Source organism: Patiria miniata, unplaced genomic scaffold (assembly GCF_015706575.1).
Source record: "Patiria miniata isolate m_02_andy unplaced genomic scaffold, ASM1570657v1 HiC_scaffold_25, whole genome shotgun sequence".
Lineage (NCBI taxonomy): Eukaryota > Metazoa > Echinodermata > Asteroidea > Valvatida > Asterinidae > Patiria > Patiria miniata.
The window spans coordinates 5,061,583-5,205,761 of record NW_024037064.1 but is presented as its reverse complement, the minus strand read 5'-3'; the positions used below and the strand labels follow the sequence as shown (position 1 = coordinate 5,205,761).

General features: G+C 39.4%; 5 protein-coding genes, 1 long non-coding RNA gene and 1 pseudogene across 6 annotated transcripts; 1 reads left to right on the top strand and 6 right to left on the bottom strand.

The window, feature by feature from the left end:
* Positions 1 to 10,666: 10,666 nt before the first annotated feature.
* LOC119733243 lies at positions 10,667 to 15,281 on the top strand. The gene is made up of 3 exons (XR_005271729.1): positions 10,667 to 10,784; positions 14,167 to 14,311; positions 15,246 to 15,281. It is a non-coding gene; the product is annotated as an uncharacterized LOC119733243 (long non-coding RNA).
* Positions 15,282 to 36,873: 21,592 nt separating this feature from the next.
* Positions 36,874 to 38,553, bottom strand: LOC119732860 (annotated as a pseudogene).
* A 5,385-nt stretch (positions 38,554 to 43,938) lies between these two features.
* Positions 43,939 to 47,408, bottom strand: LOC119733242. Its single transcript, XM_038206828.1, has 2 exons — positions 47,010 to 47,408; positions 43,939 to 45,312 (listed from the first exon to the last, which is right to left on the bottom strand). Exon 2 carries the CDS (start codon positions 45,100 to 45,102, stop codon positions 44,125 to 44,127), a length of 978 nt encoding a protein of 325 aa, XP_038062756.1. The 5' UTR covers positions 45,103 to 45,312; positions 47,010 to 47,408; the 3' UTR covers positions 43,939 to 44,124.
* An 11,575-nt stretch (positions 47,409 to 58,983) lies between these two features.
* Positions 58,984 to 62,634, bottom strand: LOC119732917 (E3 ubiquitin-protein ligase TRIM56-like). The gene is made up of 2 exons (XM_038206499.1): positions 61,359 to 62,634; positions 58,984 to 59,735 (listed from the first exon to the last, which is right to left on the bottom strand). The coding sequence occupies exons 1-2, from the start codon at positions 62,632 to 62,634 to the stop codon at positions 59,098 to 59,100; spliced, it is 1,914 nt and encodes a 637-aa protein (XP_038062427.1). The 3' UTR covers positions 58,984 to 59,097.
* An 18,608-nt stretch (positions 62,635 to 81,242) lies between these two features.
* LOC119733348 lies at positions 81,243 to 91,956 on the bottom strand. The gene is made up of 6 exons (XM_038206933.1): positions 91,771 to 91,956; positions 91,172 to 91,364; positions 90,388 to 90,507; positions 88,557 to 88,685; positions 85,906 to 86,019; positions 81,243 to 84,649 (listed from the first exon to the last, which is right to left on the bottom strand). The coding sequence occupies exons 1-6, from the start codon at positions 91,951 to 91,953 to the stop codon at positions 82,401 to 82,403; spliced, it is 2,988 nt and encodes a 995-aa protein (XP_038062861.1). The 5' UTR covers positions 91,954 to 91,956; the 3' UTR covers positions 81,243 to 82,400.
* A 1,459-nt stretch (positions 91,957 to 93,415) lies between these two features.
* LOC119732859 (cell surface glycoprotein 1-like) lies at positions 93,416 to 105,045 on the bottom strand. The gene is made up of 2 exons (XM_038206461.1): positions 104,939 to 105,045; positions 93,416 to 94,555 (listed from the first exon to the last, which is right to left on the bottom strand). The coding sequence occupies exon 2, from the start codon at positions 94,487 to 94,489 to the stop codon at positions 93,416 to 93,418; it is 1,074 nt and encodes a 357-aa protein (XP_038062389.1). The 5' UTR covers positions 94,490 to 94,555; positions 104,939 to 105,045.
* A 9,097-nt stretch (positions 105,046 to 114,142) lies between these two features.
* Positions 114,143 to 142,170, bottom strand: LOC119733290. The gene is made up of 6 exons (XM_038206890.1): positions 142,045 to 142,170; positions 137,571 to 137,756; positions 126,155 to 126,228; positions 124,266 to 124,301; positions 117,063 to 117,182; positions 114,143 to 115,550 (listed from the first exon to the last, which is right to left on the bottom strand). Exons 3-6 carry the CDS (start codon positions 126,186 to 126,188, stop codon positions 114,481 to 114,483), a joined length of 1,260 nt encoding a protein of 419 aa, XP_038062818.1. The 5' UTR covers positions 126,189 to 126,228; positions 137,571 to 137,756; positions 142,045 to 142,170; the 3' UTR covers positions 114,143 to 114,480.
* Positions 142,171 to 144,179: the final 2,009 nt, after the last annotated feature.

The window sequence follows — 144,179 nt, the reverse complement described above, 5'->3', positions numbered from 1 at the left end:
ACATGTACATAATGCTGAATTTTTTTTAACACAATTGCATTTATTTTATTATTTTCAATACAGAAAAGTGATATGGCGATTACGAGAGCAAATAACTCATATTTTTATATTAAAATACATACCCTAAAACAACTATCACTCTAGTGAAAACACAAAATGGCCTCTATATTGATTGATTGAATTGAATGTGTAAATATGGTCAGATCAAGCACATATAAAGTCGAATATAGTACCGTTATGGGTGCTGCTATGCCCTCCAAAATCGTAATTTCGTAATCAGCATGACATTTTGAGTCTCATCCAAACTGTCATCAGCAGTCAACATGGCCACACTTCTGTGGTGCATCCATTGTTACATGGCAAGCAATCTAAATGTATTGGTGCTTACGGTGTATAAATTACGGGTTTTTTTTGTATACAAGCAGGGAATGTTTTGTTAATGTGTTAATTAAAAAAACAAACCAACTTCCCCACCGAACCACAAGTGCTTACAGATTTTTTCCCTTTCTGGCGGGTATTTGTTTTTTTTTCTGAAAGGGTACAGCACACTGTGCTCCCATGTTGATTTGCATATACTTTGACCGATTTTCCTACAACCGATTTGGCAGAAAAATATTGGTTGACCATTACTCATATGACATTCTTGGTTCTATTGCTGTTACCACTAGAGGTGTTTTTTATATATTTTTCCAAACTCTTGTCTAGATAACATTTTGGGCATAATTTCTGTTTTTCTGTGTAAACATTCATGACAGTCAAGCAATTGTATGCATCCATTGTCACTGCCATAGGGACTTATAATTACTGATTTTATTCCAAAAATGTGTGGGTTTTCAACCCGAATTGGCAAAACTAAAGTAAAATACACAATTGTGGTGATGTTATTTAATGCTCTGCAATTGATTCATGTAATAACTATAAGAAACGTATACATCAAAACAAACAAAATGGTACAGATTAAGAGGTGAAAATTACATGCGCTTCTCGCACCAATGGCAGCCACGTTACATACTGTGCATGTATTGTTGTTAATTATATAGCCATGAATTTCAGTCATAGGATAATACTTACGTGATAGGCTTTGAAAATGGAAGTATTTTTGACTTTAGTTTATGAGCACCGATGTCTTTACAACGGTTGCCATGGTAATAATAAGCACACTACAGAAGTGTATTTGGTGCCACAAAACTTCATGTTGATCAGGCAAATACAAATTTGGAGGACACTTCCACTAAAAAAATACTTCAGACCCTACATGTATATATAGCCAAGTCAAGTCAGAGAGAAATTCATGCAATCAAATTGATGCTGTGTTCTCTCGGAGCTTTCACTGGAGTGATCGTTGTTTTAAAGTACACGGTGTATTTCAATATAAACAAATAAGAGTTAGTTGCTCTCTAAATCGACAGATCTTTTCCGTTTTGAAAATAATAAAATAAACGTCATTTTGTTCACCACACCTTTTACTGTAATTCCAAAGTAGCTTGCAATATAAACACATGTGTACAGCGTACATGCGTGTGTCCAGATCACCCTTCCCACCCCCCCCCCCCACCCCGCGACATACCCACCCCTTCTCCTCCTCACTTTTCGGATATTTCAAGCTGCCCCGTGTTGTAAAAAAGCCACCTTACATAATTCAGACTTTCCCCAAGGCCATGCATGTAAGTAATCTCAACAAAATTGTACTTGTTGACTTGTTGGGGAGGGCATGGCTATCTTTGAGCTTTGGGATTGGGGGTGGCAGGGGAAGGGGCTATCTGTGAGACGGCTGTTGGTGTAGATCGTAAAAGGTTCACTTTCAAATTGATATCTAGTATTTACAATTTAATTTAGGCAAATACATGCAGAAATCAAAATCTGAATTTGGTGGCAAAGGAAGGGGCGGGGCCTAGCTGGGAGGGGAGGATTGGACATCATTTGAATAATGGTGCACTTCAATCAGAGGACAATGGATATGGCCATTATTATTCATTGCGGCTTGCAATCACATGAGTTTTGCCAATGTGACAATGATTGTACCGACAATGCCAAGTTATTGGTGGGTGGTCACACCCCAACCTCAACCCCAAGCAATGCCCCCGGGGGTGGGGGAAGGGGAGGCTGTGAAAAGGAACTCTATGGTATTTCTAAAGTGTTCACTTGCATATTATTTATTTACATTTGTTTCGTTATGCAACATACAAGTTCAAAATTCGGTGGCACAGGGGAGTGGGCGGGGCCTAGCCAGGTGTGGGGGGAAGTTCACTACCTACTATTCATCCAATGGTCTAAAAATGATACACAGTCTGATTCTGTTAGTGAAAATGTGCTAGGTTCATGAACAATACCAATTATAGGGCCTACAAGTTATTACTCAAAACAAAGGAAAACACTGAAAATACACTTTTTAACGTTTTTGTGAGATTTACCATTTTTGGAGCGCTACTGCACAAAGGCTATACAATAACCCAAAATTTGATCACCAGATATGAAAAGACCAATGTTTGAACTTACCATAGCCGAAGGGAAACTATTCTGACGGCCCTGGCAAGTGCCATTTTGGAGGGATAAAAATGGGGTAAAAAATGCAGTTTTGCTAGTTGTAAAAACATGCTGTATTATACATGTTATAGGGTCTAACAACGTGAACAATAGTATAAAAGAGATTTTTCAGAAATGTTTCTATTTTTTTCTTGTAAGGGTAATGATGATACTTTGTCGTGATATAGTTACTTTTGTGACATTACTTTGCAGTTTGGCTGGACGTCCTTTGAAAATAACGTGAAAAATGAATTTTTGCAGCCTCAAAATTGCCGAAAAATGGCCAAAACATATAATGGCCCGTAACCATGGCAACGGGCAAAATAAAAGTTTAAAAAGTTTATTTTGGTTACTTGCTCCCTAAGTCCTTTCATCCCACAAAGTTTTAAAAAATTCGATTTTTTGAGCGTGGACACTTATATGAAGTATTTACACGAAATTACTCTTAATTTGTTGACCTCTTTTTGTAGTTTATAGTCATTTCATGGCAAGGGATCTTCTGTGAGAGAATCCACCCTACACAATGCAGGGTTTTCAAATTTGCCATGTTCTTTTCTTATAACATGGGTTACCAAAAAAAAAGTAATTAGCAAGTAAAAGTATGACAGACTGACAAATAAACCCAAGGAAAGTTAAAAACAAAGTAATTTTCCTACCTACCAATCTGGATAATTGTTAGAATGTTAGCGTAAACACACACATATTTTTCGGCCTGATTGAACCTACCATGATACGGGTCTTGACGCACATCCATGGCTTGGCCGGTGTCAATTCTTGCTGTCCTCTTTGGAGGTTTGTGGCCATGAACTTCCTGTATGCATCTTCATCGGTCTCTGCAAGCTCATCCAGCATTGACCAAAAGTACTGTGCCTGCTTCATCAGGTCATGTTGGACGCCTGTCGCCATAATTTCCTGAAATTTGTGAAAGGAGGAAAATTTTGAAAATGGCGTCCGCACGGTATCCACAACAGAGCCCTCACCGATAAACAGTAAATTTCACTTTACATCAAGATTGTAAGTAAAGCTTAATATCTTGATCTTCAAATCATAAATCTGTAATTGTATCTCAGGTGTCATAAGTCGTAATTCTGTGGCCGTTTTGACAGTGAAATCTGATGTTTTTGTTGGCAAATGGTTGGTTGTTAATTATTTGAAATGCCATGTAAGTACTATCGCCAGATCATGTCCAAATGTTAAAAACAATGCTGGGGCTACTGTTGCGGCTATCGCTATCGTTACAGCATCGTAAATGTCCTTCGTACAACTGCATGTGCGCACATCACATGACAACGATTAGGGTCTGTGGATGGACAGTTCGCCACACGCATGCAAAATCATAGCGGGGTACCAACAAAATCAAAGAAAGTGTTTTTGTTTTGAAGTAGATGCAAAATGTTGCTTTGTGCACCATGGTTTAAGATGTTTTGTATTGATCATGATGTCTATGCTGCAACTTTTGTGCCAACAAAAGTTCCATCTTCTTTTTTGCCATAGGAAAGAATTATATTGTACATGTATGTATGGACATCACTAGTTTTTCTGATAATGTCATGTCCTAAAAAGTCCAATTTTGCCAGGGAAATATGGAAGCATTTACTGGGGGTACATGTTCCAAGTGTGGCCTTTATTTACGGAGGTAGTCCAGTAAATTGGCCACATTTGCAATTTTTCAGACCTGAGTCTCATAGGTTTTTTTAATGCAAAGGGTGTCAAGTGATATCCAGGTGGGGTATGGAAGTCTTTCCGCTTTGTTTATCCACAGACCATTGTTGTCATGTGATGTGCACACACGCAGTTGTAACTCCGATGGGGCTAACATGTACATTGTGTACTGAGACTTGGGTTATCGTTATCTTCAGGACACCTCTATTTTTTACAAGTTCCGTTCAAAAGTGACTTTTATATGACTGTTCAGAACAGTTCAGTACCAAAGTGACTTTTTCAGGCTAGTCTTTTTTCTTCAGACTAACTCATGTCTGTTGTACTTTTGAAACGCACTTTCGAAGAAAATGTGACTTTCCTAGTCCGAGTAACTTGGACCAAACTTATCGCCTTTTTTAACATTCGGACATGGTCTGGCGATAGTAAGGTCCAAGCTAATAGTGCGAGCTGGACAACATCATCCTGTCACTGTCCCAAAAACCAACATTTTCCAACAAAAAAACATCAGATTTCACACTCAAAACGGCCTCCAAATTACTAGATATGCCACATGAGGTATAAGTTAATCGATGATTAAGATGGTTGTACTGAAGTTTACTTACGATCCGGAAGAAAAGTGAAATTTCCCGTTCAATTCTGAGAGCTCCCCTCGCGATCTTGAACACGTTAAATTTCCAACTCGTGTTAACGTTTGAATGACGTGATTTCTTCTTCATCATGCCCAGCGTACATTCGATGGTCCCCGTAGCGATGCATCGATTATGATAATGAGTCACGTAAACACAGGTGCATTTCGAACTGTAAAAGGGAATCGGGAACCAGCTTGAACTGGTATCCGCCATAAAAGCTGCGCTAGTTACCGACTCCCTATTATCGTTCGAATGCACATGGGTTTACAAACGTGATCCAGTCTACTCATTATTATAATCGATGCATTGCGCGCGCTCGGTAACGGAATCGCACTCGGGATACGGGGACCATCGAATGTACGCTGGGCATGAAGACAAAATCACGTCGTTCAAACATTAACACAAGTCGGAAATTTAACGTGTTCAAGATCGCAAGGCGAGCTCTCAGAATTGAACAGGAAATTTCACTTTTCTTCCGGATCGCAAGTAAACTTCAGTGCAACCATCTTAATCATCGATGTCTACTTGTGCCTCAGGTGGCATATCTAGTAATTTGGAGGCCGTTTTGAGGGTGAAATCTGATGTTGTTTTTTGGAAAATGTTGGTGTTTGGGACAGTGACAGGATGATGTTGTCCAGCTCGCACTAGTATTAGCTTGGACCTTATAATCGCCAGACCACGTCCAAATGTTAAAAAAAGGCGATAAGTTGGGTCCAAGTTACTCGGACAATGACTTTCCTATTTTTTTTTTTTGCAATCAGAGACAACGTGCATGTTGTACTTCTCACAACACGCGTGCAAGCCAGACAGAATGAAAGCCTGATGCTGATTGGCTAATTAACAAATTTAAAAAAAAATATTAATTTTTTTATCAGCCAATCAGCTAGCCCCATAAATGTGGCCTATTTACTGGACTGCCTCCGTAAACATAGGCCACACATCCACATGTACAAAAAACGTGTCGACTTTGCCAAATTTTTGATTTTCACATTTAGGCTTACTTTGTAGATTTTTTTTGCTTTAGAAGCATTCTCACCCTCTATATAGGCTAATCAGAAAGTGCTGCCTTTTTCAGATGTTTAATTTTTGTGAAATTTCATGTTGAAATTTTGATACGCAAACGTGTGCAAATGTATCTGGAAATTTCACGAAAAATGAACATCTGAAAAAGGCAGCACTTTCTGATTAGCCTATATAGAGGGTGAGAATACTTCTAAAGCAAAAAAAACGTAAAAAGTAAGCCTAAATGTGAAAATCTAAATTTGGCTAAGTCGACATGTTTTTTGTACATGTGGATGTGTGGCCTATGTTTACGGAGGCAGTCCAGTAAATAGGCCACATTTATGGGGCTACCAATCAGCATGATCAGCATCGAGCATTCAATGAGCTTTCAAAGTTAGCATCTTGTATTTTTGAACCCTTTTTCTAGTTGTCTTCCTCTTTTACCCCAAAATTTCCCTCATAAATCAAAAACATTCCCTTCTTTCCACAAAATACTAAACAAAAGGAAGGTAAGAATGCAGTATTCAGCGTTTGTGTACAAAGTTTACGGAAATTCAAGAAGATTCTCAAGAAGATTCTCAATTTAAGTTTTAACCAAATTGGAATTGATTCTCAGTCCCAGATTCATATATTTTAAATATTTTTACAATGACTGACCTTTATTAACATGATATATGAAGAAAATGTGCGTCAACGTTGCAACGTTCTTTCCCAAAACGTTCCCTCTCTTGCTGAACTTCAGGAGTTTCGTCCACAACTTTCATGACATGCATGACTTTTGTTTACGATCGACCAGTTTGACAGGCGCCCTCTGTAGTTCTAGTTGGACGTAGACATCTTGCATTCTGAGGGCGCCCTTCTCAATTAACTGTGGGGGGATTAAAGTAAGATTAAAGTAAGGCACATAAATTTGTCTTTGTGCTAGACTCTTTTGTCAGGCGCGTCCCTTTTCATAAAAATCTTGTAAACTAGTGAAACAAAAGACTTTCAAAAAAGTAAAACGGCCATAATTTTCTTAGTTTTCAAGAGGATCATGTTGCCATTTTCCATGAAAATTGATTCGGATTGTATTTTTTTGCCTTTAATTAAACACTATATTGTTTCAGTCAGATATAATTTGTGTTGTTCAACGCTTTCTCATGAGCACACTATTTATTTTAATCATATTAAATTCATTTTAGACAGCTACCCTCTAATTTCAATAGGCTTAATTGTGTCACAAGGGCATTACATTTCAACATGGAACATCAAACACTATATTTAATGCTCTTAGAGCAGTAGAGTGGTGACAGCGCGAAAAATTCATCCCAATTAAAGTCAATTCATTTGGTTGAAAACACAACACACTGGCTTAAAGAGGTACATTTTCAAAAGTGCCACGTGTTATGAACTCAAATTTGGCTCAATGTTTGGTCGTGATGTCATCATGAGGAAGTCCACATTAAATTGCGAAAGGGAACATCAAACACTATATTTAAAACAAATCAAGCAGTAGAGTGGTGCGAAAAAAAGACGTTTTCCGTGGGCACACTTTTAATTTTGCCGACTAAAATGTTAACTTATTTCAAAAGAGTTCACAACCACCGTTAATAAGGATTTTACCATTGTACTGAAACGACACATGCCATAGTCCCCAGGGTGAACTTTACTTTCAATTTGTTTCCAATAGTACTATAGCAGCGAGGGCGTACCGCTTGACTAGAAGAGAACGAGGATAGACTTGACTCCTTTAATTGTGAAGAGCGCCACCATTTGATAAACATGCCTGTGGCGGACAGCACGTGTTATCTGTTTTCTGGCGTTAACGTAAGGCACAACGACGTTTCCCCGATTGCGTAATTTTTATTCCTAGGAGGGTTAGGGGCAATGTCATGAATAATTCATGTTTATCCATGAGAACGGACAATGACATCAACAGCATTGTTGTTAGTTAATCAACTAGTTACAATACATTAAAGCATTTTAAAAGAACAGTTGTCGTCGAGCTACCACACAGTAGCCTAGTGGATAGCGAGATTAGCTTATGGATACAAAGATCCCTGGTTCGAATCCACTTCGTCGCTGTTCATTTTCATCAGCTATTTTTCTTCTCCAAATTTATCACTGATATAATTTTAAATTAAGGGGAAATAGAACGAGAAGCTAAGTCTTGCAATGATTCAAAGGAAAAACTGAATTATTCATGACATTGCCCCTAACCCTCCTAGGAAAAAAAATTACGCTCCCCGATTTGGGTTGCCAAATTTCTTCGTTGACGAACTTCAACTTCATTCATTAAAATGCTGGTACTATTAGTTACTTTAATTATGCTTTTTGTTGAACCCTTGTGAACAATTTCAGTGTCTTTAAATTGAGTCCGAAATGCAACTTTGAAAACGGTGGCGTCCGGAAATTGGGCACAAAATCGGCTCAGTAAATGTGGCGTGCTTGAATAAAACAAAACTATAAAAACTCCAAAGTCAATGCCTCAGAATCTTTGGTTGATAAATTCTGATAAACCATCATTATCTTTACTTACACAGTACTTAAAAGTTTGTTAGTCCGAGTAACTTTGACCCAACTTATTGCCTTTTTAACATTCGGACATGGTCTGGTGATATTAGTGGGGTCCGAGCTAATGCTGTATGCCCAGCAACACAATTCTGTCACTAACCCAAAAAACCTAACATAGCCCAATAAAAACATGAGATTTTACCTCAAAACGGCCTCCAAATTACTAGATACGCCACCTGAGGTACAAGTAGACATCGATAATTAAGATGCTTGTAGTTGTACTGAAGTTTACTTACAATCCGGGTGAAAAGTGAAAATTCCCATTCAATTCCGAGAGCTCCCCTCAAGATCGATTGTGAAATTTTCTACTCATCATAATCGATGCATGGCGCGCGCCCGGTAACGGAATCGTACTCGGGATACAGGAACCATCGAATGTACGTGGGCATGAAGACGACATCGCGTCGTTCAAACATTAACATGAATCGGAAAATTAACGTGTTCACGATCGTGAGGGGAGCTCTCGGAATTGAACAGAAAATTTCACTTTTCATCTGGATCGTAAGTAAACTTCAGTACAACCATCTTAATTATCGACGTCTACTTGTACCTCAGGTGGCGTATTTAGTAATTTGGAGGCCATTTTGAGGGTGAAATCTGATGTTTTTGTTGGGCAATGTTGGGTTTTTGGGTCAGTGACAGAATTGTGTTGCTCTGCATAAACCATTAGCTTGGACCCCACTATCGCTAGACCATGCCCGTATGTTAAGGCGATAAGTTGGGTCCAAGTTACTTGGACTAAAAGTTTGTCAGAAAATGATTTTTTTATGGCAGTGGATATTTTGCCGGAGACGGCCAAACGTTAGTTTGCAGCATATGCACTGAACATGTGCAGTTAGGCCTACTGTTTTTTGGTACTTAAACATTTTCCGGTGACAAATTTTAGTCTGGCTCCATGCCAATATTAACTTCGTATTCACAAGATAGGAATCAGACCATTTTTATAATTTCGGACTTTATTTCACTTTAAAAATAAATCCTCCAGAGCAACAAATCTGAAAAAGAAAATGTAATACTCTGCAATAAAATGTTTGAGACATGTTAAAATAACAAAAGAAGGATATTCTTATTTATTTGGGCCATCCCCCCCCCCCCCCAAAGAAACCTTAGAAATGTGGCAGGGATCGGGATCGAATCCAGGTCATCCCTCTCACAAGGGCCTTTGCTTAACCACTACACCTAGTGTGCTACACAACTTTTGGTGGGAATTTAATACATTGTATAATTCAGCCCTATCTAAAGAGTACTGCGCCCTCTGTTGATATGATGATTGCCACCGGCAAACCTTTAGTAAACGTTAGTTTGCCGGCATTACCTCCGGCAAAATATCCACTATCTTTTTTTTTTTGGACGCATATAGCTTGAGTTAACTTGAGAAACTCCAGCTCCAATGCTTATTTATCGCATTAAATTAGAGCAGGAGGCAGAACTACGTTAAAAAAAACTAGATCGTAAGATGCCCGAGATCCGGGACCGTGTATATCCCCCAGTGTTGCAAAAATGGTCCATTTTCCCTCTATTATCCCAACCAAGATTCTTTAATCCATATCTCATGCAGTGAAACGCCACTATATACAAATGTATAGTATTAGCCTTGAACGTGGCATTGTATAACGAACACCACTATAACAAACATTATTTGACTATAACAAATAATCCCCATGGGCTCCCAAAATAGTAAATTTTATTATAGTTAATGCAAAATCAATATAACCATGCTATAACGAACAACCACTATAACGAATACTGTCAGTCGACTCCACCATGTTTGTTATAGCAGCGTTTCACTGTTTGTAACTCCAGCTCCAATGCTTATTGCAATTAGAGCTGGAGGCACAACTACGTTAAAAAATCTAGATCGTAAGAGGCCGGAAATCCAGGACCATATATCTCCAGTGTATTCCAAAATAGTCCATTTTCCCTCTATTAATCTAGGATGCCACTTTTTAGGTTAACCTGAATTCAGAGTTTTTTTTTTTTTTATAAGACAAATTAAAAAATGTTGGATTTGGTCTGAAACATAAAAAAAACCACTTTTTGAAAGGGGGTAATTTTAAGGGTAGTTTCAGGGTTTTTTTGGTAATGTTTCAGGCTGATTATCCCAACCCAAATTCCCTAATCCATACCAAATACCATGCAGCAGTCATTCATGAAGCTAATAATCGACCTCAAACTGAACAAAAGAAAGAGTGAAAACATGTATTTCACTGACAAATGTTCCATTTGACTTGATCATCCATCCTTGCACTATTTCATGCCGAAGCATTATAGACTCTGATTTTGTTACCAACAGACTTTGAATGATGTTATTTGACCCCTGAAAATTGAGAATCAGCCAGAGCAGTCCTGTATGGCGGTCGTGTGGAAAGGATGCAACCGTGTGGGATGGCCGTCACTACAAGCAGTCACTTCTTGGTAAGCCAAATGTGATCATTTATTAAGTTGCCCCATTCATGGGGAGGGGGGGGGAGGGGGGGTTTGACTTTTTTAGAGGGAGGGGAGATGGGGCAACTAGAACCAACTTTTCAGCCCTTTTCACACTAGAGCCTCTCAACCTGGGTTGAACTCAACCCTGGGTGAACCCAGTGCCGCCCTGGGTTGAGTTTTTTATTTCAACCCTGTGTTCAACCCCACATCATTTCACACTTGTTTCATGCAAATCAAGCTTGTCATGCTCAGGTACTACTGTTTTGAACCCTGGCCAAAATTTCAACCTGGGTTGAAAATCTCAACCCTGGTCAGGAGCAGGGTTGAGTTCAACCCGTGGTGAAATCAATCTCAGGGTTGACACATGGTTGAAATTCTTAAAGTGTGAAACGATACATGTTTTCAACCCTACGCCAACCCCGAGATTTGTCTAGTGTGAAAAGGGCTTCACTTTAATAGAGAGAAAGTAAGTTGAGAAACCATAGTCGCAAGCCTACTTCTGGACCCCTTTCCCGCAAGACTCATGAAAATCCACTTTGTTCACCAAGCTAGCTGGCATGTTTAGAGTAAAGAATAACTAGATGTATATGTGTTTTGAACTCATTACAAGTGTCCCCAAATAGGGTAAAGTCACAGAGTTTCGTGGCTGTCCTTTAAAGCAATATGCCTTCAGAAACCACCAATGTGGATACAATTGGGACCAGCCATGTTTACCCATCCTATCAAGATGGTAAAAAGAGAAAACAGGTCACGATGAAGCCATTTTTGGTGAGAGCAGTGGCCCAAAACATTATTTTAAGATGTTTTTCACAAATTTAGCATCAGAGATTACAGTTGTTTGAGCTGGAAGGCACAAATACCAGCTGTGCAAGTCAGAGTTTGGGATGTCATAAGGTTTAGTTCAACAAAATAATATTTAAAAGACTAATCATACAATTTTGCTAATAAATGGCCTTATCCCAGGGACTAAAAACATGAAAAAGGATGAATGCATTTATTTCTGCTCATTTCAAAATTATACATTAAATTTGAATAGAATTAATTACAGTAGAGTTTGAAAAGTTTCTTGAAAATTTATAATTCTTTGTTAAACCTAAAAACTGCAGTGATTAGTATAATTGTTTTCATTAATTTCAAGTTGAAATGGCAACCAAATAGGTACAACAATGAAAACAGAGATCTGGAATTTAATTCTTGGAAGGGCAAGGACATTTCAAGGAGGCAGTCAGGCAAAAATCAAGGCAACAGAGGCCATAGCTTCCTGAAATTCAATACCATTGATTTGAAAATTTGTTAAAATGTTTGGCAACCTTTCACACTTGAAATTTGTAACCTTCAAAGAAAATAGTACAAATTTCCATCAAGATAATCCCTTGTGAGTAAAGTTTGCAAAACTTAGTGAATATTAAAAGACTAATTTTTAAAGTAATCTTGATTAATTTTGATTGTGTAAAGGTATATTGTGCATAGGATCATTTGCTCTTTGCAGGTTTTTTTTTTTTTCCTGAGGCAACAAAAGTGTTCAATATTTTAAGTAGGGTGCATAACAAGCATTCTGTTCAAGTCTTAGCTGAGTGGTTACTATGTAATTTGGAGAAAACAGAGAAAACATAATGCACAAGTCTTTGGATCTCGTAACTGGATTCTGTAGGCACCCCATTTTGAAACCACCTTCAATGTTTGTTTTCTGACAATACCATTTCAGGTGGAATTATTTCACAGGGTGTTTGTTACCAGTCCTATAGTTCTTCACTTTGAAGTTTCTGTCATTAAATCGGTAGGTGCTTATCTGGGTAATTGCAAATGATCCTACATGGCTTTAAAAAGTGAAGTTAACAGAAATACAGAATAATTAAACGTACAGGCTGTAATTTCTATTATCAGAAAATGTAATGTAAAGATAGCACAGTATACAATGAGTAGATGTATATGTTCTATTAGGAACAAATTGAAGAATATACACATAAAGGGAATTTACAAAGTCTTGTTGTGACTACTAAGATCTACATACAGTGGTGAATTGTTAAACTCTTAAAAGTCTATTTGAACATTAATTTTTTTTACAAAAGATTTATACTTTGCAACAAATAAATAATTGTTGCTAAAACACAAACTGAATTGATGATTTTTGTTCATTTTCAAGTTTTCTGAAATGGATTGTGACGAAAAACGTGAATTAGAAATTTGCTATTTGTGTGCCACCTTGAAAAGGTCCCACAAAGGTCCCACACGTGTGGGACCTTTTCAAGGTGGCCGTCAGGCCAAAATCAAGGCAACTCAGGCCGTATAGCTTTCTGAAATTCAGCTTCAGTCGAATTGATTTCTAATCATTCAAACTGAAGGGATATTTGACAGTCTGAGAACAAATGTCAACAGAATTTGAAATTAAGATAAAAACATTCTGATAAACATGAGTCTTAATTCTGTGAATTAAGACAGGAAACCAAATTAATTTTCACTCATCTTTAGCAAACATTTCAATGAGTAAATTATCTTCAATATACATGTAAGCGTATCGTAAATTCAAATGTGTAAACGGAAACTGCAAAAAGTAATGTCAAAACTGAGTAAATAAAGGCTTATTGAACAGTAATCTGAGTACTAACTGTCGTGCTGAACGTACATGCTTAAAATGTATATCACAAAATACTTCTCAAGGATGAAGTGCTTGTAAAACTGTCTCAAAAGTTCTATTAAAAAGCACAATACATAATGGATTACATGTAGATTTTCCATTAGGAACCATTTTCAGAATCCCAGGGAGTTTTCGAAATCTTGGCTATGTCTCCAGCTTTGGCTTGTACTATTTAAAGCCTCTGATGAGGTCAAGAAATAAACCTCATGAACACTGTCAACACAATTCTCCATTCTGTGAATGAAGATCTGAAACCACATTAATAGAATGAGCTTTGTCACTCATCTTTAGGATACATTTGGACAAGCCAATTGACTTGTAAAGCAGCGTTTTATTAATTAAATCTGTACATGAAACTGCAAAAAAGTAACACAAAATTAACTGAGTGAATAAAGGCTTATCTTAAACACTAATATGCACGTATTTGAACTGAGTAATGCATTATCTTGAACACTAATCCTAACACAAAATTGAACTGAGTAATGCATTTGTAAAGTTATAATTATTCAAAATAAATGTTAAGAATGTTAAATCTCAAGAACGAAATGATCCTAAACATTTCTCAAGTCTTGTTTATAAAGATAGCAGAATATATACAGCAACTTCCATCAGGAACAATTTAAGAATCTTAATTGTGTTTATGAAATCTTGGCTTTGTCCCTGGCTTTGACTTTGGGATTCATGATTTTTGTACGCTGATGTAAACTTTATATTGGTCCATTTTCTTCATTACAGACACAAAATCCTGTCACACAAGGCCAATGGATGGTTGGTGCATTTTCACTGAGTTTGAATGTGGTAGGATTCTTAGGAATCTAGAGCCAGAGATGAAGCGGAAGCCACAAGGAAGCCGGGGTTTTATAAACACCACAGAAAGTTGGTAAGTATTGGATAGATTGATGGCAATCCATGTACTGGGTGAGGGAGGGGTGTTGGGTTGAGGAGGCGGGGGTCATTACATTCAAACACCTCAACACCCACTAAACTCCCCTCTCCTTTCAAATTTACCTTTTAATTTAGACAAACAATAGATTCAAGTCATCATGCATGTAAGATTAAAACAAATTGTCCCCCAATCAAATCTAATGTAGCTGTAGTCAAATCACTGTTTATATAAGACTTTGTATAGTAACAAAATGTAATTGATGCACTGTTTATTTAAGAATTTGTATGGTAAAATGGTTCACATCAGAGGGATCTGGCAGTTTGGATTTTTGAGGAGAGATGTGATATGACTGGGACATGAATGTTGATTGGTGCTGTAATGACTGGACAATTTCATCCTCAACATTTGCTGTTGGGATGATGATGATTGCTAGCCAATGTCATGTTGGATGACATCACACCTTGTGATACATCTTGATGAAGTAGTGTTCAGCCACTGCCAGCTGGCCATTGGATGTGAATGTGATTCCAAGTGGGAAACACAGACCCTGATCCACGCAATCAAGAAACCTGCCATCTTGGTCATAGTGGTGAATATGACCAGTGCCAGCTGCACCTTGGTCCACTGCAAGGTAGATGCCTGAGCTGTCACAGCATACACCATCACACCACACTGGCCCACCATTGATAGTTGGTTTGATGGTGGTGTGTATAGAACCTTTACAGTCGGTAATATCCACTTTCTTTGTGTGGAATCCACTGACCACAACTCTATCAGTGTCGTCATCAACAGCCAGGAATTGAGGTGGAGTCTGCACTGGTATGGTGTGTAGGATCTCACCATCAGTGGGTCTGTGTTCAGTCCACACCATTCTTTCTATGTCTCCTACTAAAATAATACCGTTTGTCCTGACTGTTGTGCTCTTTAGGTTCACTTGTGTCTCCTCAACCTCACTCGGTGCTACTGTTGGGAATTTGAAGTCAAGAGTGTTGTCCTTCATGTTGAACACCTTGACATACTTGCTTCCATCTTCCAACACAAGCAAGCGTTGCTCAGGATTGTGGATGGCTGCAACTGCCAGTGGACCTGTGGGTAAAGAAGAACTCAAATGTAACATATGCACAGTATGTAAATGCACTGTCACTATTCTCAGTCCCCATGAAATACAACATACCTAATGAATACATGGCCTGCCTCAAAGCCCGGTCATGTACAAGTAGTACATCAACATTGTGTTGTCTCCAACCACCATACATGTTGTGAATAACTGGCACGTCTTGGAGACTCTGTTTGCAAATACATGAACATGTGCCTGTACCTGTACCTCGATGTACATGTACTCTCTGTGCTATTCTCATGGTTCAAACCTTACAAATATATTTAGTCTTGTATTTAACTGTTTATTTTTTAGCTAAAAAAAGTTATTAGATTTTCAAATGAAGCATTGAACAAAATATAGAGCAATTTTTAGTTATCAAAAGTTTAAAACTTTGAATTAATAACTCAGTTCTTGCAAAGTACACTAATGCCTGCTGTATGTCAGAATTTACTTGAGGTTTGCATTTGTCTATAAAAAATGGGTGGTTGGGCGTGAAACTATGGTACAGTACATTCGTCAGTTGTATGTTTTAGAGAGAAAAAAGGAAGAAATGAACTTAAGCATTTTTAGTCCAAGCGTTCAAAAACTATTATTTACTTGTCAAGTAACTTCTGGCTTAAATGCATCTTTTCCAAAGTTTCCCGACATTGACTTCTAGTCTGATGAGGTCAGCATTATGAAATTTGAGAAAGTATTTTTATTGTCCAAAGAATATTTATGAGCAATTTGAAAAATTGTTGACAAATGGTCTTTAAATACCAAGAAAAAAAATATAACTTATTGAAACATGCCGCTAGAGCTTACTTAAGCTACACTGGTGCCCTCATGGTTTTTATTGGCTGTTTTGGCAACTGGCCGAAACAGCCTTGTTTTCGTTAAGATTTTTTTTTCTTTTTTTTTTCCAGTCATTTTTGCCCATAGCATTTGTACAAGTTTTTTTGTTACTGGCACTTTGGCCTCTAAAATCAACCGGATTGCCTTTATACTCGGCACACACTTAGACCAGCATCTGCAGTTGATCCTCGAACATTGACGTCATCATGTGTCACGTGACGTCACATTATATGCAATTTTTCTGTTGTGACCATTTTCTAGCAGAATTCGGCTAGATCTGACAGATGGGCTCTATCTCCACAACTGCAGGTCCGATTGGGTTGAAAGTTGGTATTTACCTAGACCAGGATGTCTTATAGATGAATACTCGACGTCATGACAACGTCATCATGTGACATATGACGTCATATAAAATAAATATATTTTGAAGGCCTATATCTCCTGAACTACCGTACAGGTCCTATGGGGTTGAAAGTTGGTATGTACCTAAACCGGGATGTGTTATAGATGAAAATTGAAGTGACGTCACGATGACGTCATCATGGGTCACGTGACATCACGTTAAAGATTAATAGATCTTTAAAAATCTATATACAATCAACCGTAAGAGACCTGAACTTGACGTTTACAGGAATGGATAGAATAATCCAGGGTCTTCATTTTTTTTTATATTATGTGCAAAATCACGTGACCCTTCCTTCCGGTTGAACCGGAAGTGCCTTGAAATTTAAAATTGGTGAAAGATGTGAACTTGCTTTCAACGATGTATGCTATGGCTTAGTTGTTATTTACAAACAAAATATAGTTATAGATGAAAATTGATGTGACGTCATCATGACATTATGACGTCACATGTGATGTCAAAAATCAAAGCCCTATGGGAATGTAATCACATATTATATTCACTAGTTCCTGGATGTAACTTATACATGAAACTTTCCATGGTCACTTGCCACAAAAAAAATCCAAAACAGCCCTGTTTTTGTCCACAAACATAAGTCTAGGTTTCTTTAAAGTTATTTTTTTGTTCTTGTTTTTTTCTTTTTCAGACTTTTGTCCATAGCATTTGTACACATTTTCATTGTGCCCAGCACTTTGGGCACTAAAATCAACCCGATTGCCTTTGGCACACGCTTAGACCAGCACCTGCTGCTGTGTCATCATGACATCACCAGTCACGTGACTTCACAATATAGGTTCATATTTTGAAAGCCTATATCTCCAAAACTGCAGGCCCGATTTGGTTGAAACCTGGCATGTACATTTTTAGAAAGGGATGTGTTATAGATGAAATTTAAGTGACGTCACGATGATATAAATGTGACGTTACATTATAGATTAATGTATGTAGATCTAATCTATGAAAATCAATATAAAATCAACCGTGAGAAACCTAAACTTGAGTTTTGCGGGAATTGATAGAATAATCCAGGGTCTTCAATTTTGATATTATGCGCAAAATCACATGACCCTTCCTTCTTCTTGAAACTGGAAGTGACTTGTAATTTGAAATTGGTTAAAGATGTGGAATTGCTTTCAATGATGTATGTTGTGGCTAGTTTATTCTAAATTAACGGTGACGTCATGAAATGTTAGAGCGCCCTCTAGCAGCATGTTGTTATAGTTAGTTTCAGATGAAAATTAATGTGACGTCATCAGGATGTCATTACGTAACATGGGATGTAATAATTTAAAGCCCTATGAGACTGTCATCACATATTTATATGCCACAATTTAGTATACCTACATCCTTCCTGGATGGTCTTGAAAATATGTCACATATGTCGAACAAAAGTTACCGAAACAGCCCTGTGTTTGCCCACAAACATAAGTCTAGTGTTATTTGTCATTGAACATTTCCTGAATAAGTTTTATTGTAGTAAACTGCTTGTGTTTTCAAGTTACATTCATTATATTTTTAAAATTGTTTTAAATTTTATTTTAGCCACATCCAACAGCGCAAGCGCCAATAACAGGATGGATAAATGGAGAGAAGACAATGAGAAGAAGTTACAGTTTTAGAGGTGGGAGGAAAAGCCCAGAAGAATATTCTGGGGAAAACCCACGGAATCAGGTAGGGACTGAAAACCCAATCCACATATTGTCCTAGGCGGGATTCGAACCCAGGTCACAGCGGTGGAAGGCAAGGAAAGTACCGCTACGCCAACCTGACTCCCCGATCATTGCATATCCGGTAACCCTGGAAGCAAAGGTCAAACAGATTTGTGCCTGGGAGTCAAATACGATGCTCAAGGCAATTTCAATGTCTACCACCTCACATCAAAAGAACCTTATAAATCTGAACGTTAATGTTGTCAAGATTTGACATTGAAGGGGCACATTGTCCTGAAATAACAAAAAAGGTTTGTTTTAAAACTGTTCAAACAAGTTTAAACAAGCTTTATACTGTATATGTGTCCATGATGTCAGACGATTTCAATGTACACAAATATATGGTATCCTGTGTGTGAGACTATGTGTACGTGTGCGACAGGATTCACGCTGCACCTAAACAGCTCAATTTTGAGAGTCAAAATTTATGACCCCCGAAATTCATTCTTGCAAGAATAACACACACACTGCCAACTTTTAACCCTAACCCTCAGGAAGCATGCATCCTCTTTCAAAATCCTCAAAAAAATTGCACTTCATGTTCAAATGAAGGATACCCAGCACCTGAATCCTTCAAAATTGTCAGACAGTCCTGCCTCAAAAATACATCCATCCTCAATCCTCCAAAATCCTCTTCTTCTTCAAACACCAGTCATCCTCAATCATCCAGGAGGGTTTAGGAAGGATGTTTGTGTGGACGTTAATATGCTCTTTGTAGCCCAATGGGGTGCTTTCCAGGATGCAGTATCTCTTTAAATCACTCTTTATTTGATAATCTGTGACGTCATTGTACATGTATATCACCATTTTTGTCACATCTTTGTACAACAGTGCATGTTTTACAATGTTTTGTCTTCATACAATGTACTTTGAACCGTAAGGGAGAAATTCCATTGGTTTTAAAACTCATGCTGCTTTCGCAGTATTTTGAATTCACCAAAAAACTTTGACAGTTAACCCCAGAAGGTTAACCCCTATTTTGCTTGGTCTTAAAAAGACCAAGCAAAATAGGGACAATAAAGGGTCCCCAATTGTAAGCAAATACACACTTGGGTGTGTGTGGGTAGGCCTATTTTTGTGTTTAATGGCACACTGCGGTATTTTCGTAGGCCCCAAAATTTTGTGTACAAAAAAAACAATGTAGGCCCCCAAATTTTTCGTAGGACCTACTTGTACATGTAGGCACAGTGCTTACTGTGCCTATTGGGTTATCTGGGCCTGCATTATTGTCCATAAAAAAGCAAAGCACCAACACGAACACTACAGAAGAACAAAGAGAAAACCGAAGGCTGATCTTGATGGGGGCTTAATAAAGGGATCAGGCCTAGAACACTCTACTCACAGGGCAGATTGGTTTCTTTGTGAAACAACCTAAAGGTAACTTCGCTCTTTTCTAAAGGTTACAGACCCCCTAAATAAGAATTTTTTTGGTGACATGAAGAGTTAAGTTGCTGGGAGAACAAAATCAAATTTGCACTGCCAGCGCATCAATTCCTTGCCAGTTTTTTAATTGGTTTTCATTCTCAGTTGTCAGATCTGCATGTGCACATGGAAGACTTAATTTCCACACAATTATGAAAGTTTGTGTTGATGGACATGTGCATGAAAGAAACTTACGTTGTAGGGGAATGGTTCCCTTGTGTTGTCCCTCATTGCTGCAGATGACCACTCGTTTGTTCCTATAGTCTGCCACAGCAATCTCACCAGGTTGAGTAGCAGTAATATCTACAACCCCATCAAACTTTCCTGGACCACTTCCTCTTTTACCAAACTCACGTAGCATCTCCCACTTGCCTTTGACGGCCAGCTTGCCCAGATTGATGTCACCAATCCTCTGACCCGGGGTGAAGCTCAGATATGAAAGCTTGGGATCAATCTGGGGAGGAGTTTGGCTCTTTGCTGATGATAGGAAAGAGGGAAAGCAAATCAGTGTCAGATGCAGTTATAATGATATCCTGGGATGTCCCTCGCGAATGTTGTTTACTTTGTAGCATCAATGTCAGTATTGACTGATGCTTATCATATGTTCTGTTGCGATCCTGCTGGAGTTGTTTGTTTTGTCAATCATCTTTGTTTCTTGAGTTGTTATCTAAGCTCTTATTTTATCCGCTTTGTCTGTTACAGCTTTCACAGTCTTTGTGACGTTCTGTGTAAACCTCCGCTAATTAAGCTTGTGGTGGAGTGGACAAAGAGTGTTCAAATCTTTTGATGTCTGCATGGGCATCAATTGGTGGGGGGTCCCCACTTTTTAAAGTGGTGGGGATGTCGTTTTCCCCTCCCCCACCACCACCCCTTTCCTGTCTGCAAATAAACGTTGTAAAATACGTATAGCTCAGAATATCTGAGTCAATGATTTCAAACTCAACAATTATGTTAAAATGATGATCTTGTGCTCAAAAATTGGTTAAAGTATTCAGCATATGCCTCAGATCAGATCACAGAGCATCTAGAATGCATAAATATTTTTTTTTTGGGGGGGGCCACGCCATTAATTATGTTAAAATGATGATCTTGTGCTCAAACATTGGTTAAAGTATTCAGCATTTGCCTCAGATCAGACCACAGAGCATCTAGAATCCATACATTTTTTGGGGGCCCCCACGCCATTAGGTTTTGCTCTTTGCGCTCGCATTTGTTCTGGTCAAAGTATGTCCCCCACCCCCCTCTTTTGAGTAGCAATTGACGACCTTGGATGTCTGTGGTGAGACAGAAGCCTGTCCAGAGTCAGTGTAGTGATGTTTTGGTTTACAGTGGTTTACTACAGTTACAAGCTCAGCAGAGTATCTCTCACATGCCACCCTTGAGTTTCTGGCATTTAGACTCATCTTCTTCTGGTGTCTGTTTCACTGAACTAACCACCTTTTCTTGGTGTGAGACCTCCTCAAATATATCCCCATCAAATGGAAATTTGTTTTGAGGCCTTGAATGCGTGTCTCTGATGAGAGTACTGTCTCCAGTTAACGCAAAGGGCAAGAAATCTTTGGTTGACCTCCATATACCGGCTGGTGTAGTATTTCTCCAGACATTCTGCACAACAGCTGTGCTGGCAATTCTTATGCTGTTTATATATCTGCCATGACAGATGTCACACTCGATGTTCTTTAGAGCTGTAGCCATTTTATGTGTATCCAAAGGGTATTTAAAAAGAAATTGGAAAGGTTATAATACAGAGATAACTTATTTTATTATAAATTAATAATGCACTGTCTATGTGAGTTTCAACCGGGCATAACAGACCAGTACCGGTATTTCTTTTCAATTGCTATTTTGTAACCAGAGAAGTTAATCAAGACAAGGAATTAAAAAAATGGTGGTTGTTTTGTGGCCACTCATGTTATTACTCAATAGGTTTTGTTGGAACATTTACCACTGTACATGTACATACTCTACATTTTGTTGTTTCAGGCAAACTGTGATTTCCTACACTTGTATCGGTAAGCTAGCCCCTGACTATCTCAGTGAATTACTGCATACTACTTGTTCCAGTTCATGTAGAAACACATGATTGTCATGTGATAAAACCAGACTACAGCACTGTAACACCAGATTATGCACATTTGGGCATAGAGCTTTTTCCGCCATTGCCCCTAAATTATGGAACCAACTGAACTCGTGCCTCAGGGAAACGGAAAGTATCGATGTTTTTAAATCCGGGCTGAAAACTTATTTCTTTTGAAAGGCATTTTTATGATCTTATAGACACATGTATTTGTAGTTGTTGTGGTTTTTACTATCCCCTGAAGGTTTATTTTAGCACTTATTTCCCATTCTTTATTTTTTTTAGGGATTAAGTTTTGGTGAATGTCTCTTTTAACAAACATTTTATTGTATAAGTGGTCACAGCTGGTCTGTTTTACATTTACTTACCTTTGTATTTTAAAATATTGTATATTTCTATATTCGCTTGTCATTTTTTGTTTGTACTTTCATGCTGATTTTAAACTGATTTTTACATTTTTCTTGTTAATTCTCATAATTACTTTGTGTTTAAAGGGATTTTCTATATGTTACTCTGTAAGCGCCCTAGAGCATCGTTTTTTCGATGGATTGGGCGCTATATAAATATTTGCTTATTATTATTATTATATTATTTAACCACATTCAAAATACACGAATGTAACTAACAACATTTGCTTACATCTTTTACATTCCCATCAAATCACTTAAAAACAAATTTTTCCAATTTGACGCAAAGAGCACAAATAGTTGAGGTGTTTGATGGGATGGATCCAGTGTACACCAGATTTACAAATCGCCCAATGGCAACTTTTGGCCTGGTTCAAAGCAAAGCAGAAGCCTGCACTTCTGTTGTGATGCGCAATATTGACGGTGTCAGTTGGTGCAGATTGAGCAGACTGACTGGCAGACACAGTAGTGGCTGCCACCGTGACCCACAACTCCATGTCCTGTGGCCCCCAAGCAACGTCTCGGGTTAGCCTCTTTGCGCAGACGAAACTGTTCCTCCTCCACGTGCCATCCCAAGCCCCTAAACTGGCAGGCAACCATCCTCATTGTCTCCACATATTTGATCTGCTCACCTACGCGGAGAGGGTAACGCACCACATAAATGGCCATAAAAGTGTGGAATGCTGTCAGCCATTTATAGATATCAATTTTGTTTTGCTGGGGAATCTGGTTTGCAGACGATCGAGCCATTCTCAAGTGCCAACTTCGGGATTCTCTCATTTGGATGATTGACTAGAGAAGTCGCGGCTGTGTCATTAAATAAAAGCAGCAGATCAACGTACCTGTCACTTCATATTTGTTTCCTAAACATTAATCGGGACTTGATAACCCGAGGGTGCTTTGCCCTGACCCGACAAGATCCGGCGGGTCTGGTCTAAGTATAAAGAATGGGAACTCAGTGCTGAGGCCGGTACAGGCTGGCTATTGCGAAGGTGAGTGACAGAAGTGTCATGCCTCGTATTACTACCAAATACACTAACCTTATCAGCCGTGTCTGAGTCAGTAAGTTAGAAATGTTCAGTGTTCATGGTAGGCAATGCTAGAGCCTTAGAGCTCACCGTGGATTCGTCGTTGGCGTGGTCCACTTCCCCTACTCGGTCCAGGAACTTGGTCAAGCTTCGGCTCCTCTGCTCGGTCCCAACCTTGCTGCTGGCATCCCACTTCCGGAGTCGTTACATCCTCCAGCTGTGACGGCCGTCCACGCACTCTTGACTGGATAGCACACAAACGAGGTGACCGGCGCAGCTTCCTGGCATCCTTCCCTTTCCCGGATGCTTGAGCTGAGGCTGACCGATTGGCTTTAGGCATCTTCAAAGGACAAGGAAACTAAAACACGTTCAATGGGAAAATGAAAGCTGAGAAAACAAGGATGGCGTACACTTCAAAAGAAAATCTAAAGAGGAGAAAATCAAAAATGAAAGCTGAGAACGTGAATAATGTTTCCACATTCATTTGTTGCAACGAAGTAGGCCTCACCACACGGCAACAGCCCAAGCATTGCCTCTATCCAATCACGTTACTCCTGGACTAGCCAATCAAACTTGTTAATACATTTTCATAAGCCCCAACCCATTACTTAGGCAGGAAACCAGTTTGTGCAGAGTGTAAGAGAATTTATCGTTCAGTTGATAAAATTAATTCATCAATACTGCACTGTCTGTGTGAATTTGGGCAAGAAAGACCAGTATTTCTTTTCATTTGCTTTTTTGCAGTGAGACAAAAGTTATCTTTTTTGAAACAAGACATCAAATAAATCCTGTCAAATTTTGAAGAGCTCTGACATTTTGAAGTGCTCTGATGGTTTGTTTCCACTCTTGTTATTACTCAATACTTTTAGGTTTTGTTGGAACATTACTACTGTGTGTACTCTTCGCATTTTGTTGTTTCAGGCAAACTGTGATCTCCTAAACTTGTATCAGTAAGCTAGCATTTAATCTCATTCAAAATAACTGACAATATTTTCTTACCTTTTTTGAATCCCCAGTCTAATCTATTAAAGATGATGTTTATCACGTAAAGAGCACAAACAGTTGAGGCTTTTGATGGGGCAGATCTGGTAAAGATGGCGCTGGCCAACACAGCATCGTCATCAAGTCGTGTGACATGGTTTATATATATAGAGCTTGGGATTTTTGTTGTGCTGCATACGTATACATGTACAATCTGTATATATCGGTTTATCTGTGTACATATTTACTTGACACTTGAGTTTTGGACCTTAGATGGGTGCATGCATTCTATTTATATGTACATGCTGCACTTTGTTAAATTTCAATCGCATACACCTCACATACATTTAATTCCACTCAGTTTTTTTTCAACCATCAAATAAAATAAGCTGTCAAAATATTTTGATCAAGTCCTTCATACATGTATTTCTCACACACAAAAGCTTCTTTTTTCTTGTAACAATAATGATCAAGAATTTTCAGTCTATTTGAAATTTGTCCATGCATATCCGTGCTACTGGGGGAAGTTGAGTGTAATGGAGTACGACAGAATTGACTGTACATAAATTTATAAGGGGCGACTATGTCCTGATCAGTTGGAAACCAAAACAAATCAAATGAGAGGAGTTGCCAAAAGTTACCCAAACAAACAGTGTTACACCCAATGGGGAGGGGTGGCTTTTAAAAAATAAATAACAGGACTGTGAAAAGTTTCGAATTTTCTTGGCTCTGTACTTAAAGATTCTAATTGAAGAATGTAGCTATAAAGACCATTGTTGATTATAAAATGCTATATAAACCAACTCAGAAGGATATGAAAACTGTCAAGTCCAATCAATAAAAACAGTAATGTAAAAATAGACTCCTGTGATTTCTAAACCCAATGGACATCCATGACATGCAGATTAGTAAAATTTTAGTTGTCATCCAGTCCAGAGAATATTTTCCTCAATAAATCGTCTCGGTTTTCTTCTAAATATTTTCCACAGGGAGCAGCAGTGACTGGATCCCAAGTAGCAACTTAGAGGACATACTAGGCACAGCAGCTAACAGGATGCCAAACTTCCCCCATCAAGACACTGTCAAGAGAGGATGGCTTTCAAATGAACAAGTAAGCATCTCACCCCTCCACCACCCCCGCTACACTCAATCAGCATGCGTTCATCAGGACTTGAAAACTGTTTACACTCGGGAATGAAGGAAGGGAGAGTCATCGCCAATAGAGGGCGCTGTGGCATATTTATTTGTTGGGGATCTGATTAAAAGGTGAAACAACTGACATTGTCAGCGGCTCTGAAGACTTGCAGACTGGTCCAAGAAATCTGAAATTTATTTGACCAGCTGGAATCCACACATAAAAGTGTCTGCCTATTTTATGTGTCAAACAAAGTAATCCAAAAATAATAAGTTGATGAATATGTAATTGCCAAAACTTGTAGAAAAAAGTTCGTCACACAGTCATTAATAGTTAAACACATGTGAAAGTTTGAACCCAATTCCACAGTTTCTGTTGTATGGTTCATCTGAGTTGTGGGATTCTGTTGGATTCAGGAAACTTCACTTTGTGGGTTTCTTTGGAGGTCGAGGTTTCCATGTGGAATAACAATGTAACAATTTCAAGGCATGATTGTTCTTTTTAATTTTTAGATGAAGAAAGGAGCTACTACAAAGAACTACAAAGAACTACAGAGTGGTAAGTGAATTCTTATTCTGAATAAATGAATGAATTTATTTCTGTTCATTTCATTTCAAAACATCTGATTTTACAAGTCAATTTGAATATTTAATTGTAACACGTGTTTCTTTCATTGTTTTGAAGTTTGCTGAAATTGCAACCAAATAAGTAAAACAATGAAAACAGAGGTATGGAATTGAATTCTCGAAAAGACAAGGACATTTCATGGAGGCAGTCAGGCCAAAAGCAAGGCAACGGAGGCCATAGCTTCCTGAAATTCAATACCATTGATTTGAACATTTGTTAAAATGATTGGCAACCTTTCACACTTGAAGAATTTGTAACCTTCAAAGAGAAATAATAAAAATTTCCATCAAGATAATGCCTTGTGAGTAAAGTTTAGACAAGTCTTTATTCTGTGAATTCAGACAGGAAACCAAATGAATAGGATAAGTATTTGTGCTCATCTTTAGCGGACATTTTGATGATTAAATGATCATCCACATTAGTGTTTCATTGATATAAATGCAAATGTACAAAGCTTGTAAATAATAACAGTAAACATGATTTCTATGAAAAACTTTAAAATGAAAACAAAAACTACAAAAACTTTTTTCTTCTTTTTTAAAATGAACCGAGTGAATATTAAAACACTAATATTTAAAGTAATCTTGATCAACTTTCATAGTTTGTGTATGCTTAAAGGTACATTGTGCATAGGATCATTTGCTTTTTGCGGGTTTTTTTTTCTCCGAAGCAACAAAAGTGCTCAATATTTCAAGTATGGTGCATAACAAGCATTCTGTTCAAGTCTTAGCTGAGTGGCTACTATACGTTTTTGAGAAAACAGAGAAAACATAATGCACAAATCTTTGGATCTCATAACTGGATTCTGTAGGCACCCCATTTTGAAACCACCTTCAATGTTTGTTTTCTGACAATACCATTTCAGGTGGAATTATTTCACAGGGTGTTTGTTACCAGTCCTATCTTCACTTTGAGGTTTCTGTCATTAAATCGGTAGGTACTTATCTAGGTAATTGCAAATGATCCTACATGGCTTTAAAAAGTGAAGTTAACAGAAAAAATTAATAATTAAAATTGTACAAGCTGTAATTTCTATTATCAGCAAATGTAATGTAGAGATAGCACAGAATACAATGAGTAGATGTATGTTCTATTAGGAACAAATTGAAGAATATACATAAAGGGAGTTTACAAAGTCTTGTTGTGACTACTGAGATCTACATACAGTGGTAAATTGTTCAACACTAAAAAGTCTACTTGAACATTTAATTTTTACAATAAGATTGATACTTTGCAAACAAATTCATAATTCTTTCTTTTTGCTGAAACCCAAACTGAAGTGATGATTTTTTTTTTCATTTTCCAGTTTTCTGAAATGGCAACCAAAAAATCCAAAACAATGGAAACAGAGATGTGCAATTAAATTCTTGAAAAGACAAAGAAATCTATTTGTTTTGTAAGGAAAATAATTGAATTAGAAATGTGCTATTTGTTTGGGACCTTTTCAAGGTGGCAGTCGGGCCAAAATCAAGGCAACTGAGGCCGTATAGCTTTCTGAAATTCAGCTTCAGTCGAGCTGATTTCTAATAATTCAAACTGAAGGGATATTCAGTTAGCAAAAATGTTAACAAAATTTCAAATCAAGATAAAAACATTCTTATAAACATAGTCTTCATTCTGTGAATTAAGACAGGAAACCGAATAAATTTTCACTCATCTTTAGCAAACATTTCAATTAGTAAATTATCTTCAATTCGCATGTAAATGCATCGTAAATTCAAATGCGTAAACAGAAACTGCAAAAAGTAATGTCAAAACTGAGTAAATAAAGGCTTACATTGAACAGTAATCTGAGTACTAACTATCATGGTGATGTGTATGATAAAAATGAATTTCAACAATATTATTTCACCAACTACTTGTAGTATGGTTATATCTCAAGGATGAAGTGGTTGTAAAACTGTCTCAAAATTTCTATTACCAAAAGTACAGTGTATATTGGATCACATGTAGATTCCATTAGGAACACATTTCAGAATCTCAGGGAGTTAACGAAATCTTGGCTTAATGTCTCCAGCTTTGGCTTCTACTTTTAATAGCCTCTGATGAGGTCAAAATATAAACCTCATGAACACTGACAACACAATTCTCCATTATGTGAATGAAGATCTGAAACCACATGAATAGAATGAGCTTTGTCACTAATCTTTAGGATACATTTAGACAAGTCAATTTACTTGAAGAGTAGAGTTTTATTAATTAAATAGGCACAAATTTAACTGAGTGAATAAAGGCTTATCTTGAACACTAATCCTAACACTAAATTGAACTGAGTAATGCATTTGTAAAGTTGTAATTACTCAAAATAAATTTTAAGAATGTTGCATCTCAAGAACGAAATGATCCTAAACATTTCTCAAGTCTTTGTTATGAAAGATAGCAGAATATATACAGCAAGTTCCACCAGGAACAATTTAACAGTCTTAATTGTGTTTATGAAATCTTGGCTTCGTCCCTGGCTTTGGCCTCAGGCTGCATGATTTTTGTCCCCTGATGTAACTCCAGTACAATATTGGTCCATTTTCTTCTTCAGAGACACCAAATCCTGTCACACAAGGCCAATGGATGGTTGGTGCATTTTCACTTAGTTTAAATGTGGTAGGATTCTTAGGAATCTAGAGCCAGAGATGAAGCGGAAGCCACAACGAAGCCCGGGTTTCATAAACACCACAGAAAGTTGGTGAGTATTGGCTAGATTTATGGCAATCCATGTACTGGGTGAGGGAGGGGTGTTGGGTTGAGGAGGCGGGGGTCATTACATTCAAACACCTCAACACCCACTAAACTCCCCTCTCCTTTCAAATTTACCATTTAATTTAGACAAAGATACTAGATTCCAGTCATTATACATATACATGTAAGATTAAAACAAATTGTCCCCCAATCAAATCAAATGTAACTGTAGTCAATACACTGTTTATATAAGACTTTGTATAGTAACAAAATGTAATTGATGCACTGTTTATTTAAGAATTGGTATGGTAAAATGGTTCACATCAGAGGGATCTGGCAGTTTGGATTTTTGAGGAGAGATGTGATATGAGTGCGACATGAATGTTGATTGGTGCTGTAATGACTGGACAATTTCATACTCAACATTTGCTTTTGGGATGATGATGATTGCTAGTCAATGTCATGTTGGATGACATCACACCTTTTGATACATCTTGATTGAGTTGTCATCAGCCACTGCCAGCTGTCCCTCCGATGTGAATGTGATTCCACATGGGTTATACAGATGTAAACAAATGTAACATACATTGTATGTACAGTATATGAATGCACTGTCACTATATACAGTATATGAATGCACTGTCACTATTCTCAGTCCTCATGAAATATAATGGTTGGATTAATGTTCCAGATTGTTCTACCTTTGCTATTACCAAGATCCACTTTCTTTGACATACCTCCACTGACCACAACTCTATCAGTGTCGTCATCAACAGCCAGGTAGAAAGGTGGAGTCTGCACTGGTATGATGTGTAGGATCTCACCATCAGTGGCTTTGTGTTCAGTCCACACCTTATTGTAGGTGTCGCCTACTAAGATGCTATTCTTTGTTACTGCTAGACTCAATAGGTTCAGTTTTGTCTTGTATACCTGATGCTTCAACGTTGGGAACTGCATAACAAGAGTGTTGTCCTTCATGTTGAACACCTTGACATACTTGCTTCTACGTTCCAACACAAGTAAGCGTTGCTCAGTATTGTGGGTGGCTGCAACTGCCACTGGACCTGTGGGTAAAGAAGAACTCAAATGTAACATACATTGTATGTACAGTATATGAATGCACTGTCACTATTCTCAGTCCTCATGAAATATAATGTCCACTTCAGGGACTCCCTTACCTGTTAAACCTACAATTTGCATATTTCTCTAAGCCTTAGGCTTCCACGCTAGATTTTAATACCACACAAGGGCGCTAGTTATTTCTTTCGTGAGTTATACTTCAAGATTCGGTGCTTCTGGGCATGATTTATGCCCCCGTTGCAGACCGTGTAACCGGCGAGTGCCGTGCTCGGTTTGTAAGAAGTGGGGGTCAGCAGAGTGGGAGGCCGTAGCAGCATGGATGCGTTCCCGGTCTCCCTCGGGTGATTCTGCAGGCAGTGTGTCTTCCGGGGCACCGAGCAAGGCGACATCGGCGGGACAATCACCGCTTTCTGGGGTCATGCCTAAAGGGTCTCTGGCCACCAGTAAAGCATCGGGTCATACTACTAAATCCGTGCCAGTGAGGCCTCCGGAATTTAGTTTAGCCACTGGCACCGAGAGTCCGAGTCTTACCACTCAATCGGGGGACATGCCCCAGGCTGGTTTGAGTGAAGGATCCGACACGGCGCCCCCAGCCGGGCAGCCCGTGCTCGCTTCCAAACGTACGCCGGGGAAGAAAAAGGAGAATTCCCGGGCCAAAGCTATGCCGGCGGGGCATATAGCGACGGGCCGCATTATTCCCGGTGTGACCGGAACAGCCCCCGAAACCGGTGTGGTTCCCGGTGGGTCCGGGGCAGAGACCGGTGCGACCGACACCGGAGCCCGCCCAAAGACATTGGGTGGCAGGAAACACGGGATGCAGGCTGCCGACGCAGCCACTACGGAGCCGGGCTCGATTGCCGGTCCCTCGGCTGAGGTTTCGGTAGATCCGGCTCCGGGTCCGAGTCGCGGACGCAACCGGAGCCGGGACAGGTCCGATGGTGAGACACACCGGGCGTAAGAGACGGCGGAGATATACTAGTTCAAGCTCTTCATCGTCATCCGCTAGCAGATCGCCACGAGGCCGTTGACGGCATCACAGCAGGCGGGAAGATCCCACGTCGGCCCTGTTATTACAGGGGTTCCGTGAATTGATGGCCAGTATTACGTCACTGATACCGAAACCGACAGCGCTGGCTCAACCGGTGACTCCACCGGAGCCCGGGCAGGTTTTACCGGAACCGGGGGCCGAGGATGAGATGTCAATCCTCATCTCGGATAATTTTTCCGACCCGGGGAGTGTGTCAGATAGGGACCCAGGGACGCTGGGTTTCGGCAGCGGTAGCGAGGAAACTTTTCCCTCGAGACAAAAACGTGATCGCCGGGAACAGCCCCCAATTCCTCGGTGGATTCGGATGAGTCATCCTACCAATCCACGACTGACCAGCGATTGCGCGTGGTCATGAAGGATATGGTACGGATGCTACATAATTATACCGTCGAAGGACGAAGAGGAACCGGTAGAGGGTGCTAGACAAACGTTAAAGCGCCGGACCGCGCCGGTCGAACCGAAGGAATTTTCCGGTTCTTCCGATTGATCGGCTGTGCGCCGATCGCATGAACGCACTTTCGGAGGTTAAAAAAATACGTCCGTTCGTGCGCCGTGAAACTCGCCCGTTCAGAGTACCTCAGGCGGACTTCGATAAATTTTTATCAGTGCCGCCCATGCCCGCTACGGTACGTTATAAAATCGCGGCGGATTCGGGTGGCCGAAGTTCGGTGAAATCACCTTTTCCATCAAAAGAAAAGAATGTTTTTGAAGAGTCATTACTTAAGATTGACACAGCTTCACGTGCAGGAATTCGAGTGGCATGTTTTCTACAACTCCTGTCAGAATACTTGGTGTGTTCTTGTGAGGCAGACTCGCCGGTGTCACCAGAGGCAACTGAGACAGCGTTTCGTTGCCTTGACGACGGGCTACGGCTGTGCATGGACCAGTTTATGCGGGTGTCTTTGATGACAATCAATGCCCGCCGAGCTAATGTGTTGGATACAATCTTTGTTCCCTCTGATGGTTTGAGGTCCAGCCTGGAATCCCTCCCCCGACTAAGTTCCGACTTGTTTGGAGGGAAATTCCAAGAGATCATGCAAGCTGAAGCGAAGCGGATAAAAGCTACGAACAAGATCAATCTCAATAGACAGCCTAGTCCGAAGGGCAGCTCTCGTCCGGCCAGAGGTGGCAGTGCAACGACTAGGGGCAAGACATTCCCCCGTAAACCGTTGAAGCCGTTTGCCTCCAACCCATCGGGCTCGTCTTACAAGGCCACTACAACAGTGGGACAGAGTCAGGCCTTTGGGTCACGTACCCGGGGTAGAGTTGGCTTCACCCCCCGCTCCAAAGCTTCGCGCGGAGGTTACCGGGGCGGGGGTTGGCGCCGGTGACGGCACCCTTCCCACGGCCCCCTATTCAGGGCCCATAGGGGGTCGACTCATACGTTTCGCAAGGACTTGGGCCCTTTTGTGCAACGACGGGTGGGTACTCAAAACAGTAACTTCCGGCTACAAAATAGAGTTCACAAGTACTCCCCCGTCTGCGTACCTACCGAGAGTAACACCGATTCCATCCGACAAGACCAAGCGTCACGCTCTGGAGTCGGAGATATCCGCCCTCTTAAAGAAAGGGGCAATACGCAGAGTGCCGACAGAGGATGCGACTCGAGGATTTTTCTCGACATTCTTTCTAGCGCAAAAAAAAAAACGGGAGAATGGCGACCGATTTTGAACCTTCGGCCGTTAAACAAATATGTCCGACCCAAACGGTTCCGGATGGAGTCGCTGAGGACAGTTTTGGATTCTTTACCCATTCCAACTTGGGCGATCTCCAAGACGCCTATCTACATGAACCGCTGTGGAACGAACATCAGGCATTCCTTCGGTTTCGTTACAATCAGCGGACTTACGAGTTCCTCACGCAACCCTTCGGCCTTTCCACTGCCCCGAGGGTATTCACGCGACTGGTGAAGGTCGTAGCTGGAATCCTCCGACAACGCCAGGTGCAAATCTTTGTTTACCTGGATGATTGGCTCATTGTGGGGGAGACGAAGGAGGAAACGAGTTGGGCACTCGAACTCACTTCCAACATCATTTCAGAGTTGGGGTTCCTGGTCAATGTCGAAAAATCCCAACCAAACCCAACGATGCACCCAGTTTTCTTAGGAGCAAAGTTGGACCTCCAGCGAGGGCTGGCTTTCCCGACTGAGGAGCGAGTCCAAAATCTTGTGGACTGCATCTCCCTCTTCCAGACTGCCAGCGTGGCCCCGGCAATAGCCTGGCTTCGGCTATTGGGCCTAATGGCAAGCATGGTGGATGTGCTTCCATGGTGCAGGATGCGGATGCGCCCACTACAATTACATCTACTTGCCCACTACCTTGACACATTGTGTCAATTGGCCGTCGTATTGATGACGTGAGGGGCTTTTTTTACGGAGCTAGTGAGAACCAATAGCTCTGTAGAAAAAGTGCTCACCATGAAGTGTGGTATCATTGATACGAAATTTCCATTCCATAGAACCTGAATAAAAGGCCTTCATGCACAATACATGCTATCAATGCTGTAGTAGTCACCAATTACAGTGAACAATAGCTCTGTGCAGAGGATTAGTGAGGCCCCTGGTCTTTGCGGTCAGTTAGTGGAAGCCCTCATCACTGCTGGATATAAAACCACAGGATTCATTGTTATTAGAAATAATGGTGATTTGTATCGGGAGCCGGCAGTGCCAACCGTCGGACGGTTTGTAGAAACAGTTCACCCGCTTTCTATGCAAGCGGGAGCCGATTAAAGAGGGGCTCAATTGAAAGCGGCTCCCGGTAAATGAACTGGGGGTATTTAGCCTGTCCGCCTTACGCTTACAGCGGTCCACCTGGCGGGGAAACTGAATATCATGGCGGACGCTCTGTCCCGGGGGAAGGTCCTTCCAACGGAGTGGACTCTTCACCTGACAGTAGGTCAGTCGATCTTCCAAGTATGGGATCGTCCTCACATCGATCTTTTTGCATCGGCACTGAACCATCAGTTACCGGTGTATTGCGTGACGCGTTTTCCATCAGTTGGAAGGGCATGCTGGCATACGCTTTCCCACCAATCTCGCTCCTGCCAAGAGTATTGACAAAGGTTGAGACAGAGGAGTGCAGAGTCATTCTCATCGCTCCCTTTTGGTCGCGCCAGCCTTGGTTTCAGAAAATCGTTCGGCTGTTGTGCAACCCACCGATAATTCTTCCGGGGCGACCGGACCTACTGCGTCAGCCGCGGTCTCTGATCCCGCACCCAGGGATAGAGTCGCTTCACTTAACATCTTGGATGCTGTCGAGCAGTCACTGCGATCAGCAGGCCTTTCAGCAGACGCTGCTTCATTGGCAGCCCGAGGCCGCAGACTGTCTACCCGTCGAACTTACGACAGCAGATTACGACATTATCATAGGTGGTGTGAAGAACAAACTCATGATCCATGCACAACACCTTTAGCAGTGGTAGGAGACTTCCTCATGCACCTGTTCCATGAGGACCTGACAGTATCCACTATTCGGGGCTACAGATCAGCCATAGCGGCTGTCCATAAGGGATTGTCGGATGGATCTACGGTGTCGGATAATGCTAGCCTGACTCAGCTCATGTGGGGGATGTTCGTTGAGAGGCCTCCATTTCAGAAGCTGGTTCCGTCTTGGGATCTGGCACAGGTCCTTCAGGTCTTGGCAGGACCGCCATATGAACCTATATTATGGCCAACACCTCTTTGTTCGACCTATCCGTCCAAACGGTCTTCCTGTTAGCCACGGCCACGGCTAGACGAAGAACCGAGATTCATGCCCTTTCGGTGGAACCGGGGCATATTCGATGGGAACCCAACGGGGTACGACTGGTGCCTCGTCATGGGTTTTTAACGAAGAATCAATCTCCATCCTTCTTTCCTCCACCGATTTTTGTTCCGGATCTTAAAGGGTTTTCCTCCGTCCCACAAGATAAATTATGGTGTCCAGTTCGAGCACTGAAATGGTACTTGGCTCGAACAAAAACCTTGAGAGGAGACACCACCCAACTATTCATTTCAACAAATAAACCGCACGGGGCGGTGTCGGCAGACACTATTTCCCGGTGGATTGTTACGGCTATCCAAGCCTCGGTCAAAGACTGGCCGAATTCACCAACCAATCCAGTCAAGGCACATGACACAAGAGCCATATGACAACGTCATGGGCTTACTTCAAGGGGGTCCAGTTACTGGTGAGTTCTTTAAGTTGCCATGTACACCACTGGTTAGGGAGAACGTGAAGGGACAAGGTTTAGGTTTCCCGAAGCATGGTTTTTGGATAGGCTCGCTCTGAAGCCCACCATCCGTTTTTCGGTGCTAGTCTATGCAAATTGTAGGTTTAACAGGTAAGGGAGTCCCTGAAGTGGACTCCCCCAAATCAAAGGTGATTTGGGAGTCCGCGAAGGGACGATACTTACCTGTTAAACCTCCCCCCCCTCCTTCCCCACGGTGGCTCGCCCTAAAGTTAGATACTAGAGAAAAGAGGACGAGTTGGCCGTTGGCGGGAGCGGGGGCGGGCGATGGAGGGCGCCCTTGTGTGGTATTAAAATCTAGCGTGGAAGCCTCAGGCTTAGAGAAATATGCAAATTGTAGGTTTAACAGGTAAGTATCGTCCCTTCGCGGACTCCCAAATCACCTTTGATTGGGGGAACCTATGATAACCTACCTATATTAATGAAAACATGGCCTGCCTTAAAGCCCGGTCATGTAGAATGAATAGGCCTATACATGAACATTGTGCAGTCTTCAACCACCATACAAGTATAATTGTGAATAACTGCAATGTCTTGGAGATACAGTTTTGCAAAGTCTTTTATAAAGTTGATGCACTCTCTGTGCTATTCTCATTGTTCAAATATCAAAATAGATTAGTCTTATATTTACCTGTATTGCTATTTTGTTTTAGCAATAACAAGGTTGTTCAATTTTCAAATGAAGCATTAATTGAACAACATAAACCCCATTTTTAGTCATCAAATAATTGTATAATAAAAAACTGTATAATAACAATTTAGTTCTTGCAAACTTTAAGACACCTTTCACAAAATGTTCCAAGATTGGTGCTTACATCATAAACTAACAACTGAAAAAAAAGAAACTTGAAGCATATTGTGTTTAATTTGTAATTTAAGGTCAAAGGTCATTTCGTAGCGCATTTTCTCTGTGCTTCATCGTATGATTTTGGTTTTATTTTATGAAATGGAGGCCATTCAAAGAGCCTTAATATGATGTACAATTTTGCTTTGTATTTGCTATAAATTTGGAAATACAAGTATTGAAAGTTCGGAGGTCATGCTAATTAGTCAAAAGTTCGTTGACCTGTATCTCAGAATCTAACAAGCCGAACTACAAAAAAATCAGTTCTGGGGGTTTCTCATACAGGCCAATCATCACACCAAATCGTTTCAATCTTTGAGGGTTGGGTCCAAAATCGTGTTGAATTGACACGGAATGACACATTTTTGAGAGTCAAAATTTTGACTCCCAAAATTTGTTCTTGCAAGGATGGTTGTGTAGACGTTTATATCCTACATTTAAATGCTCTTTAATTTGAAGCCCAATTGGGTGCTTTCCAGGATGTAGTGTCCCTTTAAATCACTTGTAATTTGATATGGTGGTGACATTGTATGATGTCACCATTTTTGTCACATCTTTGTACAACAGTGCATGTTTGTACAAAGTTTTTCTTCATACCTTGACCCTTACGGAGTAAATCCATTTTGTTTAATATTCATACTGCTTTTAGTATTTTGAATTCACCTAACTTTGACCGTCAACCCCAGAAAGTCAAGCAACTTCACGTGTACACAGGACAAAAAATATGGTTCATCAACGTATGGTCCCTTAGATCACAAAATGTGAACAAGATTTTTTGCTTTGTTCAGGAGTTATGAATGAAACAAAATGGTCACTTTTTGAACTAGAATTTCTTTTCATTTGATACCTGCTGATGTCATCATGACTTCAGATTTGAATGCACACCTCAGTGTCGGGGGTATATGTTCATACCAATTTTAAAGGTCCTGCACTGTGCCTCCTAAAATATAAGCCATGGAGCTTTATTGTCCAGAAAAAAGGCAAAGCATGAACACTAAAGAAGAACAAAGACAAAACCAAAGGGTGATCTTGATGGGGGCTCAGAGCCATCAAGAACATTCTACTCACAGGGCAGATTGGTTTTTCGCAAAGCAACTTAAAAGCAACCCCTTTTGTTATTAAAGGTTACAGAACCCCAAAATAAAAATAGTTTTTCTTCTAAACAAACTGAAATCAGTAATGAAATAAATAAAAGTTTTGTTGTAGTTTTGTTTCATTTTGTGTGTGTGTCAGTGTGTGAGTTTTTTTAAACATAGGCCTACATGTATAGACATTTTTGTGAAGTTTTGTCTGGAGAACAAAATCATTTTTTTTGGGGGGGGGGCACTGCCAGCACATCAATTCCTTGCCATTATTTTATCGGTTTTCATTCTCAGTTGTCAGATCTGCATGTGTACATGGAAGACTTACTTATAATTTCCACACAATCATGAAAGTTGGTGTTAATGAACATGTGCATGAAAGAAACTTACGTTGTACGGGAATGGTTCCCTTGTGTTGTCCCTCATTGCTGCAGATGACCACTCGGTTGTTGAAACAGTCTACCACAGCAATCTCACCAGGTTGAGTAGCAGTAATATCTAGAGCCCTACTAAACTCTTTTACTGAACGAAGTCCCTTTTTAGCTTTACAAAACGTACAACACATCTTCAACTTGACTGCTTCCACCTCAAGCTTGCCCAGATTGATGTCACCAATCCTCTGACCCGGGTCGAAGCTCAGATTTGAAAGCTTGGGATCAATCTTGGGAGGATTTTGACTCTTGAGTGATTTCAAGTCTTTGCTAATGATAAGATAGAAGGAAAGCAAATCAGTGCCTGATGCAGTGTTTATGACATCCTGAGCTGTACTGAAGGAATGTTGTTTACTTTCAAGCATCATTGTCAGTGTTGACTGATGCTCATCATATGTTCTGTTGCGATCCTGCTGGAGTTGTTTGATTTCTTCAATCATCTTTGTCCCTTGAGTTGTCATCTCAGCTCTCATTTTATCCGCTTTGTCTTGCACAGCTTTCACAGTCTTTGTGACGTTCTGTTCAAACCTCTGCTTAGCTTGTGATGAAGTGGCCAAAGCTTGTTCAAGTCTTTTAATATCTGTGGTGAAATCTGGAAACATATCTTTCAGTGACTGTTTGTATTTGCAAGAAGCCTCTCCGAACTCAATGTAGTGGTGGTCTGGTTTACAGTGGTCTACTACAGTACAATCTCGGCAGATTAACTCTTCACATGTCTCACAGTAAAAGCGTTTTCACTTCTCCTTTGTGTTTGTGGCATTTAGACTCATCTTCTTCTGGTGTTTGTTTCACTGAACTAACCACCTTTTCTTGGAGTGAGACCTCCTCAACTATTCCCATCAAATGGAAATTTGTTTTCAGGCCTTGAATGCGTGTCTCTGGAAGTACTGTCTCCCGCTGACATACAGGGCAAGGAATCTTAGGCTGACCTGCATACCTGCTAATGTGGTATTGCTCCAGACATTTCTGGCAGAAGCTGTGCATGCAATCCAGCACCTTGGGCTGTTTACATTTGTCTGCACAGATGATGCATTCAAGATGGGGACCGATGTTCTTTAGAGCTGTAGCCATTTTATCTGTATACAAAGAGTATTTAAAAAGAAATTGAAATGGTTATAATACAGAGATGTAACTTTTTTTAATACTGCACTGTCTGTGTGAGTTTCATCCGGGCTGAAAAAAAACCCCAAATTTTATATTCATTTGCTATTTTGTAGTTATATGTATCCACTTTCAAACAAGATATCATTTTTTTTTTAGAATTCCTGTCAAATTACTTGAAACGGTAAGCAAGCATTTAAACTCATTCAAAATAACTGACACACTTTTCTTACCTTTTTAAAATTTCAACCAAATCACTTAAAAACAAAGTTTTTCCAATTTGACGCAAAGAGCACAAACAGTTGAGGCTTTTGATGGGGCGGATCTGGTAAAGATGGCGCTGGACAAACACAGCATCGTCATCAAGTCACGTGACATGGTTTATATATGGATTTTTGTTTTGCCGCATACGTATACATATGTATATCACACACTTGTACAATCTGTATATCTGTTTATCTGTGTACATATTTACTTGACACTTGAGTTTCGGACCTTAGATAGCTCCATGCATTATATACCAGTATCTACATGTACATGTACATGATGCACTTTGTTGAATTACAATCGCATGCACCTCACCATACATTTACATGTGATCCCACCAGTTTTTTTTTTTTACCATCAAATAAAAAAGTAAATAAAAATAATTTTTCCTCAAATCTTTCATATTCCACACACTAAAATTTCTTTTATCTTGCTATAAATCCTTATAAAGAATTTTCAGTCTATTTGAAGTTATCATTTTTACCAACCAAAAAAAATCAACGTTGAGTTAAAATTGATCTTGAGAGAATGTTGGCTGAGAGACAATGAGGAGTCAAGAAGATGACGGCCGGTAAACGTCTCAAGTCAAGTAAGAATGAAAGTTGTCTGAAAATAATCACTGCATCAGCTAGATTTGATGACTAGTGATCCTACATGTACTTAATGTCTTGGGAGCTTCATGTTAGGGATGTCTGGTTTGAATCTGGTGAATCTTTGCTTCAGATCCTACTGCTTGTTTTGGTTTGATTCCTGTTTATTCCCAGGTGTGACCTCAGTTATCCTTGAAGGAATTGAGGAGTCTTTGGTTCAGATCCTACTGCTTGTTTTCTTATCTATCAACCCCTGGTTCGATTCCTGTTTATTCCCAGGTGTGACCTCAGTTATCCTTGAAGGAATTGAGGAGTCTTTGGTTCAGATCCTACTGCTTGTTTTCTTTTCTATTGGCCTCTGGTTCGATTCCATTTTATTTTCCAGGTGTGACCTCAGTTATCCTTGAAGGAATTGAGAGGTCTTTGGTTCAGATCCTACTGCTTGTTTTCTTTTCTATTTGCCTCTGGCTCAATTCCATTTTATTTTCCAGGTGTGACCTCAGTTATCCTTGAAGGTTTCATGGGGGGGGGCTGTTGCTTGTTTTGGTTTGATTCCTGCTTATTCCCAGGTGTGACCTCAGTTATCCTTGAAGGAATTGAAGAGTCTTTGGTTCAGATCCTACTGCTTGTTTTCTTATCTATTTGCCTCTGGCTCGATTCCATTTTATTTTCCAGGTGTGACCTCAGTTATCCCAAGCCTTCAAGGTGTTAAGACACATCAAATTAAAACTGATTTCATCATCTTTCATTTTGTGCTCAATTTTGTTAAATTGGTAATCCGATGACTTTTGTGAGAAAAATTCCATCCAGAGGTGATCACCCCTAAAAGTGTATTCCGGAAGCCCATCGCCATTTTGAAAACTGATGCCTATGCTGCATTGCAAAGTAGAGCAATTAGGGCTTAATTCATCCAAATTACACAGCAATACGAGCTGGCAGTCCTGTTCACGGCTTCCACCTTTCTTCTTTTTCTTTTTACAAACCTTCAATTTCATGGCCCACAAAATGATGAAAGCAAAAAAATGGGTGCGTACAAATCGTGATATGGCCGGCGTATGCAATTTTAGGCTTATTGCCTGGCCTGCAACTATCAGTGTCCATAGATACGTGCATTGTACATGTCATTCCAAACTTGTTTCATCAAATGAGGTGTTAATACATGTACCTGTGCATACTTTTTCTTTCCATTCTGTGACATAATGGACTCATTTAATCTCTCATTTTGTGTTCTGTTTGTAAGAAACTCCCAATGAACAAGTTTGGATTTCTATAGAAGGTGTGAATTCCTTGGACCTAGCTCACAAACCAGCTTCAGTCAGAATTTTCAGTTGTCAAATTGCCAACCTGTCTGAAGAGTTGTTTCATGTCAATCTTTCATATGAGTGTCCACGATCAAAACTTGATTGTTTCAACTTGATTGGAATTGGGAGTAAATAACCAAAGTCTTTTAAAATCCGTACCAGGACCATTGCCATAGTAACAGGGCATGTGTTTTGCAATTTTGGGCCAATTAACGGGCTCACTGCAACTTCATTTTGGGCCAATTTACAGACTTGCTAATAATACATTTAGTTGCTTTCTTTTGAAAGGCCGCCCAGCCTGAATGCAAACCAATGTCACAAAATTAACTATATCACTACACAGCCTCACCCTTACATGTATGTGCATTGTACTTCTTAAAATTCATCATCTTTTAAGCCTTAATATAGCACACGTTTTCACAACTAGAAAAGTTGCATTTTGAACTCCATTTTAAACCCCCCCCCCAAAAAAAAATGCAAGTTGCCAGCTAGGCTCTCAGAATACTTTGCTGTTGGCTGTGATCAGATCTTTGTATATTTATATTTTCATATTTGGTGAGAAAATCTTTGGCAACTGCATACTCTTTCTGCAGCATCAATCCAGAAATGATTTTACAAAAACCTATGTTGAGATTTTTCCTTTCTTTCTAATTCAAATTGAGTATCAAATTTGTCAATTACTTTCAGACGAGTGCCACCAAATTCAGATTTCCTTTGCTCTTTCATTAAGAGTTAATTTTTTTCCCCGTGGACACTTATATAAATTACTTACATGAAATGACTCTTAGTTTTTGTTTTCGATAATTTTCTCTTTCAGGTGATGGTACATGTACACAATAAACAATGAAGATGACACCCAGGTCAGTCAATCCATTTATAATCTTGTTAATAAAACCTTGCATTTAATGTTGAGTAAGAAATTGGCATTGAAATAACTTTGAATTCTTGTTGTCATTAAGTTCTGACTTAACAAACTATTGATAACAATAAAGAAATGGTTTTGGAAGTCTTTCATTTGGAAAATGCAAAGAGTGTGAACAGTGGTAAGCTTTTAAGGGGGCGAATCCCAGAGAGATGGCACTGGCAAACACAGAATCATCATCAAGTAACATGACATGGTTTATATAGAGAGCTTGGGGAGTTTGGGGGACAAGTGCTGGATGCAACAGACATGTACAGTTCATTAACTTGTTTGTTTGCTGACATGTTTACTCTACATTTGAGTTTGTTTCTTGGACCTGATACGTTAATTAGTCTTTTCATATTTGGTGAAAAAATCTCCATTCTGAATGGGGACCATTCAGAATTTTCAATGTTTTAAAATTTCGAACTTTTTTCCAAATTGTGGGTGGGTGGGTCAAGCTAAATAATTGAAAATCGAAATTCACTTTCCATGGAAAAAGAAAAAAAAAGAAAGATAGATCTTTTGACTTGCCTGAACTACGCGCAAGCGTTCCGATATCGCGATGTGTTTCTTTTCCAACTTCGTCCCCTGTATGTACTGTACATGTACGTCATGTACGTGTATATAAACCCACCGTGGCATGAGAGGGAGGTGGTTTTTCAGTAGACTTGGACGCCGGGCGTTTGTAGCGGTTAGGCCGTGCAGAGGCAGCAGGGTACCAGGTGTACTAGATCGGCTCTATAACACGCCGTGGTCGTCGATTACCAATCGCTATAAAAATTGGTCAATTCAAACACTGGACTCAAAGACTACAAGGACCGCAGCCTGTGATGTGATGTCTGCCCAAACCTGATGGTTTTTCTTTCGCTCGTACCCCCCGCCCTACAAACAGGGCGGGGGGGGGGGGGGGGGGGGGGGTACGAGTGAATGTTTTCTCAGCTACCTCACTTGACAGGCACAACCTCGTATGTCACATGTCATCCACCTCATCCAGAAAACGACAAAACCACGGTCATCTTTGTGGCTCCCAAAACTACAACCTGTCATTCCCAACAGCATATCAGCTGGCAAAACACAAGAAAACTGAAAGTCACCAGTGCAAAAGAGGAAGACCGACAACTTCACGCCGTCACTGAACTAGACACACAGGGGTATACATGTTCATGTTCAAGTATATGTACATGCAAGTGCATGTAAATGTACAAGTTCAGTTTTTTATTAATTGAAATTGGGGTGGGTGGGTGGGTCAAAATTATTTGGAAAAAAAGTCGAAATTGTAAAACATTGAAAATTCTCAATGGCCCCTAACATCTTCAAATGAGTGCCAGGCGCTGTTGGCAATGCATTCATGTGGTCCCACAACTCTCCCTTTGTAACGGTTGAGGGGGTACTTGTGCAAGGAGTCCATACCCAGAGATGCTACCCTTGATAAAGAGCTGTAGAAATGCCACCAATGTCACATTCTGTTTTTGATAGTCTGTGTTTTCAGTGTTTCAAGAGTTTGCCTGTATTTTCTGTATTCACGTTTCATCACACATTCAACATTTAAAACAAACCAGTACTGGCGCTCATTATAGCAGCAAAATGTCTGGGGGAGGAGTTGCCTCTCCCTGCTGCCCCAGTGGATGGTCCACAGGAAAGTAAATCCCATTCGTCAATACTTGTGTAACCGGTGAAATATTTGAAACATATTTCAATGTTATCTTTTTTAGCACCTTTGGGTTTTTCCTATTTCTACTGAAAGTTTCTTAATATTTTATATCCCAATAATCGGTACGCGGGATTGCTTTTTCACAAGTTTTGGATTGTTTTCATGTTTTCAAAGTATTGAAATTATTATTATCTTCATTGTTTTATGTGCATGTTATATTTTTGTTCACCACTGTGAGCATGAGTGAGAAAATCTGTCCTTTAGCCCTGGGTGGGTCAGCCACACATTCCAAGTTTCTGGAAAAGTAATTACCTCCAGGCAGGAGGCCTGACTACATGTACCTCATTATTATTCCTAAAATTAAACGAGTCTAATTTATTAGGCGAAGTTTGATTGGGATTCTACCGACCTATTATGACAAACGAAAGAGATTACGTGAGATAGCGCTCACCAGCCAGCCTTCGTTCTTAAAAGCACAAGTCAAAATTTTCGTATTAACGACAAGGGAGGGATCCATTAATAGTGCAAAACGGGAGGGCACGTAATCTCTTTCGTTTGTCATAATAGGTCGGTAGAATCCCAATCAAACTTCGCCTAATAAATTAGACTCGTTTAATTTTAGGATTCTACCTCACCATTATGACGTCACTCCAGAGATTACGTGAGATGTTTAGAGCACGAAAAAGTTTGACTTGGAAAAAAGGGAAACAAAACAGTGAAAAAACTTCAACATTTCCAATTTCTAGTCCTTGTTTTTAAATGTGAACTTATTATGTAAATTAATCATACACATTCTTTCTGAATTATACATAAATAACTATTCTATCAGAAGTTACTGGAAACATATCTCTGTTTATGGTGGATTGATCATAAGTATCGTGACAGTTTATCGGTTTTTATTTAAAACTGAAGTAGAAAATGCAGGTTTTTCAATTATAGGTTTATTATAAAACTTGGCGAAAGTCTGTGCGCCGGACCATCCTGCAGTCTGTAAGATGAGCTGTATCGGAACTCCTGCAGTAGCAGCTGCTGAAGTGGAGGCCGACCGTACACTGTGAGCTGTAAAAACACTCGTGTCAATTCCTGCAGACTTGAGCATATCTTTAATCCACCTGCTTATACTGTCTCTAGACAAAGCTTTAAACGGTTTTTGAAAACTGATAAACAAAACTTTTTCTTCACCACGAACAATACTTGTTCGTTTTATATATTCTGACAAATTGGTAACAATACAAAGATCGGGATTCTCTGAAAAGATCGGTAAAACCAAATCGGCTTGATGTACTCCTGGTCTACTTTGTTTTAATAAACTTCCTATTCTAAGGTGACACTCTTTGTCAGATATTAATACATCATCAATGCATATTAGATGCAATGTTTGGATTCGCTGAGCTGTCACTAGAGCCAGCAACGTAACTACTTTTTTACTCAGCAACTTCAAGGATAGCTCATTTGTGCTACCTAATGACTTCAGAAAATTTAGCAAAACACCAACGTCCCAAATTGTTTTGTAACGAGGGAAAGATGGTCTACAATTAAATACCCCTTTCATAAATCTGGTGGTTAATGCATGACTGCCAAAAGTAACGCCATCTATGGGCAAAATAATGGACGAAATTGCCGACCTGGCAGAATTAACAGAACTATAACTGAGACCACCATCAAATAAATCTGTTAAGAATTGTAAGGCATTGCCTATTGTCGGTTTTATAGGGTTAATTCCATGTTGGCTACAAAAGGAGTCCCATCTCCTTAAATATGAAGCATACTGTTTTTGTGTCTTGCTTCTCCACGAAGCCACGATGATCTCACTTGTCCGGTTTGAAATACCTGTGCTTGCAAGTCGTTCCCGGATATGTGGCATGCCAGTAGTGACAACTTTGGCTGAAGTGGATGCACCGCTGATTTGTTCTGCGGTAGCTGGAGTGGCTGTAGAAAAGCTGGGATGAGTATTGGTTCTGCTTTCAGCATATGTATTAGCTTCGGAAACCAAAACTGGGTTGGCCAGTTGGGAACAACCAGAAGTCCCTCTGCCTGATCGTTTTGAATCTTCTGGAGAACTCTGCCGATTAGACTAAAAGGAGGAAAAGCATAAAAGCTGTAAGTCTCCCAAGACAGCATGAATGCATCTATTGCAATAGCCTCTGGATCATGTTTCCATGAAACATAAGGTTTAATCTGATAGTTTATTCTTGAGGCAAATAGATCAATATTTGGATTAATAAGCCTTGCACTTATTTGTTCAAAGATGTATGGCTTAAGCATCCATTCCCCATCAACATTCATTCGTCTTGATTCAATATCAGCCACCACATTCTGTTTTCCTGGAATGTGAGCTGCACTAAGCCAAATATGCTTTGCTTTAGCCCACTGCCACATCAGGCATGTTATTACATCACAATCTGTAGAATGTATTCCACCCATATTATTTATATGTGCAATAGCTGTTGTGTTATCAATAGACAAACGCACATGTACATTCCTGCATTTCTTTGCAAAAGACTTCAATGCAAAGAAAGAGGCAAGAATTTCCAGAATGTTTATGTGAGCCTTAGCTTCTTGAGGTGTCCAATGGCCCCCTGTTCGTATACCATTACAAACAGCGCCCCATCCTGAAAGGGATGCATCTGAAGTAATGAAAACATTTGGCTTTGAGTTTATTACACGTAAACTTCTACTGGCTTCAGTGGATTCAATATTTTCAATCCACCAGTTGAGGTCATTTAATGCCTCTTGTGACAAACTCATTTGAGTATCGAAATCTCCGTCACTTTGTTGTAATGCTCTTATTTTGTCTTTTTCGACATGCCGGTAATACAGTTGGCCAAACATTACACCTGGGAAATTGGATACTATCATGCCAACAACCTGAGCCACTTCTCGTATAAGCAGTGACTCTTTTGCAATCAAATGTTGACATTTTCCCTTAAGTTTTTCTGCTTTATGTGATGTTGGGGAAATCGACATATCTTTCGAGTTAAACACGAAACCTAGGAAAGTTATTTCCTGTTCGGGAATAAAAACCGACTTTTTGTCGTGAACTACAAAGCCTGCTTGGGCCATGAGTTGTTTTGTCGCCATCACATTCTCATAACATTCTTCGTATGTTTTCCCAATCAATAAAGAATCATCAATGTACGCAACTGATTGAAAACCTTGGCATCTGAAAGCCGAGTAGATGGGTTTCATTAGTTTGGTAAATAAACGTGGAGCTGAAGCAAGCCCATTTGGGAGACAGCTGTACTGATAAATTGTATCACCCCACTGAAATTTCAGAAATTTCCTATGTTCAGTTGCAATTGGCACTGAATAATAGGCGTCTCTCAGATCGATCAATGCCATGAAACAGCCATTTGTCATTAAATTTATCGCCGATTGCAATGTTTCCATCTTAAAATGGTGGTATTCCACATGTCGATTTAACGACTTTAAATTCAAGATCATTCGGTATGTACCGTCTTTCTTCGGCCGCAAAAATATATTTGATATGAATTGTCCCGGTTCGTGATTTGTTTTTTCGATAACTCCTTTTTTAAGAAGTTTGTCAACTTCTTGTTGCACAATATTTTGCTCAGAAATATTCAAAGAATATTGCTTTGCTATGAACATTTGCCTCGGGATAGATTCAAATTCAATGTGCAGTCCCTTTACAATGTTTAAAATTGTTGGATCTGAAGTAATACTATTCCAGGTTGATAAATAGTTTTTTATCCTTCCAGCTACATTTCAGCTTGCTTTAGCTTCACTGTTTTCAGTAAAGTTTGTGCTAACCTGTGCTAACCTGGAGGTAGTACTTGAGACAGCTACGGGCGTGTCACTGTGCTTTGGCCCCGCCTGTATCCTCGTCCCCGGCTCTGGTTGCTTCTTGCCGGTTGACCCCTTTGGTATGGATACGACTGGTTGTGCATGTACTTTTTTGAAGCCATTGTTCGACCTGAATAATGTCTGTACCCAAAGCTTCTGCTGCGTCCTTCAGTTTGACGACCAAGTTTATTTCCAACTTTGTTGGTTGTTTTTATGTCATGAACTGCTTTGGTCAGATCGTCCCCAAAAAGAAGTTGTGTAATTGGGACAGATGGAGCGCATAGGCGTTGATACTGAGTATTTAAATCGGGACGCATTAGCTCCCTACGCCTAAGATTCAATTCGATGTTGGCATTAGCCATGAGTGTTATTGTATCAGTGGCTAATTTCACCTCGTCTTTGACGCTTTGCTTAGCCAGTAATTTCTCCGTTAATTGGAGTAAAGGAACAAATGCTGAGACAAGCAATTTCTGGACTCTCAAGAATTTTAAGTCTCGTGAGCGAGTGCCAGGTTTGAGTAACGCCCATATTTCTGGGTTGACTTTGGTTTTCATTAACTTGGTACAATTCTGAGGCCTGCAATAAGCTTTTTGCTTTTCAGTCAATTTCTCATCTGACAGTTTCGTCATGAGAATTTTGTCAGTCAGAGTAGCGAGCTTGTCTTTGACTTTGGGCCCAACCTTATCGTCTGCTTCGTACTCCTGTTGAATGTCACCCAATAGGTCGTCATTTGACGAGCAATTTTGTTCACCTTCCGAAAGAAGTCGTTTGAGTTCAGTTTCTGTGTCATCAGACTCTGAGTTGGTGACGGAGTCAGGAACAACCACGACTGATTTCAGTCGTTTGGCTTTCGGCTCGGGCACATTGGTGCTCGAGGAGCTCCGCTTGCATTCTTTGTCATATCCTTTGTGAGCTGCCTCCAGGAATTCAGTTGTGAATTGTTCAAAGCCCGCTTTCATTGCTTGCGTTATGGAGTTATTTAGCTCCTGCCACGGTTGAGTGGATGCAGACATTGAGGCTTGCTCGGCTACGCCCTGTAATGGCCGACTGACTGAGGTTGCATTAGGGGAAAAGTGTGCATGTTTAGACAATTTTGTCTTACCTTTGCCCTTCAAAGTCTTTTTCCCCGCAGTGTTCAATGGTTTTTGAACTTCTGTTTCGGAAGGTTCGGAATTATTGGCTATTAAGCCATGTTCCAGCATGTCCTTGGGTGCGGAAACCTGTCCTGACGGTGTAGGGTGTGGAGACAAATCTGAAAACTCCCCGAAGTCCAGAACACTTTCAAGAATTTCGTATGCCACTGCCAATTAAAGCAGTAGGCCTACAGATAGATGTGCTTAATCTATAATACGATACATAAGCATTGGCCTATGCACATAATAAGTGAAGAGAGAACGGAGTTTGCGTCCGTTCTTCAGCTGGCTAGATCGCACAATGAAGGCTGGCTGGTGAGCGCTATTTCACGTAATCTCTGGAGTGACGTCATAATGGTGAGGTAGAATCATTAGATAGACTCTAGCTTTTCTACACTAGTTACTTTGTTCATTATCACCCCCTTCTCTGTTTATTCATAATCTCTATGTGGTCTGCTCAGGAATGTGAGGCACTGGCCAACATCCTGTGGTTTAGTTTTCTTCAGTTCAGTCTTGTATTAGCCACCAACAAGAGCACACACATATTGTAAAGTCTTGTAATTTAAAGAAAGTTTCACAGCGCTGGCTGCACTTTGCTGCCATGCGGCCACTGATGAGGAATAAAAACAGTATATTTTCCATCTAAACTTGAAGAGCCTGTTGTCCCCGGTCACACTTGTTTTTATTTTTTTATTCTGCATGCACTCCTTAATGCAGTCAGGTTTCAAGAGTGATTATGTAAGCAAACTACCCACCCAGCAAATAAACAATGGACGTCATTTGTAATGATACTTGAATGGCACATTACAAAGGTCAGAGGTCACAGGCACAGGAATGATGTCCCACTTTGGACCCTCAATGTCTAGAATGACCCATATTAGTCATCAAGTGAAGATGACTAACACGGACCATATTGCATGGTCAGGGTTCCAGCTGGCAAATTGCAAGGCACAGCCAAAGTTAATTTGTAGGGAAACGAAAAAGTGATTTTTAAAATCCTTTTCACAGAGCAGATTCTGAAATAAATTTGTTTGAATTTCTATGAAAAATGGCCAAAGAGGCAATAATTGTCTTCTTTATATCATCAGTTTTTAATATAAATGCAGAAAAATCACAGGCACTCAATAATTAAGGGAGGGAGATTCATCGCCAATAGAGGGCGCTGTGACATTTTTAATTGCTGGGGATCTGATGAAAAGGTGAAACCATTGACCTTGTCTTTTTGCTATGAACACTTGCAGACTGGTCCAAGAAATCTGGAATTTATTTGGCCGGCTGGACCTCATAAAATTGTTTGCGTATTTATGTATCAAACAAAGGTAATCCAGAAGTGGAAATTTGGTAATTGCCGAAACTTGGGAAAAATTAAAGTTATTCACACATTCAACCACATGTGATAGTTACAGCAAATTCCACAGTGGTGCATTTCTGTTGTATGGTTCATCTGAGTTGTGGGATTCTGTTGGATTCAGGAGACTTCACTTGGTGGGTTTCTTTGGGGTTGGGGTTTTTAAATGCAATAACAATATAGATATTTTAAGACATGATTTTTCTTTTTAATTGTTAGATGAAGAAAAGAGCGACTACAAAGAACTACAAAGAGTGGTGGGTGAATTCTTATTCTGAATAAATGAATGAATTTATTTCTGCTCATTTCATTTCTAACCATCTGATTTTACAAGTCAATTTGAATATTTAAATGTTACAACAGAGTTTGAAAAGTGTCATCAAAATGTAATAATTCTTTGCTGAGACTCAAACTGTATAAGGGGGTAATTCTTTCCTTTCTTTTGAAGTTTGCTGAAATTGCAACCAAATAAGTAAAACAATGAAAACAAAGGTATGAAATTAACTCTGAAAAGGCAAGGAAATTTCAAGGAGGCAGTCAGGCCAAAATCAAGGCAACGGAGGCCTTAGATTCCTGAAATTCAATACCATTGATTTGAACATTTATTAAAATGATTGGCAACCTTTCACACTTGAAGAATTGTTAACCTTCAAAGAGAAATAATGAAAAATGTCCATCAAGATAATCCCTTGTGAGTAAAGTTTACACAAGCTTTTATTCTGTGAATTCAGACAGGAAACCGAATTAATAGGATAAGTATTTGTGCTCATCTTTAACAGACATTTTGATGATTAAATGATCATCCACATTAGTGTTTCATTGATATAAATGCAAATGTACAAAGCTTATAAATAATAACAATAAACAGGATTTCTATGAAAAACTACAAAAATGGAGAAAAAAACTACAAAATTCTTTCTTTTTTTTAAAGAAACTGAGTGAATATAAAAGACAATTTTTTTAAGTGATCTTAATAAACTTTCATAGTGATGTGTATGCTTAAAGGTACATTGTGCATAGGATCATTTGCTTTTTGCAAGTTTTTTTCCGAAGCAACAAAAGTGCTCAATATTTTAAGTAGGTTGCATAACAAGCATTCTGTTCAAGTCTTAGCTGAGTGGCTACTATACATTTTGGAGAAAACAGAGAAAACATAATGCACAAGTCTTTGGATATGGTAACTGGATTCTGTAGGCACCCCATTTTGAAACCACCTTCAATGTTGTATTCTGACAATACCATTTCAGGTGGAATTATTTCACAGGGTATTTGTTACCAGTCCTATCTTCACTTTGAGGTTTCTGTCATTAAATCGGTAGGTGCTTATCTGGGTTATTGCAAATGATCTTACATGGCTTTAAAAAGTGAAGTTAACAGAAATACAGAATAATTGATATTGTACAGGCTGTAATTTCCATTATCAGAAAATGTAATGTAGAAATAGCACAGAATACAATGAGTAGATTTATGTTCTATTAGGAACAAATTGAAGAAAATACATAAAGGGAGTTTACAAAGTCTTGTTGTGACTACTAAGATCTACATACAGTGGTAAATTGTTAAACACTAAAAAGTCTACTTGAACATTTAATTTTTACAATAACATTGATACTTTGCAAACAAATTCATAATTCTTTATTTTTGCTGAAACCCAAACTGAAGTGATGATTTTTTTTTTCATTTTCCAGTCTTCTGAAATGGCAACCAAAAAATCCAAAACACTGAAAACAGAGATGTGCAATTAAATTCTTGAAAAGACAAAGAAATCTATTTGTTTTGTAAGGAAAATAATTGAATTAGAAATGTGCTATTCGTGTGGGACCTTTTCAAGGTGGCAGTCAGGCCAAAATCAAGGCAACTGAGGCTGTATAGCTTTCTGAAATTCAGCGTCAGTCGAATTGATTTCTTATCATTCAAACTGAAGGGATATTTGACAGTCTGAGAAAAAATGTCAACAAAATTTCAAATCAAGATAAAAACATTCTTGTAAACATGAGTCTTAATTCTGTAAATTAAGACAGGAAACCAAATTAATTTTCACTCATCTTTAGCAAACATTAACAATGAGTAAATTATCTTCAATATACATGTAAACGTATCGTAAATTCAAATGCGTAAACAGAAACTGCAAAAAGTAACGTAAAACTGAGTAAATAAAGGCTTATTGAACAGTAATCTGAGTACTAACTATCGTGCTGAACGTACATGCTTAAAATGAATTTAAACAACATGTATATCACAAAATACTTCTCAAGGATGAAGTGCTTGTAAAACTGTCTCAAAAGTTCTATTAACAAAAGTACAATATATAATGGATTACATGTAGATATTCCATTAGGAACAAATTTCAGAATCCCAGGGAGTTTAAGAAATCTTTGCTATGTTTTCAGCTTTGGCTAGTACTATTTAAAGCCTCTCAAGAAATAAACCTCATGAACACAATCAACACAATTCTCCATTCTGTGAATAAAGATCTGAAACCACATTAATATAATGAGCTTTGCCACTCATCTTTAGGATACATTTGGACTTAAGGCAATTTACGTGAAAGCAGCGTTTTATTAATTAAATCTGTACATAAAGCTGAAAAAAGTAACACAAAATTAACTGAGTGTATAAAGGCTTATCTTGAACACTAATATGCACGTATTTGAACTGAGTAATGCAGAATGTTGAATATCAAGAACGAAAAGATCCTAAACATTTCTCAAATCCTTGTTGTAAAAGCAGAATATGTACAGCAACTTCTCACATCAACAATTTAACAATCTTAATTGTGTTTATGAAATGTTGGCTTTGTCCCTAGCTTTGGCTTCTGGCTTCTTTCTTTTTGTCCCCTGATGTAACTCCAGTACAATATTGGTCCATTTTCTTCTTTAGAGACACCAAATCCTGTCACACAAGGCCAATGGATGGTTGGTGTATTTTCACTGAGTTTGAATGTGGAAGATTCTTAGGAATCTGGTGCCAGATATAAAGCGGAAGCCACAATGAAGCCGGGGTTTCATAAATAGCACAAAAAGTTGGTAAGTATTGGATAGATATATGGCGAACCATGTACTGGGTGAGGGAGGGGTGTTGGTGTGAGGAGGCGGGGGTCATTACATTCAAACTCCTCAACACCAACTAAACTCCCCTCTCCTTTAAAATTTACCATTTAATTCAGATTCCAGTCATTGTACAAATTATCCCATCAAATCAAATGTAACTGCCCTTATAAAAATCCACTATAGTTTCACCATTAAAAATTCGTAGTTTTACTATAGTTCATCAAAGTTTACTATGATAAGTATAATATATGTAAAGTTTTTTGTAAGGTAAAGTTACTTTAATTTTACTACAGTAAATACTGCAGTATTATTGTACGAAATTTAAAGTTAACTTGTAGTAAATATATAGTGCCGTATTAAAGTTTACTGCAGTTTCACATCATACAAAAACTATAGAAACACTAAAGTACGACTACAGTTTTAACACTCTACGTTCTACACATTTACTGTAGTTTCACTACATCCAAAGACTGTAGTATTACTTTTTTTAAACGCTCAAGTAGGACTACAGTTTGAACACAATACTTTCCGCATATTAACTGTAGTTTCACTACATCCGAAAACTGTAGTATTACGTATTTTTAAAAACTGCAGTTAGGACTATAGTTTGAACACAATACTATTTCCGCATATTAACTGTAGTTTCACTACTTCCGAAAACTGTAGTATTACTTTTTAAAAACTGAAGTTAAGACTACAGTTTTAACACAATACTTTCTGCATATTAACTGTAGTTTCACTACTTCCGAAAACTGTAGTATTACTTTTTAAAAACTGAAGTTAGGACTATAGTTTTAACACAATACTTTCCGCATATTAACTGTAGTTTCACTACTTCCGAAAACTGTAGTATTACTTTTTAAAAACTGAAGTTACATGTAGGACTATAGTTTTAACACAATACTTTCTGCATATTAACAGTAGTTTCACTACATCAAAAAATTGTAGTTTTACTTTTTAAAAACTGAAGTTAGGACTATAGTTTTAACACAATACATATTAGTCTTGTGACAGTTTTTACGTGTATTTGTACTTTACATGTAATTTCTTCAAATCTAACGTGTACTCATTTTTCAGCAGAAAAATAAGCCATACGAATTACTTAAGTACATGCAGTCATGTTTCCAAAAATGATATGCTTTGTGGAGACTTGACAAAACTGCATGATCTCCATACATCGAACTGCATGTGAGGGACACCAAATAATTAGGTACCAGTAATCTACCACTCGCATTCTGAACCATGCAACATTGAATATGCTACCGCACCATATCTGCACAACACAGTTTATTGAGCTAAACAGGAAACATTCCACATGTTACATCATCAAGAGAATTATGTTACATGCCTAGCCTAACACACACACAGCATGCATAGTGTAGCATGGGCAAGTCACATTACGCAATGACCTTGCATACCAGATAAACGGTCAGTGTGGAAAAGTTGAAAACTGCATTCAGTTGTAACAGTGCTGCAGTGCTTTGCAAGAGGCCAGAAAAGTAGAATTAAACTGGGTCAAAATCATGGATATAGTTGCATGACATGTGCATGCCTGATGTGGACATAAGTAACTGTTCATGTGCACACGCATCCTGTACATGGTTAGCATGTAGAAATACACTGGATGGATGATCGGTGGACATGTTGGAGCTTAAGAGTTACATAGACATGATGATGCCTGGCATGATATGCCTGGACCATAGAGAAATGCCTGGACACTTGTCTCACGGAGTCACGCGTCACAATCACAAGCTGTTGTATGCGGTAAGTCTACAAATTCACGTTTGTCTTTTATTCAGTTTGTTGATGATATTCCGTTATGGCTGTCCTACCCCTTACTTGCAGTTGGATTACGACATGCTGGATATTAAATCAGCTGTAAGCATATGTTAAAGTTTAAACTGAATGACTGGGAAAATTATTAGTGAAAAAATTTGACACAGCTTGTGTAATATTTTGATTATTTGTGTGTGTGTATTTTTTTCATTTCAGATACATCGTACAGCATCAGCAGCAAGAACTTATTCCCCAATCCCTGACAAAAGTTTGGTCATGTTGGTGATGTGTAAAAACATGTATTATAAACCACAGCAATCCAGGTATTCCATTCAGCCATTCATACTGTACATGTGTTTGTTACTCTGTTAATTTCACAACAAGATTTCACTGCATCCTACTTTTGCAAATGCAAGAACAAACTTACCAAAGAAAGTTTAGCAATAAATTATATCCAATTTCAGGGCAAGCTGAAAAACATGTATATAATATATGCTGGAAGTAAATTTTCATAATTTTACCTTTTTAAGGGCATTGCAGATGATATGCATATTACTTCAATAACATGTAAGCTGTGGGCAGTTTGTTTTGGTTTAAAGTTTCACAGTCACAACCCTTAAATTCAAACTTTGAAAACTATTCTTGTTGATAGATGGCACATTTTCATTATAAAAGACACATTGAACAGACAAATGTGATTTTGTGGCAAACATTGTCACAATAAAACCGGGGCTTCGTTGTGTTTAAAGACTGCACCATCCCCTTTGTAATAACCCAAACTTAAGTGTATTTTTTTTTCTATTTTTATATATATATATATATATATATATATATATATATATATATACATATATATATATATATATATATATATAGAGTAGGCCTTTATTTAAAAATGTCAAAATTAGCACGTAATTCCGTTACCGGAAAAATGGCAAAAGTTACTTATTTCACAAATTTTCTTGTTTTTTTTTCTTCAAATCATGTATGTTGAGAAAAGACCCTACTATAAACATAAATGAAAAATAAAAACTTTAAAATAGTAATTTCTTGGCATTTTTCCAAGTGGTATCGGAATTACGAAACGGTAACGGAATTACGCATGCACAAAGTATGCACACTTCCTCCAGATTATGTACATGACATATTAAATAGGTGATTTGCATGTAACCTTGGACAATAACTTTAAATACTAAATTACTTGTTAAATCATTTCCCTCTTTAATTTGCTATTATAAAATTAAAAATAATCAGGTGTTCCATTGATATTTTTTACTTTTAATTTTTCTTATTTACTATTTAAAAAATGCTAATAGTTGTTTGGATGCTTAAAGGGAATATACAACATTTGCAAACATCAGAAAATAAAACTACCAAGTTTTTACGAAATACCTTACTAGGATGTTGGTAAATGACAGTCTAAAGCATCCTGTAAAATTATGGCACCTGGTGTGAAGTAATTTTCAAGAAAGTGATATGTTTGTATACATTTCCAACGGTTTTCAACTACAAACTATTTTTCAACTACTGCTCCAACTTTACACTCTTTCCAGTCCAAATTTTGTTTTCTATTTGTTACATGTTCATGAACGGGTGCAGGCCAGCTAGTCTAGTTCCCTTACCCTCCACTTTTCCGGCATCTATAAATTGATCCATTTTACCTTTAGTGGAGTCAAGGAACCAGACTACTTGAACAGTTTTGTTTTTCTTGGTTTTCCAGCATTTTCGAACGCAAAACTTCAAACATGTCAGTGTAACAATATTTGATCTATTATACTAACCCCTCAAATAGTTCATTTCTGAAAATTACAGCAAAAGCCAATGATGTACATTCCATTTAAATATGTGTTGCCAAAGCCGTTGTCTGGTACCCACAGAAAATATATTCCACAAGAAGTATATGAAAGTTGAGTACCAGACTGTACTTGTACTTCTACTTGGCATAACTTAACATCTTCCCTTGCTCAGAGATGCCAACCAGTGCAGTTTTATTGTATTTTCCACGATAAACTAGTGAAGTACGATAATACAATTGTTCATAGTAAGATTTGATTTTCGGTAAAAAAAAAAATACATTGCTAACAGGCAATGCAGGCATCACCAGACTGCTTTCATTTGACCTTTGACCTAAAAAAATGAAGCCCAGACATGTTTAGGCCTACATTTACATTTTGATCTGCAAATTTTTACTTAACTTTCCCCTTGTGACATTTTATAAACTTCTAAAATTTGTATTGTGATGAGTTTATGTTGAATTCAATGTTAATGTATTGCATTTACCTATTACATGTAAACCTATGGCGTAATTCCGTTACCGCCCAGGCGTAATTCCGTTACCGTGATTAAAATGCAAATTATGAAAAGAGTGATTATTTTTTCAACTTTGTTCTGCATTGTAGTTAACAACACCCCTGAACTCTACAAATAACAGGAAGTGTCCAATTTTAAAATTTCAAAACTTCAGAGAGTTTCATTAATTTATGCAAGAACTCAAATATGCTTGTCCTCCGTCCGTAATTCTGTTACCGATATTAAGCTCCGCCCCTTAAAGGGTAAACTTGTGAAAAAAGTTTTTTAAGCGGTCAATCAATTTTATTGGGTCTTGGCTCCCTTTCCATGTTTAGATTAGTTGAACATATTTTCTTGGGAAAGAATCATCCTTGACAAAGTGACAAATGGGCGTAATTCCGTTACCAAAGAATTGCCCACATGTAGGTTTAATTTTATACAACAGTCTTGGATGCATACATTGTGTGCATGGATTTGTACAGTGTGAACAAATCATTTTTCTAAGATACAGATTAAAGACAAAATTTGAGCTTAATTGAAGGATAAGACCATATTTTAATTGCCTTAAAAAACCTGTGCATTCCTGTTTGAGAAAAATGCTTGTGTATGCATTTTTGAACATTTGATTCATGTTTAGTTAAATGATTTTTCTATTTTTGCAATTTTTAGGGTGACATGTCATTTAAACTACATAAATATGTTAATTTTAGTAAAAGTATTGCACATGTATTTAATACTTTTTTGCAGGTGCCACATAAGCCAGGTGCCACAACATTGACGTACATGTACATGTTTATTGTTTAACTTAGTCTCTTTTTGCAGATAACATGTGTAACACAAGTATGAGCTGATAACTCCTTTGTTATATTTTTCAATTTATTTTATCCTTTGACAAGTTCAATTTACAGTCTTTGAACACCTTTTGCATTAAAAACAGTTCTTTAGCTCATTTAACAAATAACTGAAAGTGAAGATACATTTTTTTCAAGTACATGTACATGTATTTGCTCAACTTGTGAAATGTAAACTTTATTTTATTTGTGTGACAAATATAGGATGATGCACATGAAGAAGAAAAAAAAGTCTTGTCTTTTTTTACTATGTGTCCTTTTAACGTTTTTTTAGTTAGTTTGCCCATAAAATGTTGTAGTCTACTGGTCATTGGAAAATGAAGCAGTTTTGCTGGAAGATATACATGTAGTGTACGTCTCGGTAAACTGCACCAAAAGAAATGTAGTAGTGATTTTGGAGTTACTTACAGTTCAACTACAATACTTGTATTCATTTTTACTGCACTAAATCTGGAGTAATATCTGCAGTAAAACTGCAGTAGAATTATAATAATTATCATATTACCGTAGTAAAATCGAAGTACTACAGCGCCTAAACTACAGTTGCCTCTGCAGTAAATATGGGGTAAATACTATGATACAATTATAATAAAAATGCAATAAACTGAAAATAAATTACTACAGTGTTTTTGAAGTGAAACTGCAATTCCACTACAGTAACCTTTTTTTACTACAGTAAATATGCAGTTAATCTCTACTAGAATTATAATAAAAATATAATAAACCCCCTTTTTATTTTAATATTACTATAGTATTTTTACTACAGTAAGTATGCAATTAATCTCTAATAAAATTATAATAAAAGTAAAATAAATCCACAGTATATTTTAATTTGACCATAGCTCTTCTGAAGTAAATTACAATACAACTGCAATTAAATTATAGTAAATATGAAGTCATCAAAACTACAGCAATACTGTAGTTTTACCACAGTATACTTGCAATTATTCTATTGTTAATTGTAGTAGAATCACAGTTTTATCACAGAACCACTGTAGTTTTACTGTAGTAATTGAGAAATTGCGGCCAAAACACCATGATTTTACTGCAGTAATTACTATAGTTAAATCAAGGTAAAAATGAAGTAGACCTAAGTGAAACTGTGGTTTGATTATATTCATATTATAGTCTTACTGCAGTGTAACTACAATTTAATTGCACTGTTAACTACAGATTATGGTGATCCATGTACTGGGTGAGGGACGGGTGTTGGGTTGAGGAGGCGGGGGTCATTACATTCAAACACCTCAACACCCACTAAACTCCCCTCTCCTTCCAAGTTTACCATTTAATTCAGATCCAGTCATTGTACATGTACATTAAGATTAAAACAAATTATCCCAATCCAATCAAATGTAACTATAGTCAATACACTGTTTATATAAGACTTTGTATAGTAACAAAATTTAATTGATGCACTGTTTATTTAAGAATTTTTATGGTAAAATGTTTCACATCAGAGGGATCTGGCAGTTTGGATTTTTGATGAGAGATGTGATATGAGTGGGACATGAATGTTGATTGGTGCTGTAATGACTGGACAATTTCATCCTCAACATTTGCTGTTGGAATGATGATGATTGCTAGTCAATGTCATGTTGGATGACATCACACCTTGTGAAACATCTTGATTGAGTAGTGGTCAGCCACTGCCAGCTGGCCACCTGATGTGAATGTTATTCCACATGGGGCACACAGACCCTGAGCCAGGCAATCAAGAAATCTGCCATCTAGGTCATAGTGGTGAATATGACCAGTGCCAGGCACACCTTGGTACACTACAAGGTAGATGCCTGAGCTGTCACAGCATACACCATTGCAGTACCCCACTGGCTTACCATTAATGGTTGGTTGAATTGTGGCGTGTGTTTTACCTTTGCTATCAGCAATGTCCACTTTCTTTGTGTTCCATCCACTGACCACAACTCTATCAGTGTCGTCATCAACAGCCAGGTAGTGAGGTGGAGTCTGCACTGGTATGGTGTGTAGGATCTCACCATTAGTGGGTTCGTGTTCAGTCCACACCAAATTGTCGATGTCGCCTACTAAGATGCTATTCTTTGTTACTGCTAGACTCGATAGGTTCATTTTTGTCATTTCTACCGGTACCTGATGCTTTGGCATCGTTGGGAATTGCCTAACAAGAGTGTTGTCCTTCATGTTGAACACCTTGACATACTTGCTTCCACGTTCCAACACAAGCAAGCGTTGCTCAGGATTGTGGATGGCTGCAACTGCCTGTGGATCTGTGGGTAAAGAAGAACTCAAATGTAACATTCATTGTATGCACAGTATATAAATGCACTGTCACTATTCTGAGTCCCCATGAAATATAAATACCTATGATAACCGACCTATAATAATGAATACATGGCGTGCCTTAAAGCCTGTTCGTGTAGAATTAATAGACCTACATGAACATTGTGCAGTCTTCAACCACCATGCATGTATAATTGTGAATAACTGCAACGTCTTGGAGATACAGTTTTGCAAAGTCTTTTATAAAGTTAATGCACTCTCTGTGTTATTCTAATTGTTCAAACATCAAAATATATTAGTCTTATATTTAACAGTGTTGCTTTTTTTTTTAATTAAAAAGGTTGCTCAATTTTCAAATGAAGCATTGAACAACATAGACCCCATTTTTAGACATCAAATAATTGAAAACTGTATAATAACTCAGTTCTTGCACACTTAAAGACACCTTTCACAAACTGAGAAAAAAAATGAAACTTGAAGCATATTATTTTTCGTAATTCAAGGTCAAAGGTCATTTCGTAACGCATTTTCTCTGCGCTTCATTGTACAATTCTGGTTTTATTTTATGAAATAGAGGCCATTCAAAGAGCATTAAATATGATGTACAACTTGGCTATGTAGGTGCTATAGTTTTGGAGATACAAGTATTGAAAGTTCGGAGGTCATGCTAATTTGTCAAACGTTCGTTGACCCGTATCTCAGAATCTAACAAGCCAAACTACAAAAAAAAATCAGTTCTGGGGGTTTCTCATACAGGCCAATCATCATACCAAATATTGTTTCAATCTGTGAGGGTCAAGTCCAAAATCGTGTTGAATTGACACAGAATGACACATTTTTGAGAGTCAAAATTTTGACCCCCAAAATTTGTTCTTGCAAGAGTAACAAACGGCCAACTTGTCAAGGATGGTTGTGTAGACGTTTATATCCTACTTTTAAATGTTCTTTGTAGCCCAATTACGTACACGTACACGTGGAAGAACCACAACTGTGCTGCGCGTCTGTTGACGCCTATATACAGCGCAGAGCTGATTTCGCTACAATATGTTCATACCAATTTTCAAGTTGCTGCATTGTACCTTTTAAAATATAAGCCATGGAGCTTTATTGTTTAGAAAAAAAGCAAAGCACAAAAACTACAGAAGAACATAGACAAAACCAAAGGGATCTTGATGGAGGCTCGGGCAGGTTGGTTCGTTTGCAAAACAGCCTTAAAGCAAATTTGCTATTTTCTAAAAGTTACATACCCCAAAAATAGAAGCACTTCTTCCATATTATGCAAACTGAAATCAGTAATGAAATAAATAAAAGTTCTGTTGTAGTTTTGTTTTATTTTTTGTTTCTGCGTGTCTGTTTTAATTGTGTGTATTTTCTTTTTTACATAGCCCTACATGTAACAAAACAAAACAGTGGAACATTTGTTGGGAGAACAAAACCTAATTTGTTGGATATCACTGCCAGCACATGAATTCATTGCCAGTATGTTATTGGTTTTCGTTCTCATTTGTCTGATCTGCATTTGCACATGGAAGACTTTAATACATGTACTTATAAGTTCCGCACGATTATGAAAGTTTGTGTTGATGAACATGTGCATAAAAGAAACTTACGTTGTAGGGGAATGGTTCCTTTGTGTTGTCCCTCATTGCTGCAGATGACCACTCGGTTGTTCCCATAGTCTGCCACAGCAATCTCACCAGGTTGAGTAGCAGTAACACCTACAGCCCCACTGAACTCTCCTGGACCACTTCCCTCTTTACCAATCTCACAACACATCTCCCACTTGCCTGTTTCCAACTCAAGCTTGCCCAGATTGATGTCACCAATCCTCTGACCCAGGGTGAAGCTCAGATATGAAGGCTTGGGATCAATCTGGGGAGGATTTTGACTCTTGAGTGATTTCAAGTCTTTGCTGATGATAGGATAGAGGGAAAGCAAATCAGTGTCTGATGCAGTGTCTATGACATCCTGAGCTGTACTGAAGGAATGTTGTTTACTTTTTAGCATCATTGTCACTGTTGCCTGATGCTTATCGTATGTTTTGTTGCGATCCTGCTGGAGTTGTTTGATTTCTTCAATCAACTTTGTCTCTTGAGTTGTTATCTCAGCTCTCATTTTATCCGCTTCGTCTTTCACAGCTTTCACAGTCTTTGTGACGTTCTGTGTGAACTTCTGCTTAGCTTGTAATGAAGTGGCCAAACCTTTTTGAAGTATTTTTATGCCTGTGGTGACATATGGAAACATATCTTTTAGTGACTGTTTGTATTTGCGAGAAGCCTCTCCAGAGTCAATGTAGTGATGTTTTGGTTCACGGTGGTCTACTACAGTACAATCTCGGCAAATTAACTCTTCACATGTCTCACAGTAAAACCGTTTCACTTCCCCCTTATGTATCTGGCATTTAGACTCATCTTCTTCTGGTGCTTTTTTCACTGTTACCTTCCCCTGACGAATGTCCTCCAAAGTAGCCACTGTGTGGTTTGATGTAGCAGTACATCGCAAGTGTGTCTTGCAACAGTTTGGGCAGATATTCTGTGCACAGTCCAGACAACGATGCATGGCCTCATTTCCCTCATCACAAAGCTCACAGATGACCTTTGTGTTTTCTGAACTAGCCACCTTTTCTTGGAGTGAGACCTCCTCAACTATTCCCATCAAATGGAAATTTGTTTTTAGTCCTTGAATGCGTGTCTCTGGAAGTATTGTCTCCCGACGACATACAGGGCAAGGAATATTAGGCTGACCTGCATACCTGCTAGTGTAGTATTTCTCCAGACATGTCTTGCAAAAACTGTGTTGGCAGTCCAGCACCTTCGGCCGTTTGTATTTCTCCTGACAAATGTCACACTCTAGATGGGTAGTGATCTTTTTCAAAGCTGTAGCCATTTTTATCTGTATTTAAATAATAGAACGGAAGGGTTACTATAAGGGCAATTAAAAAAAGTTGACGGAAACATGTGACTTTTATACATTATAGATGTGCTGTCCATTAGTGTTTCATCTGGATAAAAACTACATATTTGCATGTATAACGTTTCTTGTGAATTGCTATTTTGTAGCCAGACAAAAGATATCCACTTCTGCACGAGACATCAAATAAAAAATTCTTTTAATTTCCTTTTAGAATTCCTGTTCAAGTTTTAAGGAGCACTGAGAGTACATCTTTAATTCTCTTCTGAAATGATTTCAGATATTGAATTGGACAAAACGGTATGCAAGTTATGATCACCATAGTGTTTTTCCATTTTTATTACTGATAGGTTTTGTTGGAACATTACTTGTCCGTACTCTTCACGTTTTGAAGTCTAAAGTAAACTGCGATTCCTACGCTTGAAAGCTACAATCCGGGCCAAAATAGTTGGGACACTTCCTGAGCCTGCCACGGTCACCCACTCCCCCGCTCCCCCGGTCAATGTTGTTCTCTTTAGCTGATGGAGCACACACTACGCAATGAGAGACAACATTGAACGGGGGCCGGGGGGTTGGAGGCCCAGCGAGATTTGGCCAGGATTGTCTGAATTTCTTCAAAGTTCCAAATGTGTATGATATGCCGTTTCAGGGGCTGTTCTCTTGAGTTTTGTTTCCAAAATGTGAAATGGCAGCCGAAGGTTGAATGAAGGAACACATATTTGGGCAAGATAATAATTATTGATAGTAAAATTGAAATAACAAATACATATTTTGTCATGTTTTCCCTAACACGTATGGGTGGTAATCAATGTATACTTTTTACTTCCCGAGTGCTGCAGGGAAATAATCTTCATGTATTTATCTCCGGTGAGTTTCGAACCCACCACGATCCCTGCTTTGTTGAATTGAGCACATGTCTTAACCAATAGACCACCGAAAGTACCGGCGACAATAATTAAGAGGCCATCCCAACTTAGTGTAGCGTGCATCATAACGGTTCACCATGACGGTTCACCATGCCATTTTGGCCAATAACTGTACCAAATACAGTTTGTGTTGAACTTGAAAGGCTCTTATAGGATACGCAAACAAAATACAATCTCTTTTAAGTGGTTTGTATTCACTAAGTCCGTTATTCTGCCGAAAAATTAATCGGTGATCTATCCAGACCAATATATAAAGGAAGTGAGTGACTCAGCTTCTTATATAATTTACAGCGGTAAACTGTGGTTACTGTATGGTTTGGATGGATTTTTCGTCCAACTAATGGAATGGCGGAGAAAACACGTTGTATGTGCATCCTACTACGGCTTCACATTGAACACAATTTGTATTTTGTAAAAATATCGGCCAAAATGACATGGTGAACCGTCATGGTGAATCGTGTATGTGCATTGACCATGTTGTTTTATGAAACCAGCGCGCGTGTGTGTATTATTATTTGAGCGCGTAATACGCGCAATGTCCAAATAGCAAGGTTATAACTGTACATTCAGACAATCCCGACCAAAATGGTTGGGACACTTCCTGAGCCTGCCACGGTCACCAACTCCCCCGCTCCCCCGGTCAATGTTGTTCTCTCCAGCTGATGGAGCACACACCGCGCAATGAGAGACAACATTGAACAGGGGCCGGGGGGCTGGAGGCCCAGCGAGATTTGGCCAGGATTGTAGCCTTTAACCTCATTCAAAATAACTGACAATATTTCCTTATACTTCGTTTAAATTCTCAGTCAAATCACTTAAAGACAAAGCTTTCCAATTCGACGTAGAGAGCACAAACAGTTGAGGCCTTTTTTTTTTTATGAGGCGGATCAGGTAAAGATGGCGCTGGACAAACACAGCATCGTCATCAAGTCGCGTGACATGGTTTATATATAGAGCTTGGGATTTTTGTTTTGCTGCATACATGTACATGTACATGTACATGAACGTCACACACGTACAGTCTGTATATCTGCTTATCTGTGTACATATTTACTTGACACTTGAGTTTTGGACCTTAGGGCCCTGTCACACTTCTGCGTATCCTAATTCCTTATGAGTTGCGCATTGATTTTTTTTCATACGCAGTCGTACGCACAATACGCACTTTATATGCATCTCTGTCGTTTTGTGTAGGTTTTATGTACGCAGATATGCGCATGGTACGGCCCAGTACGCAGGATAGTTTTGGGCATGCACAAAACCTTTCGTGTGTGAATCAAAACATTTCGACGTTAATTGAGCGTACGGCTGCGTATTGAAAATTTTTGATAAGGAACTCATAAGGAATTAGGATACGCAAAGGTGTGACAGGGGCTTTAGATAGGCTCATGCATTCAATCTACATGTACATGCTGCATTTTTTTTGAATTTCAATCGCAAATACCTCATCACCATTCATTTAATTCCACTGAGATTTTTTTTAACCATCAAATAAAATGAGCTGTACAAATATTTTCATCATATATCTTTCATATTTCACACACGAAAGGTTTCTTTTATCTTGTGCTAAAAATACTGATAAAGAATGTTCAGTCTATTTGAAGTTATCATTTTGACCAACCAAAAAAAAATGTGTTAAAATTGTTCATGCAAATAAAACATATATGTGCTACTGGGGAAGTACGGTACATGCTGGTGTATAATGGTGTACACTGAGGACAATGAACAACATAATTGACTGTACATAAAAGGATAATGTCCTCAGTTGTACCATCACAACTCAAATGAGAGGAGTTGCCAAAAGTTACCCAAACAAAAGCCATCAGAAGGACAATGGGAAGTCCTCAATCTACACAAAATGTGGGAGTGTGAATAATGCAGAGTTTTAGAGGAGGGGACCAATGTAATGTTGAAACACTCATATATTTTGTAGTAATTTCTCCAAGTTATCCAGCACCTTTGGCTGAGTGTATCTGTCTTGACAGATGTCACACACAAATTCAATCAATGTCAGTTAATCAGCTCACCTCACAACTGCAGATATTTCCTTTAAAATCCCAACAAATTCCTCCTAGTCAAGTTGTTCACTCTGATTTCACCCTTCCTTACCATAGGCGACTGTGTAGTGGACGAGGAAATAACACACTAAACACCCTCAACATAGATATTCACCGCTTTACACCAAGCTGGCATTGCTGGTATGCTTGCCGCACCCATGCATACGTCATCAACCAACTGAAAGAGAGTTTTTCAATCCATTGTGGTGTATTCGAATTGGTCCCTTTACAAAACTTTGAGTGAACTGCTTCAGAGTTCAATTTGAGGTATGGAGTGCTTTTGGTCATGCGGTGAAATGGCTTGCAGAGTGAGTTTGACAAAAAGGGGTCAGATAAAAGAACAGAGATTAAAACTTTCTTGTTTTGGCACATACAGTCTTGATTTTGGTATCACATGAAAGAGTAAATTCTGAGGAACAAACTTTACACACAACACGTTTGATGTTAATCACTCCTTGACAGTGAAAATCTAGGTTGAAAAAAGTGAGTTTGTTTCCTGCTCTAGTGATTTCCGCCTGACTGAGCAAACAATTTGGTTCTGTGGAGCGCCAGGTCAACGGTATCCCTAGGTATCCCTAGTTCACGTTCAAGGCACCAAATACTGGAGTCACAGACTCCTGTGTTAGAAGTTGAGGTCAGATTTTTGCAATAGTCATCAATTGGCAATATTTTCAATAGGTTGTAAATTATAATGCTTTCTGCTCTTTCACACAGCCCATTTTGTCCCTTACCTTGATAAGCCTAGTCTTTCATTCTCATTATGATTCTGTGTCATGTGATAATTATTTTGCTTTCTTTATTGTTTAGGTCAACAAACCCAACTAAATTCCTTGACAATTTTACGGTCAAGCAGGGACAATTTTGCGTAATATAATTTTTCATCTCAGATGTTAATTCAGTGTGATTCTGATTTCACAGGCCAGACAACCCAGAATTTTTATGTTTTAATTGGTTGGAAATTTGAGGTCAGATGAACAAGCAGTTCTTAGCAGAAGTGAGGCTGAAAATCACATAATTTCTATTCCATCTCAAAATGCCCATTCATGTTGATTTCTGTCAAGAAGGGTGTATGTAACTCCAGCCATATTACAGAGAAACAATCAGAACTGTGCATACAGATGGTCCATGGCTTACATGTACATGTACAGGCTAAGTCACAGCCAGCAATGTGCCAAAGTACCAGCCACTAATGATCATCATTTCCAAACTGTTCAGGATAAACTTCCAAACTGCCAATGATAATTTTTGGGTTGATTTTTGTTTTTCAGAATTGCTTAGATGTGAGTTGACCAACATCAGACTTTCATCTTTTCTGACCATTGATGACTACCTGCCTGTCAGTCTGTCAGTCAGTTGGCCAGCCAGTGCAGTCCTACAAGCCAACTGAATGTGAAACCCAATTGAGTGGTTTGAAACTATAGCCTGATGAACAAGCCAGTCAATGCCTGACTGTCAGCCAGTACATAAAGTGACTTTGCCTGACAGTGATCATTGCATATGATTTGATCTGATGCCTCATTTTCTCAAGATCTTTGCAGCACTTTTGAGAGCCCCAGTGGGAGGGACATACTGCCTACACGTACTGGTTCATGTGCGGACTGCGCAAAGTACACATGACTTATTTTATTCTGAATCTTATCCAACCTGTAACAAATTCACATGAGTGTCAGGCGCTGTTGGCAATGCGTTCAAGTGGTCTCTCCCAACTCTCCCTTTGAGAGGTTCTTGTGCAAGGAGTCCATACCCCATTCAATCAGCACAAAAGAAGTGTGAGTGAAAGTCTTGCATGAAATCTGTCAAAATGATCCCTGCCAAAGCTTAAAAATGGGACGCCCAAAAATGTGATGCCGCGCTCCTTTCCGCACCAGTGCCTAGAAATACCCATGTGATTCGGGGTACCATCCACGTGGGCACAAATGACTTCACTATGCACTGGATGGTAATGTTGACCAGAGATTATATTTTGCTTCCATTTAAAAACTTTCATAAACATCTTTCCGAATTGTTACAAATTTATTTATTTTATTTTTTTTTTATTTCAAATTGGTAGTTATAGTTAACGGGAAGTTAAGGGGGCTTATTTTGGTCAATTTTTCGAGGACAGACATGCAAAATAAATGCGCATGCACATCGATTGAAACAAATCCAGTGTTCCAAAACCGTTTGGCAAAAGTGCATTTTATGACCACGGCATGGCATTTGGTCAATTAGTCAATTATTTTTGGTCAATTACGGGGACAGACCGACCGACGACCGACCGACTGACAGACCAACTGACCACCAAGTGACAAGTAGAAGCTCCTGCCAGAGCTTTATAAAAAAAAGGCAAACACAAAAATTCCGACCTACCAACCCTAGTTTTTGAAAGGCATGTACTCGGAAGCAGAACTATATTTGTTTTGGCCTTATCTTGTTACTTTGCAGACTTTTGTAGAAACAAATACTGCACAATCAGCAGTCTTTAGCAATTTGTAATTCCTCTGGTCTTGAGGCCACAAATTCAATAAATATCAGTTAATCAGCTCACCTTACAACTGCAGTTATTCCTTCAAATTTAAAATCCCCAAAAATCCTCCAAGTCAAGTTTTTCAATCTGATGTCGCCCTTCCTTAGCATATATGCAATAGCAGTGGACGAGGTCACGAGGAAATAACACACTAAGTACCTTCAATACAGTATTCTGGTTTTACATGTGCTTTTCACCAAGCTGGCATATATTGTTGGTATGTTTGTCGCACCCATGCATACATCAACCAACTGAAAGAGTGTTTTTCAATCATTTGTGGTTTATTCAAAGCGTTGCCATAACAAAAATGTAAATAAACTGCATCAGAGTATGGGTACACAATTTGAGGTATGGAGTGCCTTTGGTCATGTAGTCAAATAGGTTGAAGTTTGATAACAAAGGGATCAGATAAAAGAACAGACACAATAACTTTCTTATTTTGGAACATACAGTCTGGATTTTGGTATCACATGAAAGAGTAAATTCTGGGAAACAAACTTTACACACAACACCTTTGATTTTAATTACTCCTTGACAGTGCAAATCTAGGTTGAAAAAAGTGAGTTTCCTGCTCTAGTGATTTCCGCCTGACTGAGCAAACAATTTGGATCTGTGGAGCGCCAAGTCAACGGGATCCCTAGGTATCCCTAGTTCACGTTCAGGGCACCAAATACTGGAGTCACAGACTCCTGTGTTGGCATTGACTCAATAGTTACCAGTATATGCACCATCCATTAAACAGAAGTTGATGCCAGATTTTTGCAACAGTCATCAATTGGCAATATTTTCAATAGGTTGTAAATTATAATGCTTTATGTTCTTTCACACAGCCCATTTTGTCCCTTGACTTGACAAGCCTAGTCTTTCATTCTCATTACGCTCCTGTGTCATGTGATAATTGTTTTGCTGTCTGTACTTTGGTAGGTCAACAAACTCAAGTTAATTCCTTGACAATTTTACTGTCAAGCAGAGACAATTTTGCGTAGTATAATTTTATCTCGGATGTAAATTCAGTGTGATTCAGATTTCACAGGCCAGACAACCCAGAATGTTTATATTTTAATTGGTTGGAAATTTGAGGTCAGATGAACAAGCAGTTCTTAGCAGAAGTGAGGCTGAACAATGAACAAATGAACAATGAACATAATTTCTATTCCATCTCAAAATGCCCATTCATGTTGATTTCTGTCAAGAAGGCTGTATGTAACTTCAGCCATATTACAGAGAAACAATCAGAACTGTGCAAATGGTCCATGGCTTACATGTACATGTACAGGCTAAGTCACAGCCAGCAATGTGCCAAAGTACCAGCCAAATCCTCATTTCCAATTCAATTCAATTCAAAGTAACATTTATTTCCACATGATCATAAAGAAAAGTACAATAAATATAGACAGATGTGGAGGCACGTTCCAAAAAAGCGGGGCTTGTCAAGGAACAGCCTGTTTACAAAAAAACAAAACAAAGTAACAGCTTCACAATAAACGAATAAACATAACACCACCTATAACAAGAACACAAACAGTTAGTATACGTGTACAACGACTAAGATAAGAAAAGATATGATTCAATAAGAAAAAAATAATAAACCAAGATCAGAAAAGTAAGGTAAGTGGGGCTTACTGAGGTAACTGGTGGATTAACAAAGACTTCAGTTTGTGTTTGAAAAGAGCGAGTGATTTAGGGGCCTACCTACAGCGAGCCAGAGTGCTTAGAATCTATTAAAGTTCAGCATTCCTCGTTCCAACGTCACTGCCCCATTTATTGGGTTTGTATTCTCAGGTCATCCACCATTGACTCTCACAGACCTTGATGCAAATTCTATCAACAATACCCAATGAAAAAGCTGCCACCAACAATCCCATATTTGGTGCTGCCACACATGCCTATGGATAATATGCACGTACCACACCAGGTAAAAGAAATATGTTCTAAATTGCTGGTGCTTTTCATTTTATTTGGAGTACCTACCTCAGTAAAAAATTCTTTATTAGGCAAACTCAACATGTTTTTTTTTCTTTAATGAGTGATCGGCTGACAGCATCAGCAGCCTACATGTACATGTACATCGCACAAATTAATTTGCACACAGTTACAATAGAAAAAAGTACAATGTAGGCCTACATGTACTTTTTTCGTTATTTAGAAAATCTATTACGATAAAAAACTCCTCACATCACAGTACTCTACAATTGTTAAATGATCGAATTATCTTCACATTTTCACATAATTGTAGACAAGCTCAGTAGGCATCACAAATAAACTTAAAGGGAATGTACAACATTTGCTTTTGCTGCAATTTTCAGAAATAAATGGATTCGGAGGATTAGTATGTTAAAGCAAATACTGTTAAAATGACTTGTTTTACGTTTTGGGCTTGTAGATGCTAGAAAACCAAGAAATCATTCATGTTCTTGTAGTCTGATTCCCTGACCTCACCTAAGATGAAACGGAGAATTTATAGACTTTGGGGAATTGTAAAGGGCAGAGAATCAGTCTAGCAGGCTTGAACCCCTTTACAGTTGTGTAATCAATTGCAAAGAAAACACGGAATAACTAATTATGAAAAAAAAACAGGAGCAGTTTTTGAAAAAAGCCAGTTTTCTCCAACGCTGGTCGGCCGACCAGGGTTGGAAAAATACAATTTTTCTTGAAAATGTCAGCACACCAGGAGCCACGATTTTACAAGATGCTTTAGACTGTCATTCCCTAACAATCCAGTAAGGTATTTTGTGATAATGTGATCATTTCGTTTTGTGATGTTTGCAAATGTTGTATCTTCCCTTTAAATAAGTTTATATACATGTAGAACCATCATCACCAGTATTCTGCAGATTATCAAGAAACTACATGCAGCAGGATGTCATAATTACATGAACTATTCTCTGTACGGTATGTTGTCCCTTCAACACTGCTCATGGTATGTGATGTGGTCTGATAAGGTATTTTCATGACGAGACTGGGAATTAAGTTTAGATTCAATCATTTTAACTTTGCCAAAGCTTGATGACTTCTGGAAAAAAGACTTGAATTGGGCTTGATCTGCTTGGACTCAACCCAAGTTGGACTCGACTATCATACTACTGACAGGAGTTCAACCCCATGTGACAACAAACGTCTCAGCATTTGAAAGGAAAACTTCAAGTTAATCTACAAGTTGCCGTACCGACCTTGATTACAAGTAAACCTGAAGTGAAAGTCTTTGTCAATTTGTCACAACTATAAGGACATGAAGGACGCCAGCATACGACCAGCTATGATGTCATCTGAAGTGACTAAGGTAACTGGTACCAAATCGACTGGCGAATCAAAACCTCGTCCAATAGCTGATCGGTAAATTGTAAACTGCACTCAAACGTTGTACCCATTTCTGACCCTGTAAACAGCAGTCCTACTAGCAACATGAATTGTCACTAAAATGATTCCACACACAAAAAGAAAGAGTGGCTACTCACCTACAGAAACTCCTCCCCTGTATTCAGCACTACACACACAACTGTGGCTTGCCTCACAAACAATCAATGCTAAACTCTTCCAGAAACCAAATCAAAGATTGCAATACTAAAAAGGTGCAGTGCGGGATCGACAAGAACAGAATCCAAGTTACTCTCCAAGGCGAAGGTGCGCAAATGATAGAACCACTTCCGCCCAGCCTCTATTTATAGTCCCGCTGACGTCACACTCGGAGGAATGGGCAGAATTGGGCAATTGTCAGACCCCCTGTGGGTCCCGGGTCCCACAAAAATTGGAACTAGTTCACTTTCTTTAGCAAACCTAGGGATAGACTGGAGACCTGACCTCAAACACATATGTAAATGAGGACAGGCAATGGCCTCATGCTTCTGATATCTCATTGGTCGCCATGCCTTTGTGCTGTGCCACCCTGTAGTTTGATTGGCCTATTTCTCCTGCACACACTCATGGGTCACACTGAACATAGCACCCTATTGGTGCTACGTAGATATTTAAATTAGGCTGACCCCTAGGTTATTCTGACAATCTAAGCTTCCCCATAGAGCATGTACAATTGTACACTCAGTTTATGAGAAATAAACTGAATACCCAGACTATATATTGTTGATTGTACAATGGTACCGGGGGTATTCCCCAATAGTTTACCTGCAGGGAGCCAGAGAGCTTAGAATCTATTCAAGTTCAGCATTCCTCGTTGCAACGTCACTACCCTGCACTTATTTGGTTTGTCATGTTTGTACAGTATGTATTCTCAGGTCACCCACCATTGACTCTCACAGATTTTGATGCAAATTCTATCAACAATACCCAATGAAAAAGCTGCCACAAACAATCCCATATTTGGTGCTGCCCCGCTGCTTACGGATTAGCACACCAGGTGAAAGGAATAATGGTGATATGGGACTATTGCTGGTGCTTTTCATTTCTGTTGGAGTACATGTACTCACCTCAGTGACAAAGTCTTTATTAGACAAACTCAATCTGTTTGTCTTTAATGAGTGATTGGCTGACAGCGTACAGCACTCACCCAATATGTCATTTCGTTCACATTTTGTTGGGATTTATTGGCAAAACTAAATCATTTTTGGAAACTGTGTTGTACAGGGTGTCCCAAAACAAATGACACCCTAACTTTGATCGCAACTTCAAAAATAAGTATCAGAATTGAAAATATCAAATGGGAACAGAGAGTGCAATTATTTTGTAACATTTTGGTGAAAACCACATTTGATTTGTTTCAGTAGTTACGAAGAAATGAGTGATTGTGTTACACTAGTCAAAGAACACTTCCTTCCAAGTTTGCTCATATTTTCGGGTGACAGGAATCCAACATACTAATTACAATGGACCGACGGTGATCATAGAGGTGAAAATTATATAATTTCCATCTTTTCACGATATTCTCAGATCTGACGTGATATCACTTTCAGTTACTGACCTTAACGACAACCTAACGGTGGGTGAAAACAAAAATCACTGACTTCCAGCTAGCATGGCTAGGTTACCTCTCCTTTTTCATTAAGAGACTCTCCTATTGAATACAAAGCCTTTGCTTGTTCTGCACCTTAAGCTGTCTGCATTGGTCGTACTGTTAATATAACCAGAGGTGTGATTGCTGTCTACTGCCTGGAAGGATTTGCCATTTACCAAGGGCCTAGAACCCCTAGCTGCAGTCTACATACAACCTTACAATGACAGCGGCAGCTAGCTACACTCAAACACCGCATCCAAACTGTCAGGATTCAAAGCCCAGCTAGTTATCTTGCTTGGATATTTCAACGTCCACCACAAAATCCTGTTCGGGATCAAACTGTACCAGTGCATCTGGTTGACGCACACTTAAGATGTCCAACTCTCCCGACGAAGTAAATTGTTTTTGGAGGACTAGATTCTTGATCTAGCTTTAACTGAATTGCATCGACTGCTGAAACATTTGCAAGACTTTAAACATCTCACCACAACCCTGTTAAGCTGGCATGGCTGGATGCCCATCTACATGGACAGAACCTAGTGACAAAATGTTCAGTGCTACGTACCTGACAAACCTGATTTGGGGGGGGGGGGGGGAGTCGTACAATACTTTCGAAGAGGGCGCTGTTCAAATCTGACGATTATTAACACTATATCACAGAATAATGTATATCCTCTAACCAAGCTGGCTCTGTACGTATTTTTTTGCAAGCAGACATTATCAGTAGCAAACAAAATTTGGGTCGGAGGGGGGGGGGGTTTCGCATTTTTTTCATGAATTTCTATGAAAACAACATTTTTTTGACAGAGCCGGGTTTTTTTTTACTCCCCCCCCCCCCCCCCCCCCCTCTGGATCCGCGCCTGTGTAGGCTGGGAATTCTTAACTAATGAAAACAGCCACTTAATTGATTTGGACTGAAAAGACTACTTCATGGCACAAAATGTATGTTTGCAAATAAAGGAATTTACAAAAATTTGCTTTTTTGATGTGACACAACAGGGCGCCGGTATAATTTACGTCATCTTCACTTGCTTGTGTTTGGCATTCCTCACTGAACATTTGCTGAATTTTAATCTTTGAAACGAAATACATTCTGAAAAAGGTCTTCGCTGTGGGCGATTCCGTAAATTTGGGCATAAATGTCAGACACTTTAATGAGCTGCTGTTGGAAAAGTGAATGTGATAGATCACTAATAATGTGACATCTAATGAGTAGAAAACAATTACAGACCAAACAAACGTACCACCACCTTAACGACATTGTACATGTACATCATGTGGTCCGATTGGTCCGTTGGATTTTACGGAATTACCCCTATGTGAGTCTTGTGGTGTGTTGATGGTTAAATTAAACAATTCAACAGGTTAATTAATAACCAGAGTAATAGTATTTCGACTGACAGACAAACATAAAGAAAGTTAAAAACAAAATAATTGTCCTACCTACCCACCTGGATAATTGTTAGGATGTTAGCGTAAACACACACATATTTTCGGCCTAAGTGAACCTACCATGATACGGGTCTTGACGCACATCCATGGCTTGGCCGGTGTCAATTCTTGCTGTCCTCTTTGGAGGTTTGTGGCCATGAACTTCCTGTATGCATCTTCATTGGTCTCTGCAAGCTCATCCAGCATTGACCAAAAGCACTGTGCCTGCTTCATCAGTTGATGAAGGACGCCTGTCGCCATAGTTTACTGTAATTGGAAAAGAAAGGAGGAAAAATTGGAAAATGATGTCCGCACGATATTCGCAATGGAGCCCTCGCCGATATTCATAAACGGTATTTCACTTTCATCGAGACTGTAAGTATCGTTTAATATCTTGATCTTAAAATCATAAATCTGTAATTGTATCTCAGGTGGCGTATGTAGTAATTCTGTGGACGTTTTGAGGGTGAAATCTGATGTTTTTGTTGGCAAATGTTTGGGTTGTTATTTATTTGAAACGCCTTGTAAGTACTATCGCCAGATCATGTCCAACATGTTAAAAATAATGCAGGGGCTACTGTTGCGGCAATCGTTACAGCAGCGTCTGGCTCCCTGACCTAATAGTAAATGTCCTTCATACAACTGCATGTGCACACATCACATGACGATTAGGGTCTGTGGATCGAAAGTTCACCACAGGCATGCAAAATCATAGCGGGGTACCAACGAAATCAAAGAAAAGTTCTTTTTGTGAAGTAGATGCAAAATGTTGATTGTTTAACGGCACCATGGTTTAAGTTGTTTTGTACTGATCATATGTGTATGCTGCAACTAGGGTGGAAACAAAAGTTCCATCTTCTTTTATACTATAAGAAAAGAATTCCATTATACATGCATGGACATCATTAATTTTTCCAATAACATGCCCTAAAAAGTCAAATTTTGCAGGGAAAATATTAAAGTATTTACTGAAAAAACACAGACTTTTTTTCAGACCAGTCTCAAAGGGTTTGTGCACAGGGCGTCAAGTGATGTCCAGGTGGGGTATGGAAGTCTTTCCGCTTTGTTTATCCACAGACCATTGTTGTCATGTGATGTGCACACGCGCAGTTGTGACTCAGATGGGGCTTACATTATGTACTGAGACTTGGGTAATCGTCATCTTCAGGACACCTCTATTTTTAACAAGTTCCGGTTAAAATGACTGTTCAGCACCAAAGTGACTCTTGCAGGGCAGTCTTTTGTCTTCAGATTTACTCATATTTGTTGGAATTTTGAAACACACTTTCAAAGAAAATGTGACTTTCCCCATTTTTTGCATTCAAAGACGAAGTGCACGTTGTACTTCTTACAACACGTGTGCCGGCACGCCAGACAGAATGAAAGCTTAGCCCGATGCTGATTGGCTGATAACAACATGTTAAAAAATTTTTAATTTTTATCCAGCCAATCAGCATAATCAGCATCATTCCTTCATTGCATCGAGTTTCACTGTGGCCACCTTGATTTTTGAGCCTGTTTTCTGGTTGTCTTCGTCATCGACTCCATAATTTCCCCAATAAATCAAAGACATCATGCCCTCTTTCCACAAAATAATCAACAAAACATTCAAGAAGGTGTCATCCGTCATAGCTGTTCAAATGTCTGGCCCCATAAATGTGGCCAATTAACTGGACTACCTCCGTAAATAAAAGCCACACTTGGTACATGTACCTGACAATGTAAAACTTTGTCTAGTTTCTATTGTTCACATTTAGACTTTGTAATTTATGAGTCCCATAAATGTGACGGTGTACTGGTCTACCTCCCTATTAACCGAAGGAAATCCAGTATTACCGTCACATTTATGGGACTAACCTTCACATGCAGCTAGCGCGCACTACGCATGATGGGCACCGGAAGTTAGGTTGTGTGACGCCTTCTACATGTACGTCACAGGTCACGCAAATCTATCCAATGAGAGCTCAAAAGACGTCAGCTCTGAAAAGCGTTCTGTTTGCAGGGAGGGGGGTGGGGGTACAAGCGAAGATACTATGTTTTATTTTTAAGTCCCAGAAAATGTCACTGCGTATGATCAGTGCCTATCCGGCAAAATATCGTTCGCTTAAAAAAGCCGGTGCCGGCTAAATATACTCCAAATGCCATATTTGAATGTCAATAAAAAGACAGTCTGATTAAAATTCATGTTTTTATCCATGCCCAGCATGCATTGCAAATGCAGGCGCGGATCCAGGGGGGATTGTGGGGGTCAACCACCCCCCCCCCCCAAGCTAGCTCTGCCCCCCCCCCAAAAAAATTGCCATACAAATTCCTAAAAAATAAGTCAACCCACCCCCCCCCCCCCCCCCCCCCCCCCCCCCCCCCCCCCCCTGTGACACCCATATGGAGAACAATGGAGCATTTGCTCACTCGACACTAGTGAAGCTCTGTTTACGTGGGAAGACTGGCTACTAGTAGGCGCTCTGAGCAAACTTTTGTTAATATGCGGAAAGTATGTTTGTTAAACTTACCTCCTTGTATCGCATCACAAAATACAGATTTTCCTCTTTCACATGAATATAACTTCTTCATGATTAAAGGCGAATAATTATGTGCACTTTTTCATTGAAAAATAGACAACTAAGTGGAAATTTCACGTTTCCTATGGAGGTCATCATGGCACAATTCCCCGATTTTTAGGGTGCGGGTTTACATCTTCGAACAGCACACGTGTGAACCCGGTCGCATACAATTACCTCGCATGCAGTGGCGTAGCCACAGGGGCCCCCCTCCATGAAACCTTGTCGCCCCCAAGTTGCCCCCCCCCCCCCCCCCCCTGAGATTTTGAGTTTCTAAAAAAATTATCATTGATCTACATGACGCCCCCCATGAAATGTCCCAGCCCCCCAAAGTCGACACGTTTTTTGTACATGTGGATGTGTGGCCTATTCGGAGGCAGTCCAGTAAATAGGCCACATTTATGGGGCTAGACCGCAGAGCATACAGGGCTTTGATTTTCTGCACATATAGGTGGCAAAGTTCTCCATACGCAAAAAAAATTATAACTTCAGAAGAATCTACAGTAGTTCAATCACTTCCACCTAGCTTTCCAAGGCCAAATGGTTCACTTTTCAGGCCAAAATTGGCAAACTTACTTTCACTGTTGTGACGTTTTTTCGAAAGTCCTCCACGTCGTGCCCCGCCAATTTAAGAACGCGCAACGAACCACGTGAGATTGGTTTGTGAACAAATCCCTGGTCCCTGTACTATTGCAATGATTTCAGAAGCATTGGGAAGTGCGAACCAGTTATTTCTGCGGCGCCTTACTCACCAATGAAAGCTACCGGGCAAATTTTGTGCTGGGGTAGTTTCAGGGTTTTTAGCTTGGGGGAAAAGTCGTTTTTATTTTAATTCACAATGTTTGCATACCATCTTTTTCAATTCCCACAATTTTTATATCAAACAATATTGGAGACCTGTAGGCCTATCTCAGAAAAGATCGTCTTCAAATTCAATAGTTTGCTAAAAAGAAATCTTTTTTAATTCTCACAATTTTTATATAAAACAGTATTGGAGACTTGTATCCAAGAAAAGATCGTCTTCAAATTCCATAGTTTGCTCAAAAGAAATTTTATTTTGAACTGAGTTCCCTTATTTTCGGATTGATGGATGGCTCACCCCTTTTTCATTAATTTGTTATAGCCCTTGTGGAACGTATATTCAAATTTTTACAGGTGCAATTTTTTTTCATCAAGCGATAACTCCCCCCTCCCCGCAACGCCCATTTAGAAATATTTAGAGTGCCGCGACTTCTATATTCCCTATTTTTTAATAATATTCCTGTATTAAATATTTAATATTTGATATTCCTCTATTTAATAAATGTAGCCATAGAGGGCGGGCTTTCGATTAGTGCGGCGAAATTAACTTGTCCACTGATAATAACCCCACCAGGATCCAGGAATTTTACCAGTATATTATTACCAGTATATTTTTTGGGGGGTGTCACAGTGGGGGGGGGGGGGGGGGGGGGGGGGGGTGCATTAATTTTAAATTAGTTTCTATGACAAAAACAATTGACAGAGCTGGGGGGCGTTTTGACCCCCCCCCCCGTAAAGTAGAGTTGTTTCTTGGTAGTGGGGCCTACACAAGTATCATTAATTCATGAAAGGGGATGAATTGAAGAGGGGGGTGTTAATAGGTAAAGTTCTATTTTTTGGTGTTCATTGGGTGCTCGAAAAAACATTTTAAAAAGGCTTTTTGTTTTCAAATGAGTCACCGTGGTGTCACTAAGCCCACAACAGCAAAACACAACAGGTCCACAACAAAACAATGTAATCAAACAATGATTAATTCAAGACAACTTCAACTTATTTGAAGTTGTCTTGAATTAATCAAAGAAGATATTGTGTTGCAGACCGAAGTGGGGCCACCAGAAATGCCTTGAAGATTAATCCACCATGGAACAAGTGAAGACGACTGTTTTAATGCGAAATTGTAGTCTATTCATCCCCGTTGCCACTTTATAATACAAAGAAAGAAAAGAGAGGAAACACTGCACCCCTCCCATAAAATGCAATCTAGCCCCGCCCCTCAACATAAGGAATTGGCAACAACTGGCCTGTCGGTTACCACTTTCTGAATCCCCCAACACTAAATGCTTCTGGATCCATCAGCGATTTAGCTGTGTAATCATATTTTTTAATTGCATGAAGTAAATTTGTGATTGGGTTGATATATTGTTTAAGGAATTTCTTTTGCTATCCTCATTATGAAGCCTGCATGCCTGATTACAAAACCCAAGTGGTTACCCAGCTGTAGAATTCAGAGGCGGGAGATTGGTCCATCACTAATGGAGGAATGGAGGCATAACACAACAATCATCTAACCTCAAAGATTTCTCCTGGATTGACTCAAGTCATTGCATGAAATTATTTATTACAGGATAGTAATCATACAAAGTACACAATGCAACATAATAATCCCCGACATCTCAAACTTTGCCCAATGATCTGGAAAAACAAAAGAAGAGATCAGAAATGTTTCTGCACCAATAACAAATAATACAAATGACTTACAAATGCCAACATATATCTACACATAGTTAACCAAAAAACTTACTTCCGCCAAACGGTGCAAATATCAGATACTTAATTTTTATTTTCAAGTTAAGACAAGATAAGTTTGCGGTAGCACCATGTGAATAAATCTCTTTTGTGAGTATGTGTGGTTCTGAAAAGAACCGGAAGGACCTAATGTTTCGAACAGTATGCTCTGCCCGTCGTCAGGAGAATGACGCGATGTTATAAGGATGGGTGCGGTGAGGCGTGAGAAGGATGCAAACTGGTAAAGCTCGAAACCGGTGAAGCTGAGGATACAAGTTGACTGATTATTCACATGGTGCTACCGCAAACTTATCTTGTCTTAGTACCTTTCCACCATGCGAACCTTCAAATCTTATTTTCAAGTTAAATAAACAAATTGACTGTAGCAGGATGACCGTTCCGGATTACCGTACCGGAACAGGAATCGGAGGTCACAGGGTCAAACCAGCTCCAGTCAATTTCTTTGTTCAACTTTCAAGTTCTTATAATGCATCAAGACAGTTCTCCTTTGTGGTTTATTTTTATGACTGAAACCAAACTATCCAGAAGTCAGCAGATTATCCTGACTTGGAGTCCGTGCCCGAGTGATGACCTTATCTTACAGAGTTGCACATTAATGATCACAAGATAAAAATCACAATGATGTAGTTTGTAAACCATGGCTTAAAGGCATATAGGAACATTTGTATTTCATGCATGTTGTTCGTTTCCAATACATGTAATATCATCACTGTTCCACAGAAGAATACTCTAAACCTAACATGTGGAAGCTTTGGATATTACACTTTCAAGAAAAGAGTGAAATATCCATGCACAAACTTTTGATCATTAAATGCAATTTCGTCCATAGAACTCTTATTTCCAAAAATCAGTCAATTGACTTATCATTGGAAATCACCTACATTTCTTGATTTCTTCTTAATGACAGCAAGCCAGACAGAACAATTTCACGGGTGTTTAGTACCAGTACGATCTTTAATCCAAGTGAGCTTTTTGATTACAATTTGGTAGGTTACTTTTGGGATAAATGCAAATGATCCCATCCCATATCCCTTGAAATGTGTAACTTAATGAGCACAAAAATCCCGTCTTTTCAAATTGCAATCAGTTTGGCTTTGCAGTTACAGTGTGTAAATCTCACTTTTCTCAAAATCTTCTTTCATGTGTCATGCCAGCAACAACAGTTAAACATTTACATTCAGTTTACATTTCCAATGTGAATCAATCAAAATGTTGATTCAAAGTCTACTTTTTCTCTCCTGCAGAACTGCTCTTACCAAATTGAATGGTTGCATTTGGGCATGTTATAAACGACTGCTATCACCTGGGCAACTGCAAAATATCAAAACTGTTAGAAACAAAATGTCAGTTTTTGTACAGAATATTGATCATACTTGGAACAAACAAATCTAGTGTCAATCAATACTTTAAAGAGGCTTGCAGTGATAAAAACAAGCAAAATCAGAAACACAGAAACATTTTTGCGTATACAACAATTGCAACGATTGGTCCTGAATGAGCAAACATGACTGTCCTCTGACAAAAATGCATCATTTGGCAATGCAACATTCTACATGTATATATTATACATGAATTGTTTGACAGTATGAACACTGGTTTAGTAACTCTCAAAATATTGTTTGACAGTATGAACACAGTGACTGGTTTAGTAACTCTCAATATGGACATAGGCCTATAGTTGAATAGTAAACAAAATCCATGTTATACTGTCCTTACACAACTGCACCACTTTAAAGGTATATTACATAAACAGTCAAGGTTAAAGATCTATACAAAAGTTAGCAAACTGGAATCATAATTTTTGCCATTTTATGCATAATTTACATTAATTTACATAAACGATTTGATAATGAATGAAGCACAAACACTCGAAAGAAACGTCTGTATGGGCACGTGAACTTGTCAGGATTTTGTAATTTGTACAAAGCTGAGGCAAATGCTTTTTAGCAAAACTACCGTCTCTTTTTCAGGGTTTAATTTTTTTGTATCATTCTGTACACTAAATTTTGCACAGCACCGGTCTTTGGAAGGGTGTTGTGCAGCCATTTGCGTGTGGTCACATTAGTTTGTTTGAATGCCATATTACTACATTGATCAGGTAACAGGGTAGGAGGAGGCCTTTGTCACAAAAGTTGAAGACATCTCACACAACTTTCACCTAAGATGATGCGATACAAGATAATTTCTCAAAAGAAATGGAAAGGAGAGGTGGATTCTCCTGTTTAATTGACGATTAGATTGTGGATTTATAATAGTACTCAAAGGTCACCCAAGATACAAGGTCAATTTAATATCACTTTCAAGTGTCACACAGAATGCTTAGTACAGTGCTAATATGTTTGAAGATTTCAATGAATCATTTTGTACAGGAATTGGTGATTGTCTTTTCACATTGTCTTTTGATTGATTAATTAATTGATGGAATAATTTTTTTTGGGAGGGGTTGGGGTTCAGTAGAATGAAGAACTATGCTTGGTATATTTGTATTCATAATGTATGAGGATTCTGAATACATCTATTTGTATTGAAACCTTTTTGTTGACTTTTCTATTCATTATCGAGCCTCTTATTGCCCTCTGAAAATAAAGTTTTGTTGTTATTGATTGCTGTTATTTTTTTATTTGTTTTTAACTTATTGGGTTTTTTTGGGGGGGAGGGGAGGGGGTTGCAGAGCATTGATTTTACATAAAATGACCCATGATACGTGCTACTTTGTGAACGTGGTGCATTCATAGGGCACAGGGTGGGAGTTATGACTTGGTGGGAGATTATTTAGGCTCGGAAATCTCCCTCTGCTGTTTCCTTCAGGTGAGGGAGGCCTTGACTGACAACTTGTCTGATGAGCTGAGCATCGAGGCCGATGTTATGAAGTCCCAACCGACATAACTTTGGGAAACCTTGGAGATGACCGATGAGAGCCCTCACTTTATCCAAACTGAATGTACTCTCTTCAAGGGTAAGCCCTATTAAACCACGCCCAGCAGGAAGGATGCTGATCAGGTCCTTCACATCATCATCGACCAACCTGCACTTTTCGAGGTGCAAGGTGCCAATGGCTGGCAAGATATGGACATCTCGCAACTGTGCATGCAGGTTGATACTATGCAGGTAGAGATAATTAAACCTGCATTCTTCCAGTACCTGCAACAGATCAACAACCTCCTCTGGTCTTACTTTTATCATGGACAAACTAGGCATGATTTTTTCTTGCATGCGCAAAAAGCTGTGCGATGCAGGCCCCATGTCAAACAACGACTTGTCCCCAATGTAAAACATAATGTGTAATTGAGCACGGCGCTCTTCTTTTCTCACACCAATTGTTTTCTCTAGAGGACTGAAATCCTCCTTCTCCTCCTCAGACAACATGTAGTGAACAAATATCATCTTAGCGGACTCCATGCTGTCACTCAGAAGAATTTCCCTGAAAAGGTTAAGATCCTGCTTTCTTACATGCATGTAAAAACCTGCATTTTCAAGTGGTGGAGTGACACGCTTTAAGTAGTAGCTCAGTGATTTCAGGTCTGCATTACTCTCACACTCTACCCTAGTTGGTCTGACAAGTTTGGTAGCCAACTCTTTTGAACCAGACTCACACAATATCAACCGAGCCAATCTCTGCAGCTTCATCTCATCACCTTGCATCTCTTGTATGTGATCCAGAATGAGACCAGCAGCCTGCATGGATCTACCACAACAAAATCTCAGCAGGTATTCCATCGCAAAAACATTTCCTTCTCCAATCTGCTCCAACTGATGACGGAAATTGTTTTTGTCATCTTGTTGTAGCAATTTCACCAGGTGACATGCTGCAAAGTATTCTTGGATGGACTTGTGGGGGAAAGTGACCAGCACTTTTACATCCAGACCACTCGTGAACGTTTCACGTAGAACAAAACCCACACGACAACCCTCAGCTAAGGAAGACTGACAATTCTGAAATTCAGTTTCATCAAACATGAGTCTTTCCCCGCTAGAGTCTAGTAACCCTTGTAATGCAACACGCCCCAAGTCATCAATGATGGGCATCATGTTAGACATCACCTGTTTATCATTCATATCTTTATTGCAGCGCTTGAAAAGAACAACCGCAAACTCTCCGTACAGCTTGGTAATTCTCTCAGGCAATGACTTTTCATTCTTCCAAACAAGGCACAGCATCTGGGAAATGATTGGAATTACAGCCATCTCCTTGAGATTTGCATTGTCTTCTAGATGTGAAATCAATGCCTCTCCCATGTCAGCATCATCAGAAAGGTTTAATCTGATATATTGATCTCTGTCTTGCGGTCTGAAGCCACATGTTTCAACCACTGCATACGGGTTGCGACCCTCCAATACATATTCCATCATGTGTGGTCGAGTAGTTACCAACACAAAACTTTTTGTAAGGACTCTGCTGTGTAAGATATCTTGAACCCTGTACACGCCCTCCTTAGATTGCAAAACATGAGACGGAATTTCATCTAATCCATCCAACAGCAAAGCAATGCGTGATTGCTTACCATCAATGATACGTTGCACTGTTGTTTTGTCCAGTTTTGTGTCAAGTGGTAGAATTTGGTCAAATATGGCATCCAAGACACTGTTTGATTGCATTTGCCTCAGCTTAATCCAAAGCACAAGATCGAATCTACCAAGAAGGGGTTCTGAACTGAGTGTGATGCAGGAGTTTACAACTTTCACTAACAGGGTTGTTTTACCCGTCCCGGCCCCACCATAAAGAAGAATCTTGATTTCCTTAACTATTTTCTGATTGAACAAATCATCTACGGATTTGAGAATTATCTTTTGTGCTTCATCCAAAAATATGTTTTGTTTTAGTAATGTGACCATCCTCTCTGATTTCGTTTTGCCTGCCATGTTCTTTCTGAGATTCAGTGGAATAAAGAATTCCTCAATACCCACATTACGTGACTGCAGTGTAGGATGTGCAGGAATAGTTGTTGCAGTTTGCTCATAGTTGTCAATAATTTCCTGTTGCAAATCCTCAAAGGTACCCGATTCCTGGAGTCCGGTGGTTTCTGAAAGAAATCATGAAATTATAATAAGTAACTGATTTGAGAACTGATAAACATGATTCCTTACAATCATTCTTTCAAGCTGCATTAACCCTCTCTACTAATGACGTATGAGTAAACTATTCATTAAGTATACATGAACATGATTCATAACAATTCTCTCAAGCTACAATTCAACAAATCCGAACAATGTGCATGTCCATTTTTCAACATATTATTTGTTTCTGCAGGCAGCAATTTTTTTTTAACTTCATCCATAATGTACTCAATTGGTTAAAGTTTCCAATTACGTGCAGTAAAATGTACACTTGGAAATGTTGCGTGAGGATTGTATCCAAAGTTTGCTTCCAAGCGTGCGTCCCTGAGATCATGATATTGATAAAAGCAGGAAGAAGTTTCGTCTTCAGGGTGTGGACCCACTGATTAGTCCTCAGTGCCTGTTAATTCCAGGGTATATCTAAGGATGCATATAGGACCTACATGTACCTTTCTCAACAGCACCCCCATCCCCCCCCCCCAAAAAAAAAGAGGGCAATGCAAGCTGAACAATACCAAACACGACCAGATTAAAATTTGTTTATCAAAGACTTTATTCTACAGTAAAATGTAGGTTAAGTAAGTTGCGTATGAACACTTTGAGTTAATTACATTTGTCTTTGAATATAGTAATGTCACTTAAATGTGGTGGGTAGGTACGTGTACATGTAGATAGTGCTACTAATTTGCAAATTACAAAAGTGACGTCATGATGACCTCATCACCTAATTCTTTTAATTAATTTTCGAAACCTTTCACATGTTCTTCTGCTAGCAAAATTTGACATAAAATGCAATCAGATTGACATCAAACTACGTACAGGTTGGCCCTAGACAAGTGATGTCATGATGACGTCATCAATGGTCTTATGATGTCACCTTAAAGTTGTCTATTTTACAATTTTTTATCTAGAGAACTCAAGTCCAATTAGGTTGGAACTTTGTATGTTCATGTACATATACAGGTACAGGCACGTGTTAACAGATTAAAACTTGGGGACGTCATGATGACATCATCATGGGTCCAAATACGTTATCCTAAAGGTGCATATTTTAAAGCCCTATATATCTGGAGAACTACAAGAACAGTTAAATAAGTCATGAAACTATGTTCACTACATACATGTGCTAAAACAGTATACCACCCTCCCCCTGCCCCCCCCCAATACATTAACACTTGATTTAAGATATCTACTTCATCGCATCAAATAAGATTATATTTACCTGGTCCCTCTGACAGCTTGTTGTAAATGATATTTACTTCATTTGAACCAACAATGACAGGGTTCTGGCTACCGCTGATGCTTCCTATGATGGCTTCACTTCTTTGTGGGTAATCTACAATCAAAAGCAAGAATTAAAATATCCTTCAATTCAATTCAATTAAATAATTAGGGAATAACAGTGTGAGCACCCGGTCTTCACTTTTGTGTGACTTTTCTTTTGGCGATATTTCCAAACTTTTTGTGTGTTCATGTTTACATACTCCTTGTTTCCAAAATTACAAAGATGCTCGATTTAGAAACAGTAAATATGTCCCTGTGAGGCGTGTTTACAGAAAATAAATCACATATCCATGCTTTCGTTGTAAACATCCTTAGTATGAACATGTCGTGTTAAGACTTATAACGCGCCCGCAGGCCCCGCATAACAACTACATGTATAGAATGCATACACGCACGGAAGTCTTCACACGATGGTGGTTGAGAGCACGTGTACTGATGTATTATAAAAAGTTACCGAAGGACTGTTGTTTATTTGGTCAATCATGGCTTACATGATGCTGGATCAACGCTGGTTCAGGGGCCATTTATTCACTTGTTTTTGAAGCCTGTCTTTATATCACATGTTAATACACCCCCACGTGATCGAGTCTCGACCAATCAGAAGCTATCAACTCTCCAAGGCATTTATTAATGGTTGATTAAAAACATGTCTGACAGTTAAAAATCGGAAATTTGTACATGTGAACATAATATATGATTTTCAAAAAACAATTATACCAAAACATAATATTACTAAAAACCAAACATTAGAATACTTACATTAAAAATAAAAATACTTTAAAAATGTGCGCAAACCATGTAGCCCTACTTTAAAGGGTTTTTTTAAGAACCAAAAGTTCAATTCAGTTTGTTTATACCGGTATTTAGCCTGTTTACAGATACAAAGAACATTTTTTTCCTTAAAACGATGTTGCATTCGGGTGACGTTATTATCAGATTTGTCTTTCAATTCATAATGTTTTGCAGGCCAAATTTGTGCACCAACAGTTTATTTGCCAAAAATTGTGCTCGAAAAAATCATGAAATTTGCTCTTTGTTGTCAACATCATAATATAGTGTGCTTTGATAATATCCTACTGTTGGCTCTCAGGTACATGTATGTGAAAAACACCATATTTAGGGGTTTTTAAAATATTGTTCAGAGGATGGAATTTGCATGTAAATCAATTTGGTGATGTAAATCAATATTGTGTTTTTGCTCTTTACAGACGTCAGGCGCAGATCCAGGATTTTTTTAGATGGGGGGCACAACTTCGGAGAATTTGCTCCAAGAACTTATACGAGCGTGAAGCCCCTGAAAATTTGTGATTCTAGATGCTCTGTGGTGCAATCTGAGGCGATTCCTGGCCCCTTTACCCCTGAATTCTTTGAGCAAAAGCTTTTAAGATTTTAAGAAGTTACTGTGTACTTCAAAATTGTAAACCATGTATTTTCGTATTCATATTTCTTGCATTGTATTTTGGAAAAAGAATCGAATTGACTTAGTTTGTAAACTGTTGCAACAATGCGTTGGGGCATTTGCACCGAGGACTAATGAGAGCGCGGAGCACAAATGCCTTACGGTGTGGGGTCAGGGGCCCGCTAATAAAGGGCCGCGGGAAATTTTGGATTCAAGATGCTCTGTGGTGCAAATCTGAGGCAATTCCTGGCCCCCTTTTCCCCTATAGCCCTGGGTTAAGTGTAAAATGTTTTAAGATACTTCGGATTTTTTTCACTTTCATTTCGGTTTGCGGTAACACATGTAACATGTAACACATACTCTTGTATTTATAGCCTTTTAAGATTCTTCTGTTCTTCACTTGATAACCATGCATTTCCGTCTGCATATTTATTTTCGTGCATTTTATTTATGAAAAGGAATTGGATAGGCTTATAGTTTGTAAACTGTTGAAAGGATGCGAATAGGGGCTTCTGCCCGAGGACTACTGCGAGCGCGAAGGGCAAATGTCTTACGGCGTGGGGTCCGCGGCCGACGGCGTGGGGTCGGGGCCGGCTTAAGGGCACCGGGAAATTTTTGGATTCTAGATGCTCTGTTGTTTAAAATACACTGTTGCTTTTACAAGCCTTTTAAGTTTTTTCTGTTCTGCACTTGATAATCATGGATTTTTGTCTGCATAATTATTTTCATGCAATTTACTTTTGAAAAGGAATAACTGTATAGACTTCGTTTGTAAACTGATTAAGGATGCTTTCTAATGTTTTGTTTCAAGTTTAAATTGTCAGTGTATCAATAAGAACAAACCGCTTGAACATGTACATGTACATTGAGTTCAAGTTTAAAATTTGTGTAATTTAATCAAACTACCAGTAAAACAGGGGAGTAATTAGGCCTCCATGCACACTGGAACTTCACAGATCTCAATGAAAAGTGAAAAGTCCCATTCGATCCCAAGAGCTCCCCTCTCTGGGCTGACAGGGGGCTGGTCGGCAGTGTGGTCCCCCTTGTTTCAGGGACACTGCAATGCTATATATTGTGCCTAATAGCATCAATGCAAAGGATGGAGGGGAAGGATGCTGTCACTGGGAACCGATATCAGGGCCAGGGGAGTTATAACATGCATGGTTTACAGACAAATGTTTGTGTCTCACCTGGTCTTGGCTGTAGTTGCGGCGGAGGTTGTTGCGTTGGTTCCTGCTGGGAAGGCTGTCCACTGCCAGACTGAGTCGTTTGTTGATCATCTGGTAGTTGTTGGGTCAGAGCTGCTTGACTGTCTGTTACTGTGGTTACGGTAAGAGCAACCCACAAACCAAATTTGAAGTTCCTAAGTAAAGTATTTCTCAAGCATTCATGCTGACAATACAGCAATTAGTGATCTTGACCTAGCTGTCGGCCCCAAAGCAACAGGCCTCTTAAGATTATCAAGAACAACAGACAACCCACAAACCAAATTTAAAGCTCCTATGTAATTATTCTCAAGTTATCGCATTGACAAGATTTCTATTGTTTTAGCAATAGTGACCTTGACCTTTGACCTGTCGGTCCCAAAAGCAATAGGCTTCTTAAGAGTACCAAAAACAACCCACGAACCAAATTTCAAGTTCTTTAATAAGTAAAGTATTTCTCAAGTTAACTCGTTGACAAGATTTCTTTTGTTTTAGCAATAGTAACCTTGACCTTTGACCTGTTGGCCCCAAAATTAATAGGCCTATTAAGACTATCCAGAACAATCCACAAACGAAATGTCAAGTTCCTAAGTAAAGTATTTATCAAGTTATCGTGCTGAACAAGTAGGCCATGGATCAGCCTTGGTCAAAAATTTTGGCAACCGGTATCAAATGAGGGTAATAATCGTCATAGCAATTTTTGGCAAGGTATACACCTCCATAGTTGGCAAGGTATACACCTCCATAGTTGGAAAATATGTGACAGCATTGCAGCAGTGCAGCTTTTAATTATTACCCTTTTTCTCAAAATGTCCATCAAAATGCTTGTTACCACTCTAGGGGCGGTATGCCTTGCGCATGCCAACTATAATCAATTATGCCCTGATTTGATACCGACCAAACCCCCATGCTGATGGCCGAAAGGGTTAACGGGGTGTAAATTGAGGATTTTCTTTTGTTCCTCTTCCCTTTTCCTTTGTTTGCAACAGCTCTCATTGGTTTGTACACATTTTCCAACCAAGGAGTCCTCGATTCGGTTTCTGTCCTCGATTCATTGATAATGTTGCGTGTGTCCTTGACTTACACCATATACAAAATAATGCAGTAAAACAGACCAGCAGCCGATTTCACAAAATCTTACGAATTGGCGCAACTCTGCTTGAGCCAAAATTTATTGTGTAAGTTGCGCAACATGACCCATTTCACAAAAGTCACATAGTGCGTAAGTCCACAAGTTGCGCAATAAATTATGATGTAACTTGCACCATCATTTTAGACGGCATAAGTTGTGTCGTAACGACTGAAAATGACATATTTTACCAGCATATCAGGAGTGTCACAGAGCTTGTTATTGCACAACTTATCAAGGTTGATACAAGACGGACAAAATAATTTTCAAAATGGCGGGCTGAGGTGATCCAACGACTGTTTTGCGAACGAAAAAATTCACACACAAACAGCCGTGGTAAATGCTGCTTTTATCCTCGTCCAAGATGCTTAAATTATTTAAAGCATTGTGAAGCTGCGCCAAGCTTTGTGAAATCGATCGTAACTTTATTGCGCAGCTGGGCAACAAATTTGTTGCTTAAGTCTTACTCATGGCACAAGCTGCGCACTTTTTCATGAAATCGACTGCTGCCCACTGTCATGGCACAACCAACAAAGGGTCTATAGTTAAACCAAAATTCAAGATTATATGAAATGCTGTAAAACAAACATTTTTGGGATAAGAAACATTCAATTTACATACCTACATTTGTAATTACCTACATTTGTAATTACCTACATTGGTAATTATGGCAGAGTTTTTGCTTACCGTCACCGAGTCCGATCTCATGAACGCCCGTTGCTTTGACATCGCCCTCACTCAACAGCCTCTCAGCCTCCATATCAGACTTGGCTGTGGACTCGGCTAGATTCACTTCTGCAATGTAGCCTAGTGCAGGGGTGAGATTGTTGGAAAATGAAAAAAATCCACAAAAATTATCAGCAAATAAATGCACTGTGGATCTGCAAACATTTCAACTCATTTGAATACGTGTCCTGAATGACTTCACATTAGCTTCAGTTCGCATTCACATTCACATGTGTGATGCGATCAAACTAAATGAGTCGTTAATTGTCGGCAATTATGATTTTAAGATACAGCCCAAAATAGTTCAGTCAGGGTGAAAATTTCAAAATTGACTTTTTTGTAAAATAAGAAGGCTACATATGTCCTCTTTCATGTCAACTTTTTTTCCGGAGAAAATATCACGATAAAGTATTCAAAACGTGACATTTTTGCTAAGGAGTAACAAATTTATGTCAATAACTTGAAATAAAGCATGTTTATTGTTGTGTAATAAACACTTCAATTTTGAATCGTTGATTTCTCTGTTTGAGTCTCTGTTTTCTTGTTTCAAATCTGCCTGTGTTCCAAGTCCCATAACTTCTGAATGGAAGGTCCTATTCACATGGGGTTTTCACCAAATATAAACTGAGATACAGCTCAATTCAAAAATGTAAAAAAAAAACCACAACATTTGATAAGGGCCGACAAATGACTCATTTAGTTGCATCACATGTTTTTGCATTTGGCCTGAAGACTGCTGACCCACCTGCGACTTTACTTTCGTACTTCTCGTCAATCTTGGTGATTTCTTTGTAAGTCGTAACAGCCACCTCGTAATCCTTCAGTCCCTGCTGGGCCTTACCAAGGTGCACCAATGCCTTGACGTTGTTTGGTTCCAACTGCAAGGCAGTCCGGCAGTCCACCATTGCCTCTGTAAACTTTTCCAATTTGTTGTAAGCCTTTGGGAGGGGGAAATAAGTGAAAAGAGGGGATGCAAATTTGCCGCATAGTGATCAACGAAGCGTTGTGTGTCTCAACAGGATAACAATCGTCTGCCTTATTAGCAGTACTACAAAAACATACATGTAAGATGAGTTGGCCCCCCTCCCAAATTGATATGTTTTCCTTTTTTTTTCCCCCCCTTCTTTATATGAAAACTTTTCAGGAAATAAATTAAAACGTTGCGTATCTCTCTTACAAGCCTTCATCTTCACTTGCCTCTCTCCACCCAGGAGTACACATGTAAATGGTAAGGGTATTAGTTGGGGAGCAACCTACAATGGCCTGATCCAGGGGGAATAGAAATATTCTCAGTCATTTCATGAATACGGAGATCTTGGCTCGTAACAGACTTGACTTGTTTACCTGTGCCCTGTTGGTGTACAGCACCACGAAGTCTTTTAGATGTTCCAGGCCCTGCGTGTAGAGCTCAATGGCTCGTGTGTAATCGCTCTTCTTGAATGCTTGGTTCCCCTGATCTTTCAGAACCGTCGCCTCTGCTTTACGCTTCTCTGCGCGCTCGTTGGCGTCTGCTTCCTGGGCTTTCATGACATTATCTGAAAATAAAAATGATCGCACGTAACATAAAAGGACAGAGTTTTCTACAGTATAATCCCCCATTAACCCTAAGACCAAAACAAAGTCTGCCGTTTCTGGTATGGAGCTTGCCCCAAAAGTTGTCCGGCGACGCAGGTTTTTTTTTTTTTTTTGGGGCCCCACTTTTTTCTTCTTCAAATGTCGGCTGATATGATGCAGATGACACTTCGATCCCCTTAAAACTTTCAAAAATATCTTTCAGAGTGGAGCTTGAGGTGACCTCAGTAAGGCCATAAGGCTTGAGAAGTCTGCACCCACTTACGATCTCAACCGACACGAACATTCTTCAGGAAATTTGGATAATCAAGACAAAAATCAGGGAAAATGGTAATGTCAGACCACACAGCGACATCGACATCGTACATGAGCTGTCAGGCTGGTCATTTGTCTGCTCCCTTACATATTGCGCTAATTAAAATGCATTGACAGATTCCCAGAGATACACGACCATCGCTCCCTCAGTCTGGCTTCCAGATGCACAATAACAAAATTGCAACACCGTGTGCAAATGGTGCCCGACTAAATTTAGTGCAAAATATATGGGTGCCCAGAGAGGCTACATACAGCTTATACTTGATCGTAACCATCTCTAAAACACGTTAAAATTGTGCAGCAGCAGGATTCCAGTCAAACCAGTGAGTTTGGCAGTTTTGAGACATCATCTTACATTTAAAAAAAACTTTTTAATTTTGCAGACGCGCACGGCTACGGCGACACACGTACAAACCAGAAACTGGAAACTTTTTTTTGGCCTAACCTCCCCAAATCCTCTCAGCAAAATGGAACATTTTGCAAAAAATTGAGGCTTTATGGCAGAAATGTGTGGCTGATTTTGCAGGATGCACTGGACCTTTTGTTGTTTATGCTCAGCCACACATATTTAGGCCTACATTATACATGTACTTATCCTCCGCACTGCTCCAGGATGTCACTGGCTCTGCCTCAACAACTTGACAGTGATTGCCGGAGGATTTTGCAGGATTGAGGTAGTGGTCACCCCTTCAAGGACAACATAAATAACAGAGCCTTTTGCAGGATTGAGGCTGTATGCAATTTTTACATGAAGGCAGTTGGAGGATTTTGCAGGACTGAAGTTGCACAGGGTTTTATGCCTTTCTTTCCTAGTGTATTCAATAATGGATGAGTACTAATACGTAAGTAAGTATAGTGAATTATGTTCTGTGAAGAGGCATACCAATCAGAAGAATGCAAAATATGGCTTAAGGACGGGGTGCAATGGGGGCATTCCTTCATACAAGGAGCAAGTGACCTGCATGACTGCACAGCCTTTGTGTGGTAGCAGGACTGCACAAAAACAGCAGCTGTGGAACTACCTGACTAGCCGTGTACCACAACATACCACAGCTGGCAACTGCATTCCAGTGAGGATAGTGTGACCTTATCTGTGTTTCAATTAGTCACTTATTGGTTGTGGTATTGTGCAGTACGGATGCTCCGAGTAATTCGCCATGTGGTGACAGGGGGCAGTACACCAGTGCGGTACCCCTTGTTTCAGGGACTCTGCTACGCTATATGCATTGCGCCTAATAGCGTCAATGCAAAGGATGGAGGGGAAGGATGCTGTCAGGGAACCGATGTCAGGGCCAGGGGAGTCATAACATGCAGGGTTTACAGACGATATGTTCAAATGTGTCTCACCGAGTCTTGGCTGTAGTTGTGGCGGTGGTTGTTGCGTTGGTTCCTGCTGGGAAGGCTGTCTGCTGCCGGACTGAGTCGTTTGTTGATCATCCCTCACTCCATCAGCCGGTAGTTGTTGGGATGGAGCTGTGCTTGGACCAGGGTTAATTTGTGCCTCACCCGGTCTTGGCTGTAGTTGTGGCAGTGGTTGTGGCATTGGTTCCTGCTGGGAAGGCTGTCTGCTGCCGGACTGAGTCGTTTGTTGATCATCCCTCACTCCATCAGCCGGTAGTTGTTGGGTCGCAGCTGTGCTTGGACCAGGGTTAGTTTGTGTCTCACCCGGTCTTGGCTGTAGTTGTGGCGGTGGTTGTGGCATTGGTTCCTGCTGGGAAGGCTGTCTGCTGCTGGACTGAGTCGTTTGTTGATCATCCCTCACTCCATCAGCCGGTAGTTGTTGGGTCGCAGCTGTGCTTGGACCAGGGTTAGTTTGTGTCTCACCCGGTCTTGGCTGTAGTTGCGGTGGTGGTTGTTGCGTTGGTTCCTGCTGGGAAGGCTGTCTGCTGCTGGACTGAGTCGTTTGTTGATCATCCCTCACTCCATCAGCCGGTAGTTGTTGGGTCGCAGCTGTGCTTGGACCAGGGTTAGTTTGTGTCTCACCCGGTCTTGGCTGTAGTTGCCGCGGTGGTTGTTGCGTTGGTTCCTGCTGGGAAGGTTGTTTGTTACCAGCCGGTACTTCTTGGGTCGGAGTTGCCTGTCTGTCTTGTGCTGTGCTTGGGCCAGGGCTAGTTTGTGTCTGCGGCGTTTGTGTCTCATTTCGTCTTTGGGCTCCCTCTTCCAGTGGTTCTGCCATTTAGCGCTGGTGATGTGGGCACAGTTTACTTGCAGACAGCTTCGGTAGTCCAACCCTGGTATAATCCTGTGAGTGCAAAGCACAATCACTGGTAAAATCACAAAATGGATGCTGTTGGTCAGTCAATCAGTCCATCAGTCCGTTGGTCGACCGGTTGGTCATTATATCAGACATGCAACTGGGAATTAAAAAAACGAGGGATTTCCAAACCACACAAGACTTGGTACAGTGTAATTTGTAATGGTATTCATGAAAGCAAAACACAAGGAAATCAGCGGATCCGAGGAAAAGTTGCATGCCTGCTATACAATGTACATGTCATTCAGTCAGTTGGTCGGTCTGTTGGTTGGTCAGTCAATCTGTCGTTCAGTCGATCCGTTCGTTGCTCTGTGGTTGGTCAGTAGGGCGTGGTTGATTGGTTGGTCAGTCAGTCCATCGGTCAAAAAGGGCGTGGAGGACTGAAGGCAAAGAAGGGAAGTGGGTTATAGCCGCTGGTAATGATCAACATGTAGATTGTGCTCTCTGCACATGGCCAGCAGTTTTGTTAACACCCCACCCATGAACAAAATCTTGCTACGTGACCAGCAAAACTTTCTGAAACCTTGACAATAAAAGTCCAAAGTAGTTTAAAAACTTAAAACTTGAAATTGGAGACCCACTTTATTTTAAAAATCACATCATTCAGTCACAAAGATTTTAAAAAAGCTGTACATTCCTGATCAGCAGAAAAAATAATATTGCAGTCATTAATAGACCTATTGACGTCACGCTTTGTTTACATGTGTGCTTTCTTATGGGAGCCAGGTGGGCACGAGAGCCACCATGCAAGCTCCCATAGGAAAGCACGTACATGTAAACAAAGCGTGACGTCATGTAGGTCTATTAATTCACTCACCTTTAACCCATGAAAGGCATTACTTCGGTAGCCGACTGTGGCAGTGAAGGAGTTCACACGTCCATTACTGTTTGGATATAAAGACATAACAGTTAACTTTGTGTAGGAAGGAACTTAAACACTATTTTTACAACCTGCATTGTGCTAAAAACCTCTAAAACAGCAGTGTTGAGGGAGGGGCATCCCTGCCCATGTTTTCCCTCTCCTAGTTAACCCTCATGCTCCGTATCAGAGTCTGAATGTCCATACTCATTATTTACTGATGGTACATTTAACACAAGAAACTGTCTGGAAGGGAATTCACCATGCCAACACATCGAACTTTGGACAACCACATGCACACCCGCCTCCCCACCCTCAAGTGTTGTAGGATTTATGCTTTTATCTCTTCCACAATCTAAATCTCAGGCATGCAACTGTAAATTCACCACACAAAAAAGGAAATTCCAAAATTTGTTTTTGAATTTTGAGAGGCATAATGACATGAGAATAAAAAAAGAGAGGAAATCAGCTGCTCCAAAAAAAAGTTGCATGCCTGAAATCTATTGCAATACTGAAAATGTACAGTTCAGAATCGATAAGAGCGGATCCACTGTTACCATGGTTACTATCAAATGAAAGAACCTCTTCCGCCCAGCCCCTATCTATATGTGAAACTGACGTCATGCTCGGAGAGATATTAAAGTAGAACTGGGCAATTGTCAGACCCCCTGTGGGTCGGTATACCACGAAAATTGGAACTGCTTCACTGCCTTTTGAGCAACGGGGCAACATGCAACACAAACTATAATTTGAAAGTTGTCAAACATCCCGTTTTGTGTAAAACCTTTTTTTTTTATCAAACAAGTCCTAATTACAGAATAGAGTAACATCTTTTGAAGTATACTGCTTTCATTTCAGCAGGGTAGCCTTTTCAGTAATTTGAACTGTTCTTAAGGGTCCTGACATGCATGTTAGTCCTTACTGGTATCTGTGAAGACAAAACTTGTTTATTGTGTCAAAGAGAAATTACCACTCCTCCAAAAAAAGTACCTTGGCCTGTATACATGTTACTCAACTCAATTCAGCAAAAACACCTTCTCTACATTAGTGATACAGCATGTACAATCAGTTTATGAGAAATAAACTGAATACCGAGACTATATTGTTGACAGTACAATGGTATATTCACCAATAGTTTACCTACAGCGAGCCAGAGAGCTTAGAAATTATTCAAGTTCAGCATTCCTCATTCCAACATCACTACCCCATTTATTTGGTTTGTATTCTCAGGTCATCCACCATTGACTCTCACAGACCTTGATGCAAATTCTGTCAACAATACCCAATGAAAAAGCTGCCACAAACAATCCCATATTTGGTGCTGCCCCGCTGCTTTCATGTATGCCTTACGGATAACATACATGTACATACATGTCCCACACCCTGCAGGTAAAACTTGTAAACTCAATTATAAAAGAAAGTCCCCCCCTCAAAACTGTTTGTCTTCAACTCAAGAACTACTAGGCACCTCTCGCTAAAATAACGACTAATCAGTACAGAAAGTCCTTAGCAATCCAGCCATACTCTTAATTTGGCCCCAAAACAGTGATAGTGTGTACACATTTATACAACTTATGACAAATGATACCGAAACAAATTTGCACTTTTGTACAGCTGCAAGTTGAGTGTGAACATTTTGTTTCTAATGCACTTTCATCTCTTCCAACAAAAAATTCTTAAAATTGATTTCTTAACATTTTTTCACCATTTCCTTTATTGCATAAATGTACTTTGCATGTTCTTTGAGGTTCAGTAAAGGAAAGGGTAAAAACATAAACAACAAAACTTGAAATTATTTTTATGAAATTTTTGTTGGAAGATTGCGTTAGAGACGAAATGTTCACACTCCACTCTGTGTACGGACATTAGGCCTATCGCTATTTTGTGCCAAATAAAGAGTATGGCTGGATTGCTAAGGAATTTCTGTACTTGTCATTATTTGAGCAAAAGATGCGCAGTAGTTTTAGAGTGAGACAAAAAGTATTGGGGGGATTTCTTTTCTGGTTGAGTGTATAAGTGTAATGGCGATATGGAACTATTGCCTGTGCTTTTCATTTCGTTTGGAGCACTCACCTATTAAGCGAAAAATACTGTATTAAAAGGCAAACCAAGGACCACAATGGTCCGTGGGCAAACTCAAACATGTTTTTCTTTGGTAATGAGTGATTGGCTCACAGCATTAGCAGCCTACATTGCACATGTACATGTACATCTCATGAATTAATTTGCACACGGTTAAAGATATAGTCCATCATAAATTGTAATTTGCACATTCTGTTCATTTGAAGCAACAAAAGTGCTCAAAATCTATAGAAGGGTGCTTAACAACTGACCTGATGAAGTTTCAGCTCAGCTTCAGCTGTATATTTCAAGAAAAACAACATTCTACGATCTCGATTTTGAATCAAAAGTTGCTACATGTAAATCATGTTTTGAATCGGGCCTGAATTCAGCATCCGAAACAGTTCTCACTGAGCGGATTGCAGCTACGCAATGTCGCGCACCGATCAGACGAATTATAGCAACTGCGCACGCATGTGCATTGTGTCAACGCTTGCACGCGCTTCGCTAAATAAACAAACTACAAGTTAATGGAAATTTCCAACGGTGCTTCTTAAGACGTTGGAAAGGCCTTCTTTTGCTTAATACATCCATAACCTATTGTTATACTCCATTTAATTATTGCATTTCCATACAAAGGTACCTATTCAAATTAAATGGGAGAGGCTACCAATATTTCCTAATGCCAGGTACGAAGTTTATTACAAAGATAAACAGTAAACCAAGATAGAATTTGCTGAGAAGCACCAGGTGTACTGTTGAACCAGCCTGTCAGTCAGCTATCAAAATGATACTGGGCTGACCCTCTGGAACTACCGATAGGAACAATTTCAACCAACTTAATCAGTCCAAATTTGCTTCTTCTTATTCTTGTAATTATTCAGTAAAAATGTTACAGATAAAATATTTACAGCTTCTTTGATATTTGAAGATTCCTTTGCAGAGCTCTATGTTGAAATGAATGGGACTCTTGCACCCCCTCCAACAATAAAGTTTTACTTTTAAGCTTTTTGCGTCCAGTTCCAAAACGTTCTATGAAAAGTCTAAATTTCCTCTTAAATTTCATTACAGAGGAGCAACATGGAGTACAAACTACAATTTGAAAGTTGTAAAAGATCTGTTTTGTCCGAAACCTTTTTGTTATCAAACAAGTCCTAATTACGGAATAAAGCAACATCTTTTGAAATATATTTCAGCAGGGTAGCCTTTTCAGCTGTTTGAACTGCTATTTTTTAGGGCCCTGACATGCAGGCCTACGGTACATGCACGTTCATATCCCTTACCACTATCTGATGAGACAAAAGTATTTTATTGTGTCCAAGAGAAATTACCACTCCTCCAAAATATAGTACCGGTACCTTAATTGGCCTGTACATGTTACTCATAACAGTACAAAAAACCACACAGGTCTGTATTAGCCATAGATCGCGTAAAATTGGTTCATGAGAAATAAACTGAATACCCAGACTATATTGTTGATAGTACAATGTTATATTCACCAATAGTTTACCTACAGCGAGCCAGAGAGCTTAGAATCTATTCAACTTCAGCATTCCTCGATCCAACGTCACTACCCTGTTTATTGGGTTTGTATTCTCAGGTCATCCACCATGGACTCTCACAGACCTTGATGCAAATTCTATCAACAATACCAAATGAAAAAGCTGCCACAAACAATCCCATATTTGGTGCTGCCCCGCTACTTATGCCTTACGGATAATAAATACCACACCCTGCAGGTAAAAGATACAATGGCGATATGGAACTACATGCATTGCAGGTGCTTTTCATTTCATTTGGAGAACTCACCTCAGTGAAAAATACTGTATTAGGCAAACCATGGACCACAATGGTCCGTGGGCAAACTCAACATGTTTTTCTTTGGTAAATTGGCTCACAGCATTAGCAGCCTACATGTACATCGCCTTTTATTATTTGCACACAGTTAAATTAGAAAACACATGTACTTCTTTTTATTAAACTATAACTTACAAGTAGAAAATCCATTAGGATAAAATATTCCCACATCGCAGTATACTCAACAATTGTTCTAATTTAACTTCACTTTTTAACATAATTGTGACGAGCTCAGTAGGCATCTCAAATAAACTTGAAGTAAATTTATATAGAACCATCATCATACGATTTCACTGCAGATTATCAAGAAACTATGCAGCAGGATGTCATAATTACATGAACTGTTCTCTGTATGTTGTCCCTTGAACACTGCTCATAGTTCATGATGTGGTCTGAATAAGATTTCATTCCTACAAGTACATGTAGACTTGGATTTAAATAGCTTATTTAGAATCAATCATTTAACTTTGACATGTCTGACTAGAATACAATGTAGCTGGATTTCTGGAAAAAGACCAGACTCAAATTGGACTCATTCTGCTTGGCTCGACTCATGGTGGCCTAGCCTGTACATGTTACTCAACAACAGCCAAAAAAACACTCACTTGTATTTAATAATAATAGCCATAGAGTGCGTAAAATTGGTTTATGAGAAATAAATTGTACCCAGACTATATTGCTGATTGTACAATGGTACATTCATCAATAGTTTACCGACAGCGAGCCAGAGAGCTTAGAATCTATTCAAGTTCAACATTCCTCGATCCAACGTCACTGCCCCATTTATTGGTTTGTATTCTCAGGTCATCCACCATTGTCTCTCACAGACCTTGATGCAAATTCTGCCAACAATACCCAATGAAAAAGCTGCCACAAACAATCCCATATTTGGCGCGCTGCCTCGCTATGTATGCCTTATGGATAATATACACGTACATGTGCCACACCCTGCAGGTAAATCTTGTATACACTCAACCAAAACAGAAAGTCCCCCCCCCCATACTTGTTTGTCTAACTCAAGAACTACTAGGCACCTCTCGCTCAAATAATGACTAATCAGTACAGAAAGTCCTTAGCAATCCAGCCATACTCTTAATTTGGCCCCAAAACAGTGATAATGTGTACACATTTATACAACTTATGACAAATGATACCGACACAAATTTGCACTTTTGTACAGCTGCAAGTTGAGTGTGAACATTTTGTCTCGAACGCTCTTTCATCTCTTCCAACAAAAAACTGTACTCTTGTAAAAATTGATTTCTTAAAAAAAAATTCACTTCATTCTTTGCATGTTCTTCCAGGTTCAGTAAAGGAAAGGGTAAAAACATAAACAACAAAACTGGAAATTATTTTTATGAAATTTTTGTTGGAAGATTGCGTTCGAGGTGAAATGTTCACACTCAACTTGCTCGTACACAAAACTGCATAATTTTGTACACATTAACACTATATTTTGTACCAAATAAAGAGTATGGCTGGATTGCTAAGGAATTTCTGTACTGATTAGTCCGTTATTTGAGCAAAAGATGCTCAGTAGTTTTAGAGTTAGACAAAAAAGTATTGCCCAGGGGGGGCTTTCTTTTTTGGTTGAGTGTATAATGGCGATATGGAACTACACTGTACATATATTGCAGGTGCTTTTCATTTTGTTTGGAGCACTCAACTATTGTGAAAAATACTGTATTAGGCAAACCACGGACCACAATGGTCCGTGGGCAAACTCAAACATGTTTTTCTTTGGTAATGAGTGATTGACTCACAGTATCAGCAGCCTACATGTATACATGTATGTACATCGCATGAATTAATTTGCACATGGTTAAAGATATAGTCCATCATTTGTAATTTGCGCATTTTGTTCATTTGAAGCAACAAAAGTGTTCAAAATCTAAAGAAGGGTGCTGAACAACTAACCTGATGAAGTTTCAGCTCAGCTTCAGCTGTACCGTATATTTCAAGAAAAACAACATTCTAGGATCTCGATTTCCAATCAAAAGTTGCTAAATCATGTTTTGAATTGGGCCTGAATTCAGCGTCCGAAACAGTTCTCACTGAGCTGATTGCAGCTACGCAATGTTGCGCACCGATCCGACGAATTATAGCAACCGTGCGCGCATCTGCATCGTGTCAATGCTTGCACGCGCTTCGCCGAATAAAAAATATGAACTACTAACGGAAATTTCCAACGGTGCTTCTTAAGACGCACGGTTGGAAAGGCCTTCTTTCATTGATTTCTTTAAAATGACAGCTTGCCAGAAAGAATAATTTCACAGGGAGTTTAGTCCCCTTACTATCTTTTAACCAAGTATGTTTTTCAACAATTATTACGCCAGTTACTTTTTGGATAGCTGCTGCAAATGATGGACTCTGGCTTTAAAATAGAGCATGTACAATGTATACTTTTTTTGTTAAATTATAATTTACAAGTACAAAATCCATTACAATAAAAAAATCCCACATCACAGATTCAACAATTGATAAATGACCTATTTAACTTCACATTTTCACATAATTGTAGACAAGCTCGGTAGGCATCTCAAATAAACTTAAACAAATTTATATAGAACCATCATCACCAGTATTCTGCACATTATCAAGAAACTATATAGAACCATCATCACACGATATTCACTGCAGATTATGAAGAAACTATGCAGCAGGACGTTATAATTACATGAAATGTTCTCTGTCATGTCTGTACAGTGGCGTACATGTGTAGCACGGTCGTTTTTATTGGGGGGGGTTAAACATTTCTTTAAAAGGGCACTTGCACATCCGTGCTGAAAATGTAGACATGCTTTTTTCCCCGAACACTTGGCATCCGTAAAATCAAAGAGGGGGGGGGGGGGGGGGGGGGGGCTGGTACCATCTGTCAATGGGGGTGCTCTTCAAAACCGACGATTGTGCACACTTATAAACACTAAATGGTGCCTATTAGGGCGATACATGAACGCAAATTCACAAAAAAAGGCACCCAGAACGGCCGATGGGACAAAAAAGGGCACGACTTCTTTTTAAAAAGGGCAATTGTTCAGAAAAAAAGGGCACTTGTTTAAAAACGGGCACTCTTTACAAAATATTGGGGGGGGGGCGGTAAGCGCTGTTTAAAAAAGGCATTTGAATGGAAACGGGCAGTCTTTAGAAAATATTGGGGGGGGGGGTAAAAAAAACCTTACCCCCCCTGCTGGCTATGCCTATGCTGTATACATGTTGTCCCTTGAACACTGCTCATAGTATGTGATGTGGTCTGAATGTGTTTTCATGCCTAGTCTTGGATTTAGCTTGGACTCAATCATGAAACTTCGACTTTAATAGCTTGACTTCTGGAAAAGAGACTAGACTGGAATTGGACTCGATCTGATTGGACGCAACTCCGGTGGACTCGACTATCATACTGCTGACAGGAGTTCAACCCCATGTGACAACAAACATCTCAGCATTTGAATTGAAACTTCAAGTTAATCTACAAGTTGTCGTACCAAACATGATCACACTTTAAACCTGAAAGACTTTGCGAATTTGGCACGGTGACCACATACATGTAGGACACCAGTATACGTCATCTGAAGTGGCTGGTAACTGGTACCAAATCGACTGGCAAACCAAATCCTTGTCAAATAGATTATCAGTAAATTGGAAACTGCACTAAAAAGTTGTACCCCATTTCTGACCCTGCAAACAGCAGTCCTACATGTACTAGCAACATGAATTGTCACTAAATGATTCCACACACAAAAAGGAAGAATGGCTACTCACCTACAGAAACTCCTCCCCTGTACACAGCACTACACACACAACTGTGGCTTGCCTCACAAACAATCAATGCTAAACTCGTCCAGAAACCAAATCTAAGATTGCAATACTAAAAAGGTGCAGTGCAGAATCGACAAGAACAGAATCCAAGTTACTCTCAAAGGCGAAGGCGCGCAAATGATAGAACCACTTCTGCCCAGCCCCTATTTATAGTCCCGATGACATCATGCTGGGTAGTTACTCAGAAGAATTAAGCAATTGCCATGCGTTTGTGCTGTGCCACCCTGTAGTTTGATTGGCCTATTTCTCCTGCACACACTCACACTGAACATACCACCCTAATGGTACACACGTAGATCTTTAAATTAGGCTGACCCCTAGGTTATTCTGACAATCTAAGCTTTGCCATAGAGCATGTACAATTGTACACTCAGTTTATGAGAAATAAACTGAATACCCAGACTATATTGTTGATTGTACAAATTGGTACCGGGGGTATTCCCCAATAGTTTACCTACAGCGAGCCAGAGAGCTTAGAATCTATTCAAGTTCAGCATTCCTCGTTCCAACGTCACTGCCCCGTTTATTGGGTTTGTATTCTCAGGTCATCCACCATTGACTCTCACAGACCTTGATGCAAATTCTGCCAACAATACCCAATGAAAAAGCTGCCACGAACAATCCCATATTTGGTGCTGCCCCACTGTGCTTACGGATTAGCACACCAGGTGAAAGGAATAATGGCGATATGGGACTATTGCTGGTGCTTTTCATTTCTGTTGGAGTACATGTACTCACCTCAGTGACAAAGTCTTTATTAGGCAAACTCAATCTGTTTGTCTTTAATGAGTGATTGGCTGACAGCATACAGCACACATCCAATATGTAATTTCGTTCACATTTTGTGGGGATTACCAAACTATAGACTTTTGGAAACTGTGTTGTACAGGGTGTCCCAAAACAAATGACACCCTTACTTTGATTGCAACTTCAAAAATAACCAAGCTGGCTCTGTACGTTTTTTTTGCAAGCGGACATTATCACTAGCAAACAAAATTTGGGTGTCGGAGCAGGGGGGGGGGGGGGGTTCGCATTTTTTTTTCATGAATTTCTATTGAAAAAAAAATGTTTGACAGAGCTGGGTTTTTTTTTTTTGACCCCCAAACCCCCCCTCTGGATCCGCACCCGTGTAGGCTGGGAATTCTTAACTGTTGAAAACAGCCACTTGATTGATTTGGACTGAAAGGACTACTTGGCACAAAATGTATGTTTGCATAGGAGGGTTTACAAAAATTAACTTTTTTTGACGTGACACAAGAGGGCGCCGTGTAATGACGTCTTCTTCACTTGCTTGTGTTTGGCATCCCTCACTGACAATTTGCTGAATTTGAATCTTTGAAACGAAAGTACATGTTGAAAATGAAAAAGGTCTTCGCTGTCGGCGATTCCGTAAATTTAGGCATAAATGTCAGACAGTTTAATGAGCTGCTGTTGGAAAAGTGAATGTGATAGATCACTAATAATGTGACATCTAATGAGTAGAAAACAATTACAGACCAAACAAACGTACCACCACCTTAACAACATTGTACATGTACATCATGTGGTCCGATTGGTCCGTTGGATTTTACGGAATTGCCCCTATGTGAGTCTTGTGGTGTGTTGATGGTTAAATTAAACAATTCAACAGGTTAATTAATAACCAGAGTAATAGTATTTCGACTGACAGACAAACATAAAGAAGGTTAAAAACAAAATAATTGTCCTACCTACCAACCTGGATAATTGTTAGGATGTTAGCGTAAACACACACATATGTTCAGCCTAAGTGAACCTACCATGATACGGGTCTTGACACACATCCATGGCTTGGCCGGTGTCAATTCTTGCTGTCCTCTTTGGAGGTTTGTGGCCATGAACTTCCTGTATGCATCTTCATCGGTCTCTGAAAGATCATCCAGCATTGACCAAAAGCACTGTGCCTGATTCATCAGGTCATGTTGGACGCCTGTCGCCATAGTTTACTGAAATTGGAAAAGAAAGGAGGAGAATTTTGAAAATGGCGTCCACACAACATTCGCAACGGAGCCCTCGCCGATAAACGGTAAATTTCACTTTTCATCCAGATTGTAAGTAAAGCTTAGTATCATCATCTTCAAATCATAAATCTGTAATTGTATCTCAGGTGGCATATGTAGTAATTCTGCGGCCGTTTTGAGGGTGAAATCTGATGTTTTTGTTGGAAAATGGTTGGGTTGTTAATTGTTTGAAACGCCATGTAAGTACTATCGCAAGATTATGTCTAAATGTTAAAAATAATGCAGAGGCTACTGTTGTGGCAATTGCTATCGTTACAGCAGCGTCTGGCTCCCTGACCTAATGCCTTCATACAACTGCATGTGCGCACATCACATCACATGACAGCGATAAGGGTCTGTGGATGAACAGTTTGCCACATGCATGCGAAATCATAGCAGGGTACCAACGAAATCAAAGAAAGTGTTCTGTTTTGAAGTAGATTTTTGATTCAAAATGTTGAATGTTTAATGGCACATTTTGTATTGATCATGTGTATGCTCCAACTTTTATGCAATTTAAGGAAAGAATTCCATAAATATACATGTATGGACATCACTAATTTTTCCGATAACATGTCCTAAAAAGCCAAATTTTGCAGGGAAAATATTGTAGTATTTACTGAGAAAACACTTGGAACTTTTCTGACCAGTCTCATAATAGGGTTTGTGCACAGGGTGGCAAGTGATGTCCAGGTGGGGGTATGGAAGTCTTTCTGCTTTGTTTATCCACCGACCATTGTTGTCATGTGATGTGCACACACGCAGTGGTACATGTAACTCTGATGGGGCTTACACTGTGTACTGAGACTTGGGTAATCGTTATCTTCAGAACACCTCTATTTTTTACCGGTTCCGTTCCGTTCAAAACTGACTTTTGCATGACTGTTCAGTACCAAAACAACTTTTGCGGGCCAGTCTTTTGTCTTCAGATTAATAACTCATGTTTGTTGAAATTTTGAAACGCACTTTCAAAGAAAATGTGACTTTCCTATTTTTTTTTTTGCAATCAGCGACGCAAGCCACACAGAATGAAAGCCTGATGCTGATTGGCTGATAACAAATTTTTCAAAAAACATTAATTTTTTGATTAGCCAATCAGCATGATCAGCATCGAGCTTTCATTGCATCAAGTTTTCACTGTCGCCATAAATTCGAGCCTGTTTTCTGGTTGTCATCGTCGTCTTTTCAAATGACTCTTTTACCCCATAATTTCCCTCATAAATCGAAGACATGCCCACTTTCCACAATATAATAAACAAAATATTCAAGAAGGTGTCCTCCCTTGAATGATTGAAAAAAAAAGTGATGTACGTATTGAGTGTCATTTAGTCAGCTGTTTTGATGAGTCCTTTCTGCCTTTAACCTTAGGAACGGGTTCCTAAAGATAACGATTACCGAGACTAGGCCTACTACATGTACTAGGCCTAGTACATGTACTAAAAATAAAAAGGCGAAGTTGGGCACCAAGTTACTCTGGCATGTCAGACGGAAAGAATGCAGCATTCAGCATTTGTGTTCAAAGTCAATGGAAGATTTTCAAAGTCTTTTCTAACCACATTGGAAACGCGATTCTCTGTCCCAGATTCATATCTTTTAGGAAAGAGTTCCATACTGGGCCATGACCTGAAAAGTACCAAATCTGATGAAGAAACATAATTTAAGGAGTGCAAAAATTCTTAAAATACTTTAACCACCAGTCACACTTGCCAACTGCACTTGCCACACTTGCCAACTGCGCGCTGAAGCGCGCCCCCGACGACTGTTTGCCGGCCAACTTCGGCTGCCGTTCTACCTCTGCCGTGACGCAAGTGAAGACTCATAGTTAGTGCAGCAGTGGTGCATCAAACAGGCATCCGGTGCGCGCTTCAGCGCCATGCCGCGCCGCGCCCAGTCAGTTGCAGCAGCTGTGTCACGCGTAGCTGCTCTATTTTCTCGTCCACACAACTGACAGCAATGCGAGGCCAGCGAAAGATGGCCGTAAAAAAAGGCTTCCAAAAATTCGTGATTTTCATGGCAAACCACAACCCATCCAAACAAACAAAGTTGTTTTCGGTAGTTAAAGACCTACTTCATACATGTACATCCATCAAGGTATTTTTTTTCTCAAAAAAAAGGGATTTCGATGCATTTTGACAGTATTATTTCACGGACAAATCAACTAAAAATTAGGTCATGAAATTTTCGGTTTTTTCAACAACGACGAAAGTCTCCCAAATGTTGTCAAAGGAAAGAATGAACCTTCATCTACATAAAATCTCGTGAACGTGATGTCGTCAATATTTTAAGAATTTGATGTACACCTAATGTTTCCAACAACTTCCATTTGTCACAATGCGAAATATCGTCGCCATTGTAAAGCATAGAGCGAGGAACCCAAACACGGTGTGACCTTGTGACCCCATACGCCCACTGAATGGTCGAGTTTGAGTATGGCCTGCTTAATATTCATAAGTCATTCATTGCACGTTCGCACGTGCTATTCGCAATGTTTTCAAGCCAACGTACGTCAGCGTACTTACTTTCGTTTACACGCGTACATGTGATTGCAAATCATGAAATCTCGCAACGGTCTTCATTTTTTTTAACCAGCGATTTGGACCAAACATTAGAAGTCTCCTGCACGTGTTTCACATGAAAATGAAGCGTATACCTTCCTCTATCTATGAATCTTTGGCCGTTTTTAAGAATCCAATGTACACCTAAAAACTATCGGCCCTCGCTTTTGTCATGTTTGTTGATAAAAAATATGATTTTGTTCGACAGGCCCTGACAACACTTTATACTTGGCAAAAGCAGTTATTTTTGGTATCAAAATAAAGCACACGATTTGAACTTTTCACATATTAAGCCATCTTGGCCAAACAGTACATGTATCCAGGCACTTTTTGTGTTTTCTTTAGTCTCGCATAAATCTTGTAAAACCTCGCGTACGCTTTTGGGCCACGCATGCACGACCTCGAGACAAGAAACTGAGGTCAAACAGGGCTGTGTGCGTGTGAGACACGGCCACTGACTTGCAGTTGGCAAGTGTGACTGGTGGTTTGCTGTGTGTGCATGGTAATCGACAGCGCTTTGCAGTTTGTTGGTGCACAAATCTAGCACCGGGCATCATCATGACCGCACGGCTGTCGGTTAGGCCTATGCATCCTTTTTTCACTGCAACTGCAATTGTACTTTTGTAGGCTGAATCTTCATCGTGGATCATTTTTTTCTTCAAAGACCTGTGAAGTGGGTAAGACCCAGTTGAAATACAATGTAAGTGTGTTTAGGGGAACAAAATTGCACATTTTCGAAATTTTTTTGGACCTGCCAATGCTGCAGTCCAAGTGAAAAACTTCCTCCAGCCCTAAATGACAACCCAATGATAAAATTTAGGGCTGGGTAACTCCAGCTAGGAAAACGACTGTGTTTGGACAAAAAAAACCCAAAAATGCCGATCACCCTAGTGTAGGCCCCTACACGTATGTCACTTTTGAGTGTCATTAAGTCAGCTGTTTTGGTGAGTTCTTTAACCTTGGGTCCTACAGATAACGATTACCGAGACTAGTAGTACAAAATATAAAAAGGCGATAAGTTGGGCACCAAGTTACTCGGGCATATCGAGCAGAAAGAATGCGGCGATCACGAAGTGTAGGGCCCCTGTTTTGTTTTGATCAAATCAGAGTCAAATTTTTTTTTATTGTTCAAAAATCACCTTTACAATCAAAAGCAGACTTTCCTCAATTCTAATGACACCCGTTTTGCAATTTTGAACAGATTCTTTGGTTAGAAATTACGATTTTCCTGCGCGGTTTGTGCCTTGCGATCAAGGGCGGATCCAGAACACAATTTTTTTGGGGGGGCCCAAAAAAATTTTGGTCTCCCAAAAATGTTGGTCCAAAAAAAAACGGCGTGGGGTTCGGGGCCCGCTTAAGGGTCCCAAAATTTTTTTGGATTCTATATGCTCTGTGGTGCGATCTGAGGCAATTTCTGACCACTTTAACCAATGTTTTTTTAAGGAAAAGATGTTGGTGTACTCAATCCCAGCCTTTATTGCGATGTCACATAAAAAAATAAATAATTGGTTTCGTTTTTTTGGGGGGGGGGGCCATGGCCCCCTTTGGCCCCCCCCCCCCCCCCCCCCCCCCCCCCCCGGATCCGCCCTTGCTTGCGATTCAGCATGTCGTGCGTGCCCGCTCACGGTTCATCGAGCGGTGATCGCCATCTTTATTTTCGGGTCGCGTGTTGCCGTCGCGCCGCGCTGTCATCATCATTTTACCTCCAAATTTCCCTCATTATTGGCCTCAAAAAATCAAAACCCTGTCCTCTATCTATGAGATCATAGCTGTTCATTGAAAATGTCGCCAAAACTAGTTTGGTACGTCCAATAATTTAAAAGTGGATTTTTTCCCTTATAGGAACCGGGACCTACACTACACGATCGCCAAGAATGCAGTAGGCCTATTCAGCGTTTGCAATGTGTACAATTTTAAGTCTATGGAAAGTCAAGAAGATTTTCAAAGTATTTTCTAACCAAATTGGAAATGATTGTCAGTCCCAGATTCATGTCTTTTTAACATTTTTGCAATGACTAAGAGAAGGGAGTTCGCCCCGGTGTTTCTGGCAGTGGCCGCAGCACCTTGTATACCCTGGTGCCACATAATGGGTCTCATATCTCTCATGTACTTCATTCATCTAATTATAGACATAACTCCCAGTGCATTGAGTACCTCAGTACTCCGTTGCGATAATGCCTGAATAGGTTTCTGCAACGTAGCCATACAGATACAGATACAGACTGACCTTTATTGAGATGATACTTGAAGAAAATGTGGCGTCAGGTTGCAACGTTCTTTCCCCAAACGTTCCCTTTCTTGCTGAACTTCAGGAGTTTCAACTTTCCGCAACTTTTTTTTACTAATCGACCAAGTTGACAAGCGCCCTCTCTAGTTGGACGTAGAAATCTTACGTTCCGAAGGCGCCCTTCTCTCGGGGGAGGGGGGGGGGGGGGGGGGGGGAAAATTAAAGTTAACCGTTTGGCACATAATTATAATGAATTTGTCTTCGTGCGAGAGACTACTATTTTGTCAGGCGCGCCCTTTTTCAACAGAAATGTTTAGTTGACAAAAAAAATGCAAATATATAGGGTAAGGCCTATGCCCTTACTATTTAGAAGTGAAACAAACGACTTCCAATAAAGTAAAACGGGTAATTTCTTAGTTTTTAAATTCAAGAGGATTGTGTTGCTTATGTTCAATGAAAACTGAATATGATTGTATTTTTTGCATATATATTCAACGCTATCGCTATTGTTTCGGTCATATTATTTGTATTGTTAGACGGTTTCTCATGAACACACTATTTATTTTAACAATAGACAGCTTCCCTCAAATTTTAATAGACTTGTGTCACAAGGGCATTAAATCTCAACAGGAAACATCAGACACTATATTTAATACACTTAGAGCAGTAGAGTGGTGTCAGCGCCAAAAACCAATCCGAATTAATATAAAGGACATTTACACTTATAATTTTGCCGACTAAAATGTTATTTCAAAGGAGTCCGCGCTTCACAACCACCGGGATTTTGTCCTTGCCATTGTACAGAAACGACCATAATGGACCGTAACGCTAACTCCTGAATTATCTGATGCATTGAATTCAATTTCAGCCAGCAGATTGGTCATGACAAATAAAACAAACACACAGAACATTTGGACAACAAATTGTTGTTCTCTCCGTAAATATTATTTTTGTCAACACCGGGAAAACGTGCGTATCTGCAATCACGGTCTATAGCACACTTTGCCGATATTGTACAGAAACGACATCGACACAGGCCTTATGGACACGCCAACTCCTGAATTATCTGATGCATTGAATTCAAATTCAGAAAGCAGATTGTTCATGACAAATGCGAAAAGCACACAGAATATTTAGGCAAAAAAATTGTTGTTCTCTCCGTAAATATTGTATTTGTCAACAGGCCGGGAAAAACGCGCGTACCTGCAATCACAGTCTATAGAACAAATCACAGTGAAAAGTAGCAAAACAATCAAGTATATAAATAGTTTATCAGTTCAATTTGTTTTGTGTTCATTGGGTGCCAGAGAAATATTTAAAGTTGTTGTTTGTTTTCAAATGCAAGAGTCACCTTGGTGTCGCTAAGCCCACAACAGCAAAACACAAGAGGTCCACAACAAAACAATGTAATCAAACAATGATTAATTCAACTTATTTGAAGTTGTCTTATTAATCAAAGAAGCTGTCTTCTTGCAGACCGAAGTTGGGGCCACCAGAAATGCCTTTTAAGATAAATCCACCGGGGAACAAGTGAAGACGACTGTTTTAATGCGAAATTGTAGTCTATTCATCCCCGTTGCCACTTTATAATACAAAGAAAGAAAAGAAAGGAAACACTGCACCCCTCCCATAAAATGCAATCTAGCCCCGCCCCTCCACATAAGGAATTGGCAACAACTGGCCTGTCGGTGACCCTTTCTTGATCCCCCAACAATAAATGCTTCTGGATCCATCAGCGATTTAGCTGTGTAATCATATTTTTTTTAATTGCATGAAGTAAATTTGTGATTGGGTTGATATATTTTTTAAGGAATTTCTTTTGCTATCCTCATTATGAAGCCTGCATGCCTGATTACAAAACCCAAGTGGTGACCCAGCTGTAGAATTCATAGGCGGGAGATTGGTCCATCACTGAGGGAGGAATGGAGGCATAACCCAACAATCATCTAACCTCAAAGATTTCTCCTTGATTGACTTAAGGCATTGCATGGAATGATTTATTACACGATAATAATCATACAAAGTACACAATGTCAAATAATAATTCCTGACGTCTTAAACTTTGCCCCAAATATCTGGAAAAAAGAAAAGAAGAGATCAGAAATGTTTCTGCACCAATAACAAATAATGCAAATAACATACAAATTTCCAACAAAATTCCATTCACATTTAACCATATCAAAGCCAACTCAACTTTCTTCCGCCAAACGGTGTAAATATCAAATTTTAAATGTAGAAAATGTATTTTGAAGTTAAATAAAGAAATTGACTGTAGCAGGATGACCGTTCCGGATTACCGTACCGGAACAGGAATCCAGAGGTCACAGGGTCAAACCAGCTCCAGTTAATTTCTTTGCATACCATCTTTGCATGACCTTATCTTACAGAGTTGCACATTGATGATCACAAGATAACAACAAATCACAATGATGTAGTTTGTAAACCATGGCTTAAAGGCATATAGGAACATTTGTCTTTCAAGCATTTTGTTTGTTTCCAAAGCATGTAATATCATCACTGTTCCACAGAAGAATACTCTAAACCTAACATGTTGAAGCTTTGGATATTACACTTTTCAGAAAAAGAGTGAAAACTCCATACACACACTTTTGATCAATAAACGCTATTTCGCCCATAAACTCTTATTTCCAAAAATCAGTCAAATGACTTATCGTTGGAAATCACCTACATTTCTTGATTTCTTCTTAATGACAGCAAGCCAGATGGAATAATTTCACAGGGTGTTTAGTACCAGTACGATCTTTAATCCAAGTGAGCTTTTTGATTACAACTCGGTAGGTTACTTTTGGGATAAATGCAAATGATCCCATCCCATATCCCTTTAAGTGTGTAAATTAATTTAAAACTACAATCAGTTCGGCTGTGCAGTTACAGTGTGTAAATCTCATTTTAATCAAAATCTTCTTTCATGTGTCATGCCAGCAACATTAACAATTAAACATTATTTACATTCAGTTTACATTTCCAATGTGAATAAATCAAAATGTTGATTCAAAGTACACTTTTTCTCTCCTGCAGAATACTTTTACCAAATTGAATGGTTGCATTTGGGCATGCTATAAACGACTGCTATCACCTGGGCAACTGCAAAATATCAAAACTGTTAGAAACAAAAATGTGAGTTTTCATACGAGAATATTGATCATACTTGGAACAAACAAATCTAGTGTCAATCAATACTTTGAAGAGGCTTGCAATGATAAAAACAAGCAAATTGTCCACTTGTACCTATTTCAACATAATCAGAAACATTTTCGCGTATACAACAATTGCAACGATTGGTCCTGAATGAGCAAACATGACTATCCTCTGACAAAAATGCATCATTTGGCAATGCAACATTCTACATGTATATATTATATGTGAATTGTTTTACAGTATGAACACTGGTTTAGTAACTCTCAATATGGACATACGCCTATAGTTGAATAGTAAACAAAATCCATGTTATACTGTCCATACACAACTGGACCACTTTAAAGGTATATTACATAAACAGTCAAGGTTAAAGATCTATTCAAAAGTTAGCAAACTGGAATCATAATTTTTGCCATTTTATGCATAATTTACATTTATTTACACAAACGATTTGATAAAGAATTAAGCACAAACACTCAAAAGAAACGTCTGTTTGAAAGGCGTGAAGTTGCGAGAATTTTCTGAATTTGTACACAAGGCAAACGCTAAACAATTCCAAAGTACCCGAGGTTTGGGGTATTATTCTGTATAAGTTTTGCACAGCACTGGTCTATGGAAGGGTGTCGTGCAGCCATTTGCGTGTGGTCACATTAGTTTGTTTGAATGCCATATTACTACATTGATCTGATAACAGGGTAGGAGGAGGCCTTTGTCACAAAAGTTGAAGACATCTCACACAATTTCACCTAAGATGCAATACAAGATATTTTCTCAAAAGAAATGGAAAGGAGAGGTGGATTCTCCTGTTTAATTGACGATTAGATTGTAGATTTATAATAGTACTCAGAGGTCACCCAAGATACAAGGTCAATTTAATATCACTTTCAAGTGACACCCAGAATGCTTAGTACAGTGCTATTATGTTTGAAGATTTCAATGAATCATTTTGTACAGGAATTGTTGAATGACTTTTCACATTGATTGATTGTGATTGATTAATTGATGGATTGACTTTTTTTCGGGGGGGGGGGATGGAGGTTCAGTAGAATGAAGAACTATGCTTGGTATATTTGTATTCATAATGTAAGAGGATTCTGAATACGTCTATTTGTATTGAAACTGTTTTGTTGACTTTTTATTCATTATCGAGCCCCTTATTGTCCTCTGAAAATAAAGTTTTTGTTGTTATTGATTTTTAGTTGTTTTTTTTACTTATTCCTTTTATAGGGGGGGGGGGGGTTGCAGAGCATTGATTTCACATAAAATGACCCATGATACATGCTACTTGTTTCGGTTTAATGGGGCTCGTGAGCGTGGTGCATTCATAGGGAACATGGTGAGAGTTATGACTTGGTGGGAGATTATTTAGACTTTTGGAAAACTCCCCCTGTTGTTTCCTTCAGGTGAGGGAGGTCTTGACTGACAACTTGTCTGATGAGCTTAGCATCGAGGCCGATGTTATGAAGTCCCAACCGCCATAACTTTGGGAAACCTTGGAGATGACCGATGAGAGCCCTCACTGCATCCAAACTGAATGCATTGCCATCAAGGTTAAGCCATTCTAAACCATGCCCAGCAGGAAAGATGCTGATCAGATCCTTCACGTCATCATCGCCCAACCTGCATGTAGGGAGCTGCAAGAGTGTAAGGGATGACGAGAAGCGGCTAACATCTCGCACCCGTGCATGCAGGTCAGTGTGATACAGTGTGAGCCAACCCAACCTGCATCCTTCCAGTGCCTTCAATAGATCAACAACCTCATCCGGTGATCGTTGGTTCATAACCAAAGCAAGCCTGACTTTTTGTTCCTGCATGCGGAAAAAGCTGTGTGATACACGCCCCACATCAAACCACGACTTCGCCTCAAATTGAACCACAATGTGTAATTGAGCACGGCGCTGTTCATCCACCACACCAAGTGTTTCCTCAAGGAGGCTAAGCTCCTCCCCCTCCTGCTCAGACAAGTCGTAGTTAACTGATATCAGCCCAGCTGACTCAATGCTGTCACTCGGAAGAATTCCCTTGAGAAGGGTAAGCTCCTGCTTTCTTACTTTCATGTGAAAATGTGCACCTTCAAGTGGCGGAGTGACATGCTGTAAGTAGTAGCTCAGTGATTTCAGGTCTTCGTTACTCTTGCAGTTTACCACAGTTGGTCTGACTAGTTTGGTAGCCAAATTTTCTGAACCAGAGTCACACAACAGTAACAGAGCCAATCTCTGCAGTTCCTCTTTATCAACTTGCATCTTTTGTATGTGATCCAGAATGAGACCAGCAGCCTGCATGGATCCACTGGAATAAAATCTCAGCGAGGGTTTCATCGCAAGAACATTGCCTTCGTCAATTTGCTTCAACCAATCACGGATTTCGCTTTCCAATTTCAGTTCCTTCCGCAGGTTATCTGCTGTACCCGGCCCCTGGAATCCGGTGATTTCTAAAAGAAATCATAAAATAAGTAAGAGTAAACTATTTATTAAGTATACATGAACATGATTCATAACAATTCTCTCAAGCTGCAATTCATCAAAAACGAACAATTTGCACGTCCATTTTTGGACATATCATTTTTCTTCTGCAAAGGGTTTTCTGTTCAGATCAAGCCCCCATTATGTGGTCAATTGGTCAATAAAAAAATTGGAGAAAGGTTTGCTCATTTGCTTACTGCCATTTACTTACACAACAACGAATAGCCCAAGAAAATTTACGACCGCAAAATATCAAAAATTCTAGCAATTTGTCGTGCTGAAATAGCTGTAATATTGAGGTTTCTGACCAGAACGACATCCCAGTTTTGCTCATGAATATGGAAATTTGTATTAGCATAAAAACAAAAAAGCACCAAAATACCCCTGAAAACAGCAAATAAGAAAATGAGGTCAAATGGGACACAAAGGTGCATTTCCAAGGATTGCATTAAAACAAAATTACATTTAATTTGGCTTCCCCGAGATCACAATACAGTGAAATATCTGATAACTCAAAACAACTGTTTAGTCAAGCAAAGAATCCATTCCTTAAGTATATAACAATGATATACAACCCTGCTTAACTCAAAACTCTGCTTATGTCAAATCTTGAAGCTATTTGATTTATCAAGATTTCACAAGGTTGACATTGCGCGCAATAGCCATTCTCTATTCACCCTGTGATGAAGTCAACGCAGAAACTTTGATCACGCCACAAACTGTTGAACAGGATGATAAAATGAAGAACTGTTGCTGGCGGTACATCACACAGCAGAAAACATGACCTAAATTTGCTGATCAAAGACTTGATTCTACAGTAAAACGTAGGCTAAGTAAGTTGTGTATGAAATGAGTTAACACGCATTTGTCTTTGAATATAGTAATGGAAATTATTTGTAAAGCCATTATTTTTTCCACTCTCTTTCAAAGATTTGCTTTATAATAAAGGAATCTTGAACATTAAACACAAAGTTATTCATGTTAATTTAGGGATCTGGGGACTTCCCAGTCAAGTAACCTTTGATCTTTATTTGCATATTTCATTTTGACCCACACGTGCTGAATTACAAAGCATTTTCTCGACCAAACTTGTCAGTCGGAATACGTTTGTATACATTGCACTTGCAAAGTCTGCGCGTTTTCAGACACAGTTCCCATGCTTGACTCCTGCAGCTCTGACGCAAGGCCTATTTGCCGTGAAAGGGCAAAATCACTGAAACTTGGTGGGTATACTGTTAATACCAAAGCAACGTTATGATGACATCATGGGTCCCAAACTGTCATCAGAAATTTTTAAAGTCCTATAAATCTGAAGAACTACAAGAACAGCTAAATACCAGTAAGTCATGGAACTAATGTTCAACACATATTCTAAAACCGTAAACCACCCTCCCCCTGCCCCCCCCCAAAAAAAAACCCCCCATTAACACTTGATTTAAGATATCAAACTACCTTATTGTATCAAACAATATTATATTTACCTGGTCCCTCCGACGGCACGTTGGAATGGAAATTAACACTTGAACCAACAATGATAGGGTTGTGGCTACCGCTGATTGTACCAATGCTTTCTAAGCTGGCTCCACTTCTTTGTGGGTAGTCTACAATCCAAAACAAAAATTAAAATATCCTTCAATTCAATTCAATTCAATAATTAGGGAATAACAGTGTGGGGACCAGGTCTTTACTTTTGTAGCTTCACCATGTGTGGCTTTTCTTTCGGCGATATTTCCAGACTTTTTATGTTCATGTTCAGGGGCCATACATGTAGTTTATTTTATGCACAGTACCCTGTCTCTTCAATATGCACTGTTAATATCACCCTTGCCGGCCCAAGTTGGACCACAAAGTTCATTACAACTGATGTCCAGGGTATGAACTTCTGCTGCCACAGCGAACAACATTAGAACAATGTTTGTTTCATATTTTTAGTTTTACCAGATGGAGGAAGCTGAAATTTTGTTTACATACAGTATTCCTTGTGTCCAAAATTACAAAGATGCTCGGTTTAGAATAAGTAAATATCTCCTTGGGAGACATGTTTACAGAAAATAAATCACAGATCCATGATTTCGTCGTTAACATCCTAGGTACGAACATGTCGTGTGAAGACTTATCACATGTCAGCACGCCCCACATACATGTAGCAATATAGCTTATGTGTTGCATACACGTGCGGAAGTTTTCACACAATGGTGGCTGAGCGCATGTGTACTGCTGTATTGTAACCAGTGGTACCATAGGACTGTTGCATATTTGGCCAATCATTGGCTTACATGATGCCAGATCAGTGCTGGTTTAATAAGGAGCCAATTATTCGCTTGTAAAGCTGGTCTTTATATCACATGTTAATACATCCCCACATGATCGAGTCTCGACCAATCAGAAGCTATCAACTCTCCAAGGCATTTATTAATGGTTGATTAAAACTAATCGGATATTTGTACATGTGAACATAATATATGATTTTTAAAAACAATTATACCAAAACATAATATTACTAAAAACCAAATATTAAAATACCTACATTTAAAATAAAAATATTTTAAGAATATGTAGGCCTACTTTAAAGTCTTTTTTTTTAAGAACCACAAGTTCAATTCAGTTAATTTATACTGGTATTTGGCCTGTATACAGATACAAAGAAGATTTATCTCCTTAAAACCATGTTGCATTCGGGTGATGTTATTATTGGATTTGTCTTTCAATTCAAAATGTTTTCCAGGCCACACACATTATACATGTATTATGAACCCAGTATGTCCAGGAGTTGGTGCCCTCATGCATCCACGCCATGAGAACTTGACTACCGAACCTTCTCACTAATTTGTGCACCAACAGTTTATTTGCCAAAAATTGTGCTCGAAAAAATCAGGAAATTTGCTCTTTGTTGTCAACATCATAATATAGTGTGCTTTGATAATATCCTAATGTTGGCTCTCAGGTACATGTATGTGAAAAACACCATAATTAGGGTTTTTAAAAAATATTATTCATAAGATGGAATTTGCATTGGGGTGATGTAAATCAATATTGTGTTTTTGCCCTTCACAGATGTCAGGCGCGGATCCAGGATTTTTTTAGACGGGGGGCACAACTTTGGAGAATTTGCTCCGAGAACTAATACGAGCACGGAGCCCCTGAAAATTTTGGATTCTAGATGCTCTGTGGTGCAATCTGAGGCCATTCCTGGCCCCTTTACCCCTGAATTGTTTGAGCAAAAACTTTTAAGATTATAAGGATTCTTTTTAAATATACTCCTGCTTTTAAACATTTAAGTTACTGTGTACTTCAAAATAGTAAACCATGTATTTTCGTATTCATATTTCTTGCATTGTATTTTGAAAAAAAATCATATTGACTTAGTTTGTAAACTGTTGCAACAATGCGTTGGGGCATTTGCTCCGAGGACTAATGAGAGCGTGGGGTCAGGGGCCCACTAATAAAGGGCCCCGGGAAATATTGGAATCGAGATGCTCTGTGTTGCAAATCTGAGGTGATTCCTGGCTCCCTTTCCCCTATAGCCCTGGGTTGAGAGTAAAATGTTTTAAGATACTGTTACGAACCCAGAATGCTTGATTATGGAAATCTAGCGCCCTCTGGATTCACTCTGTCCATGAAGTACACAATTTTATTGTTGTCTTTTGCTGTTCCCTTATTTACCTAATTATCGTAAATTGCCAACTTGCACTTTTATTCCCAGGGTCTCTTACCAAGCACAGCGCATGATGCAATACCACGCGCGCTACTGTATGCATTATTCATGTAGCGATGTACATGTGCGCGACTGACCACACCTCCCTTTGCCCCAGCGAGCTAAGTTCCTTTCCCCATAGCATGCGTGCTTTGGCGTTCTCCGAGAGACTGCTCAGCGGCACGGAGCGTTTCTCTCCCCCGTGTGTTACTCATGAACACTAACTGGAGTTCTCGGTCCAGTTTTCCAGTCCCGTACTTAGCTCGAGGGAATGGAATGTTACCCTTGCGTGGTCGCGTAGCTGGGCGTGGTAAGACATCCTGTGGTGTCAATAACCTGTGACACAGTGACCTTTTAGCTTGTCACTCACTCCATCAAGGTTGCTCGAGATGTTGTGTAAACACTTTTGCACTCTGATCTAACTATTTGCACACATCTCTCTCTGTATTTGCACACTTCTCTCTCCATGTTTTCCCTTATGTAATTGCACACGTCTCTAGTCTCTTGCACTAGGCACTCTTAGTAAATCATGTGACTAGTCATGTGACCCTTAGACATGGAAGATTACTATTGGTTAATTCCTAAATCAGTGCTCATGCATTATTTAATCCCGAGACTTCTACTGCCTATAAATACCGAGGTTTTCCTCACTTTCGGCAGTGCGGCGAACCACGAAACCAATGTAGTGCGAACGAACTCTAAACCCAAAGTTGTGAGGCGAACTTATATGTTGTGCGGTAAATCGTATGATGTGAGACGAACTCGACTCTGACAGACCGATTGTTGTGCGACCCTAGTCACTACGAAGCATCGGCCTCCCTTGGTGGTTGAGGCGCGGTGAATTAATAGTGCAATCACTAGTACTAGTGTTATTATGAAGCATCCTTCTCCTAGATCCCTCGAGGAGTGTGTAGAAGCTGGTGAAATAGTAATACACTAGTCCCAATGGTGCTGTGCGGTTTTGAATGGCCATTGGACTGCTAGTCTTAGCTTGAACATGTTGTGCGGTTGTCTGGTGTTCTAGCCCAGCCAGAGCTAGTTCATCCCCGTCACCACATCGGACTGCTCCCGCTGTGGCCAGCCGGCTCCCCGTAGCCATTTCCCCCGTAGTTCAGCTATGCTAGCCCTGTCTTGTCATAAACACTATCCTTGGTGCATAGTGCCACGATTGACCTTGGATACCCGATACGCCACATGCACACTTTGGTTCGAACTGTAGTGCGGCCTGGTACACTTGCTGGCCCCGTCCAGTTACCGTTGCCTCCCCGGTCACCGTAGCGGACCGCTCCCGCTTCGGTCTGACCGTCGATAACCCGTACCGTGCCGGTGCCCACTCAGTTCGTGTTGGTTAACATGGTTTTGCCATAGTACATAGTACATGTATAGACTTTGTAGACACCAACCTGTTATATCTATAACGCTAACAAAGACTAACCAAAAGGAGAAACCTATAGATTGATGAAATCTTGAATTGAATTGAATTGGATGACTCTAGATTCACGTAGACAGAAGCACATAGTTTCCTTCACAGTTAAAGTCCTGTTTAACTTAGTTGACTGCCAATCAGTGAAGGCCAACACAGTAGTGAACACTCGTCACCAGGATTGTCTCACATTTAGTCACCACTATGCTAGAACTCAAACCCTGAAAAACACACCTAGTCATGTCTTCCCCCGAATCTGGAGTAGTTTGCCATCGCATGTAAGGGACTCTCTATTAATTGATTCATTCACACTGTTTAACACCCGATTATCCGCCCATTATTATGAGTGTTAAAACCTTGAGCTGGAAATAGGCCCCCCCCCCCCCAAGTGTTTAACTCTTTTGATCTACTTTAATCTTTTTAAAGTAATTTCATGTGTATATATTTCCACTGTAAACTGCCATCATTCTTTTATTTCATTGTTATTTTATTTTATATTATTTTCCTCTTTTATGGTTAAGTTTATTTATTCATTTATTTATGTCTGAAATAATGTTGGTTTTCAGGCCTATTTTTCCGGTTGCTTATCATTTATTATTACTCGTATTTATTTTGTTATTGATAATTTTGTTGTTGCTTTTCTTGTTCATTGGATGGATATTTTTTTTTGACGTAGTTTTTCTCGCATGTCGACTGTATTTTTTACTTTTCTCTATCAGGTTTTTATTGCTTATTATTTATTTTTTATTTTTTATTTTTTATTTCATTTTAAATTATTTTGTTTACTGTATCAATCTTTCGTTCTGTGTTTTTATGTTGTAGTGTGGTTGTTGTTGTCTTGTCTTGTCTTGTCTTGTTTGTTTGTTTGTTTTTTGTTTTGTTTCGTCTTGTCTTGTTTTGTTTTGTTTCGTTTTGTCTTGTCTTGTCTTGTCTCTTGTCTTGTCTCTTGTCTTGACTTGTTTTGTTACATTTTGTTAAGTCTTATCCTGTCTTGTTTTGTTTCTTTGTTTGTTGGGGTGTTTGTTTGTTTGTTAGTTTTGTTTTGGCTTGTTTGTCTGTTTTTCCCCAGTCTTGTATAATCTGCAGTTGTTAGGTTTTTATGCCAGCTATTCTTGCCTTTGAGAAAACTGTTGTAACTGTAATCTTTTAAATCTAATTATCTTTGTAAGTATTATTTTTAAGGCGGTCTTATTTTTCATTGAATTTTATACCTAATTTTTAATATATTTTGTATGTTACATGTACCATTCAAGTTAGGATTGACAGGCTTTCGAGTCACAGTGTTTTGTTATACTTTTGTCAATCCTGGCCAGCTTGGATTGGATTGTTTTTGTTTAGTTTTTTGTTTACTTTTGTGAATTGCTTGTTGTACCTTGTAATTTGGCCGAATAAATAATAATAATAATAATAATAAAGTTATGTAAAGTGAAGAGATGAGTGTATTGACATGTGTGACTGTCACCCCAAAGCTCTGTTTCCCTCCAACTTATTGAATTATTGTTGACTCTAATAAATGTTTCATGAACTGCTATTAGGGAACGCAACAATACTAAGGATTTTTTTCATTTTCATTTCGGTTTGCAGTAACACATGTGGTTTTGGATTTTTAATTTTAATACTCTTGTATTTACAAGCCTTTTAAGTTGCTTCTGTTCTTCACTTGATAACCATGTATTTTTGTCTGCATATTTATTTTCGTGCATTTTATTTATGAAAAGGAATTGGATTAGCCTTGGTCAAGGCGCTAGTTGTTTTTAATCCGGCCGTAGCGCGGTAATACATGCAGTCATAATGTCTATGTGCTATGCATGCAGTACAGTGCATTAAAAATACAGCGCGAACAGCGACCTCACGCGGCCACTATTTTTAAGCAAATCAGTTGGACCCAATATAGCGCCTTGGTTCAATCGTCAATGTGAGGTTTTGGTGGTGGTGCTCATTATGTTAATAGCCTTAGCTGACCTTAACTGTCGTTTTCTTATTGGTCAATCGTTGCGGGGAAACTTGCTTAGTAAAACGTGGCACTGTACATAATCCATACATGTACACGTACACGTTATGTGTCTCTGCACACGGCACCAACGCACAAAAACTGTGGTTCCTGTCACGTCCGCAAAAGGCGAATAGCTAGCTGCAAACAATTTGATGACGTCCGGATTTACCAAGGTGTGATTGGGCACTCCACATATTAGTCCCGCCTACACTTATCTGTATTCACATACGAGGTCGTGCGCTAGAAATCCAGCGCAAAATAAAGAAAAACATAAGCTTTTGCCGACGATTGAACCAAGGCGCGATATTGGGTCCAACTAATTTGCATAGAAATGGTGGCCGCATGAGGTCGCTGTTCGCGCTGTATTTTTAATGCACTGCATAATGCATGGCCCTAGCGAGGATACCGTTTACGCGCCACGGCCGGGATGAATAACATTTAAGGCCTTGACCAAGAGCTGCCTGACTGTCTCTTACTGTGGTTACAGTAAGAGCAACCCACAAACCAAATTTGAAGTTCCTAAGTCATTTCTCAAGCATTCATGCTGACAATACAGCAATTAGTGACCTTGACCTAGCTGTCGGCCCCAACAGCAACAGGCCTCTTAAGACTATCAAGAACAACAGACAACCCACAAACCAAATTTAAAGCTCCTACGTAATTATTCTCAAGTTATCGCGTTGACAAGATTTCTATTGTTTTAGCAATAGTGACCTTGACCTTTGACCTGTCGGTCCCAAAAGCAATAGGCTTCTTAAGACTACCAAGAACAACCCACGAACCAAATTTCAACTTCTTTAAGTAAAGTATTTCTCAAGTTAACTCGTTGACAAGATTTCTTGTTTTAGCAATAGTGACCTTGACCTTTGACCTGTTGGCCCCAAAATTAATAGGCCTGTTAAGACTATCCAGAACAATCCACAAACGAAATGTCAAGTTCCTAAGTAAAGTATTTCTCAAGTTATCGTGCTTAACAAGTAGGCCATCAGCCTTGGTCCAAAATTTTGGCAACCGGTATCAAATGAGGGGAATAATCGTCATAGCAATTTTTGGCAAGGTATACACCTCCAAAGTCACTGCACCACTTTTTGGGCAAGCTCCATACCAGAAACCGGAGACTTTTTTTGGGGCCTTATCATTGTTTTTTTAATGGAAGTCAAAGAATCATTCCGTTACCAACTGACGCATGCGCATTATGGTCACTGACTAAACCTGGTTGCAGAATAGTACCGGTAGCTGCGGGCAGGGTAAGGGCAGTTGCTTTGAGAATTAGCTGGTGCAAAACTCTTGCTATCAATGGGGGGCTACCTGAGCAGGATTGCACTAGAAATGATACTGTACATGTATAAGATACGGTGTTTGCTCCGATTCCAATTAAATGAGTAAGTGAGACACCTTGGAATGATATACAGTGCGATGGTTGCTCCGGTTCAAAGTGAGTGAGCTACTTGCTGATCATCAATTATTCATTGATGATATTTGTCGGAAAAAAACTACACAACGTAAATGTATATAAGGAGCTATAACTTACCCAGAACTTAAGCGTGAATATGTATGAGGTATTTATAACTTACCTGGATCTTGGGGGTGCTCATCATCCAAGTTTGTTTCTGAAAAGAAATTTATATCAAATGTAACTACATTTGTTAATACACTGTAGGCTAAATAGCACTGAAAAGAGGCATAATTTACGGCTTAATTAAAGGCTTAATTTTACAAATTAAGAGAGCACAAACATACATGTAATGGCTAAATCTATAGGTCAGCTAATAGAGCACTACCATTTTGAAATCAGGAAAAATTGACTGGCATTAGATAGACCAATCACAGGGCACTTTGATTGGTCACCTGGATTGGTGACCAATCAAAGTGCCCTGTGATAGGTCAGGTGACCAATTAACAAGGCGTGTGTGACAAGGATGTTTCCTGAATTGAAGGTGAAATTTCTCTTTTCTTCCCAGAGGTATGTGAACCTAACCACCACCAATCACCATTTGTATTTTCAATTCCCACAGGGGCACATCAGACAGTTTGAGGACTGTTTTGGAGATGAAATCTGAAGATTTTGATAGGGGGTATGAGTGAAAATGGTCAAAATAGGTTATTGGTATTGTAGCGTGCCGAGGGGGAGGGTGGCGACTATAATCCTCTAAACGATTCCAGAAAACCTACGAACTTAATCAAGACAATACAAGTTGAAAAATCTTTGATGGAAGCTCCCCTTTTTTTTGACATTTTTCTATTAATTAATTTCTAATTACACAAAAATAAATTCATTTCATTCAGTTTAGCAATTCGCTTTCATAATGAAAAATGATGCGTTTCAATCAGTTAAATTACATGAGATCCGAAATTAGAAGAGTGAAACTCCTGGTTTCTAAATTTTTAGAGAAACTTACACACTTAATTAAATTACTATAAAGGTGCAAGTTAATTGATACAAATCACAAACAAATTATAGGCCGGCAAAAATAAATCAAAATCAAATTTCCCTTGTTATTTTTAAAACATTAACAATTACAATTTGAAGGTGTGCGACCACCCAGACCAGAAAATACCAGTTACAGAAACAAAATAATGCAACATTTGACTCGTCTACACATGTCAACACCCAGCTGCTGGCAAGAACCAATTAGAATGGGATTAATCCCCATTTAATAAAAGATCTGAGCAAAATTCCAAGCCACGCCCAAATTTGCATAAACTAAAAATGTTGGCTTATGACTGCACGAACAAAATTACAAATTCCACAATGCCAAAAAAAGAAATATTCAGGAAAAACTCTTAAAATTAATAGCCGGGTAGGCTATGTACCGTGATGTACATGCAATGACATGTTCATGCACTCACAATATAATTGTCAAAAATTAACCGGACTAGTTCTCGCCAGCAAAACCTGTGAAAATATCAGCCATCCATATTCAATCCCCCTAAATCCCATGTCATTGGGTTGCAAAACACCCTTAAGCTACTTCAGAACTGCCTTTTGACCCAAACTTAGTCAAGATTCAAAAAATTAAGACTGGGCTAAAATGGCCACCATGTCACACCGACACACCCAGGCCCTACCACCAGCCCAAAAAAATATCCGTCCAAAATACAACAAAATCTTCAAAAATATACCTCAAAACTGTCTACAAAATACACTATTGCAACTCCTTAGTACATGGAAATAAAGAGGAAAATTTAAAGACGAGGCAACTCACCATAAACAAAAGCGAAATTTTAACCCAACAAAAAGTACAACATGCTTGACTCGAGGCGGGGCAGCAACCATGGCAACTGCTGAATTCCACACAACAATAGCTACATGTCAAAATACATAGCCAAGCGAGGGCAGCACCACATTGCTTCAATTTAAATGGCGGTCTCTTGTGATAAATAAATCAAAAGGTGTAAAGCAGATTTCAAATTGCACTACATGGACATGTATAATGCTGATGGTTGTCCATCTTCAACTAACCTCTTTGAGCGAATCTACTCCAAAGATTTCCCATTGTTGGTCAGACTGGGCTCACAGCACAAGCAAACAGTTTCCTGCAGTGGATGAAAACAAAACAAAAAACAGACAATGAGCAATAACAATCAATGCTGAGGTGACGACAATATAGCAACATGGCCTTTGCAAGGGCGGATCGGGGGGAGGGGGGGGGGACGGGCAATGGGACCATCCCCCCTCTAAACAAACCCAATTTTTGTTTGTTTAGTGACGTCGCCATAAAAGCAGGCACTGCGTACACCACCATCTTTTCCTCCCCAAAAAATTGGTCAAAGTGGTCAGAAATTGCATCAGATCGCACCACAGAGCATTTAGAATCCAAAAACATTTCAGGGCCCCGAACCCTACGCCCCCCCTAAAAAAATTGTGTTCTGGATCTGCCCTTGCATGGATGCTGTGTGCCCATGATACATGCAGCATTTGTTTGTGAGTAATCCGTTTATTCTTCACTAATTAGCACTGGTATGTTTCAACATGAAGCCATTATGTCTCCGCCATTTTGTATCCATGAGGGTCAGTGCTGGAACTGCTGCACATCCATGACCTATTGTTATACTCCATTTAATTATTGCACTTCCATACTAGGGTACCCACCGTATTCAAATTAAATGGTAGATTAGCAATATTGCCTAATGCCAGATACGAATTTCATTACAAAGATAAACAGTAAACCAAGATAGAATTTGTTGAGAAGCACCAGGTGTACTGTTGAACCAGCCTGTCAGTCAGCTATCAAAATGATACTGGGCTGACCCTCTGGAACTACCGATAGGAACAATTTCAACCAACTTAATCAGTCCAAATTTGCTTCTTCTTATTCTTGTAATTATTCAGTAAAAATGTTACAGATAAAATATTTACAGCTTCTTTGATATTTGAAGATTCCTTTGCAGAGCTCTATGTTGAAATGTATGGGACTCTTGCACCCCCTCCAACAATAAAGTTTTACTTTTAAGCTTTTTGCGTCCAGTTCCAAAACGTTCTATGAAAAGTCTAAATTTCCTCTTAAATTTCATTACAGAGGAGCAACATGGAGTACAAACTACAATTTGAAAGTTGTAAAACATCTGTTTTGTCTGAAACCTTTTTGTTATCAAACAAGTCCTAATTACGGAATAAAGCAACATCTTTTGAAATATATTCCAGCAGGGTAGCCTTTTCAGTTGTTTGAACTGCTATTCTTTTAGGGCCCTGACATGCAGGCCTACGGTACATGCACGCTCATACATGTAGCCCTTACCGGTAGCCCTTACCAGTAGCCCTTACCGGTAGGCCTATCTGATGAAACAAAACTTGTTTATTGTGTCGAAGAGAAATTACCACTCCTCCAAAATATAGTACCGGTACCTTATTTGGCCTGTACATGTTACTCATAACTGTACAAAAAACCACACAGGTCTGTATTAGCCATAGATCGCTTAAAATTGGTTCATGAGAAATAAACTGAATACCCAGACTATATTGTTGATAGTACAATGGTATATTCACCAATAGTTTACCTACAGCGAGCCAGAGAGCTTAGAATCTATTCAACTTCAGCATTCCTCGATCCAACGTCACTACCCTGTTTATTGGGTTTGTATTCTCAGGTCATCCACCATGGACTCTCACAGACCTTGATGCAAATTCTGTCAACAATACCCAATGAAAAAGCTGCCACCAACAATCCCATATTTGGTGCTGCCCCGCTACTTCTTACGGATAATAATTACCACACCCTGCAGGTAAAAGATACAATGGCGATATGGAACTACATGTACATGCATTGCAGGTGCTTTTCATTTCATTTGAAGAACTCACCTCAGTGAAAAATACTGTATTAGGCAAACCATGGACCACAATGGTCCGTGGGCAAACTCAACATGTTTTTCTTTGGTAAATTGGCTCACAGCATTAGCAGCCTACATGTACATCGCTTTTTATAATTTGCACACAGTTAAATTAGAAAACACATGTACTTTTTTTTATTAAACTATAACTTACAAGTAGAAAATCCATTAGGATAAAATATTCCCACATCGCAGTATACTCAACAATTGTTCTAATTTAACTTCACTTTTTAACATAATTGTGACGAGCTCAGTAGGCATCTCAAATAAACTTAAAGTAAATTTATATAGAACCATCATCATACGATTTCACCGCAGATTATCAAGAAACTATGCAGCAGGACGTCATAATTACACGAACTGTTCTCTGTATGTTGTCCCTTGGACACTGCTCATAGTTCATGATGTGGTCTGAATAAGATTTCATTCCTACATGTACATGTAGACTTGGATTTAAATAGCTTATTTAGAATCAATCATTTAACTTTGACATGTTTGACTAGAATAAATGTAGCTGGATTTCTGGAAAAAGACCAGACTCAAATTGGACTCATTCTGCTTGGCCTCGACTCATGGTGGCCTAGCCTGTACATGTTACTCAACAACAGCCAAAAAACACTCACTTGTATTTAATAGCCATAGAGTGCGTAAAATTGGTTTATGAGAAATAAATTGTACCCAGACTATATTGCTGACTGTACAATGGTACATTCACCAATAGTTTACCTACAGCGAGCCAGAGAGCTTAGAATCTATTCAAGTTCAGCATTCCTCGATCCAACATCACTACCCCATTTAATTTATTGGGTTTGTATTCTCAAGTCATCCACCATGGACTCTCACAGACCTTGATGCAAATTCTATCAACAATCCCCAATGAAAAAGCTGCCACAAACAATCCCATATTTGGCGCGCTCCCCCCCTATGTATGTCTTATGGATAATATACACGTACATGTGCCACACCCTGCAGGTAAAACTTGTACACACTCAACCAAAAAGAAAGTCCCCCCCCCCTCATACTTGTTTGTCTTTAACTGAAGAACTACTAGGCACCTCTCGCTCAAATAACCACTAATCAATACAGAAAGTCCTTAGCAATCCAGCCATACTCTTAATTTGGCCCCAAAACAGTGATATAAATGTGTACACATTTATACAACTTATGACAAATAATACCGAAACAAATTTGCACTTTTGTACACCTGCAAGTTGAGTGTAAACATTTTGTCTCGAACGCTCTTTCATCTCTTCCAACAAAAAATTCTTAAAATTGATTTCTTCACATTTTTTCACCATTTCCTTTACGGCATAAATGTACTTTGCATGTTCTTTGAGGTTCAGTAAAGGAAAGGGTAAAAATATAACCAACAAAACTGGACATTATTTTTATGAAATTTTTGTTGGAAGATTGCATTAGAGACGAAATGTTCACACTCAACTTGCTCGTATACAAAATTGCATAATTTTGTACACATTATCACTATATTTTGTACCAAATAAAGAGTATGGCTGGATTGCTAAGGAATTTCTGTACTTATCATTATTTGAGCAAAAGATGCGCAATAGTTTTAGAGTGGACAAAAAGTATTGGGGGGATTTCTTTTCTGGTTGAGTGTATGTGTATAATGGCGATATGGAACTATTGCCTGTGCTTTTCATTTCGTTTGGATCACTCACCTGTTGTGAAAAATACTGTATTAGGCAAACCATGGACCACAATGGTCCGTGGGCAAACTCAACATGTTTTTCTTTGGTAATGAGTGATTGACTCACAGCATTAGCAGCCTATATACGTGTACATGTACATCGCATGAATTAATTTGCACATGGTTAAAGATATAGTCCATCATTTGTAATTTGCACATTCTGTTCATTTGAAGCAACAAAAGTGCTCAAAATCTAAAGAAGGATGCTGAACAACTGACCTGATGAAGTTTCAGCTCAGCTTCAGCTGTATATTTCGAGAAAAACAACATTCTAGGATCTCGATTTCCAATCAAATGTTGCTGAATCTTGTTTTGAATTGGGCCTGAAATCAGCGTCCGAAACAGTTCTCACTGAGCCGATTGCAGCTACGTGATGTTGCGCACCGTCCGACGAATTATAGCAACCGTGCGCGCGTGTGCATCCTGTCAACGCTAGCATGCGCTTCACCGAATAAAAAATACGAACTACTAACGGAAATTTCCAACGGTGCTTTTTTTTTTTTTTCCAAAGGCCTTTTTTCATTGATTTCTTTAAAATGACAGCTTGCCAGAAAGAATAATTTCACAGGGAGTTTAGTCCCCTTACTATCTTTTAACCAAGTATGTTTTTCAACAATTATTACGTCAGTTACTTTTTGGATAGCTGCCAATGATGGACTCGGTAGGCATCTCAAATAAACTTAAACAAATTTATATAGAACCAATATCACCAGTATTCTGCAGATTATCAAGAAACTATATAGAACCATCATCACACGATATTCACTGCAGATTATGAAGAAACTATGCAGCAGGACGTTATAATTACACGAAATGTTCTCAGTACAGTGGCGTACATTTGTGTAGCACGGTCGTTTTTTATTGCGGGGGTAAATTTCTTTAAAAGGGCACTTGCACATCCGTGCTGAAAATGTAGACACGTTTTTTTCCCCGGACACTTGGCCTCCGTAAAATCCAAGGGGGGGGGGCTGGTACCATCTGTCAATGGGGGCGCTCTTCAAAACCGACGATTGTGCACACTAATAGACACTACATATATGGTGCTTTTCAGGGCGATACATGCACGTAAATTCACAAAAAAAAGGCACCCGGAACGGCCGATGGGACAAAAAAGGGCACGATTACTTTTTAAAAAGGGCAATTGTTCAGAAAAAAGGGCACTTGTTTAAAAACGGGCACTCTTTACAAAATATTGGGGGGGGGGGCAGTAAGCGCTGTTTAAAAAAGGCATTTGAATGGAAAAGGGCAGTCTTTAGAAAATATTGGGGGGGGGGGATAAAAAAAAACCTTACCCCCCTGCTGGCTATGCCTATGCTGAATACATGTTGTCCCTTGAACACTGCTCATAGTATGTGATGTGGTCTGAATGTGTTTTCATGCCTAGGCTTGGATTTAGCTTGGACTCAATCATGAAACTTGGACTTTAATAGCTTGACTTCTGGAAAAGAGACTAGACTGGAATTGGACTCGATCTGCTTGGACGCAACTCCGGTGGACTCGACTATCATACTGCTGACAGGAGTTCAACCCCATGTGACAACAAACATCTCAGCATTTGAATTGAAACTTCAAGTTAATCTACAAGTTCCCGTACCAAACACGATCACACTTTAAACCTGAAAGACTTTGCCAATTTGTCACGATGACTACATACATACATGTAGGACACCAGCATAAGACTAGCTATGAGGTCATCAAATCGACTGGCGAACCAAATCCTTGTCAAATAGATTATCGGTAAATTGGAAACTGCACTCAAACGTTGTACCCATTTCTGACCCTGTAAACAGCAGTCCTACTAGCAACATGAATTGTCACTAAATGATTCCACACACAAAAAGAAAGAATGGCTACTCACCAACAGAAACTCCTCCCCTGTATACAGCACTACACACACAACTGTAGCCTTTAGTCTAGTCCCACACGCTTACCCGGACACGTGACACACCCCGGATGCTGACACGTAAAAAGACTACATGTAGGACGAGCGGCGTTAACCGCGAGGGCCTTTATCATCTCGTGGAGAACGCTTATGTTTTTCTTTACATTTGTCTACCGATTTGGTAGACATGCATAATGCATTACCCGTTGTGAATTGACCAATGAAAATGCAGAATTACTAACATAAATCATGCAGCCGTCGTCTGGCGCCAGACAGCCATGGCTGGTAACCGCAAACCACTGTTAGATAATTGGTTTATATTGCTTGATTTATATTACGTGAATAAATGAATAAGTGATTAGTTCCACGAGATAGTAAAGGCCCTCGCGGCTTTGCCGCTCGTGCTAGTCTTTTTACGTGCCAGCATCCAGGATGCGTTACGTGTCCGGATGGTCCGGGTATAGGCGCGTGGGACTTGACTAAAGGCTAACACAACTGTGGCTTGCCTCACAAACAATCAATGCTAAACTCTTCCAGAAACCAAATCTAAGATTGCAATACTAAAAAGGTGCAGTGCAGAATCGACAAGAACAGAATCCAAGTTTACTCTCAAAGGCGAAGGCGCGCAAATGATAAAACCACTTCTGCCCAGCCCCTATTTATAGTCCCGATGACGTCATGTTGGGTAGTTACTCAGAAGAATTAAGCAATTGCCATGCGTTTGTGCTGTGCCACCCTGTAGTTTGATTGGCCTATTTCTTCTGCGCACACTCGTGGTCACAATCAACATACCACCCTATTGGTGCACACATACAATGTATATTTAAATTAGGTTGACCCCCAGGATATTCTGACAATCTAAGCTTTGCCATAGAGCACAATCATACAATCGTTTTGGAAATAAGCTGAATACCCAGACTATTAATTGTAGCGGAAAGTGTAGGGACTTGTAGCTAGTTTATTTACAACGTCATTCCTATTGCACTAACGTAAATTCACTGTGTGTTGGTGACTGGGCGGAGCGTAAGAGCACAGTGGCTGAATGCGCGTACGCTATTGGTTGCCTAAGGCCCATAGGTTTAGTACATGCATATGTGTTTGTACGGCGTATGCATGTTCACGTGAGGGCTATTCACGTGATCGCGCGGAGGAGTTGTGCTGTGGACAGCGGAGGGTACGGTCGTGTATTGCTCGCGTTCTGTGTTTTGGGTAATGCTGACGCGCACTGTGTAAGGCGCTGGCCCTGACTGTGCTGAAGTTACGCTGTGTGATGCTGACGCGCAGCCGTACAAGTGAATGTACGGTACGATGCTGACGCTAGCTTGCATGGGTAAGGCGTAAATCAGGTTAAGGCTGACAGCGTGTATTACTTACATTGGCGTGCATTGCTTACATTGGCGTGTGTTATTTACATTGGCGTGTGTTATTTACATTGGTGTGCATTGTTTACTTAGGTACATTGTTTACTTAGTGTGCATTGTTTACTGAGTGAACGTTGCTGACTTAGTGTGCATTGTTTACTTAGTGTACATTGTTTACTGAGTGAACGTTGCTGACTTGGTGTGCATTGTTTACCTTAGTGTACATTGTTGACTTAGCCGTGCATTGTTTACATTAGTGTACATTGTTGACTTAGCAGTGCATTGTTTACATTGGGTGCATTGTTCAAGCGTGCGCATTGCTGCTTAGTTGAGGCCGCAGTTAACTCCCAAGTGTAATTGAGTGACCCTGATAATTAACAACCCCATCAAAACTCAATCACTACTGCATATTTCTTGATTATTGTATAATAAATTACGATTATATTTGTGGTGCCAACATTCCTGTTGTCCATGTGTATTTGTTGTTGGTTTATTGTGCAATTAACAGTGGGTAATCACAATCATCATAATCGGCAGTATATTTCCTCCAAAACGGACCTGCTCCCTAGGCTTTGAGGTCGCTCTGAGTGGTCTCTCGTCTTGGGAAAGCTTGCGTTCGGGAAGATCAGCTACACTCTAATAGGTGTCAGACTTGGTCCCAACGAACTTAGGTTTGGCCCGGGGAGATCCCTGCCACACTATTGTATGTTGTTGATTGTACAATGGTATTCACGAATAGTTTACCTACAGCGAGCCAGAGAGCTTAGAATCTATTCAAGTTCAGCATTCCTCCTTCCAACATCACTACCCCATTTCCACCATTGACTCTCACAGACCTTGATGCAAATTCTGTCAACAATACCCAATGAAAAAGCTGCCACAAACAATCCCATATTTGGTGCTGCCCCGCTACTTACATGTATGCCTTACGGATAATATACACATACATGTGCCACACCCTGCAGGTAAAACTTGTATACACTCAACCAAAAAAGAAAGTCCCCCCCCCCTCAAGTTTGTTTGTCTTTAACTCAAGAACTACTAGGCACCTCTCGCTCAAATAACCACTAATCAATACAGAAAGTCCTTAGCAATCCAGCCATACTCTTAATTTGGCCCCAAAACAGTGATATAATGTGTACACATTTATACAACTTATGACAAATAATACCGAAACAAATTTGCACTTTTGTACACCTGCAAGTTGAGTGTAAACATTTTGTCTCGAACGCTCTTTCATCTCTTCCAACAAAAAATTCTTAAAATTGATTTCTTCACATTTTTTCACCATTTCCTTTACTGCATAAATGTACTTTGCATGTTCTTTGAGGTTCAGTAAAGGAAAGGGTAAAAACATTACCAACAAAACTTTTTGTTGGAAGATTGCATTAGAGACGAAATGTTCACACTCAACTTGCTTGTACACTTTGTGTACGGACATTATCGCTATTTTGTGCCAAATAAAGAGTATGGCTGGATTGCTAAGGAATTTCTGTACTTGTCATTATTTGAGCAAAAGATGCGCAATAGTTTTAGAGTGGACAAAAAGTATTGGGGGGATTTCTTTTCTGGTTGAGTGTATGTGTATAATGGCGATATGGAACTATTGCCTGTGCTTTTCATTTCGTTTGGAGCACTCACATATTAAGCGAAAAATACTGTATTAGGCAAACCATGGACCACAATGGTCCGCGGGCAAACTCAAACAAGTTTTTCTTTGGTAATGAGTGATTGGCTCACAGCATTAGCTGTTTCGCTGAATAAAGAACAATTAGTTAACAGAAATTTCCAACGGTGCTTCTTAAGACGTTGGAAAGGCCTTCTTTTGTTGCTTTCTTTAAAATGGCAGCTTGCCAGAAAGAATAATTTCACAGGGAGTTTAGTCCCCTTACTATCTTTCAATCAGTATGTGTTTCACCAGTTACTTTTTGGATAGCTGCAAATGATGGACTCAGGCTTTAAAACACAACATGTATACTTTTTTCGTTAAATTATAACTTACAAGTAGAAAATCCATTATAATAAAAAATTCCCACACCACAGTATTTGATAATTGTTTAAATGATTGCATTTAACTTCACATTTTCACATAATTGTAGACAAACTAAGTAGGCATCTCAAATAAACGTATAGAACGATCATCACACGATATTCACTGCAGATTATGAAGCAATATATATGCAGCAGGATGTTATAATTACACAAACTGTTCTCTGTATGTTGTCCCTTAAACACTGCTCATGGTAAGTGATGTGGTCTGAATGCATTTTCATGCCTAGGCTTGGATTTAGCTTGGACTCAATCATGAAACTTTGACTTTAATAGCTCGACTTCTGGAACAAAGACTAGACTCGATTGGACTCCATCTGCTTGGACTCAACTCGGTGGACTACACTATAATACTGCTGACAGGAGTTCAACCCCATGTGACAACAACAGTTTTAGCATTTGAATCGAAACTTCACGTTATCTTCTACAAGTTCCCGTACCAAACACGATCACACTTTAAACCTGAAAGACTTTGCCAATTTGTCACAGTGACTACACGTAGGACACCAGCATACGACTAGCTATGATGTCATCTGAAGTGACTGGTAACTAGTATCAAATGGACTGGCGAACCAAATCCTTGTCAAATAGATTATCGGTAAATTGGAAACTGCACTCAAAAGTTTTACCCCATTTCTGACTCTGCAAACAGCAGTCCTTCTAGCAACATGAATTGTCACTTAATAATTCCACACACAAAAAGAAAGAATGACTACTCACAAACAGAAACTCCTCCCCTGTATACAGCACTACACACACAACTGTGGCTTGCCTCACAAACAATCAATGCTAAACTCGTCCAGAAACCAAATCTAAGATTGCAATACTAAAAAGGTGCAGTGCAGAATCGACAAGAACAGAATCCAAGTTACTCTCAAAGGCGAAGGCGCGCAAATGATAGAACCACTTCTGCCCAGCCCCTATTTATAGTCCTGATGACGTCATGCTGGGTAGTTACTCAGAAGAATTAAGCAATTGCCATGCGTCTGTGCTGTGACACCCTGTAGTTTGATTGGCCTATTTCTCCTGCACACACTCACGGTCACACTGAACATACCACCCTATTGTTGCACACGTAGATCTTTAAATTAGGCTGACCCCTAGGTTATTCTGACAATCTAAGCTTTGCCATAGAGCACGTAAAATTGTACACTCAGTTTATGAGAAATAAACTGAATACCCAGACTATATTGTTGATTGTACAATGTACAAATTGGTACCGGGGGTATTCCCCAATAGTTTACCTACAGCGAGCCAGAGAGCTTAGAATCTATTCAAGTTCAGCATTCCTCGTTCCAACGTCACTGCCCCGTTTATTGGGTTTGTATTCTCAGGTCATCCACCATTGACTCTCACAGACCTTGATGCAAATTCTGCCAACAATACCCAATGAAAAAGCTGCCACAAACAATCCCATATTTGGTGCTGCCCCGCTGCTTACGGATTAGCACACCAGGTGAAAGGAATAATGGTGATATGGGACTATTGCTGGTGCTTTTCATTTCTGTTTGAGTACATGTACTCACCTCAGTGACAAAGTCTTTATTAGGCAAACTCAATCTGTTTGTCTTTAATGAGTGATTGGCTGACAGCGTACAGCGCACACCCAATATGTCATTTCGTTCACATTTTGTGGGGATTACCAAACTATAGACTTTTGGAAACTGTGTTGTACAGGGTGTCCCAAAACAAATGACACCCTAACTTTGATTGCAACTTCAAAAATAACTAAGCTGGCTCTGTACGTTTTTTTTTGCAAGCGGACATTATCACTAGCAAACAAAATTTGGGTGTCGGAGCAGGAGGGGGGGGGGGGTTCGCTTTTTTTTCTCATGAATTTCTATTGAAAAAAAATGTTTGACAGAGCTGGGTTTTTGTTTTGACCCCCCCCCCCCCCCCCCCCCCCCCCTCTGGATCCGCGCCTGTGTAGGCTGGGAATTCTTAACTGTTGAAAACAGCCACTTGATTGATTTGGACTGAAAGGACTACTTGGCACAAAATGTATGTTTGCATAGGAAGGTTTACAAAAATTAACTTTTTTTGACGTGACACAAGAGGGCGCCGTGTAATGACGTCATCTTCACTTGCTTGTGTTTGGCATCCCTCACTGACCATTTGCTGAATTTGAATCTTTGAAACGAAAGTACATTTTGAAAATGAAAAAAGGTCTTCGCTGTCGCCGATTCCGTAAATTTGGGCATAAATGTCAGACACTTTAATGAGCTGCTGTTGGAAAAGTGAATGTGATACATCACTAATGATGTGACATCTAATGAGTAGAAAACAATTACATACCAAACTACGGTACCACCACCTTGACAACCATGTGGTCCGACGTATGATGGTTAAATTAAACAATTCAACAGGTTAATTAAACAGAATATCAGTGAAGGGTATGTACCCTAGTTAAACAAAGTCAAAGTATAACAGACTGACAGACAAACATAAAAAAGAAAGTTAAAAACAAAAATAATTGTCCTACCTACCAACCTGGATAATTGTTAGGATGTTACCGTAAACACACACATATTTTCAGCCTAAGTGAACCTACCATGATACGGGTCTTGACGCACATCCATGGCTTGGCCGGTGTCAATTCTTGCTGTCCTCTTTGGAGGTTTGTGGCCATGAACTTCCTGTATGCATCTTCATCGGTCTCTGCAAGCTCATCCAGCATTGACCAAAAGCACTGTGCCTGCTTCATCAGGTCATGTTGGACGCCTGTCGCCATACTTTACTAAAATTGGAAAAGAAAGGAGGACAATTTTGAAAATGGAATCCACGCGATATTCCAAACGGAGCCCTCGCTGATAAACGGTAAATTTCACTTTTCATCCAGATTGTAAGTAAAGCTTAGTATCATGATCTTCAAATCATAAATCTGTAATTGTATCTCAGGTGGCATAAAGTAATTCTGCGGCCGTTTTGAGGGTGAAATCTGATGTTTTTGTTGGAAAATGGTTGGGTTGTTTTAACAATTGTTTGAAACGCCATGTAAGTACTATCGCCAGATTATGTCCAAATGTTAAAAATAATGCAGAGGCTACTGCTGTGGCCATTGCCACGTTACAGCACCGTCTGGCTCACTGACCTAATAGTTAATGTCCTTCGTACAACTGCATGTGCGCACATCACATCACATGACAGCGATAAGGGTCTGTGGATGAACAGTTTGCCACATGCATGCAAAATCGTAGCAGGGTACCAACGAAATCAAAGAAAGTGTTCTTGTTTTGAAGTAGATTTTTGATTCAAAATGTTGAATGGTTAATGGCATGTTTTGTATTGATCATGTGTATGCTCCAACTTTTGTGCACTTTAAGGAAAGAATTCCATAAATATACATGTATGGACATCACTAATTTTTCCGATAACATGTCCTAAAAAGCCAAATTTTGCAGGGAAAATATTGTAGTATTTACTGAGAAAACACTTGGAACTTTTCTGACCAGTCTCATAATAGGGTTTGTGCACAGGGTGGCAAGTGATTTTCAGGTGGGGTATGGAAGTCTTTCTGCTTTGTTTATCCACAGACCATTGTTGTCATGTGATGTGCACACACGCAGTGGTACATGTAACTCCGATGGGGCTTACACTGTTTACTGAGACTTGGGTAATCGTTATCTTCAGAACACCTCTATTTTTTACCGGTTCCGTTCCGTTCAAAACTGACTTTTGCGTGACTGTTCAGTACCAAAACAACTTTTGCGGGCCAGTCTTTTGTCTTCAGATTAACTCATGTTTGTTGTAGTTTTGAAACGCACTTTCAAAGAAAATGTTACTTTCCTATCTTTTTTTTGGCAATCAGAGACGCAAGCCAGACAGAATGAAAGCCTGATGCTGATTGGCTGATGATATTTTTTTTATAAGCCAATCAGCATGATCAGCATCAAGCCTTCATTGCATCAAGTTTTCACGGTCGCCATAAATTCGAGCCTGTTTTCTGGTTGTCGTTGTCGTCTTTTCAAATGACTCTTTTACCCCATAATTTCCCTCATAAATCGAAGACATGCCCACTTTCCACAATATAATAAACAAAATATTCAAGAAGGTGTCCTCCCTTGAATGATTGGAAAAAAAAGTGATGTACGTATTGAGTGTCATTTAGTCAGCTGTTTTGATGAGTCCTTTCTGCCTTTAACCTTATATAGGAACGGGTTCCAAAAGATAACGATTACCGAGACTAGGCCTACTACATGTACTAGGCCTAGTACATGTACCGGTACTAAAAAATAAAAAGGCGAAGTTGGGCACCAAGTTACTCTGACATGTCGGACGGAAAGAATGCAGCATTCAGCATTTGTGTTCAAAGTCAATGGAAAGTCAAGAAGATTTTCAAAGTATTTTCTAACCACGTTGGAAACGCGATTCTCTGTCCCAGATTCAAATCTTTTAGGAAAGAGTTCCATACTGGGCCATGACCTGAAAAGTACCAAATCTGATGAAGAAACACAATTTAAGGTGTGCAAAAATGCTTAAAATACTTTAACCACCAGTCACACTTGCCAACTGCACTTGCCACACTTGCCAACTGCGCGCTAAAGCGCGCACCCGACGACTGTTTGTCGGCCAACTTTGGCTGCCGTTCTACCTCTGCCGTGATGCAAGTGAAGACTCATAGTTAGTGCAGCAGTGGTGCATCAAACAGGCATCCGGTGCGCGCTTCAGCGCCATGCTGCGCCGCGCCCAGTCAGTTGCTGTGTCACACGTAGCTGCTCTATTTTCTCGTCCACACAACTGACAGCAACACAAGGCCAGCGAAAGATGGCCGTAAAAAAGGCTTCCGAAAATTCGTGATTTTCATGGCAAACCACAACCCATCCAAAACAAACAAAGTTGTTTTCGGTAGTTAAAGACCTACTTCATACATCCATCAAGGTATTTTTTTTCTCAAAAAAAGGATTTCGATGCATTTTGACGGTATTATTTCACGGACAAATCAACTAAAAATTAGGTTATGAAATTTTCGGGTTTTTTTCAACAACGACGAAAGTTTCCCAAATGTTGTCAAAGGAAAGAATGAACCTTCATCTACAAAAAATCTCGTGAACGTGATGTCGTCAATATTTTAAGAATTTGATGTACACCTAATGTTTCCAACAACTTCCATTTTTCACAATGCGAAATATCGTCGCCACTGTAAAGCATAGAGCGAGGAGCCCAAACACGGTGTGACCTTGTGACCCCATACGCCCGATGAATGGTCGAGTTCGAGTATGGCCTGCTTAATATTCATAAGTCATTCATTGTACGTTCGCACGTGCTATTCACAATGTTTTCAAGCCAACGTACGTCAGCGTACTTACTTTCGTTTACACGCGTACATGTGATTGCAAATCATGAAATCTCGCAACGGTCTTCATTTTTTTTAACCGGCGATTTGGACCAAACATTAGAAGTCTCCTGCACGTGTTTCACATGAAAATGAAGCGTATACCTTCCTCTATCTATGAATCATTGGCCTTTTTAAAGAATCCAATGTACACCTAAAAACTATCGGCCCTCGCTTTTGTCATGTTTGTTGATAAAAAATATGATTTTGTTCGACAGGCCCTGACAACACTTTATATTTGGCAAAAGCAGTTATTTTTGGTATCAAAATAAAGCACACGATTTGAACTTTTCACATATTTAGCCATCTTGGCCAAACAGTACATGTATCCAGGCATTTTCTGTGTTTTCTTTAGTCTCGCATAAATCTTGTAAAACCTCGCGTACGCTTTTGGGCCACGCATGCACGACCTCGGGACAAGAAACTGAGGTCAAACAGGGCTGTGTGCGTGTGCGACACGGCCACTGACTGGCGCCATGCAGTTGGCAAGTGTGACTGGTGGTTCGCTGTGTGTGCATGGTAATCGACAGCGCTTTGCAGTTTGTTGGTGCACAAATCTAGCACAGGGCATCATCATGACCGCACGGCTGTCAGTTATGCCTCCTTTTTTCACTGCAATTGTAGGCTGAATCTTCATCGTGGATCGTTTTTTTCTTCGAAGACCTGTGAAGTGGTGAAGTGGGTAAGACCCAGTTGAAATAAGTGTGTTTAGGGGAACAAAATTGCACATTTTCAAATTTTTGTGGGACCTGCCAATGCTGCAGTCCAAGTGAAAAACTTCCTCCAGCCCTAAATGACAACCCAATGATAAAATTTAGGGCTGGGTAACTCCAGCTAGGAAAACGACTGTGTTTGGACAAAAAAAACCCCAAAATGCCGACCACCCTAGTGTAGGCCCCTACATGTATGTCACTTTTGAGTGTCATTAAGTCAGCTGTTTTGGTGAGTTCTTTAACCTTGGGTCCTACAGATAACGATTACCGAGACTAGTAGTACAAAATATAAAAAGGCGATAAGTTGGGCACCAAGTAACTCGGGCATATCGAGCAGAAAGAATGCGGCGATCACGAAGTGTAGGGCCCCTGTTTTGTTTTGATCAAATCAGAGTCAAATTTTTTTTTATTGTTCAAAAATCACCTTTACAATCAAAAGCAGACTTTCCTCAATTCTAATGACACCCGTTTTGCAATTTTGAACAGATTCTTTGGTTAGAAATCACGATTTTCCTGCGCGGTTTGTGTCTTGCGATTCAGCATGTCGTGCGTGCCCGCTCACGGTTCATCGAGTGGTGATCGCCATCTTTATTTTTGGGTAGCGTGTTGTCGCGCCGCGCTGTCATCATCATTTGGCCACGAATTTCCTTCAAAAAATCAAAACCCTGCCCTCTAAGGCTCTATCTATGACATACATGTACCTGTTTATTGAAAATGTCGCCAAAACTAGTTTGGTACGTCCAATAATTTAAAAGTGGATTTTGTTCCCTTATAGCATGGAGGAATAAGTTCTTATTCCTCCATGCTTATAGGAACCGGAACCTACACTACACGATCGCCAAGAATGCAGTAGGCCTATTCAGCGTTTGTGTACAAAGTCTATGGGAAGTCAAGAAGATTTTCAAAGTATTTTCTAACTAAATTGGAAATGATTCTCAGTCCCAGATTCATGTCCTTTTAACATTTTTGCAATGACTGACCTTTATTGAGATGATATATGAAGAAAATGTGGCGTCAGGTTGCAACGTTCTTTCCCCAAACGTTCCCTTTTTTAGCTTTCTTGCTGAACTTCAGGAGTTTCAACTTTCCGCAACTTTTGTTTACTAATCGACCAAGTTGACAAGCGCCCTCTCTAGTTGGACGTAGAAATCTTACGTTCCGAGGGCGCACTTCTGGGGGGGGGGGGGTTGAAAGAAAATTAAAGTAAACCGTTTGGCACATAATTATAATGAATTTGTCTTCGTGCGAGCATGGTGCGAGAGACTACTATTTTGTCAGGCGCGCCCTTTTTCAACAGGAATGTTTAGTTGACAAAGAATGTGCAAATATATGGGGTAAGGCATAATGCCCTTACTTTTTAAAAGTGAAACAAACGACATTCATTAAAGTATTAAAGAACTTTGGCCCCTAGTATGTCTAAACGGGTCATTAAACCTCTCTTAGAGGATATTGTAAGGACAGTAGTGAATGCCTCATATACTGTATTCAGTAACCGGAGAATCGAGTGTGACTGGTCATTTAAACCACTCATTTATTATTATAAAAACCAGCGAATGTGTGAATAAATTTAAGAAAATTGCTGTAATTTGATTCAGGGATACATGTTCAGTGTAAAGGGATCTCGATTGTGACTGCCATATTGGGTTCTTTTTTCCCTTAAATTTAATGGAGGGCTCATTGGCATTTTTTGTCAGCAAATTATACTCTCTGATAGAGGCTCCCTAGGTTGGCTCGTAGTTGAGCATCTTCGGGTCCTTGAATACATGTGCAATTTCTCCTTTTCATAAGCTGATTTTGTGTGAAAAAAACTACGTGTAAATGCTTTCAGGAAACCCTTTTCCTCCGATGTTAGGGTTTCCTTTTTTAAGTCTTAAGTTTTTAATTCCAGTCCATGTAAAAAAAAAAAAAATTTTGTGGATATGATCTGTGACAGTTTTATCGATAGTTTTTTTTTAATTTTACTTATACATGCAGTTTCTATTGTTTTTTTTTTTGGAATATAGGGAGTTTGAGTGTGATTGGCCATTTCCACTCCCCTTAAAGTTTAGGCGCTCCATTATAATATTATAGCCTAGAAGCCATCCTTTGCAAATGTAAGTTCTGTGCAAAATTCAATTTCTTTATACAAGTTCCCTAGCTTGACCGGAAGTTGAGCATCAAATAAGGCCTTTGAATGTGCAATTTTTTTTCTCCTTTTTTTTTTTCTATCTCCAGACAGTAGGGTTTATGTGTTTATTGCAAGTATTCTGTGCATGTTGAATCTCTCCCCTGTTTTTAAATTTTTTTTTATATATACATGTCCCTCCAAATTGCCTTTTTTATAGCTTTGTCCCCCTCAAGATGGTGGAATTTTCCCCTTTTTACCTTGCCAGGCCCTTTCAGGGTTCCCCCCCCCCCCCTGTTCCTACGCCTGAGTCCTAGGTTCCCCCCCCCCTTCTTCCATTTTTTTTTTTACTGCTACATTTGTGTATGTACATTTGTGAATGTGTCCATGTCTGACGTTTTCTGTGTGATAATGAACAAAATGTAGATGTTTTTTATTTATAAATAAATGTAATTTCTTAATGTTCTTATTGTATCACTGATGTGAATAACAATAAAGGTATTTCAATATATAAACGGGTAATTTCTTAGTTTTCAAATTCAAGAGGATTGTGTTGCTTATGTTCCATGAAAACTGAATTGGATTGTATTTTTCGCATATATATTCAACGCTATTGTTTCGGTCATATTATTTGTATTGTTAGACGGTTTCTCATGAACACACTATTTTTTTTAACCATAGACAGCTTCCCTCAAATTTTAATAGACTTGTGTCACAAGGGCATTAAATCTCAACAGGAAACATCAGACACTATATTTAATACACTTAGAGCAGTAGAGTGGTGTCAGCGCCAAAAACCAATCCGAATTAATATAAAGGACATTTACACTTATAATTTTGCGGACTAAAATTTTATTTCAAAGGAGTCCGCGCTTCACAACCACCGGGATTTTGTCCTTGCCATTGTCTAGAAACGACCATAATGGACCGTAACGCTAACTCCTGAATTATCTGATGCATTGAATTCAATTTCAGCCAACAGATTGGTCATGACAAATAGAACAAACACAC

What these genes read in the sequence shown, in the direction of transcription:
- LOC119733290 (XM_038206890.1), bottom strand. Translation starts at nt 126,188, where the DNA reads ATGGGAAATCTTTGGAGTAGATTCGCTCAAAGAG. An exon ending in TGAGCACCCCCAAGATCCAG is followed by an intron (nt 117,183 to 124,265) that starts GTAAGTTATAAA and finishes TTTGGATTGTAG; the next exon opens with ACTACCCACAAAGAAGTGGA. An exon ending in CGTGCCGTCGGAGGGACCAG is followed by an intron (nt 115,551 to 117,062) that starts GTAAATATAATA and finishes GATTTCTTTTAG; the next exon opens with AAATCACCGGATTCCAGGGG.
- LOC119733242 (XM_038206828.1), bottom strand. Translation starts at nt 45,102, where the DNA reads ATGCCACATATCCGGGAACGACTTGCAAGCACAGGTATTTCAAACCGG.
- LOC119732859 (XM_038206461.1), bottom strand. Translation starts at nt 94,489, where the DNA reads ATGGCAGAACCACTGGAAGAGGGAGCCCAAAGACGAAATGAGACACAA.
- LOC119732917 (XM_038206499.1), bottom strand. Translation starts at nt 62,634, where the DNA reads ATGGCTACAGCTTTGAAAAAGATCACTACCCATCTAGAGTGTGACATT. An exon ending in AGGAACCATTCCCCTACAAC is followed by an intron (nt 59,736 to 61,358) that starts GTAAGTTTCTTT and finishes CTTTACCCACAG; the next exon opens with ATCCACAGGCAGTTGCAGCC.
- LOC119733348 (XM_038206933.1), bottom strand. Translation starts at nt 91,953, where the DNA reads ATGAAAGCCCAGGAAGCAGACGCCAACGAGCGCGCAGAGAAGCGTAAA. An exon ending in TGAGATCGGACTCGGTGACG is followed by an intron (nt 88,686 to 90,387) that starts GTAAGCAAAAAC and finishes CCGTAACCACAG; the next exon opens with TAACAGACAGTCAAGCAGCT. An exon ending in CAAGCTGTCAGAGGGACCAG is followed by an intron (nt 84,650 to 85,905) that starts GTAAATATAATC and finishes GATTTCTTTCAG; the next exon opens with AAACCACCGGACTCCAGGAA.